The sequence below is a fragment of the Pleurodeles waltl genome, chromosome 11 (genome assembly GCF_031143425.1).
Source record: "Pleurodeles waltl isolate 20211129_DDA chromosome 11, aPleWal1.hap1.20221129, whole genome shotgun sequence".
Taxonomy (NCBI): Eukaryota; Metazoa; Chordata; class Amphibia; order Caudata; family Salamandridae; genus Pleurodeles; species Pleurodeles waltl.
Window position 1 is genome coordinate 810,531,652 of NC_090450.1, and position 144,179 is coordinate 810,675,830.

The window sequence follows — 144,179 nt, forward strand, 5'->3', positions numbered from 1 at the left end:
GGCATGTCTGCATCGGAATGTTGCGTGTGTGAATGTCTGCGTGATCTGTGGTGCTTATGTTTGGATGAGCTTCTCTTGGGTGTTGAGGTGTGTGCAGGCTGGTCTGATGGTGTGGGTGGGACAGGCAGAGGAACAGGAGACTGGGAGGAGGGAGTTAGTAGAGGCAGGCAGGAGACAGGGACAATGGCTGCCGTCAGTGCTGAGGCCAGAGCCTGGAACGATCGCTGATGGGCAGCCTGACCCGAATGAATGCCCTCCAGGTACGCATTGCTGCGATGAACCTCCCTCTCCACCCCCTGGATGGCATTCAAAAGGGTAGTCTGCCCAACAATGAGCGTTCGGAGGAGGTCAATGACCTCCTCACTGAGGGCAGCGGGGGTAACAGGGGCAGGGCCTGAGGTGCCTGGGGCGAAGGAGATGCCCGGCTTCCTGGCAGAGCGGGCACGGGGCGAACGCTGAGGGGCTGCTGGGAGGGCGGAGATGGTGCGCTGGGTGGCGGCTGTACCTGTAATGGCGGGGGGCACGGATGGTGCCACCCCCGCAAGGGAGCCCCCTTCCGAGGACGTGTCCGTGTCGCTGCAGGGTCCAGTCGTCCCCGTCGTGGAGCTCCCCTCGCCCTCCGTCTCACTGGTCCAGTCTGACTCTGTGGCATGGCCCTCCTGGGCCATGTGAGATGCAGCTCCCTCCTGCCCCGATGCCACTTCTCCTCCGCCTGATGATGCTGATGCACACAAGCACAGAAAGACAAACAAAAAGGGGGGGGGAGAGAGAAATAAAGGGATATTGAGTACATGGATCTCCGGTACAGTTAGCGGACATGACAGACACAGATGCCCCCTGCACTAAGTTGCGCACTTGGGGTACGCTACGCATTCCGTGGAACATGCCCTACACGCCTAGAGTTGACAACTGCACCCATGGATGACACGGCCCAGGGATGGCTGTACTGACAAACTACTGAGGGTGGTGGCTGGGGACACAGGGGCTTACGGGGGTGCCCAGCCTACAGATATCGCCCTGGCCTAGGGGGACCCCCAGCCCTCCTCCCCCACCCAGACACCTCCACTGCGCGACAACAGAGTAGATAATGCTTGTACTCACCCCCTTGTGTCTGCTGTGCTGCCCTCACGCGCCCATCCAATTCAGGGTAGGCCACCGCCAGGATCAGGAACATCAGGGGGCTCAGTTGACGGCAGGCACCCCGCCTACGTTGGGAGGCCATCCCCAGCAGAGACTCGGCGGTCTTCTTGGTCCCGCGGCGGATGTCCTCCCACCTCTTGCGGCAGTGGGTGCCCCGTCGATGGTGGACCCCCAGGGCCCGGACTTCCTTGGCGATGGCACGCCAAATCCCGATCTTCTCATGGGCGCGGACCTATGTGACACGTACAGGAAGGGAGAAATACCACGTTCAAGTTTCTCAGCATTTTCCTTTCCAGTGGCCCAACGCCCCCCATCCCCGCCAGGCCCCCCGCCATGCCCCCCGCCATGCCCAACATGCCCCCCATCCCCGCCAGGCCCCCCGCCAGGCCCAACATGCCCCCCATCCCCGCCAGGCCCCCCGCCATGCCCCCCGCCAGGCCCAACATGCCCCCCATCCCCGCCAGGCCCCCCGCCATGCCCCCCGCCAGGCCCAACATGCCCCCCATCCCCGCCAGGCCCCCCGCCAGGCCCAACATGCCCCCCATCCCCGCCAGGCCCCCCGCCATGCCCCCCGCCAGGCCCAACATGCCCCCCATCCCCGCCAGGCCCCCGCCATGCCCCCCGCCAGGCCCAACATGCCCCCCATCCCCGCCAGGCCCCCCGCCAGGCCCAACATGCCCCCCATCCCCGCCAGGCCCCCCGCCATGCCCCCCGCCAGGCCCAACATGCCCCCCATCCCCGCCAGGCCCCCCGCCATGCCCCCCGCCAGGCCCAACATGCCCCCCATCCCCGCCAGGCCCCCCGCCATGCCCCCCGCCAGGCCCAACATGCCCCCCATCCCCGCCAGGCCCCCCGCCAGGCCCAACATGCCCCCCATCCCCGCCAGGCCCCCCGCCATGCCCCCCGCCAGGCCCAACATGCCCCCCATCCCCGCCAGGCCCCCGCCATGCCCCCCGCCAGGCCCAACATGCCCCCCATCCCCGCCAGGCCCCCCGCCAGGCCCAACATGCCCCCCATCCCCGCCAGGCCCCCCGCCATGCCCCCCGCCAGGCCCAACATGCCCCCCATCCCCGCCAGGCCCCCCGCCATGCCCCCCGCCAGGCCCAACATGCCCCCCATCCCCGCCAGGCCCCCCGCCATGCCCCCCGCCAGGCCCAACATGCCCCCCATCCCCGCCAGGCCCCCCGCCAGGCCCAACATGCCCCCCATCCCCGCCAGGCCCCCCGCCATGCCCCCCGCCAGGCCCAACATGCCCCCCATCCCCGCCAGGCCCCCGCCATGCCCCCCGCCAGGCCCAACATGCCCCCCATCCCCGCCAGGCCCCCCGCCAGGCCCAACATGCCCCCCATCCCCGCCAGGCCCCCCGCCATGCCCCCCGCCAGGCCCAACATGCCCCCCATCCCCGCCAGGCCCCCCGCCATGCCCCCCGCCAGGCCCAACATGCCCCCCATCCCCGCCAGGCCCCCCGCCAGGCCCCCCGCCAGGCCCCCCGCCAGGCCCCCCGCCAGGCCCAATATGCCCCCCATCCCCGCCAGGCCCCCCGCCAGGCCCCCAAGCCAGCCAGTGGCCCCAAATCCATATTGAATTAAACTCACTTGTTGGTCTGGAGGACCGTAGAGTAGCGCATACTGGGGGAGGACCCCATCCACAAGTTTCTCCAACTCCTCTCCAGTGAAGGCAGGGGCCCTTTCCCCAGGCGCAGCAGCCATTGTCCCTTCCAGACCGAGGTCACAGCAACACTTGCAGTATAGGTCCTCTCCTGTGAAAGTTCAAGTCGCAAGTGGATAAGTAGATAGAAATTGGCGGTCACGTCCGCGGCGGTGCGTACCGCGGCGGTGCGTCCCGCTACCGCCGGCGCCCTTCGCCATTGGCTCCTGAAACCCATAGGCTTCAATGTTAACCAATGCGGCTTCGCGCCGCGGTCTTCGCCCGCCGCCCGCCGCGGTGTGCCACGCCAGCGCATTGACCTCACATCCCATTGTCACACTTCACAGGTCAGGCAGCCGCCATTTCCAGGGCCCACATGGCTCAATTTCAACTGCGTCACACAGGCCTAGGCCTTGCATAGCCACTCAGACACGCCATTCACTGCATAGAGAATCGTATACTGTGCTAGCTGTGAGTACGTACCTGTGGGTTGCTTGACTGTGTGCTCCATGTTGTCCTTCCTAGGCACCGTCCGCTGGGTTGGGCGAGGAGACGGATGAATCCTCCCGTGTACCGACCGCTGGTGGACCTGTCGACAATGGAAGAACGCCACATTATCCTGACCTACCGTCTTAACCGTGCCACTATCCATGAACTGTGTGCCCAGCTGGAGCCCGACCTGATGTCCCCCATCCGCCAACCCACAGGGATTCCCCCTCTGGTGCAGGTCATGTCAGTACTACATTTCTTGGCAAGTGGGTCATTTCAGACAACCGTGGGAATTGCTTCTGGGATGTCTCAGCCCATGTTTTCGAAGGTGTTATCCAGAGTGTTGTCTGCCCTGATGAAATCCGTGAGGAGCTACATCATTTTCCCTGAGGTGGGCGAATTGGCTACAGTGAAGGGTGATTTCTACACCCTTGGACATATTCCCAACGTAATTGGTGCCATTGATGGGACCCATGTGGCTTTGGTTCCCCCAAGAGACAGGGAGCAGGTGTACAGGAACAGAAAAAATTACCATTCAATGAACATCCAGGTGGTGTGTTTGGCTGACCAGTACATCTCGCATGTAAATGCCAAATTCCCAGGGTCAGTGCATGACGCCTACATCCTAAGGAATAGCAGCATCCCTTACGTGATGGAACAGCTACAGAGACACCGTGTATGGCTAGTGGGGGACTCTGGGTACCCCAACCTGTCGTGGCTACTGACCCCAGTAAGGAATCCCCGGACCAGGGCAGAGGAACGGTACAATGAGGCCCATGGGCGTACTAGGAGGGTGATCGAACGCACCTTTGGCCTCCTAAAGGCCAGGTTTAGGTGCCTGCATATGACAGGTGGATCCCTAATGTACTCACCTAAGAAGGTGTGTCACATCATCGTGGCCTGCTGCATGCTTCACAACCTGGCTTTGCGCCGCCAGGTGCCTTTCCTGCAGGAGGATGGTCGAGACGGTGGTGTTGTGGCAGCGGTGGAACCTGAGGAGAGTGACGAGGAGGAAGACGACGGGGCTGAAACAGACAACAGGGACAGAATCATTGAACAGTACTTCCAATAGGACACAGGTAACATTTCAAAGATAATTTAGTAAATGTTAACTACTCTCCAGCATCTCTGCTGCCTGTCTATTTGCCCCAGTGTATGATGACTGAGTTTTGGCTTTTCCCTCCCTATTTCAGATCTGGGGTCCCCACTACGAGTCCTGTGCTTCGTTTCCCCATGGACTACAGCTTTGTGGCAGCTGTTTGTTGACTTCACCATGTACAAGGACATATTTGCACTGTCATGTCAATTACAATCTATTGAAATCACAGCCAGACTCCAGATATTTTGGTGCAAAATAGGTGTTTATTGAAGTGCTCAAAATGGGATGGGTGGTTTCAAGTGGGTGGGGGCTATGGTGAAGGAATGTCCATGGCAGAGTCCAGAGTAACAGTCACACAGGTGCATTGTCCAGAGGCCTGTGGAGAGATGGAGCATGGGCAGTTCAAGGATGGACAGGGTGACAATGTGGGACAGTGGGATGACATCAGGTGGTATCCATTGCTGGCGGGGGTCTTGACATCCTACTCTGTCTTCTTGCGAGATCTCAGGGCCCTCTTGCGGGGTGGTTCTTCTCCTGCAGGAGGTGGGGGTCTGGTGGGCTGCTGCTGTGCGGGGGCCTCCTGTCCACTAGCGCCGGCGGAGGTGGTTGGCTGTTCTTGGTCCAGGCTAGTGGCAGGGGCCCTTGGGTGTTGTTCAGTGTCCGCCCTGGTGTTTACGAGGTCCTGCAGCAGCCCTACCATGGTAACCAGGGTGGTGTTGATGGCTCTGATGTCCTCCCTGTACCCCCGATAGTGTTCCTCCTGCAGTGCCTGGATCTCCTGGAACCGGGCCAGTACCGTCGCCATCGTCTCCTGGGAGCGGTTGTATGCTCCCATGATGGTGGTGAGGACCTCGTGGAGAGTGGGTTCCCTGGGCCTCTCCTCCCCCCCCTGTCGCACAGCTGCCCTCCGAGTTCCCCTGTTTCCCTGGGCCACTGCCCCCTGGCCGGTGTGCCCACTACCACTGCCCCCAGGTCCCTGTTGTTGTTGGGGTGGTGGGTTATCCTGGGTGCCCTGTAGTGGTAGACACACCGCAGATTGACGCGCCCTGGAGACAGAGGCATGGGCCCGCTGGGTGGGAGCTGTGCTGGTGTTCCCAGAGGGGTTAGGGTCTGTAGTGGCCTGGGCCTGTGTGAGGGGAACCGACTGTCCAGAGGTCCCCGATGGTCCGGGCTGGTCATCGGTGTCCAGGTCGACAGAGCTGCTGTCATCGCTGACGGCCTCTTGGGTGGGGGGTGTGGAGAATTCTGGCCCCTCCGCCGCGGTGTGTTGACGGTCGGGTCCTGCAGGGGTATAGAGGTATGGTTATAGTTTCAATGTGTGGCATATGGGTGTATCTGTGGGTTCTCGTGTCCCCAAGTGCTGGCATTCGTGTGTGGGGGCTTTGGTGAGGGTGGCTTGTGGGGGGGATGTGTATATGCATTGGGCATGCTTTGGTGATGGGTGTCCATGCTTAGTGGACGCATGCAGGCCTAGGTTTTGGGATGTGTGGGTTGTGATGGTGAGACATTGGTGGGGAATAGGTGTGCTGGGGGTGGGGGTGAGGATGGTGGTGGGGGTGAGGATGGTGGTGGGGGTGAGGGTGGGGGTGAGGATGGGGGTGGGGGTGAGGGTGGGGTTCGAGGATGGGGGTGAGGGTTGGGGTCTGATTTGGCATGCAGGTGGGGGGGAAGCAGTATTGAAGCTTCAACTTACCAGTATCCATTCCTCCGCCGACTCCTGCGAGGCCGTCAGGATGCAGGATGTTCAAGACTTCCTCCTCCCATGATGTGAATTGTGGGGGTTGAGGTGGGGGTCCTCCGCCAGTCTTCTGCACGGCGATGTTGTGCCTGGATACCATGGAACGCACCTTCCCCCGTAGGTCGTTCCATCGCTTCCTGATGTCTTCCCGATTTCTGGGGTGCTGTCCCACTGCGTTCACCCTGTCGACAATCCTCTGCCATAGCTCCGTCCTCCGGGCAATGCTGGTGTATTGTATCTGTGTGCCGAACAGCTGGGGCTCTACCCGAACGATTTCCTCCACCATGACCCTGAGTTCTTCATCTGTGAAGCGGGGTTGTCTTTGGGGTGCCATGGGGTGGTGTGTATGATGTGTGGGGTGGAGTATGTGTATTTAAGTGAGTTGAGTGTGGTGGTGTGTGTTGTTTTGTGTGTGGATAGTGTGTGGGTGATGGTGTTGAGTGGCTGTGGCTGTTATTTTTTGGATGCTGGTGTCTCGCTCTTGCCTTCTTGACGAATTTTTTAGCGTAGGGGTTTGTGGGTGATGTGGGTGTGTGTTTTATATTGTATTGTGTGTGTGGGAGTGGTGTGTGTATGTGTATCAGGTGTGTGGGATTCAAATCGTCCAATGTGGCTGAGTTTTGTTCGTTTGTGGGTATTCTGACCGCGGCGGTGTGTCCCGCCAATGGAATACCGCGTTTGAATGACCGCCGCGTGGATTCGTGGGTCGTAATGGGATGGGCGTATTTCTGTTGGCGTGGCGGTGGAGGTTTGGTCACCTCCACCTTTCCGCCGACCGCTGGTCTGGCGGTCTGTTGTGGCGGTCGGATTTTCGGAGGTTTGCCTTCTGCGGGTCAGAATGACCGTGGCGGGTTTCCGCGACCGCGGCGGGATTATGGAGGATTTCTGACCGGCGGTAGGCGCCTTTTACCACCGAGGTCAGAATGACCCCCATAGTCCTGTCCTTTCGTGTGAGCACTGCACTTTACCACTGCAACTTCAGCTGGCACTTGAATGGCATGTAACAATTCCCTTATCCTTTCCCCGTTCTTCACTGGGGATCCTGAAGAAGTCAGGAAACCTCTCTGTGACCATAGTTGTCCAAAGTCATGCACAATCCCAAACCCGTATTGACTATCAGTGTAAATGGTGACTTTCATCAATGCAGACAATTGACATGCTCTAGTAAGGGCTACAAGTTCTGCTACTTGTGCAGAATAGACTCCTTGAAGCCATCCCGCTTCCAAAACCCCTGTTACAGTACATACAGCATATCCTGCTTTCAAAATCCCCATCCCATCTCTTAGACATGAACCATCAACAAAAAGAATTTGGTCATTTTCATCAAGTTTAGTATCCTTGATGTCCGGTCGGGGTTTTGTGCAAAATTCAGTCACCTGAAGGCAGTCATGCTCGACGTCTTCAGCGTTCTCAATTTCGGCATTTTCTCCAGGAAGCAAGGTTGCTGGATTCAACGTAGTGCACCTTTTCAGCTGCACATTCGGTGAGCCCAGAATAATCGTTTCATACCTTGTGAGTCTAGCTCCAGTCATGTGTTGCGTTCGGGAGCGGGTCAAAAGTATCTCAACTGAGTGAGGGACCATGACTGTTACTGGGTGTCCCATCACTATTCCTTCACTCTGAGTGAGGCTGATACCAACTGCTGCTACGGCGCGCAAACACCCTGGGAGTGCTGCTGCAACCGGATCCAGAGTAGCTGAAAAATACGCTACTGGTCTGTTTACGCCACCATGGGCTTGAGTCAAGACAGACAAAGAACATGCATCACGTTCATGGCAAAACAATGTGAAAGGCTTTGTGTAATCAGGCATACCTAAAGCTGGAGCCCTGCACATGCATTCTTTCAGTTCAACAAAAGCATCCATCTCATCCCCTTTCAGTTCGATCTGATCCAAGGCATCCTTCTGGGTCAATTTCAGCAAAGGCTTCGCTAGAGTCGAGAAGTTGGGAATCCACTGGCGACAATAACCCACCATTCCCAAAAACTTCCTCACCTCCTTCCTTGTCTTGGGCGGACTCATTTGAAGTACACTTGTAACCCTTTCCTTCATTATTCTCCGTGATCCTTTCTCTATCTGGTGACCCAAGTATTTCACTTTCTTCTGACAGAACTGCAATTTGGAAGGAGACACCTTGTGTCCGTTTCTTCCCAAATGGTTCAACAGGGCAATAGTATCGGCTGTGCAGCCACTTTCTGTCTTTGATGCAACCAGTAAGTCATCAATGTACTGTACTAGGGTTGACTCGAATGGCAACTCTAACTCTTCCAAGTCTTTCTTTAGAACCTGATTGAATATCGACGGTGACTCAGAAAACCCCTGAGGAATTCGACACCAACTGTATACTCTGTCTAGAAATTTGAAACAAAAGAGAAATTGGCTGTCCTCATGAAGAGGCACAGAAAAGAATGCTTGTGACAAATCGATAACTGAGAACCATTCGGCATCGCAAGGGATCTGAAACATTATCACAGCTGGATTTGGTACAACAGGGCAGCATTTGACTATGATGTCATTTATTTTCCTCAAGTCCTGCACAAGTCGGACTTTTCCACTTGGCTTTATTAGTCCCATTATTGGTGAATTACATGGACTACTTAACACTTCTTTCAGTACTCCCTGCTTTACAAATTCGTCAATGAGTTGGGCAACTTTCATGAGAGTATCTTGTGGCATGTGGTATTGTGGGGTCTGGGGAAAGATCGCATTGGGCTTTAACATCACTTTCACTGGTTCCACTCCTTTCATCAATCCCACCTCTTTCCCTGTCATGTCCCACACTTCCTTTCCGACTGTTTCTCGTAATTCTGCTGGAATATCTTCTTCCGTTATCATCGGGAAAAGACAAATCAGAGGATACTCTTCGTCGACTGTTTCCATCTCATCCCCCTCTACACTGTCCTCTTCTTCCCCATCACTGCTCGTCTGGATTGTTATCCCTTCGTTTGAACACATTATTGAACAACCCAATTTACACAATAGGTCTCTCCCTAACAGTGCTATCGGGCTTGAGTCACACACCACAAACTGATGTACCCCTTGATAGTTACCGATGCTGACTGGTACCGGATCTGTTATTGGGTTTGTCAGATGTCTGTTCGCTACTCCCACCACTTGAACTGTCCTCCCTGAGAGTGGCAAATTTGGTACTTCACTACTCTTAACAGTTGAACGTGTGGCTCCCGTGTCCACCAAGAATTAAACACGATGACCCATTACTCTTCCCTCTACGTACGGACCCTTTTGATCAACTTCTAAGGATGCCGCAAGCACACAATCTCCTTCCTCTTCTGAGCTTTCACTCTCCCATACGTTGTTTATTCCACTCTCACTGTGTAATGGGAACTGTTGTACGGTGCCATTTGTACTCATTACCTGACCCGAGACCTGTGGAGGAACCATCACTTGCTGCTGACTCATTGGTGCCAAAGGTATTTGCATTTGCTGATTAGGTACCATGGGTAACTGCTGTTGCATCGGCTGCATTTGCGTCATCTGCATACGAGGCATCTGCATCTGCTGCGGCTGCATAGGTTGTAATCCCTGCAATTGATTTATGGTCTGAAAATTTGGGTTTGGACTTCTCATTTTCGGTCCTCTCATTGTCTGAAATGCATTGACATCATTGTTTTGCTGACCAACACCTGCACCTGCACCTGCACCTTCCTGCACCACCATCGGGCACTCGCGTTTCCAATGACCTACAATTCCGCACACGTGACACGGCATCACCTTCTTCATTGCCTGCACACCCGTCACAACAGTGTTCAAATCCGGAACATTATTCACAAAACCTCCTCTGCCTCTGCCTCTCGCCTGTGGCTGAAACGCCATGTTTCCCTGCAACTGCGGCTGCGGTTGCGATACCTGCTGTTGGAACCCTTGCATCCCTTGCAAACCTTGCAGACCTGTCTGAGCTGCTTTAAGCTGCATCATCATCACCTTCTCTTTCAGCTTTTTCTGTTTCACTTCAATTTCGTCGCTACAGTATTTCGCATAAGTCAAGACCTCATCAATCGGTTTCGACTGCCAGCAAATCAAATGCGACTTTATCATCTGACTTATCTCTGGTCTCAGCCCTTCCACAAATCTGAACACAAAATGAAGCATATCTTTCGCCTCGATCGTTTCCGTGCCACTGTAATTCTTGAACGCCTTCAACAACCTCTCATAGTAACTATGAATCGATTCTTTAGCCTCTTGGGCAGTTCGATCAATCTTCTGCCAATCCACATTTTTCGCGGCAACCTTCGTCTTCAAATGCTCAATCACCTTATAGTACAAACTCATCACCATAGGTGATGGTGCACCCGTCTCCCTGTCTCTCTCTGGTTCACTTGTCGGCCAACCTACAGCTCTTTTGCAATCCTCCCACAAATCTGCCGGAACCACGATCTCAAAGAGAGTGTTCAGGTCTTCCCAGAGACATTTTGCAAGCTTCACAAACCTATCAGTCTGTTGATACCATTCAATCGGCTTCTCTCTCAGTTTGGGAAAATCATCCGTAAATGACTGAATGTCGCTTCTGTGCCATGGCACATGTATTAATTTTCCCCCTGCTGTCTCCCTCATTGGTAACATGGTTACTGTCTCGCTGCTCTGCGGTCTTTTCTCATTGTGCTCTGTAGCACTGTCCCTCCTCTTATCCTTCCTCTTTACCCACCTGCTTTCCCACTTGTCTAAGCACCTCCACACTTGGGCACTCTGCAACAATTCTCTAAGGTGTGCCTTCATGCCTGCTGACCTCATGTGTTCAAAATCTGTGGTCCCAAAATCCAACCTATAGCTCCTGCTCAAATGTTTCGTCTTGCCTATGTCAATCCCGTTTCTGTCCGCTACTTCCTGCAAACTTTTATGTACCTTGTTCACTTCTTTCGTAATCTTTGGACATAGGTATCTCAGCTCTTCTTCCGTGTAGGACTCTAACCTATTCACACCCATAGTCCCTTCCACCAATTCTTGTGCTTCCATGTTCAGCCTCATCCTATTCAGGTAATCTTCTCCTTTCCCACTGTCTGAACTTTGTGTGGAATTCAGACTGTTGAACCACTGTGTCAGCTGTTGCGCATTTACCCCCATCAGTGTAGCATTCACATCGACTGCCATCGATGGTTGCGGCAACTTTTCAGTATTCGATGTTAAAGGTATTATCAGTGGGGGGCTCGACCTCACCAGTGTAGACTGAGCACATATGGGACTAAACTCCATCAAGGATCCAGATCCATTTGGCTGAGCCGCTATCGGAGTTATCCCTGGAGTGTTCTCTATACACCTCCTCTCTGTCCCATTCTGTAGCATTGATCCCTGACTGTTCATGCCTAAGTTAGGCTGGCTATACAGAGGTACCGGTGGACCTACAGTAATGGGTAGTGATATCGCGTCTGGGTTCTGTCCATTTCCCATGTTCTGAGGCATGTTCATCCCCATATTATGGGTCATCATTGTCGGCATGCCCATCTGACTCCCCGTCATCTGACCATATGCGTTTCCTCCCTGCATCTGCTTTTGAGGCATCATAAACTGAGTTGATTCAGCCTGTGTCATTGTTGGATTGTGACCATTCTGTACTCCCCTTACTGTTTGTTCTAGAACCATTCCTCCACTATTGTCACTGCTGTAGTACCCTGGCATCTGCGGTTGATAATTTTCTGCTGGTTTCATTATGGGCACATCTGGATATATTCTCCTAACCTGCGGTATCTGCGGGGTGAACAGTAAACTCGGGTCCTTAGATCCCGATGGCGCTCCTGAACTCTGGGTTTCACTGTTCTGTACCAGTGCCGGAGGGGCAGAACTGGTACTTGGACCTTGTCCATTTTCCGCATAAGGTGGTGGACGGTCGTTCAGCAATTGCATTATTAACTCCTCATCTTCTAACTCCTCTTCTCTTCTCAACTTTTCCTCGTCCTCTCTATCCTTGGGACACTTCCTGTTTGTCTTACAGGTAGCTTTCTTACCTGTCTCTTCTTCTTCCTTAGTAATTGCGGGAAACAATTTTATTCCCTGCAATACATCTGACCTCCACACCTTCTGCGCATTATCCCACCTAGCATCCGCTAGTGTCTTTTCTACTTTCCTCATCCTTGTTTCAAACTTACTCTTCTGTTGCTGTCTAGCCATTAATTCCCAGATTGCTAGAGCCTCAAACTGTGCTGGCCTTGGAGGTACCTTCATGTCATACATCGTGAATCTCAAATTCTCTAGGATCCTTATATTGAATGTCCCATGTATCGGGAACGCTACGCTCCCATGTTTCTCTGTCAGTTTGTGCCATTGCTTTAGCCAAAGACACGGAGCTACCCCTTTTTCCTCCATTACAATGTAAGCTGGTGTGCCCTCGGGCGGCGTCTCCTCTCCTACGCTCGCTTTAATGTAAGACTCCCCCTTCATCGCGCTCCTGAATGCTTTAAAGAATTTCATTTTCTCGTCTTTTATTTCACCAAGTCTATAATCAATAGGTCACTTTTATTCCACAAAGTTTGTAATCAATAGGTGACTTTAATTCCCGGAATACTCTTCACCTGCCTTTCCCCTTCCAATCGAGTCCCACGGACTGCGTCCAATCCGTGCGCGACCCTTCTCTGCAACCAACCTATCCCAGCGCGGCTCTTAGTGACGTCACATTCACACACACTGCGGCTGACAAAGCCTCGCGGCTAGTCTTCCTTCACTCACCTCCTCTCGTAACAACTTCTTGCATATATTGCGAGCTACCAAAAAATAAAACAGATCTGTCGGTTTACTACAGGAAGGGTAACACAATCGCTTCAGGACCTTAGGGACCTTTCACTAGCCTCGGGACCTTTCACTAGCCTCTGGCCGCTATTCCGTCTTTCTCAGTCCCCACATTCGCAAGCAAATCTGACCTGCAGACCTACTCTCAACTTGTCAATGATCTGTTCTAGTGCACTTAGAATCTTGTCAGAGGTCGAAGTTTCTTTCACTCCCTAACACACGTACCGACTTGTTGACCACGCCCGATCAACCTACTAAACCGCCCAGACCACAACATGGATCAACATACTCCGGAGTCTCTTGACCTCGCAGGGCCCGTCTCAACAACAACAACCACGTGGACCTTTTTATGCACAAAGCGCCACACGCACATGAAGCTCGACGACTTCCCTACTCTCACACTCGGAGCCGCACCTCCGCTATTTCTATGAAGTTCGACGACTTCTCTACTTCTACACCCGGAGTCGCACCTCCGCTATCCTTAAAAAAAGAAAAAAATCCTCGCAACCTTTTCACACACCCTGCGGCAATAAGCTGTGCAAGCGCAAAACCCTAACTTCACTCATACCATCACTAGTACCGCCAACGCTGTTTCCACACCTCCGTTCTCTCCATTCGCAAGCTCCGAGATCCCGGGAAAGTCGCGGTGGACCTAGCCCATCATCATTCTGTCAATCTATTTTATCCAAGAAAATCTAATTCAACTTCTCGAGTGGGGTCCCAAAATGCGTAACCGTTAATTCAACACCATGTACTCTAATAGTACAGGGTCCCAAAAGACGTAACCGTCCTCTGCTACCATCTACTGATAGAGCGGTCCGTACTAATAATTTACCTGTGTTCGGACGCTCTTTAGGCCGATGAATCTTTTGACTAAGTGGGAACTCTCTGTACTTTTAATCAATCAATTTCCTGAAATCAATAATCTATAACGAACATAAGCAATACCTTGACCAACATAACACTTAACAATTAATCCAGAATACATTTCGGCGAACCCTGACCTTCCAGCCAGGAATAACCACACCAGTTTATTGCAAAGTTAGTGAATTTATTTCCCTATATTAACAAAGCTAGCACAATATATATGTGTCTCAACACCAAATGATAAACATAAATGAACATTAATAGCTGTCCATAACGTCGAAACAAGTGCAATCTATGAAGCATTTGAATCACAAGGCATTCGATAATAGCAATGCAAATCACTAATACGATAATCTGTAATGAACTAATTGCGTACATTTAGTCAGCATAACAAGATCTCAAATTGCATCATGCAACATATGGAATCCTCATCTAACCTCAAATTAGCATCGGCATGTGGGACTTCATGCAAAAACAATTTAGTAACATAAATTTAGAAAACTCCTATCTAGGGATCTCATCAAATCAGCAGTTGGTTACCTAAAAGGAACACAATGCAATTTTACAATTCCCTTTCATATTTACCAATTACGATCAGCAATCAATGAAGTCTTCGTCTCACAGGTACCGTTTCTCGATCAGCATGGCCTGGACAAAGGGCAGGGGTAAACGGGACAATTGCCTCACGGCGGCAAGGTAAAACTACTACTTCATGCAAAGGGACAAATCAAAGTTAAAGTCTCTAGGGCAAGAATCATTAAAGTCTCTTTCTCTCGACTAGAGAAAGCATCAAAGTCTCTCAAAATGGCGTCGCAGCAAAGTGGGCCATAATAGCTACGAAGTCTGCAAAATGGCGGGTATCGAGCTGGTAATGGCTGATAATAGCTCAATCGCTACCTTCTTCTCGTGCACCTGGGTTTTATAGACAACAGTTCAAATCCAGTAGGGTCTCCATTGGAGGGTTCATAGGTTAGCTTCAAATTGTCCAATCAAAAACGACAGTTCTCAAGCTTTTACTTAAGCATACATTATCCTTGGAGATGGGTACGCAAATCGCAACATTGTCTCCCAATTAGCTCACTTTCAGAGCCTCCATTGTCCGCACCTGCAAGTCGACCTTGAATTAAAGAGAAAATATTCCATGCTGGCACGAAACTTTAAGATAAGCATGTGAACAGTTTCTGTGGAAAAGTACAGCTTCAAGCGAAAATACACGTTTATTAGCACAGTGGAAAAATACGAACATCTAAACCGTGAGACCAGGCCACTAGGCCAAAGCCTCCGCTAAAGTAATGCTAAGCTAAGGCATTTCAAACAAATAAATCGTAGCATACGTTTATGATTATGTCGGATTAGTGCAATTCTAATACACCACGTTATATAAAGCACGCATATAAATGTTGGCAAACTACTCTAAGGGCACATTTTGTCCCCGTACAATCTTTATTAGTTCGGTTAAAGTCACACATGATTATTTCAGCACTACGTTTAAGCGTTAATAAATCAAAACCTTCATTTTCTGCTTCATCACCAGTCAGCTCCCAACCATAACCAGCAGGTATCGCTGTAACAGCAGGACATTTCTCTCTCTCCACTGGTGCTGAGTAATAATGCAGCTGAACTCTCAGCCTGCGCCAGCAGGTGTTGCTGTAAGAGCAGAGCTGACCATTCCCAGGTGTCACTGAAAGAGCATGGCTGTTGTTTATCTCCACTGGTGCCCCAGCATGGATGCAGTTGAGCTCCCAGCCCAACCATTGCCAGCAGGTGTCACTGCAAGAGCAGGACATTTATGGTCCCTCCACTGGTGCCTGAACATCATTGCAAGGTGTCACTGCAAGAGCAGAGCTGCTCTCTCCCTCCACTGGTGTTGTGTCAATGCAGCTGAACTCCCAGCCAGCAAGTTTCACTGTAAGAGCAGGGACGTCTTTCCCAGGTGGCCCTGACATAGCATGGTCGTTGTCTTCCTCCACTGGTGCCCGCGTCGATGCAACTGAGCTTCCAGACCCGATAAGCAGGTGTCACTGTAACAGCAGGACAATTCACGCCCAGGTATCACTGTAAGAGCAGACAGGGCAGTTGTCTTCCTAATCTGGTGGCTGAGCGTCACTGCAGCTCTATACCTAGCCATGGACAGCAGGTGTCACTGTAAGAGCGGGGCCATTCTCTCACTCCACTTGTGCCTGAGTGTCACTGCAGCTGAGCTCACAGCCCTGGCCAGCAGGTGTCCCTTAAAGAGCAGAGCTGTTGTCTCCCATCACTGGTGCCCGAGTGTCACTGCAACTCAGCTCCCAACGAGAGCCAGCAGGCGTCACTGTAAGAGCAGGGCCACCCCCCCCCCCCCGCCCCCACACACACACACACAGGCGCCCGAGTGTCACTGTAGCTAAGCTCTCAGCCCCGACAGGCAGGTGTCCCTGCAAGGGAGTAGCCAAACTATGAAAATCACTTCCACTTTGAACCAAGCTCTTCTAAGTAAGCTCGACTCTTCCTAGAATAGTTACCTTCGCCTTTACATCCACTCATCTTTCCATCCACCCTGTCATACTTATAGTCACCCACCATCCTTGCACTTTTCCATCCTCCTATTCATCCTTTCATTATTCTCACCACCCATTCAAATTCCATCCATCTGTCCACACATTCAGCGATCCTTTCAAACATCCATACGTTAACCTTTCTATGTTTCCGTCCGTACAGTGACAACATTGATATATCCATTCTTTCACTCTTCCAGACATTCATCCTTTCAGGCTTCTGTCATCCTTCCATCTGCCTATCCATCCCTTCACCAATCATTTAACCCTTCCTTTCATCCTTTCACTAAGGCATTATTTCACCCTTCTATCAATCCTTTCAGCCATTTGTCCTTGAACTCACCTGTTTTCTCTTTTCACCAACAATTTCTTCCATTTTGCCTTCCATCTTTCTTGCACCTTTAATTACATTCATGCTTTCTTCCTTCTCCCGTTCCTCCCGTCTAGCTTCTACCACGATTCCTTATTTTCTCACATTACTTTTTCTTTCGTGCTTTACTCTCTCCCACGTCCAGTATTTGCTGCTCTGTGTTCCTTTTTTCTGCTTACATAATTTATTTTTTTCCTTTACTGAATCTGGCTCACATAGCAACACTTGACCCCCACCTGTTAACCCTGCCCTGCTCTTCCCTGGAGCCTCTTATGAGCTTTTATCTGCAGCTCTGCAGACTGAAGGGGCTAATGTGAAACTAATCAACTTTTAGTGGTCATTCCCAGCTAAGCTGTTAGAGGGACGGGGATCACGATGCCAGTGCCTGTAAAATGGGGCTGTTCTCTCCCTCCACTGATGCCCGATTGTCACTACAGCTACAGTCCCAGCCCTCACCTGCAGGTATCACTGCAAGAGGATGTCCGTTGCCTTTCTACGCTGGTGCCCGAGTATCACTGCAATTGAGCTCCCGGCCCTGGCCAGCAGGTGTCCCTGTAAGAGCATGGCCGTTCTCTCCCCACCACTGGTGCCTAAGTCTCACTGCTGCTCAGCTACCAACCATAGCCAGTAGGTGTCAGTGCAAGAGCAGGGCTATTCTCTCTCCCTAATGGTGCCTGAGTGTCACTGCCACGGAGCTCCCATCAATGGCCAGCAGGTGTCCCTGTAAGAGCAACCCCTCTCCCCCAAACTCTGGTGCCTGAGTATCACTGCTGCTCAGCTCCCAACCAAAGACAATGGGTGTCAGTGTGGGATCAGGGCTGTTCTCTTTCTTCAGGAGTGCCTGTGTGTCACTATAGCAGAGCTCCCAGCCATGGCCAGCAGGTGTCCCTGAAAGAGCAGCTCACCTTCCCCAAACACTGGTTGGTGCCTAGGTGCCACTGCTGCTCAGCTCCCAACCAAAGTCAGTAGGTGTCAGTGTAAGATCAGGGCTGTTCTCTCTCCTCACTAGTGCCTGAGTGTCACTTTCGCGGAGCTCCCAGCCCTGGCCAGCAGGTGTCACCCTAAGAGCAGATCACCGTCCCCAAACACTGGTGCCGGGGTGCCACTGCTGCTCAGCTCCCAACAAAAGCCAGTAGGTGTCAGTGAAGGAGCAGGGCTATTCTCTCTCCTCATTAGTTCCAGAGTGTCCCTGAGCTCCCATCCATGGCCAGCAGATGTCGCTGTAATATCAACCTCCTTCCCCAAATAATGGTTCCTGAGTGTCACTGCTGCTCAGCTCTCAACCAAAGCCAGTAGGTGTCAGTGTAAGAGCAGGGCTGTTCTCTCTCCTCACTAGTGCCGGAGTGTCACTGTCGCAGAGCTCCCAGCCGTGGTCAGCAGGTGTCTCTGTAACAGCAGGGCCATTGTCCTCTTGTCCTGGTGTCAGCTCATCACTGCAGCCGAGCTCATAGCCCTGGCAAGCCGCTGTCACTGCCTACACTACAAGGTGCCGCTATGAGAGCAGGGTATGACTGTTATTCACTTGGCTCTAGCTAGTGACGTCTGCTTTCCAGTGCTACGAGCTCTGGTTGGTAGTATCTGAAAGTGTCTCTAATTGCAGAGAGTAGATGTATCTCAACATAATATCTAAGTCGTGGTGCAGCGTAGCATAAAGTCTAAGAGGTCGTTGCTACTCTGATCATGGTGAGTGAGTATACCTCTGCAGCAATTCAAGCACTGACCCTGAAAAGTTATGAAGCAGTACCTCACTCTCCTGTTTGCCATGGTCGTACTCCACCGACAATTAACTCCCTTACCAGTGAACGCAAATGTAAAAACTAAATTAAAGCTAAAGACTCTACAACCACTTTATAATTCGTTTAGGGTGAAGTCAACAGAACAAGGTCAACGGAAAAGTAAAGCAATGCCCCTGAAATGGAGAAGAACAGTTACTTTGGTCACAGAGATGCAAGGAAACTAAACAGCTCTGGTGCAGAAAATGGTCGAACAATGGGTAATTTAGATATTTCTTACGAGCAGATATCTCGCCTAAAAGAAGCACCAAAAACATGTTTTGTTTTTAAAGGACCCATCAAAGGTATAGCGAATTGTGTAGGTGAACACACTAATTAAAACATCACTAAACGAGAATATTTTGCCTATTGTATCTAGGAAAGAGATACTAAAAATAAATAAGCCTGAAGGAAAGGATGTGAACCGCTGAATCGTACATACCACATTCCCTGCACATTCTCTGCAATCTTCGTGTATCCATACATTATTATTCACCAGGTCTTTTTTGCCTGCATGCTCTACACCTTTAATAAATAAATATATATATACAAATACAACTAATTTAGAATTATGTTTTCGCGTTTCGGTAACATTAATCTTTCATGGGGCCATCACTTCTCCTGCCACAATATTTCATTTCAGACAAATTCATTTTATTTCAAACCCATAAATCATGCAGTACGTCTATGGGCTGGGGGTAGAGTGCTGGAGAAGTGAAGAGGAACAGAAATGGAGGAGGGGGGTAGGGAAAAAAGTACACGTGTATGGAAATAATTAATGAGGGAAAACCTGCTCTTTGTTATGGGTGATACAAGAGAGCTTTATTAATCAGAAATAATTTATATTGCATCACACTATTGGAATCCTGCAGCACAGGAAGTGTCATACCAAACGAATTTCACACATTTCCTGCAGCACCAGGAGTTCCATACCAGAGAAAGCTCACACTGCTGGATTCCTGCAGAACTAGAAGTTCTACACCAGAGAAAGCTCATGCTGCTGGAGCCATAGCAGAAACATCTCACACTGCTAGAGTACTGCAGCCATGGAAGGGCCATACCAGAGGAAGCTCACACTGCTGGATTCCTGCAGAACTAGAAGTTCTACACCAGAGAAAGCTCATAGTTCTGGAGCCATAGCAGAAACATCTCACACTGCTAGAGTACTGCAGCCCTGGAAGGGCCATACCAGAGGAAGCTCACACTGCTGGATTCCTGCAGAACTAGAAGTTCTACACCAGAGAAAGCTCATAGTTCTGGAGCCATAGCAGAAACATCTCACACTGCTGGAGAGAAAGGGCATTACCCGAGGGACCTCACACTGCTGCACTCCTGTCGCGCTTGGGGTTCCACACCAGAGAAAGGTCACATTGCTGGAGCCACACCATAATCATTTCACACTGCTGGAGTCCTGCAGGAGGGGATGGGCCTTACCAGAGGAAGCTCACACTACTGGAGTCCTGCCACACTTGGCATTCCACACCAGCGAAAACTCGCACTGCTGGAGCCATACCAGGAAACATCTCACACTACTGGAGTCCTGCAGCACTGGAAGGGCCATAACAGAGGAAGCTCACACTGCTTGAGTCCTGCTGGACTAGACGTTCTACACCAGAAAAAGTTCACACTGCTGGAGCCACAGCATAAACATTTCACACTACTAGAGTGCTGCAGCACTGGAAGGGTCATACTAGAGTAAACTCACACTGCCTGAGTTCAGCAGGACTATACGTTCTACACCAGAGAAAGCTCACACTGCAGAGGCCAAAGCAGAAACATCTCACACTGCTGGAGCCCTGCAGCACTGTAAGGGGCCATATCAGAGAAAACTCACACTGCTTGATTCCTGGCACACCTGGGATTCCACACCAGAGAAGGATCACACTCCTGGAGCCATAGCAGAAACTTCTCACACAGCTGGAGTCCTGCATCATTAGAAGGGTCTATACCATAGGAAGCTCACACTGCTGGGGTTCTGCTGCACTTGAGGTTCCACACCAGAGGAAGCAAGGACATAGCTTCATGGAGGGTGTTTGGGGTGTTACACCCCCCTTATAAATGTATTTCCTGGTGAATAGTGGAGTACAGGTGCTTTCATTCGGGTGTGGTGAGATATGTCAGATATCACCAGGAATCTTTACACAGACACCAGCAAAAATGAAACACGATATTGCCCTTGGTGTTTTAAAAGTCCTCAAAAACTAGTCATTTGAAATAAATATTGAGTTTTATTTCTTAGTATTCCTCCAAATCCACATTCCTCTCCCTTTCCACTGCCCCTTAGGTACGGGACCGCCAGGGCTAAAACGACGGAAGCACCGCCAACAGGCTGGCGGTGCTTCCAGGCGTATTACGACCGCGGCGGAAGCGCCACGGTCGCACCGCCGGGGCCGGCGGTATTCCGCCACTTTTGCCCCGGCGGTGTTAATCCGCCTGGGCAGCGCTGCTTGCAGTGATGCCCAGGGGATTACGAGTGCCCAACCGCCAGCCTTTTTCTGGCGGTTTGCACCGCCAGGAAAAGGCTGACGGAACGGTGAGTCGTGGGGCCCCAGGGGGGATCTCCAAACGGGCGCGGCAGGGGTGCGGCCACATTGGCGGCCGCATGGCGGTCAGATCTTGGCGGGCCCGCACCCCCACAGCGCCCATTTGGAGATCTCCGCTGGGCGGGCGGAAACCTGGTTTCCGCCCGCCGTCCCAGCGGGGATCACGGCCGCAACATAGGAGCCAGCTCCAAATGGAGCCGGCAGTGTTGCGGCCGTGCGACGGGTGCAGTTGCACCCGTCGCGCTTTTCACTGTCTGCACAGCAGACAGTGAAAAGCTGCATGGGGCCCTGTCAGGGGGCCCCAGCACTGCCCATGCCAGTGGCATGGGCAGTGCAGGGGCCCCCAGGGGCCCCACGACTCCCCGTTCCGCCAGCCTTTTCCTGGCAGTGCAAACCGCCAGAAAAGGCTGGCGGTCGGGGACTCGTAATCCCCTGGGCAGCGCTGCAAGCAGTGCTGCCCAGGCGGATTAACACCGCCGGGGCAAAAGTGGAGGAATACCGCCAGCCCCGGCGGTGCGACTGCGGCGCTTCCACCGTGGTCGTAATACGCCTGGGAGCACCGCCAGCCTGTTGGCGGTGCTTCCGTCGTTTTAGCCCTGGCGGTCCCGTACCGCCAGGGTCAAAATGACACCCTATATGCCAAACCCATTGTTGGAAAATCAGAGGCTACCCCGAGGCAACCCCCTCCCTCATTTTACTGACCAAGCTACAGCTCTGAGAGGAGGCTCACACTGCTGGAGCCATGCCAGAAACATCTTACACTGCTGGAGTCCTGCTGCCAGGGCCAGGTTTAGGGAGGTGCGACCACTGCTGCTAACTTTAGTGCAGGGCACTGTGTTTCAAGATAACTATTGGTTTAAAAGTATATGAACTTTCTTGTGCATCCAGCAATTTTCAGGCAACAATATCAAGATAACTCTGGTGATTAATGTACCTACTGGAGAAAGATCCAGTTCTGATGCATCATAAAGCAGCACAGAGAGTTAATGTGCCTGCTGCAAATGGGGTGTACCATGCAGATCACAGAAATGAGTGTGAATGCACTATGAGTAGCGTTACGAAAAATGAAATGTATGTCAGAGAGAGGCTACGGAGAGATGAAGTGTACTGCTGGAGAGTGGTAGTGAGGAAATTTATGGAGAAAGAGGTCATATCATGGAGGATGCCTCAAAAGACTGTCACCCTAGTTGTCACCAGCTCTAAAGCTGGTCCTGCCTGCTGCATTTGGGGGTTCCACAAGAGAGGAAGCACACACTTTTGGAGTCCGGCAGCAGTTTGGAAGGTTCATAACAGAGGATAATAATATAGATAGTGGTCCTGCAACAGTGGAATAGAATTTGTGGCAGAAGACACACTGCTGGAGTCTAGCAGCGCTGATATACACTCAAATAACAAATAGCACACTACTGGAGTCTTGCAGCACTGAAAGTGCCATACTACAGGTACCTCACATTACTGGACACCTGCAGTACTAGAATTGTCATCCCAAAAGAAGCCCATGCTGCTTGAAACCTGCCATACTAGAAGGGTCATAACACGTTAATCTCACACCGCTGCAGCACTTAGACATGCACGAAATTCAGGTTTTGCGACTCGCAAATTGCGAGTCGCAAACCCTGATGTACAACAGTGTCAATGACACTGTTTGCGATTCCCAATGGGGTCGCAAATTACCTACCTCATGAATATTCATGAGGTAGGTGGCAATTTGCAACCCCATTGGGAATGGCTTAAAGGAAAACAAGATGCATTTCAAAAACAAAAAATGAAAAATTTTCTTTTCATTTTTTCAGAACAGGCAGTGGTCCCTGGGACCACTGCCTGTTCTGAAAAAAATATTTTCGCTACCATTCACAAAGGGGAAGGGGTCCGAATGGGTTAGTTTTGATACCGCATTTGCTGTCACAAAACAAACATACATGGGACTGCGACTCGCAATTAGGAAGGGAACACCCCTCCCTAATTTCAACTCGCAAACCCTTTTTCTGATTCGGTAAACAGATTACCTTTCGCGACTAGAAAAATGCATCGTACATCTGGCCCTTAGCATTGTGTACCAGATGGAGCTCCTTTTACAGGAGTCCTGCAGCACTTGGAGTACTTAATTTTTGTGTGAGGAAGCTCACACTATTCGAATCCTGAAGCACTGGAAGGGTGACATGTAATACCAAAAGAAGCTTGCACTACTGGAGCTCTGCAGTACTAACATTTCCACATCAGAGGAAGTTCACACTGCTGGAGTCCTGCCACACTAGAAGGGCCATATCAAATGCATGCCATGCTGCTGAAGTCCTGCAGCAGAAGGGGCTCTGTACTAGAGCACAATAGTACAATCCTACCACACTGGAGGGGCCCTGTCAGAAGAAGCTCACAATGCAATGACGACAAGCAGCATTTGGGGTTCTAAACTAGAGGAAGCTCACACTATTGAGATCCTGCGGCACTGGAAGGGCAATACCAGAGAAAGCTCACACTGCTGGTGGCCGGCAGCACTAGAAGGGTCATGCCAAAGAAGTGCAACTAGTTCCACCACAGAAAGCTCACACTGTTCGAATCCTGGAACTCTGGAAGGGGCCATGACAGAGGCAGCTCACGTTACGGGTGTCCTGATGTACCAGGCATACCACATGAGGGGAATCGCACACCTTAGGAGTCCTACAGCACTAAAAGTGTCATATCAGAGGAATCTCACGCTGCTGTGGTCTAGTGGCAGCGACACACACCCATAGGAAGAAGCACACACACAGTCATGCGCTACGGAAAATACCATTTCAGAGGAAGGTCACACTGCTGGAGTCTACTGGCACCAATGCACACTCAAAAGAAGAAGCTCACACAGCTAGAGTTCTGAAGCACTAAAAGTGCCATCCCACAGGAAGCACGCACCGCTGGAGTTCTGGAGCGTTGAAAGTGCGATACAAGAGCAAGCTCACGCTGCTGGAGTCCTGTAGCATTGGGAGCTCCAGATGAGAGGAAGCTCACACTGTTGGAGTCTAGTGGCACAGGTACACACTCATGGCAAGAAACTCACCCCGCTAGAGTTCTGCAGCACTAAAAGTACCACTCCAGAGGAAGCACACACTTCTGGAGTCCTGACGGAACTCAAACTCAATCTCAAGGGAAGAAGCTCACAGTACCAAAATTAGAATGCACAAGAATACACTGCTAGCAGAAACTTCACACTGCCAGAGTCCTAGAACCTCAACAGAGCACTTATGGGGCCATACAACGCGTCATTATTCTGACGCAGGGAAGCACGCTCTAAAAGTGGTGTATCAGCCCTCTTAAATTATCGCCTTTATTAAATACAGCGGCCCACTGATCCAATGGGTGGCCTAAGCACATTTTCTGATTAATATTCAGCTGAGTTAAAGCAAAACCTACACAACTGAGATCACAAGCCAAATGGTGTAAAAAATGAAGGGATTAGTGGTATACACCCTTAAAATATCGAAGAGCCATGCATATAACAAAACAATCACAAATGCCATGTTTGCTCTTCTGTAAAAAAAATGACACTGTAGTAAAGTTCAATACTAGTACTGTTAAGTATTTTTAAACCGACAGCCTCATCCCATACGTCATCTATTATTGTATACACAACTTCATGCTTCGAATTTCCTAAAGTTACCTCCAAGTAGGAAAGAGGTTAAAATCGTTAGAACAAAACCTACAGACTAAACATACAACTCAGTTCCAGGTTCGGTTGGGTGACTTTGCATGCATTCTGCAATCAAGTTATCTTTCTAGAAAGGTTGGAACATAACGTGGGGAAAGGAAATAATGGCTTCACATCCTGCACTAAAGAAAGGTTGTGCTCCCGCCTCACCAAATACATCTTTTTACAGTCCTGTATCCCAAGTCAAAAAGGAAGATCTTCCTGGAGTCATTCTGAAGTCATCTGATGACTTCAGCTGGGCTATTCCTGTAATTATCTGCTGAAGTCATCCCAAGCCATCCTGAAGTATGTGTATAGGGCGAAATATTTAAATGAGATGACTCCAGAGTCATCACAACAACTACTCCAGGATGATGCTGTGATTACTCCCTTGGAAAACATGTGATTATCTCTAACTACTACAGGATGACTGCATGACAACTAGGGGATGACAGCAGATTACTTCACGATGACTACTTGACATCTCAGAGATGAAAGCAGATTACTTCACAATGACTCCATGACAACTAGGGGATGAGAGCAAATTACTTAATGATGACTCCATGATAACTATGGGATGACAGCAGATTACTTCACAATGACTCCATGACAACTAGGGGATGGGAGCAGATTACTTAATGATGATCCCATGACAACTAGGGGACGGAGCAGATTACTTCATGACTACTTCAGGATGTATTTGTATTACTACAGAATAAATTAATGAGTACTTCAGGGTGTGGTTTCATTGCTTCAAGGTGACTCCGTGAGGACTTCTGGATATGTTTTTTTCTACTCCTAACAGAATCCAAGATGATTGCTTTAAGTAATTCTCAGTGTTAGGTTTCTCTCCAACTGAAGCGTACTGTTATGCATAAACATACAAGGCCTGAATTAGTTTATGTCCGAAACCAACCTGACATACTGTTACTGTAAAATTACAATTCCACCAAGTGTATGCAGATTTCAATGGGGAATAACATGCTTTTAAGTTTGGTTTGAAATGTCAGCCCCATTTCAAGTTGCATAGTTAGCAGCAGCTTTCAGTGGAGTAAAATAGAATCACTGCAATTCTAAATGAAGTCACATCACTTTAGACTAAACTGAAATAATCATGTTAAATGAATGGAATTTTACATACTGCATAAACAACATGTTTTTTTGCACTTATAAATTTTTTTTACAGGGGCCAGAGAGAAGTAAATATCTTTAGCATACTTATCTCAGTCTTAATAACTATCCCCTCTTTTTGTTCTTGTTGGCTGACTGTGACCAGTGATGGGTAAATGGTAATTACAGTGGGAGAACATTGAGAAGCCATGAGTGAAAGGGTGTGGATAAGCATTGTTAGTGGATATCAAATTACTTCTGAATTCTGCCAGTAGTTAATACTCTCAGTCGGAGTGGGGTAACAGATGATAGTTTTGTTGTGAATAGCTATGGATGAGGGGCTGGTCCACTGACTTACAGGTTTCTGGGGTTAAGTGAGTTTCTGGGGTGTAGTAAGATATGTGAAAAGCAATGTGTGTGTCTTTAAGTGGATAGTGTGAGTAGCGAAAAGAGAATGGTAGCGAAAGTGAGGGATTTGAGTGGTCAAATTAGAAGAATGTGAATCACTGAAGAGTGGTCAGTGGGTATTTCATCAGTGTGTGCTAGAGACTGGTGTGAATTAGTGGTGTTCAGAAGTTAAGAGAGATACTCAGTAACTGTGTGATGCGAACATTGATGCACTGTTATGTTCACAGACTGAGGAAAATGGAGGTGTAGCGAGTGGTTGTTTAGTGTGAATGGTGTGTTGTAGTAAATGGATGGAATGAATAAGTAGCATTGGAGGCTGTCTGTTGGTTTAGAGTGTCAGGGAGTGGTACTGTAAGTACTTCTTCGCAAGTGGTGATAAGAGTGGCCTATCAGGTAGTGCTGTCAGTGGCACTGCATTAGAAAGAGTGAGTGGCAAGTATATCACAGAAGTGGTTGTAGGTGAATATGTATTGCATGTGAGTACGGGTTAAGTACTGTGGGTGATGAGTAAGCAGTGAGAGTGCTATACAAGTACCTGACAGTGAGCTACGATGTGAAGCGTTTTAAATGGCAGCATTTAAATGGTATAATTATTTATGTGATCTTTACTTAATACTTGGTTTTAATTGCAAGTGGATGGGGTAAAGTGTGAATGATGATCTAGCCAAGGTTTAAGATAAGAAGATGTGCTCAGAGATGCTTAGTAAGTATGAATAGAAATTATGAATGTTAATAAATTGGATTATTTGGGGTGGGTGACTACCCACCTCAAAGAACGATTACAGCCCTTGTCAGGCTGAACCCTTAAAGTCACTAAATTAACCAAAGCATCATCATCTCCTTGCAGTTATGACAGAGCAGACAAGCTTAACCATGCCCAATGTCTAAATTGTTTATGCAATCCCAAAACAGTATGGAAAACAATAAAAAACACAAACTGAATTATGAAAATAGAGTAAAATTTAATAAACAAAATGCAAAAATCCAATAAGGGAACCAGAGACATACATTTTTTTAAACTTATAAGTAGGAATAGCACAAGAAGAAGCACAAAGCGCACATGATAGTCAATGTCACAGTAGATCCCGACTTAAGTGCAATTTGTGGCTGGCCACGATGAAGAATTGGTTAGAACACCAACCAGGTTCGTCCTGGACAAAGATTTTACCTTCTGACTTACTCCTTTAATCTGAATCCACCACAGAAGTATGTCTAAAGATCCCCAGGACCTCATGGGAGGCACTTGGAGACTAACAGGGTACCAGGCAAAAGGCAATAGCAGGGTCCAGACCAGGTACAGTTGCCACTGGTCAGCTTGGCAGTTGCAGGAAAAAGGCTCTTGTAGCTTGTTGTGTCCCTGTGGCTTGAACATGTCAGCCTTACAATCCTTGGAGTCAATTTCTTTGTCCTGGGTACAAGAGAGAGCAGGTCCACTCCTTCATTGCTTTTCACAGGGCACGGAAAGCAGTTTTAGTCCTCTTCTTATCTTCCTCAGGTCTGGGAGTGTTATGAAGAGGATGCCTAGAGATGCCACATTTATGCATGGCACTAATTTGTTGGTGGGAATGACTCCTGGGCATGCTGTAGCCAATGGGATAAAAGTTTCCTGGGCCAGTGCTACCCACTTTTGGCATTTTCAAGATGTTGAAAGTCATAGGTGATGTAGTTGGTAGCATGCAAGCAAATAGGGTTATCTACAGAAATTATGCAGAGAGTGATATAAAAGATGGATATCCTATGGCAAGCCTGGAGAGACAATGAAGAGGGCTAAAAGTCAACTGTTAGGAAGCAGATGTAAATGATTTACAAGGAATGCAGCGTGGATCTACTGCACAGAAAGCAGAAGTGGTATGTGTAAAATCAATAAAGCAGATTGGAACTGCAAATGTACAGGGTGAAGTGAGGACATGGAACTTGGGCAGTTGAGTCAAAGAGCTCTGCTTGGAAGGGGAGGCACAGATGTAGAGAATTGATAGAGAGGAAGGACAAATGGATGGTACAAGTGCAGGGTGGAAAGCATATATAGCTGGTGGTGTTCCAAAATGAAGGATGAAGAGCTGGTGTGGAGATAACAGCAAAGTACAAACGTTTTGTGGTGCCTTGTGTCAAAGTAGCTGGTATCAAGTAGATAGTCGGGATGGGGGGTGATTCAGTAAATATACAATATCATGGGGGAAATGGAAAGCAGATGTGAAGAGAAGAGTTGAAACATGAGAAGAGCGGATGCGGGCTGTAAAGTGAGGATGCACATGGTGGAAAGAGGATGCAGAATCTGCACACAAAGAATGCCTAGGTGTGTGAAAAAACTTACAGAAGAAAGGGTTTGGACTCTGGATTACAGAGTGGAGTGTGCATGTGCAGAGTGGAAAGATGATGTACAGGATGAAGAAGGAAGTATTAGGTGGCCACTTGGAGAGCATGTTAGGGCTGGGGTGGAAAATGCACCTAGCAAGAGGTGATTTTTTTTGGAGGATGAAAAGAATAGCTGGATAGTAGGAGCGCAAGTACAGAGTGGCAAAGACAAGTGGAGGTTTGTAGCCATGGAGAGTGATATGCAGAGTGAGGAGCTCATGAAGTACGGATGTATAGTTTGGGGGGCAGATGTGAAGAATGGTTAAGTGTAGAGAGCATATCTAAAGGATGGAGGCAGCATGTCAAGGGTTCAGTGAAGATGTATAGGCTGGAGAGAAAATGTACAGGGTGAGGAATGTGTGTACAACCCATGCAAAGTGTTTACAAAAGATGTACTTAGTGAAATGAAAAAGTGTACTTAGTGGAGAGTAGATGCGTATGGTGGAGGATAAACAGAGGATGGACAGCACATATATAGTATCAGTAGCACGTGTGGAGAGCAGATGTTCAGGTTGAAGAGCAGATTTGAGGGAGGAGACAAGTCATGGAGAGTAAATGTTCTGGGCAGAGGGCACATGTTGGAGGGTGAAGAGTGGATGCAGCAGGCAGATGAGTATGTGGAGAGCCAATGTAGACAAATATATTGAGAGTGACCAGAGGTGTACAAGACAACTGAAAATGAAAGCACTGAGAAAGGATGCATATTGCTAGAGAATAGAGCATTGCAGGAAGTGGACATGGAAAGCAAATGTAGACAGTGAAAAGTGGAGTTGAGGCTTGGAGAGTGGAGAGCAGGTGTACAGTCTGGATAAAGAGAGAAGGGAAGGTGGAGCTGATGCACAATGGTTGCAGTGCTTGGACGGAGGATGTGTTATGCAGTGACAAGAAAGAGCGGATGTAGATTAAGGAAAGTGAAGGAGAAACTTAGTGTGGGTGCAGAGGGTTTTGAATGGATTTATATAGTGGAGTAAAGATGTGGAAGGTGAATGCAAAGGGAGGACAAAGGAATTGAACAGTGGATATTGCACATAGACTGTTGCATAGCCAAAGTGCCATGGGTCCTAAAGTAGAAACAGAAAACGGGCATCCTAGCCCCTGTTAAGGTAGTGAAAAACATCCATAATCAGGGTGCATTGGACCCTTGATATTACTCCCTGGAATGCAGTGACACTGTGTCTGCTGCACTACTGATAGCTACTCCCCTGCACAAGGATAGGCACATGGAGGATGAGAGAATCTGGAGAATGCAGAGTACACGTAGGGATCACAAATGGAGGGTGGAGAGGAGATGTACAGGGTGGAGAGCTTGGGTGGACAGTGCATGTAGATGGTGGAGAGGAGACACGGAAAAGACGATGAACGGGGCAGAGAATACATGTACAGTGTGGTGAGGGGTTTGAGTGCAGCTATGGAAAATGAATGCAGAGCACAGATGTTGGATGTGGCATTAAGGTGTTTATCAGGATGGACATGACAACGCAATTCTTTACAAGGCAGGTAAGTATAACAAGGAACCTTTTTAGGCATTTTACAACTCAGGTAACTATTTTTATTTGTGACATAATGTTTATGTGACTTAAAAAGAAAGAGTATACAGGTTATAAATATACAGTGGTGAATGGCTGTGGAGGGTTGAGAGTGCATGTGGTGAGTGGATTGCCTCCATGGAGGTTGGAGACCAGCATACACGGAGGAAAAGCGTGTGCATATCAATATATCCTTGTGTAACTTAAGTGGTGCTCATGAAAAGTGCTCCAATACCTTGGGGTTGAGTTCTTGCTATACAAAAATTGAAAAAATAAAAAAAAAGTCAGTGGATGTATCGATGGGAATGTTGGAGGGATGTGTAAAGGTAGTTTAAAACACATTAGTACAGACAGCAGAGAAGTGGATCTACAGAGAGAAAATGCACGAGGAACAAAAGGTGGAGAAAACGAACAGAAACCTGATGGAGAGGGATATGGTGTGAAACCAAAGAACAGAATGTATTGATAGGAGAAAAATAAGTTATGCTGAAAGGATTAGGAGTAAGAGGCGTTCCCATCCATTCCTATTTAAAAAAACGAAACTGGTCAAGCTCTCGCTTAGGGAGAGGCTCCCTGCCTCACTCACCGTGTTCATTTCCCTGCTATCTATACACCTTTCCCTCCTGCCACAACACTGCACTCGGTTTAACACCCTGACCCTTCCTTCGGCGTTATTTCGAATGAGGTAAATAGAACTCCTGATGCGATCCCATCTGTTTTAGCTCCATGTATGCGCCGCTCTAATTGTTCGGCATTTTCCCTCCGATGCAAGTGTTCAACACGGGGACAAAGAGCTGCACGAGTTTAGCGCGAAGAACCTGATGGCTGGTTTGGACAAAACATCCCCTTGCTGATTGGCCAAATGGTCTGGGGCAGACACAGGTCAACAAAGGGTGGTTGCAGGAAAGCACTTGCCCATTTCTTTTCAACAATCTTTATTGAAAACACGAGATTAACAAAAAAAAAAACAATCGCAAGAATGTGCCTATCATTTAAAATATTGTACGCTTGGTGCCTGGAAAGAAGATGAAATCACCTTCATAAGAATGCAAACTTTTTTTGTGTTTTTATGCACAGCTGCGTCTGAAGGGCAATAAAATGTGACTCACTGCCAGAGCTACGCGCTTCGAGACAGACTTGAGTCTCGGCGTCTGCTTAGAATCCTGTGATTCTGGGCAAATCACTTAGGGGGTCATTCTGACTCCCGCCGGGCGCGGTCACCGGGAGGATTCCAACGGGCAGTGGTAAACCGGCGGGAGACCGCCGGTTTGCCCTTTCTGACCGCGGCTGAACCGCCGCGGTCAGAATGCCCTCGGGAGCACCGCCAGCCTGTTGGCGGTGCTCCCGTGGTCGGTGGTCAGAATGACCCCCTTAATCTCCCCCAAGTGCCTACAGAAAATGAATGTCAGTGGATAAAGTGACTGGTGCTCATGTAGATAGCTCCCATACGTTCGGTAGAGTTTGCACTATATAAAAATTAAAACTTCATCAAATGGTTTCACAAGAACTCCCATCACACCCGTTTTTTGGCTGTGATCTGACTGAATACCCAGGACAGGAGGGGCTACCTGTTGATTCTCAGAGAGTAGGACATTTGCATACTGCACTCAGTGCTTAATTTGTAAATAATATAGTGCCGGTGCCCTAAACTCTCCTCTGAAACAAGCGGCCGTTGCAGTTAAAGGTGCGAGCACGGAATACTGAGCCAGCAGACTCCTGAAGCCATCCAGAGCTTTAATCCATTCACTGCCTCTTCCTGCCGCTTCAGCTCACTCTTGCTGCTTTCTCCTTTCTTCCTTTGTGATGCTTTTTCGTTTTTCTCTTCCTGCATCTTTCCATATGTCTTTATGCTTGAGGTAGAAAAATAAGTGCCGACCTTCAAAAATAAATGTCGGTGCTCCGCACCGGAATCAAAAAACACAAATTAAGCACTGCCTGTGCTGTAAAGCGAGGCAGTATTTCTAAGTGACCTGAATTCCAAATACGGTTTGTCTACTTGTCTGCAAGTGGTCTTGGACAAATTGCCTTTTTTTTAACAGTGGAAATTCCATATTAGTTCGTTATAAATGGTTTCCACTAATATTGCTGACTTTTTTTTATATCTACTTAAGTGATATAAGGTAGCAATATAGAGGCAAACACCGTAGCATCAATATGTGATGTTTAAAAATCAGGAGGCTGCTTGACACATTGGCTGAGGAAAAATACAAATTCCTTGGTGACAGTACTTTATTTTATTGGACCATGTTAAGCAGCAAGTTGAGACATTCTAGACACTGTGCGCTAAAGGATTTCATGCCACCGCCATCTGTGTTAATCGCTTTTTGAACAATACACGCATACAGACACCTTCAATGGACATTGGTGCATGGTTCTATAAATGTGAGAAAACAACGGACAACCCTCTGGGTGACGGCACCACTGCCCTACCGGGCAAACTGAAGCGATTCCGATCACAGAAGAGAGTTATTCATATTCACTCGCTTACCACCCAATCATTCATTTACACACCTAATTACCATCTCATCACCCCAGCCATCCACTTACTTTATCAGACTGTCCACCCATCAGTGCATCTACCCTCCATCCATCCAACTACATTTCCGTTCTTCCCTACTTCTGCACACACATTCATCCCTCTCTGCAGTGCTTCATCTGCAGCTTGCCATCGCTTTGGCTCTTAGCTTGAAAACTATTCTGTCCTCATTGTCGAATATTATAATACAGTTTCCTAGTGGAGCTGTCGGTATAGTTGCAAAAAATCAGAGCTCATCCTGAATGCTAATGCCAGAGCTACCCTCTTTATAACTAGGGAAGCAGGTTCGAGACTCGGTGTCAGCTACACATCCTGTGATTCTTTGCAAATCACTTTAACTCCTTGACCATAAAAAAACATGAATGTGCCCTTGTATAATATAACTGGCGTCAGAAATACCTTCAGGTCAAGTTCGTGCTGCCTGTATAAAACAGCAAAAAATACATTAAGAGAGATGTAATTATATGTTAAAAGACTATATGGGGGTCATTCCGACCCTGGCGGTCGGTGTTAAAGCGGCGGCCAACCCGCCAACAGGCAGGCGGTAAAAAAATGGAATTCTGACCCTAGCGGGAACTGCCAACACAGCCCGCCACTTTAACACTCCGACCGCCACGGCGGGGCAAACAAACAGCGCGGCGGTCACCGCCAACAGACAGGCGGCAGACAATGTACCCCCCACCCTATCACGACCCACCAATCCGCCACCTTTTCCGGGACGGGAGCCCCGCCGATAAAAACACGGCGGAAACAGACCACGAACGGGAAAACGCTCACCTCTATACACTCCACGAGGAATCTGGACAGCATGGAACCCGAATTAAACATCCTACCAGCGATTGTCTACCTGCTCCTCTACCAGGAGCACGAACGCCGCCGCAGGAGACAACGGTGAGTACTGCACCTACGACACAGGGGAGGGGGGAGGAGAAAAGATTACGGGCACACACATACGCGACACCCCCCCCCCAAATCCCCACACACCAATGCAGAGCAACAAGTCAGATTTACACCCCCAAACCCCCCGGAATAATTCAAAGACAAAATAAAATGATCATTAAAATAGAAGTATATTAAAGCATATTTGAACTTAAGTGAAATATGAGATTTTTAAAACATATAAATCACAACATGAACAATGTATACATAGTCCAAAAGCCCGGCACATATTGGCTACATGCCATTGTTCGTGGGCCAGTGTGCATAAACACATGGGCAAAGCCCACACACGAGACCCGATTCCATTGGAGAGAACACTGCTGGGGCATCAGATAATAAAACCACAGGCACCTCAGGGGGAAGGGAAGGGGGGGCACCTCAGCCACATGAGTCCACGACGCCAGATCCACGAGGGGCCTCCATGCCCACTGTACCATCCTGGGGAGTGCAAAGCCACAGTCTCTCAAGTCTCTACAGTGGGTGGATTGCCCACTGTACCATCCTGGGGAGTGCAAAGCCACAGTCCCACAAGTCTTTTCAGTGGGTGGATTGCCCACTGTACCATCCTGGGGAGTGCAAAGCCACAGTCCCACAAGTCTTTTCAGTGGGTGGATTGCCCACTGTACCATCCTGGGGAGTGCAAAGCCACAGTCTCACAAGTCTCTACAGTGGGTGGATTGCCCATTGTACCATCCTGGGGAGTGCAAAGCCACAGTCCATCTGGTGGATTACAGACTCCACTGGTTATGGAGGAGGCATGGTGCCCAGAGTGCTTCGTGAAGCCCTGCCCGACACAGATCCGGCCCTGCCAATGGGCCAGCGGTGCTTGAGAAGAAGGGCCCAGCGGAGCGGTGCTTGAGATGAAGGGCCCAGCGGAGCGGTGCTTGACAGGAAGGGCCCAGCGGAGCGGTGCTTGACAGGAAGGGCCCAGCGGAGCGGTGCCTGACAGGAAGGGCCCAGCGGAGCGGTGCAGAGACGGCGGGGCCCAGCGGAGCGGTGCTTGACAGGAAGGGCCCAGCGGAGCGGTGCAGAGACGGCGGGGCCCAGCAGAGCGGTGCTTACCAGGAAGGGCCCAGCGGAGCGCTGCAGAGACGGCGGGGCCCAGCGGAGCGGTGCTTGACAGGAAGGGCCCAGCGGAGCAGTGCAGAGACGGCGGGGCCCAGCGGAGCGGTGCTTGACAGGAAGGGCCCAGCGGAGCGGTGCAGAGACGTCGGGGCCCTGTTCAGCAGTGCTTCTCACGGCGGGGCCCTGTTCAGCGGTGCTTCTCACGGCGGGGCCCTGTTCAGCGGTGCTTCTCACGGGGAGGCCCTGTTCAGCGGTGCTTCTCTTGGCGGGGCCCTGTTCAGCGGTGCTTCTCTTGGCGGGGCCCTGTTCAGCGGTGCTTCTCTTGTGTTCCTAGGGAACCAGATCTGGGCAATCATTCCCGCTCAGTCGCCATCCGACCTATCGCTTGCGGGTCCCTCCTGTGCTGGACTCCTGGGCCCCTGGGTGTCCTCTGTCACACCCCAAATGGGGCTGGTGGGGCCCTCCTGGGCAGCTCGCCTGCTGCCGGACTTCTTCGCCTTGCTGCCCTCCTTGGAAGAATCTCTGGGGCCCTTGCCTCCCTTGGAAGAATCTCTGGGGCCCTTGCCCTCCTTGGAAGAATCTCTGGGCCCCTTGCCTCCCTTGGAAGAATCTCTGGGGCCCTTGCCCTCCTTGGAAGAATCTCTGGGGCCCTTGCCTCCCTTGGTGGATGGGCCAGGTGACGGTGCAAGGCTGGTGTCCTTGGGGGCAGCCGTCTCAGGCCTGTGGCGCCGGCCCTTCCCTCTTTTGCTTCTTTTCCCAGGGGCTGGGCTGGCTGTCCCCTTGCTGCTGGCCGATGTTCCTGCCCTAGGAGCTGATGGACTCCAATAGCCCTGAACGATGGTCCTAGTAGGTGCAGGGCTTGTGGTGGCTGAGGTGCTGGTTGGAGTCTTACGAGATGGAGGGGGTGGGTCAGTTGTTGGAAAGAGGTCAAGGTTGGAAAGGAAAATCAATTTAGAAAGACAGGGACGGGTAGTTGTAGTGGGTATGGGAGTGGAGGAAGAGGATGTGGTTGTAGGAGAGTCAAGTGTGCTGTCTTTGGGTGCAGGTGCTTGTGACGGAGGCTGTCGTGAGGTGGATGGCTGTTGGGTGGGTGGCTGCCTGCGTTTGTGTGGTTTGGAAGAGGGGGTGACAGACACACTGGGAGAGGACACAGGGGACGTGTAAATGGTAGTGGGGGTGGTGACTGCACGTGTGCGGACTGTTCTGGTGGGTGTGGTGGTGATGGACGTACTGGCTGATGGTGGTGTGCATGCAGGTGTGAGTGGAGACGTCACAGGGAGGGAGGAGGGAGACGAGGAGGAGGGGGACACAGTGGAGGCAGTGGGTGTTGCTGTGTCTGCATGTGGATATTGCTTGGGTGAATGCTTGTGTGATCTGTGGTGCTTATGTCTGGATGAGCTGCCCTTGGGTGTTGATGTGTGTGCAGGCTGGTCTGTAGGTGTGTCTGGGATAGGCAGAGGAACAGGGGAGTGGGACTGGGTTGAGGAAGTTGGAGGGGGGAGGCTAGACACAGGGACAATTGCTGCCGTCAGTGCTGAGGCCAGAGCGTTGAACAATCGCTGATGGGCAGCCTGACCCGAATGAATGCCCTCCAGGTATGCATTGCTCCGATGCACCTCCCTTTCTACCCCCTGGATGGCATTCAAAAGGGTAGACTGCCCAACAATGAGCGTCTGGAGGAGGTCAATGATCTCCGCACTGAGGGCAGCAGGGGTAACTGGGGCAGGACCTGAGGTGCCAGGGGCGAAGGAGATGGCCGGCTTCCTGGCCGAGCGGGCACGGGGCGAAAGCTGAGGGGTTGCTGGGAGGGCGGAGCTGGTGCGCTGGGTGGCGGCTGTACCTGTTGTTGCGGTGGGCACGGATGTTGCCGCCACCACAAGGGAGCTCCCTTCCGAGCACGTGTCGGTGTCGCTGACGTCTCCACGGGTCCCCGTTGTGGAGCCCCCCTCGCCCTCCGTCTCACTGGTTAACTTGGAGTCGGTTGCAGGGCCCTCCGGGGCCATGTGAGATGCAGCTCCCTCATGCGCTGATGCCAGTTCTCCTCCGCCTGATGATGCTAATGCACACATGAACAGGAAAACCAAAAAAAAGGGGGGGGGGAGAAAGGAAGATATGTTGAGTGCATGCATTGGCGGCACCGTTGGCGGAGAGGACAGACACAGAAGCCCCCTGCACTACGCCGTGCACTCGGGGTACACTACTCAATGCTAGTGACTTGGCCTACAAGTCTATGGACGACAAATGCACACATAGGTGAGCCCGGGCCATGGATAGCTGTACTTAGCACCCTACAGAGGTGGGGGGCTGGGCCACAGGGCCATGTCTAACGGAGGGGCCTAGCCTACAGAAACCGCCCTGGCCTAGAGATAGCCACAGCCCTCCTCCCCCACCCAGACGCCTCCACTGTGCGCTAATATAGCGGAATGTGCTGATACTCACCCCCTTGTGTCTGCTGTGATGTCCTCACGCGCCCATCCAAATCGGGGTAGGCCACCGCCAGGATCCGGGACATCAGGGGGGTCAATTGACGACTGGCACCCCTCCTACGTTGGGAGGCCATCCCCATCAGAGCCTCGGCGGTCTTTCTGCTCCCGCGGCAGATGTCCTCCCACCTCTTGCGGCAGTGGGTGCCCCGTCTGTTGTGGACCCCCAGGGCCCGGACGTCCTTGGCGATGGCACGCCAAATGTCGATCTTCTGATGGGCGCTGACCTATGTGACATGTACAGGGTTGAAAAATAAATATCATCACTTTTCTGCATGGTCGATGTGCGCGGCCCCCCCTCCCCAATCTTGCCATGTGGCACATGCTCTCATCTGTTGTGCGTTGCACTCCTCATTCGCTCCCCTCCCCACCATCTTACATCCACCCCACTCAACACAGGCATAGTCCATACTACGTGCTCCCAGAGTACTTACCTGTTGGTCTGGAGGACCGTAGAGTAGCGCATACTGGGGGAGGACCCCATCAACAAGTTAATCCAATTCCTCAGATGTGAAGGCAGGGGCCCTTTCCCCAGTCGCAGCAGCCATTGTCTCTTCCAGACCGAGTTCACAGCAGCACTTGCAGTATAGGTCCTCTCCTGTGGATGATCAGGTCTCGAGTGATTAAGCAAGTAGAAAATGCCGGTCACGCCCGCGGCGGTGCGTACCGCGGCGGTGCGTACCACGACCGCCGGCGCACATCGTCATTGGCTCCTGAGACCCATAGGGTTTCAATGTTAACCAATGCTGCTTTGCGCCGCGGTCTTCGACCGCCTACCGCCACGGTGTGCCACGCCAGCGCATTGACCTCACATCCCATTGTCACATTTCACAGGTCAGGCAGCCGCCATTTCAAGGGCCCACATGGCTGAATTTCTACGGCGTCACACAGGCCTAGGCCTTGCATTGCCACTCATACAAGCCATTCAATGCATAGCGAATTGTGTGATGTGCAAGCTGTGGTTATGTACCTGTGGGTTGATTGACTCTGTGCTCCATGTTGTCCTTCCTAGGCACTGTCCGCTGGGACTTGCGAGGAGATGGAGGAATCCTCCCGTGTACAGACCGCTGGTGGACCTGTCGACAATGGAAGAAAGACATGTCATACTTACATACAGACTTGACCGAGCCACTATACAGGAACTGTGTGCCCAGCTGGAGCCAGACCTGATGTCCCCCATTCGCCAACCCACAGGGATTCCCCCTCTGGTGCAGGTTCTGTCAGTACTCCATTTTTTGGCAAGTGGATCATTCCAAACAACAGTGGCCATATCATCAGGGATGTCTCAGCCTATGTTTTCTAAGGTTTTGTCCAGAGTGTTGTCTGCCCTGATGAAATACATGCGGAGCTACATTGTTTTCCCTGAGGTGGGAGATTTGCCTACAGTGAAGGGTGATTTCTATGCCCTTGGACATATCCCCAACATCATTGGTGCCATTGATGGGACCCATGTGGCCTTGGTTCCCCCCAGTGGAAGTGAGCAGGTGTACAGGAACAGAAAAAGTTATCATTCTATGAATGTCCAGGTGGTCTGTTTGGCTGACCAGTACATCTCCCATGTAAATGCCAAGTTCCCTGGGTCAGTGCATGACGCGTACATCATGCGAAATAGCAGCATCCCTTATGTGATGGAACAGCTACAGAGACACCGTGTGTGGCTAATAGGTGACTCTGGTTACCCCAACCTGTCGTGGCTACTGACCCCAGTGAGGAATCCCAGGACAAGGGCAGAGAAACGTTACAATGAGGCCCATGGGCGAACTAGGAGGATTATAGAAAGAACCTTCGGCCTCCTGAAGGCCAGGTTTAGGTCGTTATCAATCTAAGAGTACACTGTTCCTATCTAATTAGACTATTAAAGTGAGCAAGATATCTATAGGAGCAAGGACCCTCATGCATCACAATGGATGACTGGCTTCATCATTGGGACAGCTCCTCGTTAGGCTGGTACTGCAATGCCTAACGGGCTCCCCACACGGGGGAGCTCTTAACCGGGGTGCTCAGTTATTTGCACATCCAAAACATTTGTTTTGAAAGGGTGCCCAATTTGAAGAGCCCAAATGTAAGTGGAGTGAATAGAAAAAATTAAAATTGGTTCATCATCAACAAATATCACTCATAATTTAATCAGTTGTATGTGATGAAGACCAAGATTAAAAACAAATCAGAGAGTAAGGGTGATGGATGATGGTCACCCACTCTAAAAAGATAGATACTATGTGGTATCGCTCTATAACAGGTCTACATGTTTCGCGTCCGAGTGATCCAGCCGGATCCTATGACGCTTCTTCAGGACCAAAAAGATAATCTACTCCAACATTCCAGAATAAATATTCAACAATGTCTAAGGATAGGTAGTCACTTACTTAGTTATGCTCGTACAAAAAAGTCAACCTAAGTAAATCAAACATAACCCATGATCAATTTTTGTCATTAAAATTGCAAGGTTAGTGCATATGTGTGGTCAGTATAGTTTACCGTGGCTCACGCTAGTGAAAAAAATATAAAGAAAAGGAGCTTACCATCCCCAATATCAGGATAGCGCTTAGAAGGATCAAGGTCAGGCAAAGGAACTACTATTCTGTTAATTCATAATCAAGAGAAGTTAGAATAATAAGGAGTTCACAAAAATAATTGGCTCGCAGTTCGCCTGTTCAAGTCATTGTTAAACATGGAAACCGTTGCCATTGTTAATATGACATTAATATCAGCAAAGAAACCATAATTATTATAAGAATGTCATGGGAGTATAAAGATGGCGGAATTGGTAATCATCATAAAACTTCCATCATAATAATATGGCTGAAAGGATTTTTTCGTAAGTGATTGTTGTAGAAACCTCTTGTCATCGATATAGCATTGGTCGGTGATATCAAGTGTGGGACTATAAAATTCTATAGTCTTTATAATCAACATTCAGATGGAGTGAGTAAATGTTATAGCACACATACGAGTCAGCTGAGCGTATTGACACAAAAAGAATAAATATTCACGAGAGAATGCTCGTAGCATATCGCTGTATATCTAAGTCAATACGTCTTGTTAGCAAGAGCATGCATCGGAAAAAGAGAAATGAAAACAGATGAACGAGAGGAAGACACGGAGATAACTTACTTCTAATTCCTTGGTAGCAGGCATATTAACCTACCCTCGAGACCTATGTCCTTACCGAACAGAGGTATAACGTTTTACCGAGGTTATTTGAAGAGGAAACACCGTTATGTGAACCCGGAACTAGTTGCCGGTTCGCATCTAATAAAAAGGGAAAACAGACTAAAACCCATAGTTTCTAGGAGGTATTAGCCTGAATACGGGACTACAGATGCGGGGACGTATTATTGAGACCGGGGTAAAAAAGTGTATGATACAAAAATGGATCAATATTGTCCTAATTAGGTAAAGAGGTGGGTGTACACAAAACTGGAGAAGCCCACAACTAAATTATGCATGTGTATGCATTAATGGGGTAATATCAGGAAAGGCATGTCACGGTGAAAGTGAAAAAACACCAAAAAGACATACGAGTGTTTGCCTGGTACAGGGAAAACCCAAAAAATAAATTAAAAATGGAAAATGAAAACAGAGTTGTTGTCAGCTAATGATTGCTATCGATACTAGATCAGAATCATAAAGGTTATGTCAGAATAAACAATGTATTGTTCTGAAAAAGGGGGGGGGGGAATTATGATGAGAGGGTAGTCCAAGGTATATCATCATTTAATCCCCGTGATGCTGTCCCTAATTTAAAGATCCATCGCTGTTCTATTCTAAAAAGTGAGTTAGAACCGTTAGGGAGGTTTTTGGGTGCTTCAAGGACCACCCATCGAAGTTCATCTGGCGTATGGGCAACCTCCAGAAAATGGGCACATAGTTTTGTAGTTACTCTCTGCCATCTAATATTACTTCTGTGCTCATTTATCCGTATTTTCACTGGTCGGGTTGTCATTCCTACATAACGTAAGCCGCAAGGGCATGTGACCATATAGATACAGTTCTTGGAGTTGCAGTTGGTGTGTCTTCTTAGAAACCATTTGCCAATAGGGTCCAGGTCAAGTGATGTCGTTCTACTTGTTAGCGAGCACACATTACAATTGCCACAGGGAAAGTGACCCTCAACAGGTGGGAGGTCCCATAGTGTTTTTTGTAACGGGACGTCACGTTTTTGTGGACGTGTGTGGATCACTATGTCTTTAATATTCGAAGTGCGTTTAAAGGCAAAGATGGGTTTTGGTATAACAGAACCTCCACTCTCTAAAATGGACCACCGTTTGTTGAGCACTTTTTTAATGGCATTAGACAGAGGAGTAAATGTGGTGACACAGGTTATGCGTGTCTGCGGAGTCCTTGTATTTTTTTCAAGTAGACTTTCCCTGTGATTATTTCTCGCTCTCTTGCGGGCGGCATTTACAGTCTTTGCTGGATAGTGGCGGGCATAAAGTTTAGTTTGAAGAATGTCAGCCTGTCTGTCATATTCATGAATAAAGCTGCAAGTACGCCTTAGTCGTAAGAATTGACCCACTGGTAAATTTTCTCTTAGAGCTTTAGGGTGATGGCTTTCATATAGAAGAAGACTGTTTCGATCTGTTGGTTTATGGTAGGTACTAGTACTCAAAAACCCTTTGTCAATAGTAATCATTAAATCCAAAAAAGGTAGTTGGGTAGTGGATACTGAAGCAGTGAACTTTAGGAATGGATCAAGAGAATTGATCCAAGTTATAAATTCCTCAGTCAATGTTAGCGGGCCTTGCCAGATGATTAAAATGTCATCTATATAGCGTTTCCACAGGTTTATGTGATTATCAAAGGGATTTGTTGATGTTAAAATGTATTTTCTTTCGAAATCATACATATACAAACACGCAAAACTGGGGGCAAAAGTGCTTCCCATCGATGTCCCTCTAATTTGGTGAAAAAATTGTTGCTCAAACTCAAAAAAGTTCTCCGTCAGGGCTAAGGAGGCAAGTTGCATAATAAAAGGTATAGGTGTTGAAAGAACAGTAGAGTCATCCAAAAGTGCTGTCTCAACTACCCTCAGACAAGGACAAGGGCAGAGGAATGTTACAATGAGGCCCATGGGCGAACTAGGAGGATTATAGAAAGAACCTTCGGCCTCCTGAAGGCCAGGTTTAGATGCCTGCATATGACAGGGGGATCCCTAATGTACTCACCAAAGAAGGTGTGTCATATCATCGTGGCCTGCTGTATGCTTCACAACCTGGCTTTGCGACGCCAGGTGCCTTTCCTGCAGGAGGATGGTCCAGATGGTGGTGTTGTAGCAGCTGTGGAGCCTGTGGAGAGTGAAGAGGAGGAGGACAACGGGGACGACACAGACAACAGGGACACAATGATACAACAGTATTTTCAGTAGCACACAGGTACGAATCAACCACGCCATTTTACATTTACTTAAAGTCTCCTGCCCCTCTACTGTCTGAGTTCCTGTTAACTGAGTTGTGACTTTCCCTTCCGTTTTCAGAGCTGTGGGCCCCACTGCGTGACCTCTGCTTTGTTTGCCCATGGACTACAGCTGTGTGACAGTGGTATGTTGTCATCACAATGTAACTGAACATTTTGGCACCGTTATGTCTAATACATTTGTTCAAAATACAAGCAGACTCCAGATTTCTTTAGTGCAAGAAGTGATTTAATTCAAGTGCTAAATTTAAGGAACATGATTGTAAAACGGGGATGGGTGATGGTGGAGTAATGTCCATGGCAGAGTCCAGTTCTCAGTCGCACAGGTGCATTGTCCATATGCATGTGGAAGGATGGAGCAGGGGCAGTTCAAGGTTGGACAGGGTGACAATGTGGGACAGTGGGATGACATCAGGGGGTATCGTTTGCTGGCGGGGGTCTTGCAATCCTACTCTGTCTTCTTGTGAGATCTCAGGTTCCGCTTGCGGGGTGGTTCTTCTTTTGCAGGAGGTGGGATTCTGGTGGCCTGTCGTTGTGTGGGGGCCTCCTGTCCACTAGCGCCAGCGGAGGTGGTAGGCTGTTCCTGGTCCAGGCTAGTGACAGGGGCCCTTTGTGGTGCCACATGGTCCCGCAATGTGGTGACTATCTGGGTTAGGGCCACAACGATGGTCCCCATTGCGGAACTAATGTTCCTCAGTTCCTCTCTGAACCCCATGTACTGTTGCTCCTGCATGACCTGGATCTCCTGGAACCTGGCCAGTACCGTAGCCATCGTCTCCTGGGAGTGGTGGTATGCTCCCATGATGGAGGAGAGGGCCTCTTGGAGAGTCGGTTCCCTGGGCCTGTCCCCCCCCTGTCGCACAGCAGCCCTCCCAGTTCCCCTGTTTCCCTGGGCCTCTGTCCCCTGGACGGTGTGCCCACTACCACTGCCCCCAGGTCCCTGTTGTTGTTGGGGTGGTGGGTCAACCTGGGTGCCCTTTAGTGGTGGACACAACGCTGATTGACGTTTCCTGGAGACAGAGGCATGGGCCCGCTGGGTGGGAGCTGTGCTGGTGTTCCCAGAGGGGGTTAGGTCTGGTGTAGCCTGTGGCTGTCTGTGGGGAACCGACTGTCCCGAGGTCCCCGATGGGCCGGGCTGGTCATCAAGGTCCAGGGAGACAGAGCTGCTGTCATCACTGGGGGCCTCTTCTGGGGGTGGGATGGACATCTCTGGACCCTCCGTGGCGGTGTGGTGGCATTCGGGTCCTGCAGGGGTATAAGAGTATGGTTATTGCTTCTATGTGTGGCATTTCGTGTAATGGGTGGGTGGCAGTGTCCCCCAGTGCTGGCATTCCCTTGTGGGGGCTTTTGTGACGGTGGCTTGTGGGGGTGATGGGTGTGTGCAGTGGGCATGCTTTGGGGATGGGTGTCCATGCTTTGGGGACGCACGCAGGGCTAGGTTTTGGGATGGGTGGGATGTGATGGTGAGCCATTTGCAAGGAGTTGGTGTGATGGGGGTGGGGGTGAGGGTGGGGGTATGATTTGGCATGCAGGTGGGGTGGGGGAATGGAGTAGTGAAGATTTGACTTACCATAGTCCATTCCTCCGCCTACTCCTGCGAGGCCCTCAGGATGAAGGATGTGCAAGACTTCCTCCTCCCATGCTGTGAATTCTGGGGGAGTAGGTGGGGGTCCGCCGCCAGTCCGCTGTACCGCGATGTTGTGCCTTGATACCATGGAACGCACCTTCCCCCGTAGGTCGTTCCACCGCTTCCTGATGTCATCCCGATTGCGTGGATGCTGTCCCACAGCGTTGACCCTGTCCACTATTCTGCTCCATAGCTCCATCTTCCTGGCAATGGTGGTGTGCTGCACCTGTGCCCCGAAGAGCTGGGGCTCTACACAAACTATTTCCTCCACCATGACCCTGAGTTCTGCGTCAGAGAACCTGGGGTGTCTTTGGGGTGCCATGGGGTGGTGTGGATGAGGTGAGGGGTGGTGTATGTGTTGTAGAGTGTGGTGAGTGTGGTGGTGTATGGTGTTTTGTGCGTGGAAATTGTGTGGGTGATGTTGTGATTTGCCTCTGTGTGATGGTGTACTCTATGCTGTGCTCTCTCTCTCTCTGTCCTTCACTCGCAATTGTGGTCGTAGGGGTTTGTGGGTGATGTGGGTGTGTGTTTTATAGTTAATTGGGTGTGTGGGAGTGGTGTCTCAGGTGTGTGTATTTTGAATTATCCAATTTGGTAGTGTTTTGTAAAGGTGTGTGTATTTTGAGCGCGGCGGTGTGTACCGCCAATGGAATACCGCGGTTGAAAGACCGCTGCGGGGATTTGTGGGTCGGAATGGCATGGGCGTATTTCTGTTGGCGTGACGGTGGAGGTTTGGTCATCGCCAGTTTCCCGCTGACCTTTGGTGTGGCGGACTTTTGTGGATGTCGGGTTTTTGGCGGTTTGCCAGTTGCGGGTCAGAATGATCGTGGCGGTGTTATGGCGGCCTTCTGGCCGGCGGTAAGCGACTTTTACCGCCGAGGTCGGAATGACCCCCTATGTGATATAACTGCATATGTATTTATTACATTTATTTTTATATGTGCCGTCACTAAATTTTAGAGCGGGGATTTGCTGTCCAAGTCAACCCGTTTAGTTCCAGGAAGTTTGTGCTGCAGTCATGGCTTGCCCAATTGTCCTAACAGCGTGCTTCTGGGCAAAGCACGATATATCTTTCTATCGTAACAGTGAGTGGAGCCCCAAACAAAACCAAGAAGGAAAGAGAGGGACCTTTCCAAACATTTAGGGAGACTTGTTTGGAGGTGGAGTCGGCATGTAGGAGAGTTGGAGAAGAACGAGAAATGGTGTTTACTAATTGCTGCCTGTCTAAAGAAAAGTCACAAGTCCAAGCAACAAGGCTGATGCTTAAGGTATAGCTGGCCATTTAGAAAATGCACCTCCACCGCCTTCGGGCACCATGCTTTCACACCTTCCATTGAACGCTTATTAGCTGCAGAGCAGTGACAACACCTTAAAACAAAGCACATTGACCACCTGGTCCCCACCAACTGTTTCTGTCTCTTTAAAGTCACGATGTTTTAAATAAAAAAACAGCTGCCTTCCCAACTTCAATGCACAGTCTACGTGTGCTGAAATGGGCATTTCCAAGAGAAAAGAGTGTTGAGTCCTTTTTTGTGATTAGAAGGCACCTAATGTGAAACAGCGCAGCAGTGGCCTGGCCTAGAATAAAAGCAGAGACAGGCGAGCTAACAAATTGATATGACAGCAAAGAGGGTGGTGTGGCTTGGCTCTCAGAGTCCATTAACGAGCAGAGCCAGGCAGGTGCCATTTCAGAAATGATCCAAAAGTCATGCCACTCTTTTATTCCCTGGCAAAACAGATCGAAATATACTCTGCTTCGCTAGAAGTCAAGCGTTAGCGATACAGATGCCTCTGTGTCAGACAGCAGACAACCTGAGAAGGTTGGAAATCACTGCATCTTACCCTCAGTCACTGGCCTTTTTAATGGGACTGAGTGAGACTAGCATCTCATTACCTCTCTTCAGGTTGAGCATTGATGAACTGAACTATTTTATTAAGGCTACAACACTAGCTGGAGTTTACACAGCAATTTCTGTACTAGTGTACATGTATCATTTTAGTAAAAGAAAGACACCTGCAGATTATCAACTGTTTTCTGCAGCAGGTCCAACTTTGCTGCTCCTACATAAATATGAAGTCCACAGATTAAAAACAGATATCTGTATCTCATAATGAACTCATGGACATATTGTAACTAGACGGAGATGCACCTGTAATGTACAAATCGATCTCTGCAGCAGGTAATGTTTCTGTGGTTGGAAACAAAGAATGAAGGATACATAGAAGTGGAAGCAGCAGACAATAAGCACACTGAGCTGCCTAGCTTGGAGGAATTTGTAGTTTATATGTTACAGAAGGACCCCTGAAGAAACTTAATTCCCTTCTCCCCGGTAAGCTATTTCATAGGATTGGACATGTGACCTGCAAGTTTACAGAGATTTTAACAGTACTTTTTTCTTTTTGCATACAATACAAAACAACTTCCATAGTAAATTACTTTGTGAGCATTTCTGAAAACATTCAGCACACGTTCTACTTTAAGATAAGCTTAACCTAAATGGTTGATATGCCTGTAAAGTCATCAACATTTTTTTCTTTACCTGTTTGAAAAAGGTTTGAATGAATACAAAATGTTAGCTCTCTTGAAGTAATCAACAAATCATTTTCAAATCATCCTCAGGTCATCAAGAACATTCTTCTCTTCTGATGTAATCAGATACTCATCCTCAAATCATCAGGAACAATCCCATTTTGTGAAGTCATCAAACACTCATTTTCAAGTCATCTTCAGATCATCAGTCTCTGGTTTCTAAGCTTTGCTGATGACTTCAAGAGCTTGATGATGTCTGATGATGAGGAAATGACTTCTAAGGTAGTTCAATGATCATCGGATGATGAAGTTTGCTGTAAGGCTTTCTCAGAATGGGAAAAGTTGTCATTATGGAGGGTGCAGCGGGGTCAGGTGGTGCTAGCAGGTGAAACCCCTACGTTCGGCCAGCATCGCCATCTTCTGGTGCCTGGAGTCTGCTCTTCCGGTGCCTGGAACCTGCGCTCTGGTAGGTGAGACATCGTGGCATCTAGAGGTGACGGTGTGCGTGGCCACTGAATGACCCCCAGGGTCAAAAGCTGCGACTAGGCTGGACATGGACTCTGTTCCTGTCCTCCTCGCAAAGAAGACCATCGCCACCAGCCACGCACGGCCGACAGCGCCCATAAGCCACTGCAGCGTGAATTCTCATTTTTCATCTGACCATCATTCAGGGTTGGGACCTTCAGAGTGAGGGATGTGAGAGCATCAACAGACTGCAATATTGTCCCACCTTGCCTCGTTCTCTGGGTTTATTGTACCCTGTGTAAGAGGACAGAGGTGTTTGAATTTGGAAATCTGGATATGGAATTCTTTTCAGACGGGTGTAGTAGGAAACTCCTTGGCTACAGTTAAGGCATCACTGAAGGCTCGTCTCTTTTCTTAGTCCTTCCTTGACTTAAATTGGCCATGGTACAGTGCCAAGATGAGGTATGCATATGAGCAGTGCTTGAAATGAAAATATATTAAAGTGCATGTTCTCACTATCTCAGACCTTTCATTGGCTACTGAGAAGTGTTGGTACTCTGCCATCAAAAGAATGCTGAAAACTACTAGTACTGCCCCTTCAAATTAAAGAAGTGTAGGTACTCAGCACCTGACCGTTTAAAGCACTGTGTATAAGTGTGCTGTATAGGTCATCAAACTACTGGTGCACAAATGCTAAGAGGAATTTCTACTTGTAACACTGATTGCGGAAGCAGGGAGCTTGCACTACAGGAAGAAACTTGCACTGACAAAGGGAGCTCACACTGCTGTAGTCTTATAACATTAATAGGACGCTGATGAAGGAACCTCAGGGTCCTCCTTTTGGAAGATGGAACAGCTGGAGTCCTATAACACTGTAGAGACATTGCTTGAAAAAGCTCACACTGTTCAATCCTATGTAGGTTTGGGCATAATTTTAAACATACCATCATAATTGGCGCAATTTTGGTAAGTTTGAATAACAAAATTTATATACAATTACCAAGATTAAACCATTACACAAAGTTGCATAATTTCGGGGAGAAATTGTAAAGGGAAATGTTCTGTTCAGGTGTTGAATGATAGGGGCATTTCAGGAAGTTTTTTTACCCAAGCTCACCATTTGAGTATTTTTTGTGCATAAAACTACAAATCTTAATGTTGATGACAGTGTTCTGAATGCGCTGAAGCGGTGTTTCCCAACCTTTTGGCTTCTGTGGACCTCCACTTTATCATTACTCAAACCCTGGGACCCCACTGAATCATTACTGGAATCCAGGTAACCCCCCACTGAGTCATTACTGGAAGCTGGGGACCCCACAAGAAACATTGTTGATGGAACAGTCCAGCTCAAACTGCCAGTCCAGGTCCTCTCTGGACACAAAGACTAGTAACCTGAGACCAGTTTCGCTTTGTAGGGCTCATCAGTCAGGCATACTTGGTTCCAGAAGCACACTGTGCACAGGACATGCATCTGAGCACACCAGACCCTTAAGTATACAATAAAGTAATGAATGGATTGCCTGAATTAATCTCAACCACAGGCAATTACTTGGGGTTGCATCGCACCCCATCATTATTCTGTACACCATACCACCTCCGATTAGATCCAGCCATATAAAATTCAGTTTTGTCTTTGCTCCAGTAGGAACAGGCTAGCCCTTACTGCCAGGCCAAGTCCTCTCTGAAATGGAACGCAAGCAACCCAAGGCCGGTTTCACCCTTTTTTAGGGCTCATCAGTCAGGTATAGCTTGCTTCCAGTGGCAAACCATGCAATGGACCCAGGTCTAGTCATACCTATCCCACTTAGGGTGTTGCACTGACATATACAACTAAGTAATGGATGGAATACTTGAATTAATCTCAGCCATGACGAATTACTCAAGGCTGCAACCCGGTCCATTGTTATTTTGTACACCATTGCCCTTCATTTTGGACCCAGCCATATGAAAGTCAGTCTTGATCCTGATCCAACACGAACAGCCTACCCGAATTGCCATGCCAGATCCTCCATGATTCGGAATACAAGCAACTCAAGACTGGTTGCTTGTGATCTGCTTTGAACATGAGCAGCAGGTATTTTAACATGGGTGTTCAGCAAGCATTTCAGATAGTTTTACTCAAACAGACCATTTGGTAAATATTTAGGGCAAAACTACAGATCTGAACATAAGCGACAGTGTTTTGAGCAAAAGGAAACCTACTTGAAATTACATTTTCGAGTTGAATTTTAATGTGAGTAGACAGTTCAGGTAATTTTTTTAGTGCAGGATGCATTTCACTTAATTACATCTTATTTTGCTTACTTTAGCAGGCATTTTATGTAATGTAGAAAAAAATACACTGATTTCACAGATCCCTAGTCCTATGTCAGTAACAGCTGGAGAAAGCTTACACTGTCAGAGTTTCCTACCACTAACAGTGTGCTACTCAAATTCATGTGGCATTGACAGGACACTGTTGGAAGAAACACAACACTTCTGGTGTTCTGCCATTAACAAGGCACTGCTGCTGTAGTAAATGTGCACTTCAGGTGAAAGCCTGCACTGTTGGAATCTATAGCACTATCAGGGCACTGATGAAGGAGGCTCACACTACTGGGGCCTCCAGGAGACTGCTGCTGGAGGATGCTCACACTACAGACATGTGACATTAGCAGACTTCTATTTTCTTAGCCTAAGTGATATTTTTCACACAATTGCATCTTGCTCAACAGAGATATGTGTAACTGACACTAGTGAATGAGTCCCAGGGATCCTGGGATGGAGGATATTGCACCTAAAACATCACAATTGATAATTAAGGTAGTGAAATAAGACCACCCTGGCTTCTTCCATTGATCATATGGAGAGTACCTGAGCTGCACATGCCCTTCTGAAATTCCCTGTGCTGTACATGCCTATCTGAGGTCACCTAAGCTGCACATAATTAGCTGGCACTCCCTGACCTCCATATGCTTTACTACATTATCTGCACTTTCATACTTGACAACTTCACTGATTTAGGCAGTAAACAACTGTTTTTAAAGCACTGCTGCCTACCTTTGTAAAGTAACTTTATTGTTTTAACAAACTTAGAGCATACTACTGCATAGTGAGCTTGTTTTGCATATTGTTAGCCAGGTTCACCATAAGCCACAAAATAAGAAAATTGCTTCAAACAGTATAAATTTTAATCAGCAATAGTTTAGCCGCATTTTGCATTATGTATTGCATTGTACTGTACTGCAGCATTTTTATAGCGCTTACTACCCCTTGCCCACATAAGCAGCATGCTACAATGTGTAGGGTGTGTGGTTTGAAGGAAGTTTTCTTTGTTTTGAGGTTATTGTGTGATGGTTTCACAGCACAGACCAGCGTGTTGGATGATGAAGTGTGAGAGACAGACGCACAGTTTATGGTTTTCAGGATGCTTATAGCTTGAACAGCTCTGCAGCTAGCTGTATGATATTTTATAAGATACAGCCTACTCAGATAGTTACTGCAGTGGGTTGTACATTCTGACTTTTTTTAGGGGTGAGTGCAAAGCGCTCCGTCCCGTGTTGTAATCTCTCTTTGGGCTTCAAACCACGCCCATATCATGTCAGTCTCTTTCGTTGGTTCGTGGGCTTGCCTTTTAAAATCTGCTTGCTTTCATTAGTGGAAGGCATGCATACGTCATGCCTCTTCCGGTGTTTGGCCCTCCTCGAGCGCAGCTAACCAAGTACTGGAAACATACAAGGCTCCACGTTTTCCATCCGGTTTCTGGGCTACATTTTCTCTTTTTTTACAGTGCAATCTCGCTGAGCAGCAGTCGGGCGCTTTGCATGACATCGACCCTGTTACATAGCTAATTGCACTTTTGCCGGTTACATGGATAATTGCACTTTTGCCGATAGGTTTCACTACGAGTGAACTTTTATTTCCCTTGGTGTGTCTGCTTTGCACTGATGATGGCCATCAGCTCGCTTATGTGAAACTTTTACTTTTCAGTTTATATGGCAAGAAAAGTCCAGTTAGTTATGGGAAACTGTTTTGTTTTCATTTTCAATTTATGTGGCAAGAAAGGTCCGGTTAGGAGTTTACAATGCTAATTGCTTGAGCTCAAGCAAACGTGAGACCTATTGCATTGCAAATGCTTGTTTATATAGCTGTGGTCCTGATAACGCGTCCAGCCCTTATAAATTACCTGTACCTGGACACGTTGGAGGTCGGTGAATCTTTTAACCGAGTCGGGCTCTCCTCATCCTCAATAGTCGAGTCACTCAGATCAATAATCAATAACTGTTGTAATCGGTAATCAGTACTCAATTAATAGATCAATATAACACATCAGAAATCAATAACAGTTGGTATTTCGGCGCACCATGACCTTTCAGTCATGAATAACCACACCAGTTTATTAAAAGTTAGTGAATTTATTTCTCTATATTAACAAAGCTAGCACGATGTATATATGTCTCAAAACCAATTGATATATGTATATGAACATTACTAGCTGTCCATAACGGCGGAAGAAACGCAATCTACGTAAAATCTGGATAATAATACACTCTGTTATAGCAATGCAAATCACTAATGTGACTAACTGTATTTGACTAATTGCATACATTCGGTCAGCATAACAAGATTTCAATTCTTCATGATACATTGAATGAATACCTCGACTAACCTCTAATTAGCATTGGCATGTGGGACTTCATGCAAAACGAATTTAGTCAACACAAATTTGGAAAACTTCTAGCTAGGACCCTATCAAAATAGCAGTTGGTACCTAAAAGGAAAAACACAATGCATAATACATTTATCCTTTCATATTTACCAAATACAATCAGCATTCAAGAAAAGTCTTCGTCCTTCAGGTACCGGTTGATCAGCATGGGGCAAGTTTCAAAGGGGCAAAGTTTAAGGGCAAGCTTCCTTGCAACGGCAAGGAGAATGGGGCAAAGTTACTGCATGGGCAAGATGGGGACAAATCAAAGTTAAAGTCTCTAGGGTGAGAATTCTTAAAGTCTCTTTCTCTCAGATAGAGAAAAGGGCATCAGGGTGTCGTCCAAAATGGAGTCTGGCATCAGGCTTCAAACTGGCATAGAGGAAAATGGCTGACTTCTCTTTGTCCGGTGGGTTTAAGTAAGAAACATTCCAAATTCTGTAGGGTCTTCCATTGGAGGGTTCATAGGTTGGCTTCAAATTGTCCAATCAAAAATTGTCTTTTACTAGCGCCCATTTATGCATACACTGTCCTTGGAGCCTTGGAACACAAATTGTATCATGGTTTGCCAATTATTTTACTATCTGTACCTTCATTGTCCGCACCTGCAGAGACTGACCTTGTATCAAAGGGGATGTAACCGGCCTAGCACGAAACCTTGGAGATAAGTGTACCAGCCAGTTTCTACTGGAAAAATACAACTTCAAGCAAGAATATATGTTTCATTAGTTCAAGGAAAAAAATCACGCAGTTAGAATTTGAAACCAAGCAACTAGGCCAAAGCCTGTACTAAATTTAAGCTAAGCAAAACAGTTTTCAAACAAGAAATCATGGCATACATTTGCGATTATGACGGATTACTACATTTTTAATACTTTGTGATTAATAAAGCTCGTTTATAATGATGGCGAACTACCCTGAGGGCACAATTTCCCTCGTACATTATTTCTTTATTAAAATCACACTTCATTATATGTATTGATTACACGGTATACATGAATATATATCGGACCTTCTTTTTCTGCGTCATCTATCCCTCCTCTGATGACTAATTATGTCATCACATCAAATCTACCCACAAATTTTATTCCATTAAAATTATGTATAGTAATTTGGCACTTCAGTCAATTCCCTTTTTCTTTTAGTCCCTTTTGACTTCTCCCTATATATTTCCACCATTTTGTTCTCTATTTTCTCTTCTCTTTTTCTTTTGTTCCTTGCTTTTAACATTTTGAAAGCTTTCCATGTTCCCCAAGAGCCTAATAAACAAATTAATATTATCAATATTCCCTTTACTATTTTTAGTAACAATCCGTTCCAAACGTTGCTGAGCCAATTTCCCACGGAAGCAAATCCCTTTCCAACTTTCTCCCAAACTCCGGGTTCTTTCAATTCCTTTAAATCTACACTTTCTTTAGTTAAATTTGTAAGCATCGTTCTAATTTTTCCACTGTTGTCTGGTATATATGTACAACAGTGACGCGTGCCAAGCATTTTGCAAACGCCGCCATCCTTTGCTAAAAGAATGTCTAAGGCAAGCCGATTTTGAAGAGTCATAGCTCTTTCTGCAGCGAGTTCAGCATCCATCAGGATTATAGCTCCTGAAAACTTTGTCAGCATGTTATCCACAATAGTAGACAACTTTCATATTTTGATTGAATTCAATATGACTCCTACTGAAGGAATCAATGCTCCAAATATATCTCCTACCACACCAGAAGCTGTCTCCCTTTTCTGAACACGATGTGATTCAGACAGCCTTGGAAATTTCTTTAAGTCGTCTAGTTGGTAAACCTTTGGGAACACTATTCCCAAACAACACCTTCCATACCATCCTTTAGGAAGACGATAATAGGCGTTGAGTCCACAAATATAATATACTCCAGGAATAACTGGGTCTTGTCCATTCAGCATGAACGTCCACTTAGATTGAAATGCATACGTATGTTTACATTCACTCGTTCCCACAAAAACTGTGTCATAATATGATGGAAATCTATGTATACAAAATCTTCCTACATGCAATGTATCTAAAGCTATTTTCCCTTGTGTCTTTATTGCAGCAAAAGCATAATTATCTACAGACGTCCTTTCGTGTAATTCCCTCTCTAATTTCTCCTTCATTTCATTCTTCCTATCATCAGTGCGGTCTAAAAATTCTATTTCTACTGGTGAAAGCAAGCATGTAAGGTTCTCTCTATGTGCGTGAGCTGTGTGAAAAGGTGACATCGGTTCGAAGAATTCCCTCATTAATTTGGCATAATAATCTCGAGCTATCTTACTTAAATGCCCTATTATGGGGACATATGCAAAAGTAACATCGTAATTAGTATAGAAATAGTGAATGTCTTTTTGAGCATAAAATCTGGAAGCTACTATACTACATGTAATTCCATACGTAAGAGGCATGCTGTGATACGTTACCCCTTCCACTACTGAGGTAGGTATTTGTGTACACACATAACAATCTTTCGCATCCATGGTCTCAACATACTCACTCAGTAAGCGATAGAAAACGTTAGATGAAAGTTCCTTCTTATCATGCAAGTGTCTCTCGTCTTGCTCGAGTCTCTTCAGAGCTGTTAGTTCAGTAACGATAATAGGTTTAGAAGTAGAAGCATCATTCGTCTCACTCTCACTTTTACCATGCATTCCAAGAACTATTGCTACGATTATTAGTACGCATGCGGTTATTAAGCCTATACACATGTATTTACAATACTTCATTTTACGCCCCTGTGTAGTGAAGCTAGTCATGATCTGTATAGAATCAGAAAGTTGAAGACACTTTATCAAAGCGTGTTTGCAGGTATTTACAAAGCTGAACGAGTTCAATGTTCACACAGTTTCTTTAGCAGCTTAGTCTCTTATCGGTTAGCAGCGTTGTCTCAAAATCGGCAAGTTAGCAATGTCTTAGCCGGTTGAAAAGTCAATCAAGTGATCAGTGGTTTCAATCAACAGAGTCCATAAAGTTTTTACTTCCAAAATGAAGTTCTGCCTCTTCGTTCTCAAGACTGAGGGATACGAATTCGTCTGACCAATCGTTATTGGCTACGTACGCCCACTCCAGACCGGAATACCTCCTGCTTGGTATCCTTTTTCTTTTCAATTTTGCATCTCTCTTTGATTCTTTCTCACTGGTACTTTCCTCTTTGGCCAAGTCCTTTTCTTCACTTGGTGTTGGTACTACAACAGACACTTCCTTTCTTTTCTCTTTCACTCTTGGCTCTTCACTGTCGTTCAACGTTTCTCTAGTTCTTAATTTTACTGGCGATATACTTGGTCTTCTTTTTGCACTGTGTCCATTTGATGGACCTGCAATCTCTTCTGAAGGAATTTGAGCAGCTTCGTTCTGTTCTGCCTTGTCCCCTCCTTCTGGGGAGTCAATCAGGTTTTCCTTTTCTTTTTCTGTATCGTCTGCTTCTGGGAAAGCCCTCCTCTGATCAGGCTCTCCTGCTTCTTCACCTGTTTCGAGCCCTTTGTCACCGTTACTTTCTTCAGGCTCACTCCTTTCACCAATCCCACCTCTTTTCCTGTCATATCCCACACTTCTTTTCCGACTGTTTCCTGTAACTCAGCTGGAATATCTGCTTCAGTGATCATTGGAAAAAGGGTAATCCGAGGATACTCTTCATCGACAGTCTCCATCTCATCCCCTTCTACACTGTCCTCTTCTTCCCCATCACTGCTCGTCTGAATTCTAATTCCATCGTTCGGACACATAATCGAACATCCCAATTTGCACAATAGGTCTCTCCCTAACAGTGATATCGGGCTTGAGTCACATACCACAAAATTATGTGACCCTTGATAGTTACCAATTCTGACTTGTACTGGATCTGTGATTGGGTTCGTCAGGTACCTGTTTGCTACTCCCACTATTTGAACTGTTCTCCCTGAAAGTGGCAAATTTGGCACTTCAATGCTCCTAACAGTGGAACGTGTAGCTCCTGTGTCAACCAAGAATGAAACGCGATGACCCATAACTCTTCCCTCCACATATGGACCCTTTTGATCAACTTCCAAAGATGCTGCAAGCACACAATTGCCCTCCTCATCTGAACTTTCATTCTCCCATGCATCGTTTATTTCATTCTCGCTGTGTAGTGGGAATTGGTGTACTGTGTCACTTTGACTCATTCCCTGACCCGTGACCTGTTGAGGAACCATTGCTTGCTGCTGATTCATTGGTGCTAAGGGTATTTGCATTTGCTGATAAGGTAGCATAGGAAACTGCTGTTGCATTGGCTGCAATTGTGTCATTTGCACACGAGGCATTTGCACCTGCTGCGGTTGCATGGGTTGTAGACCCTGAATCTGGTTTATATTGTTTTGAAAATTTGGGTTCGGACCTCTCAGTTTCGGTCCTCTCATAGTCTGAAATGCATTGACATCATTGTTTTGCTGACCTACACCTTCCTGCACCATCATTGGGCACTCCTGTTTCCAATGCCCGACAATTCCGCACGTGTGACATGGCATCACCTTCTTCATTGCCTGTATACCATTTGGAATCATAACGGTATTCAAATCAGGACCATTATTCACAAAACCTCCTCGGCCTCTGCCTCTCATCTGTGGCTGAAACATAGCATTTCCCTGTTGCTGCTGCTGCGGCATCTGTTGTTGAAAACCTTGCAAACCTTGTAAACCTGTCTGAGCTGCTCTGAGCTGCATCACCATCACCTTTTCCTTCAATCTTTTCTGCTTTGTCTCAATCTCATCACTGCAGTACTTTGCATAATTCAACACTTCATCGATCGACTTTGACTGCCAACAAATCAAATGCGATTTAATCATCTGGCTAATTTCGGGTCTCAGCCCTTCCACAAACCTGAACACAAAATGGAGCATGTCCTTTGGCTCAATCGTTTCCGTGCCACTGTAATTTTTAAACGCCTTCAACAATCTCTCGTAGTACGCATGTATAGACTCTTTAACCTCTTGGGCTGTTCTGTCAATCCTCTGCCAATCCACATTTTTAGACGCAACCTTGGTTTTCAAGTGCTCGATCACCTTGTGGTACAAACTCATTACCGTAGGTGATGGCGCACCTGTGTCCCTATCTCTCTCTGGTTCACTCGTTGGCCAACCTACAGCCCTTTTACAATCTTCCCACAAATCAGCCGGAACCACAATTTCAAATAAGGTATTCAGGTCTTCCCAGAGACACTTCGCGAGTTTCACAAATCTATCCGTTTGTTGATACCACTCAATCGGCTTCTCTCTTAATTTGGGAAAGTCATCCGTAAAGGATTGAATATCGCACCTGTGCCATGGTACATGTACAAGTTTTCCCCCTGCTGTGTCTCTCTCATTGGTAACATGGTTATCAGATCGTCATTCTGTTGTTTTTTCTCACTTCGTTCTGAAGTATTTTCTTTCTTTTTGTCCTTTTTCTTAACCCACCTGCTTTCCCACTTGTCTAAACATCTCCAAACCTGTGCACTCTGCAGTATCTCTTTAAGGTGTGTTTTCATCCCTGCGGATCTCATGTGTTCAAAATCTTTTGTCTCAAAGTCTAACCTGTAACTTCTGCTCAGGTGTTTGGTCTTACCTATATCGATCTTGTTTCTGTCTGCAATTTCTTGTAACTTCTTATTGTATGTTGCTCACTTCTCTTGTAATCCTAGGGCACATGTATCTTAGTTCTTCCTCTGTGTATGATTCTAATCTGTTCAAACCCATTGTTCCCTCTACCAGTTCATCTGCCTCCATACCCAACCTTATTTTATTCAGGTATTCTTCTCCCTTCCCGCTTGATGTACTCTGTGGGGAGTTCAGGCTGTTGAACCATTGTGTTAACTGTTGCACGTTCAGTCCCATCAATGTAGCAGTTACATCAACTGCCATTGACGGTTTCTGTAATGTTTCAGTCTGTGAGGTTAACGGTACTAATAGTGGTGGATGTGACCTTACCACAGTTGACGGAGCACAAATTGGAATTGGACTAAATTCCGACAAGGACCCAGATCCATTTGGCAGTGCCGCTATCGGAGTTGTCTCTGGAGTGGTTTCTATGCATCTCCTCCCTGTCCCATTCTGTATCATTAACCCTTGGTCGCTGGTGCTTGAATTTGCCTGTATGTACAGTGGTACTGGTGGACCTACAGTGATAGGTAGAGATATCACGTCTGGATTCTGTCTGTTCCCCGAATTCTGTGGCATGTTAATCCCCACATTGTGGTTCATCATTGCTGGCATACCTAACTGGCTTTCTACTACTCGCACTTCTTGTGTCTGCTTTTGGGGCATCGAGAACTGTGTTGATTCAGCTTGAATCAATGTCGATCTCTGAAAGTTTTGTCCTCCTTGCGCCATTGAATCGGAAGTCATTCCCACATTATGCTCATTGCAACAGTGCCTTTGAACCTGTGGCTGATAGTTATCAGCAGGTTTCAATGTTGGCACGTCTGGGTACATTCTCTGAATCCGTGGTATTCGTGGTGAGAAAGGCATGTCAGAGCTGCTCGGCCTCTGAGATATTCTCAAATTTGGTGTTACATTACCCTGTATTGGTTCTGGAGGGGCAGTACTAATGCTTGAGCCTTTTTCGCTTTCCACATATGGCGGTGGGCGATCATTCAGCAATTGTATAATGAACTCCTCATCATCTGACTCGTCTCCCCTTTTCGAGTTTCTATTGCTCTCTCCCTCTCTGGACTGACTCCTGTTTGTCTTACAGGTGGCTTTCCTTCCATCTGTCTCCGCTTCCTCGGCAATCGCTGGAAACAATTTAATTCCCTGCAATACGTCTGATCTCCAAACCTTTTGTGTGCTGTCCCATCTAGCATCCGCTAGTGTCTTTTCTACTTTTCTTATTCTTGTCTCAAATTTATTTTGTTGTTGGTTTCTAGCTATTAGCTCCCAAATTGCTAATGCCTCAAACTGTGCTGGCCTTGGGGGTACTTTCATGTCGTATAGCGCAAATCTCAGATTTTCTAAAACCCTTAAATTAAACGACCCGTGGATAAGGAACGCTACACTTCCATGTTTCTCTGTTAATTTGCACCATTGTTTTAACCATAGACATGGCGCTACACCCTTTTCTTCAATGACGATGTAAGCTGGTGTACCGTCAGGCGGTGTTTCTTCTCCTACATTTGCTTTAATATAAACATCTCCCCTCATGGCACTCTTAAATGCTTTGAAAAATGTCATCTTTCCGTCTTTTGTTTTTCTAAAATATGTAATCAATAAGTGACTTTAATTCCCGGAATACTCTTCGCTTGCCTTTCCCCTTCCGATTGCGCTTCACGGACTGCGTCCAATCCGTGCGCGACCCTTCTCACCAACCGACCTATCCCAGCGCGGCTCCTAGTGACGTCACACTCACACACTGCGGCTGACAAAGTCCAGCGGCTTGTCCTCTTTCCATTCGGCTTCACTCATAAACTAATTTCTGCAATATAACGCGAGCACTTAACCAAAAGAATAAAACAGATCTGTCGGTTTACTACAGGAAAGGTAATACAATCGCTTCAGAAACCTTAGGGATTTTTCACTAGCCTCGGCAGTTATTCCATCTTTCTCGGTTTCCCACTTTCGCAAGCAAAATTTGACCCGCAAACTTTACTCTCAACTGATCAATGAACTATTCTAGTGCACTTTAGAATTCGTCAAATCTCAAAGTCGAAGTTTTCTTTCACTCTGCAACATTCATACCGACTTGTTGACCACGCCCGATCAACCTATTAAACCGACCAGATCACAACATCAAACAAGTGTCACATACACTTTTCAACATACTCCGGAGTCTCTTGACCTCGCAGGGCCCGTCTCAACATCAACAACCACGTGGACAATTTTTCTGCTCAAAGCGCTACACACACGTGAAGTTCAACGACTTCCCTACTCTCACACCTTTGGAGGAACAGTCCTCTAATATCTTTTAACCCCTTAAATCCTCACAAACTTCTCAATTAATCTGCGGCGATAAGCTGTGCAAGCGCGAAACCCTAACTTCACTCATACCGTCACTAGAAATGCTGAGACCATTCTCATACCTCCATGTTCCTCATTCGCAAGCTCCGAGATCCCGGGAAAGTCATTGGGGACTTAGGGCATCATCATCTCTCCAACTTGTTTTATCAAAGAAAATTCTAACCTGACTCTGTCTATTGTTCGGATGGGGTCCCAAAGGGCTAAACCATCCTCTGCTACCATCTACTGATAACGCGTCCACCCCTTATAAATTACCTGTACCTGGACACGTTGGAGGTCGGTGAATCTTTTAACCGAGTCGGGCTCTCCTCATCCTCAATAGTCGAGTCACTCAGATCAATAATCAATAACTGTTGTAATCGGTAATCAATACTCAATTAATAGATCAATATAACACATCAGAAATCAATAACAGTTGGTATTTCGGAGCACCATGACCTTTCAGTCATGAATAACCACACCAGTTTATTAAAAGTTAGTGAATTTATTTCCCTATATTAACAAAGCTAGCACGATGTATATATGTCTCAAAACCAATTGATATATGTATATGAACATTACTAGCTGTCCATAACGGCGGAAGAAACGCAATCTACGTAAAATCTGGATAATAATACACTCTCTTATAGCAATACAAATCACTAATGTGACTAACTGTATTTGACTAATTGCATACATTCGGTCAGCATAACAAGATTTCAATTCTTCATGATACATTGAATGAATACCTCGACTAACCTCTAATTAGCATTGGCATGTGGGACTTCATGCAAAATGAATTTAGTCAACACAAATTTGGAAAACTTCTAGCTAGGACCCTATCAAAATAGCAGTTGGTACCTAAAAGGAAAAACACAATGCATAATACATTTATCCTTTCATATTTACCAAATACAATCAGCATTCAAGAAAAGTCTTCGTCCTTCAGGTACCGGTTGATCAGCATGGGGCAAGTTTCAAATGGGCAAAGTTTAGGGGAAGCTTCCTTGCAACGGCAAGGAGAATGGGGCAAAGTTACTGCATGGGCAAGATGGGGGGCAAATCAAAGTTAAAGTCTCTAGGGTGAGAATTCTTAAAGACTCTTTCTCTCAGATAGAGAAAAGGGCATCAGGGTGTCGTCCAAAATGGAGTCTGGCATCAGGCTTCAAACTGGCATCGAGGAAAATGGCTGACTTCTCTTTGTCCGGTGGGTTTAAGTAAGAAACATTCCAAATTCTGTAGGGTCTTCCATTGGAGGGTTCATAGGTTGGCTTCAAATTGTCCAATCAAAAATTGTCTTTTACTAGCGCCCATTTATGCATACACTGTCCTTGGAGCCTTGGAACACAAATTGTATCATGGTTTGCCAATTATTTTACTATCTGTACCTTCATTGTCCGCACCTGCAGAGACTGACCTTGTATCAAAGGGGATGTAACCGGCCTAGCACGAAACCTTGGAGATAAGTGTACCAGCCAGTTTCTACTGGAAAAATACAACTTCAAGCAAGAATATATGTTTCATTAGGTCAAGGAAAAAAATCACGCAGTTAGAATTTGAAACCAAGCAACTAGCCCAAAGCCTTTACTAAATTTAAGCTAAGCAAAACAGTTTTCAAACAAGAAATCATGGCATACATTTGCGATTATGACGGATTACTACATTTTTAATACTTCGTGATTAATAAAGCTCGTTTATAATGATGGCGAACTACCCTGAGGGCACAATTTCCCTCGTACATTATTTCTTTATTAAAATCACACTTCATTATATGTATTGATTACACGGTATACATGAATATATATCGGACCTTCTTTTTCTGCGTCATCAGTCCTGAACTGACATGGTTAGAGCGAGACAGAATTGTGAGACAGATGCGCTGTTTTATGTCGGATTGTTGAGCAAAGTTTTGTGTTCCTTTTATCAGCCAGCTTGTGCCAACTACTACCTACTTATTTGTACCTACCATCATACAGCTTTTTATGAAGCCAGCTCAAGTGAGTCCAGGTGACCAGACGTCCCGAATTTGACCACACAGTCCCGTTTCTTTAAAGGACTGTCTCTGTGTCCTGACATGTTTTAACTAAATAAATACGTTCCGATTTTTTGTGTGTTTAGTGAGTGTTCACATTAATTACAATGTTCGTCAGGCTCAGTATTCCACGGCCTTCTCATCATACCACGGGCGGCACCAGGGACAAATAGTCACTTAACGTGTTGCCACATCTCGTTCACACAGTACAGCAGGGTCTAATGATGTGAATCAGTATCACAGAAGCCTGTCAGCCAAGGCTAAACCGATCCCCGGCGTCATTACAGCAAGGCGTAGAACGTTTTTTTAAATATATAGTTTCACCTAACAGAAGTTTGTTCAATTCTACATAAGAACTCTGAAAAGGGTCCTTTCTTTTCTTTTTGAATCCACTGCAAATTGAAAAGAACTCCATCACAGGATCCTGTGCATCTCTTCACCCTGCCTAACTCCCTGCCTCTCCTAGAAACACAGACTGAAGCTTTTCGAGTCCTCTTTTTCATTTGCTTTCTGGTACTAGTGATCTTGTTTTACCACTAGACCACATGCCCCAAAATACAAAAGAAACCACACTATACTAGTTGCTTATGTGTGACACACGAGGCAGCTCTAGATCTGTTTTTGCTTTGCTAGTCAAAGCGTTTTGGGATGGAGCAAACTGCCCCACCCCTGGAATGTTAAACTGTTTGTCTTTATTTGGAGTTCTTTTATGGGTATATACGGTGTGACAGCCAGGTCGTTTGTTGGTGGGTGTTGTACTGTAGCCCTCCACAGTCTGTAGTCCGTGCTAACATTTAATTCGATTTCTATGTCTGTGGCCGTCCTAGTTTTTAGTTCTGAAAATATGGTCACTGTACAGCGGAGGCCAGGATTTAGTAGTACCTGCACTCCCACAGCAAATAAATTTAATTAAAAACAAGTGACATTAATGTCTTTTCAGCCAATGAGCGTCATGGAAATGTGAGCAGGAGTAATCATGAACTTGCTGGAAGCTTTCTATACTGTACACATCCGAATATGCCACCCGCCTTCATATTCCTGTCTTGCACTACCAACTTTGCCACTGTGTAGCCTGCACCACAGTTACGTGGGCCCATATTTATACTTTTTTTAGCGCCGCATTTGCGTCGTTTTTTTTACGCAAAATCGGCGCAAACTTACAAAATACAATTGCATTTTGTAAATCTGCGCTGCTTTTGAGTCCCAAAATGACGCAAATGCGGCGCTCAAAAAGTATAAATAAGGGCCGTAGTTCCCACGCGTGCGCGGCAGGTGCCTGGCTACCACCCCCAGGCTTGCGTACAGCGACGCAACCTTGCCTAAAGTGACAGGTGGGCGAGAGCTGCCGCCATGACAGGGAACTCTGCCCTCATCCTCCGACCCTCCTGGGTTGTGAGGGCAAGTGTTTTATACACCACATGCGCGGCACGCGCCTCCTTTTCCCGCTCGGTCCTGTACTGGAGTTTATAACCTTGTCACTCAGTACGAAACATCCATTTCTCTTCTCCCATCAGGAATACATTTAAGAGGCATTTCACTAAAGAGGACATTGACAGAACCATTCCGGGCTAGATTTATTTCTCTGGCAGTGCAGAGTGAACCACAGTAGGCTTCTGAGCAGCTGGGATAATTCCCTTTGAGTCCAACGCTGGGCCCGCGTCCAGATGAGTTCCGGGGAGACCCTGAAGCAGCTTGTTGGCTCACGTACTGATGCTAGATCCAGTGTCAGTGGTTCACACTAGGTCGGTGCGTAATTTACGTGCGACCCCTCTCCCTCAGCCAGACCCATACAACTTGAACTTTTATGAAGTTTTGTCAAGCCTTACAAAATTACAAAAAGTGTATTAAAAGTTTATGGCCCATGTCTTGAACAGCCGGTTTTCAAGGGAATATCCCGCGCAGAAAAATACTCGAGATACTGATAGGAATTTCATCGGATAATAAAAATGTCTTTCAGAGGGACTTTTACTCAAACTTTCCACTCGAATCAGTGAAAATCAAGCAAACTGTTCTAGGCGAAATAGTGATTTTTTGCACATTTATTGTAACATGAAATTCAGAAGTTACACAGATACAACCACACCGGCCTAATCGAGACCATTCCTGGGAGTTATACTTCAGTGATCACCCATTGCTAATGGGAGTCTATTGCACAGCAGACTACCAATGGAAGATCAAACGTCTCACCGTACACTCCCTACTGTGTCCCACCAAGCCTGGTGTTTGTAGACCTCTCATAGAAAAAATATGCATCCCTGTCAGGGTTTGCCACCCCGGAGCACCATCTTGTACAACCACTCTGGGCATGGGGAGAGACAACATAATAACCTGTACCTCACCTTCTACTTGACGTAGTTGTATGATGCAGACCCCTCCTGGGAGGCACCGTTACTACACCCCTTCAGCCATTGCTAGGAGGGGCCTGGCATGCAAATCTCTTTTGGGATATCTTGTGATAACTCACTATATAATCACTACTCAAGCTCAATCTGGTGTGTGTAACCCTGCTTGGTGAGCCTAGGACATAATGCACCCAAATCAGCACCCTCATCTGGATGAGAGACCGTAGGACAATTTCAGACTCATCCACTACTTTTGTACCTAGGTCAGGGCTGCAATCTCTTCCTGCAGCCACCAAATGAATGTGCACTTGCTTCTCGGAAGGGTCTTGTATGCAGGCCCGTTTTGTGAGACCCTAAAACACTCCACTGTACACCCACCACTGAGTCCGAACATGGCGTGTAGACCCTGTATGCATCCCCATTGGGCATGTGTATGCTATCCTGATCCACTGCTTGGCCCATGGCTGGGTCACTGATGGGCCCATACCTGGCACTGCCGGACCAGTGTTTGATGTATAGATGCCTCCTATGACATATCAGACATATCACTTTGAACCAACTACTCAGCCAAGTTTAGCGTGCAGACCACTTCCTGATAACACTAGGACATCTCACTGTGCACACTTCACTCTGCCCTGGGTACAGAGCTCAAGTTAAAGTCCATGTATGACTCCCTCCTTGGTGTCTATCTCTGATACTGACCCATGCTTTGAGACTCCCAGACAAACCTCTTTGTATACCCGCTGCTGGAATCAGGCTGGGGAACCAGAGGGATTATTCTTAGTGGATCCACTGGTGGGGCTAGGTCTAAAGCATGGGCTTTTGTTTCCTCACACCTTGTGCATTGCTCAGACACAACACTCACTTTGTAACAGACTCACTCACTCTTATCTACGCCCAAAACCCTAGGAGCCACAGTTTATCTGAACAATGGAGCGAGAGTGAGAAAATGAACAAATCTCTCAGTATGCTTTTGTACCACTTGTGTAGTCTTGGGGGTCACACTGAGGTTGACTTTTTACAGAAGGTGGCAATTGCACACCACGGATAGAAGTGAAAAGGTCAGGCTTATATAAATGAGTCCAAGAAGAACTCAACTGTAGCATTAAAGAATCCTAGTCCACATAACTGACCGCAGTTGGGGGATATGACTGGATTATTTGCGCCATGACCACAGTACAGGTCTGTGCCTTTACACTCGGGGAACAATCTAAATGACGTCACCCTCACCTAGACGTGTCCCTAATTCTCAGAGTTCATGTAGAATCTGCCCCTCTCTGACCTTCTAGGGTCGTCAGTAAGCATTCAGGATCTACCAATATACAGCATCACCTTCCAGGACATACTTAGTACTGCTGACTGTGACTGTCAGAATACAGCTGTGTTTTGGAATAATTCACCCAAGATTGAGTAAATAGCATGCTATCAAACCAGCTAATGTACACGACTGAGAGGAATTTAGCACAATATTCAATTGCTTGAAAGTAGCAAGAGTTGAATTTGACTTAACTGTGAACTTACCCTTTACCCGAGAAACAACTGGTTTATGGACCCCACAAAGATAACGTTTGCAAACTCAGTGCGTATGAGCCAAAGTGGGATGGGCAAACAGATGAATCACACTTCTGAGACAGTGAGCTGAATGAAGATGACAATTAGCTCATACAGCCATTTCGTAATGTGGGTATGTATTGTGGGTATGTATTGTGTGCTGAGAATTGGGCCAAAGATTCTAAGTGTTATAAGAAATGTAGAATGTGAATGTGAAAGTATAATGCAACACAAGACATTGGCAGAAAACGCTTTTCAGCTGTACACAGTAAAAGAACATTGCAGGTGAAAAACTAATACTGACTGGAATAAGGTAGAGTTCACTTGAGGACATAAGGAAATAAATAACTTCTAAGGGCTGCAGTTAAACACCAACTCTTGTTTAGCAAGAATGTAGGTATCTATGACTCTTAGCATACAGTCACACTGGAATGTACTTCTGTTTCCAAATAGATTGGAACCTGATTACAGAATGAGTGCAGGAAATCTAATCAGTTCAGACCACACAGAGGTCTTAGTGTTGCAATGATAAAGCACACATGGTATTAAAGTTGCATTTACCACACCACAAATATATACTATTCAAGAACAAAGATAGGTTAGTTTGCCAAGCAATGTTAAATCCACAAATGAAGATTGTGTAGAAGATTAGTTTAGGGTTACAGGATCACAGGTGTTCAAATGTTTTTCTGTTTCAATCTATAACTGGCCAGTCAATTATTATTTACTGTTTTGTAATAAAGTATTGTGTGATTCTGTATTAAAAAGCAGTCTATGTTATAGCAAATTGAGACTGCCTGCCTGCCTGTGTATGGACTTGCCATTCTTCCTCTGCGGATAGTGAAGGGCTGCCTTTATATTGCCAAAGAGGAGTTTGTCTTTCTTTCCATTTTGAAAGCTTTGAATTATCCTGCAACAAAAGATTTAACAAAAATTGCAGCAACATAAGTTATTCAATCTTTGACTTGTACCTACTTATAGGAATGCACTGACACCTTAAGAAGATGCTTAAATAGGAAAGGAAACACGGTGCTAGGTACTTTAAATGTCAACAAGTGTTTTTTCATTTCCTGGATCTATTTACTACCTGCTGAAATCTGCAATATAAAACATTTGTAGACAAAGCAGACCATGGTTAACCTACTGGAGTAGGTGGAACAAACCTGTCCACTGGTTCTCACAATGCCTCCGTGTAAGATCAAAAAGTTAATGAACCATGTTCAGCTGCAGGAGCCCTCCAAAGGCCATATGGGCTATCAGTTACCTGGATTTTGGTTGGATGGAAACAACACGCCCTATAGATTTATCTTGTCAGACCATGCTCTGGGAGAGACACCTAGGACATCATCGATACACTTTCTTCCTGGGCCACATTTTAAAATCTGACCTCTCATTTGATAGTATTGCATTGCCAAGCTCACGTCAAGTGCACTAGGTACAGGCAGGAGACCCCTTGTGCATCCCTGAAGAGTTGGAGTTAGGGGTATGACTTGTGTTATAAAGTCTAATGAGCTTGCGCCATCTGAGCTACTATACACCACTAAAATGTACTCACACAGGTGTCTGGCACTGCTCATTTGTGTTTCATTTTTCCAGCATTAGATTACACAATGGGTTTACAATTATTGTGCCCTCCATTAGATTGAAAATTACACATACTTAACTATAGAAGAAGCTTCATCCTCTAGTATTTCATTCATTGAATGATAGCATATTGCCTTGACTGCATCACTGTGTCTTAGAAAATAGCTCAAGACCCTCTGTTTCTAACATCACCTTGGTTCAGTGTGAATGATAACCTAGTGAACGGTTGGCCCAAAAGCAAGGTAATCCCATGGGGTATTAGTTCCTAGGAATGTCATCTTTCAACCTGCTTCTTAGTGCTTGTGCCACTGCACTCCACAGACGTGACTCTGGAACTATGAGGGAAGAGAGAGAAAAGTGAATATAACGAAACCAGCAACTAGGACGGAAAATACGGGATCAGAAGACTAAGAGAACTAGTGAGGTACTCTGAGAAGTTAAATAATAAAACAGAAGCTATCTCCAAATACAAATATAATGAAGAACAAGACACCCAGAAGGGAGTAGATGACAAGAGAAAGGCAGGGGGTGAGGGTGTTGTGGGTCCATTTTAGTCTAGTTCGGGCACTGTTAGAAATGGGGTGTTCGGTTGGCAGTCAGGTTACCCCCTGTCCAAGAAAGGACCCTCACTCTAGTCAGGGTAAAGGAGAATCACCCTCAGTTAATCCCCGCTTGCCGCCTTGGCAGCTTGGCACGAGCAGGCAGGCTTAAATTCAGAAGCAATGTGTAAAGTATTTGTACCAGCAACAGTTGAACACAGTGAAAACACTACAAAATGACACAACACAGGTTTAGAAAAATAGGTAATATTTATCTAAACAAAACAAGACCAAAACAACAAAAAAACCAACATACACAAGTCAAGATATGAATTTTAAAAATAATAAGAGTCTTAATCCTTAAAAAAAACAGTGAGAATGCGGTTATTGCACAAAAGTACCTGGGTAGCGTAAAAATAAAGCTACACGGGCGAGCGTGCGTCCAAAAAGGCCGGCAATGCGTTGATTTCTCACTCGCAAGCGAAACCGTGCATCGTACCTCCTCCGGTCGGGTCGGCGTGCATAGTTTCCTCTCTCCCGCAAGAGAGCGATGCGTCAATCCTGGATGGGCACCTCGGGTCCAGGCAGGCTTTGCATTGTTTTCCACACCCAGCGATGTTGAGTTGAAATCTGGTTGCATGGTGTCAAGAAACCGCACTGCGTGGGGGCTTACATCGTTAACAGCAGCCACTGCAGGTGTTGTGCGTCATTTCTCCAGCCGCATTGCGTCGATCTCCCAGCCTCAATGCAGGTGGAGCATCTATTTAACCGGGAGGCCGGTGACGTTTATCAGCCACGTTGCAGGTGGTCTGTCAAAAGTTTCCCCGCACGGTGGTCTTTGCGTGGTTTCTGTCCTTTTCTACCAGCTTCACTTTTCAAGGGCCCAGAGGCAGGTTAGGGCACCACTTGGCAGGGCAGGACTCTCAGTAGAAAGTCCAGGTGCTGGCAAAGAGAAGTCTTTTATGTCCCTGAGACTTCAACAACAGGAGGCAAGCTCAGTTCAAGCCCTTGGAAATTCTTCACCAGTGGGAAGTCACACAAAAGTCAGTCTTTGTCCTCTCTCAGGCAGAAGCAGCTACTGCAGGCCAACCCAGAAAAGCACAGTCACAGGCAAAAGGGCAGTATTCCTCCTCCAGCTTCTACAGCTGTTCTCATGGGCAGAGGTTCCTCTGGGTTCCAGAAGTAATTTTCAGGGGTTATGGGTCCACTTCTTATACCCCTTTCTGCCTTTGAAGAAGGCCTACTTCAAAGAGAAGCCTCTGTTGTTCACAAGTTCCTGCCTTGCCCAGGCCAGGCCCCAGACACACACCAGGGGGTTGGAGACTGCATTGTGCCTGAGTGAGGACAGCCACAGCCCTTTCAGGTGTAAGTGACCACTCCTCCCCTCCCCTCTAGCCCAGATGGCCCGTCAGGTTATGCAGGCTACACCCCAGCTCCCTTTGTGTCACTGTCTAGTGGAGAGGTGCAAACAGCCCAACTGTCAAACTGACCCAGACAGGGAATCCACAAACAGAGGGAGTCACAGAATGGTTTAAAAGTGCCATTTTCAAAACACAATCTAAAAACAATCTCTACCAAACGATGTATTTTTAAATTGTGAGTTCAGAGACCCTAAACTCCATATTTCTATCTGCTCCCAAAGGGAATCTGTGCTTTAACCCCTTCGGTGCCAGGCCTTTTCTCCTCCTGTGTCGAGCCTTTTTTTGGCTATTTGGGGCAGTTCGCACGTAGGCCCTCATAACTTTTTCACCTCATAAGATACCCACCCCAAATTTGCGTCCTTTTTTTCCAACGTCCTAGGGATTCTAGAGGTACCCAGACTTTGTGGGTTCCCCTGAAGGAGACCATGAAATTAGCCAAAATACACCAAAAATTTTGTTTTAAAAAAAAAATGGGAAAAAGGGCTGCAGAAGAAGGCTTGTGGTTTTCCCCCTGAAAATAGCATCAACAAAGGGTTTGCGGTGCTAAAATCACCAGCTTCCCAGCTTTCAGGACCAGGCAGACTTAAATCACAAAACCCAATTTTTCAACACAATTTTGGCATTTTACTGGGACATACCCCACAATGGGTGTGAAACCAATGCTGGATCTCAGAAAGCTAAACATTTCTGAAAAGTAGACAACATTCTGAGTTCAGCAAGGGGTAATTTGTGTAGATCCTACAAGGGTTTTCTACAGAAAATAACAGCTGAAACAAAAACATATTGAAATTGAGGTAAAAAAACAGCCATTTTTCTCCACGTTTTACTCTGTTACTTTTTCCTGCGATGTCAGATTTTTGAAAGCAATATACCGTTACGTCAGCTGGACTCTTCTGGTTGCAATAAATGAGATGCACCTTGCAATGGGTTTTCATTCTATACCGGGTATACAGCAATTAATTTGCTGAAATATAAAAAGTGAAAAATAGGTATCAAGAAAACCTTTGTATTTCCAAAATGGCCACAAGATAAGGTGTTGAGAGGCAGTGGTTATTTGCACATCTCTGAATTCTGGGGTCCCCATACTAGCATGTGAATCACAGGGCATTTCTCAAATAGACGTCTTTTTTACACACTGTCTTACATTTGGAAGGAAAAAATGTAGAGAAAGACAAGGGGAAATAACACTTGTTTTGCTATTCTGTGTTCCCCCAAGTCTCCCGATAAAAATGGTACCTCACTTGCGTGGGTAGGCCTAGCGCCCGCGACAGGAAAAACACAAAATGGACACATCACATTTTCAGAAAGAAAACAGAGCTGTTTTTTACAAAGTGCCTAGCTGTGGAATTTGGCCTCTAGCTCAGCCGGCACTTGGGGAAACCTAGCAAGCCTGTGCATTTTTGAAAACTACACAACTAGGGAAATCCAAGATGGGGTGACTTGTGGGGCTCCGACCAGGTTCTGTTACCCAGAATCCTTTGCAAACCTCAAAATTTGGCCAAAAAAACACTTTTTCATGTCATTTCAGTGAAAGAAAGAGGAGCCACACATTTCCTTCCACCCAGTGTTCCCCCAAGTCTCCAGATAAAAATGGTACCTCACTTGTGTAGGTGGGCAAAGTGCTTGTGACAGGGAAGAGCCAAAAACATGTCGAAATTGACGGGGAACCAAAATGGGTCCAAAAGGGCAGTTTGAGAAAAAAACATTATTAGGCTGACAAGTGCAGCAGAATTTTTATCAGTATAGATGAGACATTGCTGAGTGGTAGGAATTTTGTGGATTCATGCAGATTCCGGAAGGTTCCATCACAAAAATGTGGGAAAAATGTGTGATTTCCAGCAAAGTTGGAGGTTTGCAGGGCATTGTGGGTAAGAAATGGTGCGGGTGCCAGTGAAGCACACCACCCTGGAATCACCTAGATGTTTAGTTTTCAGATGTGTCTAGGTCTGGTGGATTTTTCTACATGGCAGCGTCCCAAAGTCCATAAAGTGCAGCCCTCACCATCCCAAGTGGGACGATTGTGAGAGTTAGCCAAGCTCTCATGGCCCAAATGTAAAACGAAAACCCGAAATAATCAAATTTCCTCTTGCTTGCCATGGAATAAGATGTTTTAGTGTGCGGGGGAGAGCTGAAAGACTGTTACCCCCTTCAGTTGGGGTAGGGGCATAACCAGGCCCATACCGTTGGTAGCCACCACCCCACTATTTTTTTTTTTTTTTAATTCCCTGGCATCTAGTAGACTTTCTGCCCCCCCAGGGTGTGGATCGGGGGTAATTACCCCACCTGTCCACTGGTGGGCAGAACAACTTTGTCCCCATTTATTTGGGATGGGGGTATGGCCATACCCCCACCCTCTTATTTTGAAAAAAAAATCTTCCCTGGTCTCTGGTGGGCTTTCTGCCCCCCTTGGGGGCAGATGGGCCTTCCAAAAATAAGCCAATCTGCCCCCAAAGGGGGCAGATATGGCAAACAGTAATGTGCCCCCATGGGGAGCGACCCTTCCCCAAGGGGCTGCCCCCCCCAAACAAAACACACACATACACATACACCAATCCCTGGTGCCTAAGTGGTTTCTGCCCCCCCCCACCCCCAGGGGCAGATCGGGCTAATAAAAATAGGCCGATCTGCCCCCAAGGGAAAGAGAAATGGCCAAAAATAAATGTACACACCCCCAGGGGAGCGACCCTTGCCTAAAGGGTCGCTTCCCTTGCGTGAAATTGGCGCAAAAAAAAAAAACGGTGCCTAGTGGTTTTTGTCCCCCTTGGGGGCAGATCGGCCTAATAAAAATAGGCTGATCTATCCCCAAGGAGGGCAGAAATGGCCTAAAATAAATTCCCCTCCCCCTGGGGAACGACCCTTGCCTAACGGGTTGCTCCCCTTGTGTGAAATTGACATAAAAAATAAAGATCCCTGGTGTCTAGTAGTTTCGGACCCCCTTGGGGGTAGATTGGCGTAGCAAAAATCGGCCTTTGGGGGCAGAAATGGCCTAAATACAATTTGCCCCTCCAGGGGAGCGACCCTTGCCTAATGGGTCGCTCCCCATCTGTCTAGTGGTTTCTGTCCCCCTTGGGGGCAGATTGGCCTCATAAAAATAGGCCAATCTGCCCCCAAGGGGGGCAGAAATGGCCTAAATATAATTTGCCCCCTAGGGGAGCGACCCTTGCCTAAGGGGTCGCTCTCCACCTCGAAAACAAGAAAATGATCCCTGAAGCCTAGAGGTTTCTGCCCCCCATAGGGGGCCCAATAATAGGCCGATCTGCCCCCTGAGGGGGCAGAAAAGGCCTTAAAAAAAATGCCCCCCTGGGGAGCAACCCTTGCCCAAGGGGTCACTCCCCTTATGCCAATTTCTTCTAAAAAATAAATCCCTGGTGTGTAGTGGGCATTTTAGCAGCCGGATTGCTTTGCAATCCGGCTGCTAAAATGTTCAGAGAGACTTCAAAGGGAAGGAAATTCCTTCCCTTCCCTTTGAAGCCTCTCAGGCCTCCTCCACGTGATTGGAAGAGAAATGCTGAGCATTTCTCTTCGCGCTGAAAGGTCATGGGAGGAGGCCTCTGGGGGGGTGGGGCGGTCAGCGGGCTGTCGGGGTGGAAGGGGAAGGGCTTTTCCTTCCATCCCTGCCTTTGTGGGGTGGGAGGGAAGAACACAGAGGGAGCGCTAATGCTCCCTCTGGGCTCTGTGCCCAGGACGTAATGTTTACGTCCTGGGCACACGAGCACTGTGCCGCAGGACGTAACCATTACGTCCGCGGCACAGAAGCGGTTAATAATATTTAAAGGAAGCCCCTGTGTTAACCTATGAGAGGGTTAGGCCTTGCAACAGTGAAAAGCAAATTTGGCAGTATTTCACTGCTAGAACATGTAAAACACATCAGGGCATGCCCCACCTTTAACATAGAATGCACCCTGCCCATGGGGCTACCTAGGGCCTACCTCAGGGGTGCCTTACATGTATAAAAAGGGAAGGTTTAGGCCTGGCAAGTGGGTACTCTTGCCAAGTCGAATTGGCACTTTAAAACTTCACACAGACACTGCAGTGGCAGGTCCGAGCCATGTTTACAGGACTACTAGTGTAGGTGGCACAACCAGTGCTGCAGGCCCACTAGCAGCATTTGATTTACAGGCCCTGGGCACCTCTAGTGTACTTTACTAGGGACATACTAGTAAATCAAATATGCCAATCAGGAATAAGCCAATTTACACATAGAATCTATACAGGGAACATTTACACTTTAGGACTGGTCAGCAGTAGTAAAGTGTCCAGAGCAAACAAAACAGCAAAAACAGAGTCCAGCACACAGAAACAACCTGGGAAGCAGAGGCAAAAAGTTAGGGGAGACCACGCCAAGGATGCCAAGTCTAACAGGCACACATATTTCAGCTTAGCTTAGCTGAGGCCTGTGCCCTTTTACCTAGATAACATGGTCTGCTTTCATTTATTCATTTTAGAATAACTTGCTTTCAGCGGTGATGTTTAGTGGTCATAATCAGTTATCATTTAGCAAACTTGTTATTATAATTGTTATGCGTGACATTTTTCATCGTGTTCCTTGCCCCATGGTTGAGAAGTACAGAATGAGTACAGCACAAGATAATGTTTGGTATTGCATCCACAAGACTGCATAAACAATCTAACACTTAAGCACATGTTCACGTCAGGCCTACTTCGCAGAACAAAACATGTTTACCTATATAAACACCATGTGGGCCAAGCGTTGTTAGAGGGGCCCTTCCAGCCAGGAATTTCTATTCATGCTGCACGCCATTTAGCATTCAACTGCAGTCTTGTCTCTACAGCCAGATCAGGAGGTGGAGGGCATATCCTTGTGCCAAGATATAAGGGGTGGGTGAGTCTTTCATGGACTCAGAACGGAACGATTGGGCTAACACTGCCATGCACTCGCTATAGGCTAGAGATGAGGCGTTAGGTAGGAATCATTTATCCATGTTTATTGCAATATGTTGGGGGTTGTTCATTGTTACATCACCAATTTTCACCATCCTAATTCTGTTAAGTCTCATTATCCTTATCATTGTAGCTCATGCATTTTATTGTAGGTTGCAGTCTTTTAAATAAATCCATAAAAAACTATCCTTCATCTCCTTCATTGCTGATGAGAGAAAAGGGTACGACTCGTTCACCACAACTCCCCTTAGAAGTCACTAGAGTGTCATGCACTAGACTGCCACAAATCACCTTCACCCTTTGTGACATGTAGCAAAGTCCGATATTGCAACTCGGAAATTGCGAGTCGGAGCGACTCACAATTTCCGAGTCGCAATATCGGATGCAGAACGGTGTCTCAGACACCGTCTGCGACTCGCTATGGGGTCACAAAGACCCACCTCATCAATATTAATGAGGTGGGTCGCATTTTGCGACCCCATAGCGAGTCCCTGCACTCACAGAGATGGTGGCCTGCTGCAGTCAGCAGACCTCCATGTCTGTGACTGCTTTTTAAATAAAGCAGGTTTTTTTTTTCATTTTGCAGCCCGTTTTCCTTAAAGGAAAACGAGTTGCAAAATGAAAAAACTTCCGAAACCATTTGGTTTTGGTTTTTTCAGAGTAGGCAGTGTTCCACAGGACCACTGCCTGCTCTGAAAAATATTTTTGGTGACATTCACAAAGGGGAAGGGGTGTGACACTGGTGGTAACTGCGAGTTGCTTTGCGACCGCATTCGTGGTCACAAAGCAATTCTGAATTGCAATGCGAGTCGCAAATAGGGAGGGAACCGACTCACAATTTGTGAATGAGCATTGCGTTAGGCTGTTTGCATGGCGCACCATTCAAACAGCTTCCTACATCTGGCCCTTCATGAGGTAATGCTAGAAAGCTGGTAGGGTTGGGATGGCAGTTGCCAAACTGGTGTGGGAGAGACTCAGTCACCCACAAGCAGTGGTGCTGCTGCCTCAAGTACAGCAGTCTCTTGGAATCACGAGAGTCACACGACATGGTGCTGCCAACGATGGTTAGGCACTGATTATTTGGGTATCCTAAGTATCTCAGTCTCACACACGCTAAAGGTACCCTGAGTACCATTATACGGAGACGTTCGTGGTTTTAGGTAAAATACTCCTCAGCTGAATAGGAAGTACCTATCTAGACTGTAGGTCATACAAGTTTAAACCCTAAAAGGATTTCCTCCATTGGTGTTCCCGTCTCTGATACCTACTGTTTAACATAGCATAACCAGTAAGTATCCGAGAAAACTGTAGACAACCAGTCACAGTTTCTTTTAGCTAATGGCTTAATGAATGAGGGCGGGGATGTAACATTCATCATAGAAGCTCATGACAACAGAAATATTTTATTCTTGGGTCACCTTTCATGAAGTAAATGCAATGCATTTAGAACATACAGAATTGCAAACATACCACAATATTACAGAGCAAACCAGTACTTAGAAATAATTCTAACTTATCAAGAACACCATAATTGGTTAAATGGTGCCCTCCCACATGTAGTACAACCTGTTAGATTAGGTCCCTTAAGTAATGATGGGCCAACGTGGCCAACATTTGCACATATACACCACATCCCAATGTGCATGCTGTGCAAATAGCTGGCATGTGCACAGTATATAATGAGCTGGTAGCAATATATAGCCGATTAATACAATTCATGATGCAGACCTTCAACACAGCCCCAGCGAGGGCTGCTTCAGCTATTAACCAATTGGCCATTACAGGAATAAATAATAATGTAATGTACACTCCATTATGGGTAAAGCACCCACTGAAGGGGAGAAGATTCCGTTCTGGGTTGCTCAAAAAACTAACCAGCTGGAAGCTGTGTTTCCCTGTATTGGACCCTAAGACAGCCATAGAATTCTCACAATCTGCTTGCATTTGGAATTATTCCCTCCATAGAGGATTGTGCCACTTGGGGCTCAGTGTTTGCTGCAATCTATACCAGTACACATGGTACGACACTTGCAAATTTACCTGAAGTTTTAAAACAAATTCAAAATGAATACGGGAAGACCTAGCTCTGGACTTAGGGATGAAAATGATTCACAACTTTGACACAGTGTCCTCAATTGTTTTAAGTAAATTAAAGAGGAAGCTGCAGCATTGGCGATTTGCCAATGGCTCCGAGACATTCCTCTACAGGAGCGTGAGCTGTCAAAGGTTATCTCCAAGACCTATATTAGTATAGGTCAGGATAGTCTGGGGGCTAGACCAACAAAACCACAAATTCAATCTACCACCTCCGCCAAGGAAGGTAGTAAACAAGCACAACAGGGTTCTAAAAAACACTGGGAAAAACAAAAACAGAATGAAGACAGAAGTCAAAGAGGAGAATTTCCGCAACTGGAGACATGAGAAAGAAGATGTAATCTAAAAAATAGAGAAACTATAAAAACTCCTGATCGATACCAATATACTGATACACGCCCACCTTGTTCCTTTGAGAACACACCTGATAAAGGGAGTGACAGAGTGGGACGGTCAGAGCACCGAAGTGACTACATGAAGATGAAAAAGGACTCACAACGTTCCTCAGAAACATATGTTAAAAAGGAGGACAAGACTCCTCAAAGACGCCACTTATATTGAGAACGTTGTTGAAGAACAGGACGTGGGCAATAACTCTGCTAGGCAGTGCTGCAGAGGTCACAATATGTCGCCAGAATCTTAGAGATCTTCTGGAAGTGACATCAACTAACTACTTTCTTGAAGTCGAGCCAGCAGACAGGCATGTCTCCCCACCTGATAGCGTTTACAAACTAAATATCCAGATTGATGGAGAAAAAGAATGCACCATTAAAGTTATTTTCTGGAGAAAACTAACTTTAAATTATGATATACCATTGACAGAAAAAGTTTGGCCACTTGAATTTGTGTGCAAGCTCCCACAAGGGGAAGATGTCATTTTGCCTTCTTCCTCAGTAGTAGTTCCAGACTTTGTAAAGGAAACCTTTGCTGCTGATTGAGCTTTGGCGCAGGCTCCCGTGCTGTACAATAACCATGTAGGGTGGGATAAAGATTCCTCTTACTATGGAATACCTATAAGGTCAACACAGCCTCAAGCTCAATATCCCATTAAACATGAAGCAAAAGCTTTTGTGAGAAAATTTCTCACACAACTTGAGTACCAGTGTTTAATAGAGCCCTATGTCTCTTCAATGAATAACCTATTATTCCCCGCTGCTAAACCAGATCATTCATACAGAATAGTCATAGATTACAGACATTTGAGCAGTCACACATGCACACACACAATACAAAATGCACACAGTACAGCACTAATAAACAATATAGTGCACATATATTTCTAATGCTTTTTTCTGCCAAAATCTAGCACCTGAAAGTTGGGATCTAAGCGCTTTTAGTGCACTTGGCTCACAGTGGCGCTTCTGCCGTTTGCCTCAAAGCTATATGAACAGTCTAGGTTTTTTTTCAGCCCGAGTAATATCAATATTGCATGATATTGATCCTGAGGCTTTGTACTATGTAGATGACAGCTATCTCACAGATAAAGACCTCAATATACATTTAGCCAGGGTGGATTGGATCATGCTAGGATTCGCCGCACAAGGCTATAAATTCAGTTTCAGGAAAGTAAAATTGCCTTTCTTTGTGTCCTGTTTTTGGGATACTAGTTATCAAATGAAGGAAAGAGCTTGGCCCTGCACTTTCTAGAGAAATGCACTGAATTGCAAACTCCAAACATTAAGAAACTACAGTCATTGCTGGGTTTCTTTAACTTTGGCAGAGCATACATACCCGATTATGCACAACACATAATGATCTAATTCGTTCAGACTTTTTGAGCAAACACTAGACAGCAGAACACATACACATTTTAAGAGAATTGCAACAGGACATGTTAGAAGCAAAACATTTATACAAATGAAACAAGAAAACAAACTTGGTCATCTGAATAAATTCTGGTGCCACTGGGTTTACCTATGTTACATTTAATGCGGGTGACATGGTATCCATAGCATACACATCTAATTTGTATTCTAATGCATAAAAACGTTTTGCACCAACAGAGAAAACTTTGCCTACTGTACGGATGGCTGCCATCAAGGAGAAGCCACTTGCCCAAGGAAAATGCATTATTGTCATTACCCTGGTCCCAGCCCTTGAGGCAGTCACCAAAGCCAGTGTCCCATAAAACTAAGGTATTACATCCACAATGGATTGAATGGGCAACCTCCCTGACTGCCACTGATGTTGATTACATCTTTGACCCAAAACTTCAGACTCAAGAATTCCTCCAATATGAACAGGAATATCCCACACCTACTAACATACTACCGAGTGATGAATATCAAACTATAATTTATACTTATGGTTCAGCACAACCAGCTACAGGTATTGAGCATCAATACTCACCCGCTCGTGCTGTCGTAAGTGGGGTAATGAGGGATGGTATTTTCCCCCCTCAGAATACCTACACGCAGACTGAGGGGAACTGTACTGCACAGCTGGCAGAGCTTAAAGCTCTTGTTTTGGCACTGAAACACACAGATCCCAAACATTGAACACTGATTGTGTGTGATTCGTACTACTGTGTCCAGTCCTATAATGATTACCTACAACACAGGCACCTGAATGGGTTCAGAGATTCCAAAGGGAACACCATTAAGCATAAACACTTGTGAGGGAGGGCAGCTGATCATAAGGACAGACTACCAAAAGCTCCTGTAGTACTACGGCTTCTGTTGCTGCAATGACTCATTCTCATACAAGATTGGATAATGAGACACTGGCTGCTGTAAAAGCCCTGGCTGTTGGCTGTCGGCAAGCCTTTAATATAAAATATTCCTACCATCTTAGTGCCCAAAATATTGCATTTGCAACCATTCCAAGGGTGGGAGATCATGTGATCCCCAACAAAGCCCAGAGATTTTAAAGCAGCACATGAGGGTGTTGCATCTGACAATGCTTGTGCGGTGGCCACAATTTCTCTATTGCAAAAATGTTTTTGATGGCCAGGTCTATATAAACAGACAAAGCAGTATGTCCTTTGTTGTGACATTTGCCAACAAATAAAAGGATCTACCATCAAACGCCAACCGCAGACATACCTCTTAATTTCGAACAGACCATTACAATGTGTGAACCTGGACGACGATGGTCTTTACAACCTGGCAGGTGCATACAAATATATCTTAGTCGCTGTTGACACATGTTCTAGATTCCTGTAGGTATGGCCACAATGATTGGCTGATGTTTGGACTGTTATGGAAGATTTGCAAGTCTTTATCGGGGCGTATGCAGTTGCATTATTCCATTTTGACCAGGGCCATGCTTTTGCCTTTAGGGCATTCAGGGACACCATGGGGATGATGGGTGTTCAGCCCCATTACTCCTTTCCCTATCATCCCAAGGATAATAGTGTTGTAGAGTGGAGGAACCAAGACTTAAACCAATCCTTAACAGCCAGAGTATTAGGTTCAGGCCGGAGTTGGCTTCATCGCCTATGTGGGGTCCAGAGAGCACTAAATAATCTGCCCAGAAGGTCTCTGGGTGGACGCACCCCTTATGAGGTCCTATTTGGGATTCCTATGTATGTTGCAGATCTTAATGGACCTGGTACGGTGGCGGTAGACACACTGTTTGACATAAATGAACGTGTTGCTGTTTTACAGGAGCTACAGCAATTTTGTGATGAGAATTCATCCATCTATGATGCCACTTTGGGAATGAGGGATTTGCCAACAACATCAACAGGCTGGATTCCTAAAGTGGGGGATCTAGTTCAAAAAAAGGATTGCGGTGAAAAAGGAGTTTGGCCCATCCTAGAGAGCACTAGTTCCAGTCCTGGGATTCATGGTACCAGAACTGTCATTCTACCAATACTGCCTGGTTCCAAAGAGAACAGTTTTTTTTCAATTGATAATGTCAAATAGCACAGTGTGGCCGATCCTGCACAGTAGACTGCATAGACCATTGGGTAGTTCCGGTTCCCCTCTGTCTACCCAGCAGGAGGTGCCTCTACAAGCAGTAAAAAATGCTTCTGCAAGCACCAATGCTGCAATTGACTTGAGCATGAGGAGAGTGGAAAATGAAACTTTTGTTAATCCCTGTTACTACTTCCTTGTCAAGAAATGTCCAAGATGTGGAACTTTACTACTACAACTCAACACAGATGGATGACATCTATTATGAACCATCACCACCAATGGGCCCCTCCACCAGCTCTGCACCGACTCCTGTGTTTGCACAGACTGTTTCTGGTTATTTCATCAACATCAACAGTTTTTCTTCAAATTCATCTGCTTCTGCAACTAAAATTGTATCAAAGACATGAAAGCTGTTCATGTGGCTTAAAAATAATTATTTGATTTATCCATGGTACTATCTGTGGATACTGTTGACACTGCTTGCCTTTCTGCTCTGGAGTTGCTTCATCATTGCTTTCTTTAAAATAAAGGTCACTATCCTCCTGAATGCTCTGCTGCTGAGCATGTGGATGAGGTTTTAACACCTTACTTCTCTTCCAATAAGGACCGAAGAGACTTATCCTTTGTGAGTATTTCAGCAGTTCCAATTCCAGATGGGATTGTTTGGGATAAAGTACCATGTGACATATATGGTCCTACTGACGTTATCCAAATTCCTTATGTGTTATAAAATTTCTATGAGTGATGTTATTATACCTTGTTTTGTTTCTGATACTTGGGATGTTAAAACAGTTGATTCTATGCTTTCTGTGTCACGATCTGAATGCTTCTTACCGCGGTTATCTGTCAATCTCGAGGCACCACCTCGTCTCTTGCTGTTTCTGGACTGACCAAGGTAAGGGCAACCCTCTCCAGTAGCCACGGTGCTGCTGATAGAGTAACACCAGGCAGACCATGACCTCCAGAAGGAGTCCAGGAGGAAAAAACCCAATCCTTGGAAAAACCTCAGAAGCAAGGAACTCCTGAAAAAGAGGTAAGAAAAAAGAGAAGCGTAATATGAATTGGAAACAGCAAAAACTGCAGACAAGAAAAAACAAGAGAAGTACAGAAAACACCAGATACAGGAACGAGAAGCACCACCAGAACGGAAGTGTTCGCAACGCAAGGAACAGAAGGCCAACTGTGCTTATTTACTGGCAAACAGGAAGTGACACGCAGGAAGGTCCGAAGACATCATCTTGAATTGGGAAAAGCCACATTAGGGTGAATGGAAAAATAGCTGTGGTGTAAAAGAGGAAGCAAAGCATGTAGGGAAGGAAACACAGACTCATGGGAAAAAGAAAAGATGGCTAAGAGGGAAACCACAAAGAAAGAGAAAACAAGAAAAAAGACAGAAAAAATAGGTAAGAGAGATTATAAGGGCAAAAGCCGGCGCAGCGTGAAGCAGCGTTCAAAGAAAGGTGTACCGGTCGCGCTGTGGACTGAAAAATAGGCAGCGGCCCGAAATGCAGCTCAAAATGCGGTCCATGGCAGAAACGGCCATCCAGGACACGGACGCCGATCTGACCGTAGTCCGCAAGTGGGTGTGCCGCTGGTCCTCGCGGCGTCACATTCTGAGCTTCAATATTACATTATTTTTGAAAGTGAAGATGTGTACATGAACACAGTGAATTATGGGGAAATGTTTTGCTATCACCATTATGGACATTACTTTCTGCACCTAGCTAGTACCCCAAAATCAGTCTTTAATTACACACAATGGGAGCATCGTCTGATTCCACCAGTGGGGCGTTCTAAAACATATATAGAAAATTTTGCATACTTTACTGGGCATGATGTTAGAAATACTGAGTCATATTATTTTAAACTGCAACCTTCTAAAGTGAGAAAAGTATTAATAACCAACACAAAATTAATATATTCACATTCCTTTGTTTCCCAGCCTGCTGTTGAAGGCTATGAGTATTTGGAAAAATGCAGTTGATTTGAAGAATGTATGGGGAACAAAAAAATGGCAAATACACCGTAGGGAAGCTTTGTTTAGAGCATGCCTTATTCCCTTACAGATGATGTTTTTAAATGACACGGTCAGGCAGACAATGTGTTTCAAGTTAGCCAAAATTAAATAACTAAGGCCCTCATTATGACATTGGCAGTAAATCCCACTTACCGACACACTGATGGCTGCCAACTTACTGTGGCGGGGGCAGATATCCGTTCACCATATTATGACACACACACACACACCAATCCGACAGAATACTGCCACATACACAAATCCGCCAGACCAAAGGTCAGTGATAAAGTGGCGGTATCAAAACACACACCGTTACTCCAACAGAACAACGCCCATCACATTATGACCCACGAATCACCACGGCAGACATTCAATGGCAGTAAACCATTGGCGGTACATACCGCCACGCTCTCAATGGACACCCACAGACAGAACAACACTGCATTGGCCAATTCAAACAACACACACCTGACACCCATACACACACCACACCCACACACCCACAAAACACACACCCACATTACCCACAACCGCTTACGAATACAAAGCATTGCCACCAGAGAGACACCAAGACCACTGACACAACTAGAGCCACACAACACTCACACCCATACACCACTCACACACTCCACATCACACACCCCAACACATTACCCAACATACCCTCACCAACACACCTCACATAACACCCATGGCACCACAAAGACACCCCCGTTTCACAGAGGAGAAGCTAAGGGTCAATGTGGAGGAAATTGTCAGGGTAGAGCCACAGCTATTTGGAGCACAGGTGCAGCAGATATCTATAGCTAGGAAGATGGATCTATGGCAGAGAATCGTGGACAGGATGAACGCCGTGGAACAGCACCCCAGAACTAGGGATGACATCAGGAAGAGGTGGAACGACCTATGGGGGAAAGTACTTTCCTTAGCAGCAAGACACCAGCCGGCTATACAGAGGACTGGCGGTGAACACCCACTTCCTCCCCCACAACTCACAGCATGGGAGGAGTAAGTCTTGGCAGTACTGCATCCTGAGGTCCTGGCCAGAGTCGGAGGAGGACTGGACTCTGGTAAGTCAACTCTCTACTATTATCACCCCCCTACCTGCATGCTATCACATACCCTCACCCTCACTCCACTACTTCCTACACACCCCACCATCACATCCCACTCCTAATGCCAAGCCCTGCATGCTGCACCAATGCATGGATATCCCTTACAGCCCTGCATGGACATTCATCACTAAAACATGCATATCAGAGAAAACTAACAATCCCACCATACACTAACATACACAAGTGAAAGCTGACAGGGCAAATCCAACCATAGAGGGGAAGCTGCGGATGTACAATATGTCAGACACATAAACCATAACATATCATTTACATTCCCACAGATACCCCAGCCAATGGCCCTGGAGAGGAGGTGCCAGCACTATCCAGTCCCCCAAATGAAGAGGCCCACAGTGATGACAGCAACTCTGGACTTCACAATCTGGATGACCTAATTGGTCCATCAGGGACCACTGGGCAGCTGGTCACCCAGGCACAGTCACACACCACCACTGTGCCTCCCCCATCTGGAAACACCAATACAGCACCCACCCAGCGTAACCACACCTCTACCCCAGGACACATCAATCAGCAGTGTGTCCACCTCTACAGGCACCCCAGGCCACACCTTACCCACAAGACAATCAGGGACCTGGGGTCAGTGGCAGTAGGTACACGGTTCAGGGGACAGAGGCACAGACCAACAGGGAAACTGGGAGGACTGCTGTGCGCCAGGGGGAGGACAGGCCCAGGGAACCGACTCTCCAGGAGGCACTCTCCAAGATCCTGGGAGTCTATCAACATTCCCAGGACACAATGGGCCAGATCCTGGACAATGTGCAGGAGAAGGGGCGGCTGCAGGAGGGACTGTACCAGGGGATCAGGGAGGACTTGCAGGCCATCAACAACACCCTGATCTCCATAGCAGGTGTGCTGGCAGACATGGCCAACATTATGAGGGAGGCAGTCTCACACCAGCGGGCCCCTGCCACTAGCCAGACATCTGAACAGCCGTCCACTTCCACTGCTGCTAGTGGCCAGGAGGACCTGCAACAGGACTCAGAGGCCACCAGCACCCCTCCCCCTGCAGAAGCTGAACCACCCCGCAAATGTTCCCTGCGATCCAGACAGAAGTCAGAAACACTTGCCAAGACCCCGCCAGGAAATTAGACTCTCCTGATTGTCACCCTTGTGTCCCACTCAGTCACCCTGTCCACCTTGAACTACTATTGCTCTCCTTCCTATGTCCCCTTGGACAATGCACCTGTGCTACAAACATACTGGAACAATACCCTGGACTTTCCTCCATCATCACCCCATCCCACTGTACTTTCCCACTATATGTTAGCACTTCAATAAACACCGTTTGAAAATAAATCCATTTGAAGTATGTCATGTATATCAAATATGTATTTCCTGAAACAGGTACACACTTTGCAAATGAACTGTACATAGAATGAGCATAGATTAATGATCTGTAGCTGGCTGTAGTGATCACACCAGGAGTATTTGTCAAATCACCAACATCTGCAAAAAGAATTGCCAGAGGGGACAGTAAGTGGGCATAGAAGTGGGAAATATCAGCATGCCATTGCCACACAGATTACAACCAAAGTAATTGAAATGTAAAGTTACACTGCCCTACCTGTGTGTCTTTGGAAGTATTGTCGTATAACTGATGTTCTGTTGTCCTCATCCTCATCCTCTGCCTCCTCATCCTCACTGTCCACAGGGTCTACTGCATCTCCATTCTCCTCCTCCTGCAGAAAAGGGACGTGGCGTATGAGGGCCAGGTTATGCAACATGCAGCATTCCACCACTATCTGGCAGACTTTCTTGGGTGAGTAGCACAGGGATCCACCTGTTAGGTGGAGGCATCAGAACCTGGCCTTCAGGAGGCCAAAGGTCCTTTCAATTATCCTTCTGGTCCGCCCATGTGCCTCATTATAACGTTCTTCTGCCCTTGTCCTGGCATTCCTCACAGGGGTCAGCAGCCATGATAGGTTTGGATAACCAGAGTCACCTGCAGATATTGAGGGAAAACATTTAGTCACACGCTATCCTATATGGCCAACACCATACCCATACACCAACATCTACTGGGTGGGAACCAGGGCTCACCTATTAACCACACCCTGTGCCTCAGTAGTTGGGCCATCATATTTGGGATGCTGCTATTTCTCAGGACAAAGGCATCATGCACCGACCCAGGATACTTTGAATTGACGTGGGAGATGTACTGGTCCGCTAGGCACATCATCTGAACATTCATGGAGAGGAAACTCTTACGATTCCTGAACACCTGTTCATTCTGCCGGGATGAGGCAAATGCAATATGTGTTCCATCAATCGCCCCAATTATATTGGGGATATGTCCCATTGCATAAAACTCGCCCTTCACTGTGGCCAAATCCTCAACCTGGGGGAAAACAATGTAGCTATACATGTGTATATCAGGGCAGACAATGCTCTTGTCAGCACTTTTGAGAACATTGGATGTGACATTCCTGCTGCCAAGCCCACTGGAACCAGTTGCCAGGAAATGGAGTACAGATAGCACTTGCACAAGAGGGGGGATCCCAGTGGGGTGACGGATAGCAGATATAATGTCAGGCTCCAATTAGGCACACAGCTCTGTGATTGTGGCCCTGTCAAGTCTATAGGTGAGGATAATGTGCCTGTCCTTCAGTGTACCCAAGTCCACCAGGGGTCTGTACACAGGGTATGTCTCCATCTCCTATTCATCCGCAGCGGTAGGTATCTAAGGGACACAAGAGTGAGGAGGCTGTCACAAACTGAACATTGGAGCCACAACAGTACTTTGCAATCTGTTAACTTGTAATGTGTCAGTGTGATTTGTCCAGTATGTGCCTAATTCTCCTGTGGTGCAGCATGAATCGATAGGCTGCCCCCCAAAACGATGTCCGCCTCTCCCGTGTGGAGGGACAGGTGGAAGTAAGGTAATTCCGCTGACGTTGTGCCACGTGGGGAAAGGCAGTCGGGAACCGCCATGCAACTCCTCATTGGTTAATATTGGCCCCTATGGGGTACAGTGGCCAATGGTGATCAGTGCCAGGGGTGACGGTATGCACCGGCGCGGACGTGACCGCCATTTTCTGTCTGATTCCTCACTTGCTACCTGCCCTTCCACAGGAGAGGACTTACACTGCATGTGCTGCTGTGACCTGTGTCTGGATCCTACCATGGCCCGTGTGACTGGAGAAAGGGACCCAGCCTTCACTTCGGAGGAGTTTGAGAGACTGGTGGATGGGGTCCTACCCCAGTACGGACTGTTGTATGGGCCTCCAGACCAACAGGTGAGTACACTGTGGGAACGATGCATGTGGCATGGATGCATGAAGTGGTGTGTGTGAAGGCCTTGTGTAAGGGGGTGGGTGGATGTCCTCTTTGCATCATACAGCTTGTGTGCTGGGCTATGGGTGTGCCAATGGTTTTGGAAAAGGGTATGGTGGGCCATATGTGTAACTGGCTTGACTGTTTGTCAAATGGTGTTTTCCTGTGTGTATTGCCTCTACAGGTTAGCCCCATCAAAAGAAGGATATATGGCGTGCCATCGCCAAGGAGGTGCGGACCCTGGGGGTCTATGGCAGGCATAGAACCCACTGTTGGAAACGGTGGGAGCACCTGAGACAGTGGGCATGGAAGACGGTGGAGGCCCAGCTGGGGATGGCCTCCCAACGTGGAAGGCGGGCCCGTCAAACCCTGACCCACCTGATGGCCGCATACTGGCGGTGACCTATCCTGAGCTGGATGGGTGCTTGAGGGCATCACAGCAGCCACAAGGGGGTGAGTACAGTGGCCATCATTACAATTTACGCCTGGTGGGGTGGTGGATGTGTGTCTGTGGGTGCCCTAGGCCAGGCCTCACATAGCACCATAGGTCCGCTTGTGGCTAGGGTTCTGAAGGGATGATACTGCCTACCTAGCATGTAAGCATCCACTACTGGTCAGGGCTGCATGGGTCCCAGGTGTGCTGCAGTTGGTGGTGTGTGCCCCTCCTCATGCCTTGGTAGCTAGCAATATCAGTGGTGGTGCAATGCATAGTGTTCCCTCTGTGTGAGGGTGCTGTGTACGCCAACGGTGGTGTTGGTGCAGTCACTGACAGAGTGTATCCTTTGTCTCTCTCCCACCCTTTTTTGTTTTGTCATCCTGTCCTTATATGCATTAGCATCATCTGGTGTAGGAGCAGAGGCACTGACGACTGAGGGAGCTGCATTCCACAGGACCCAGGAGGCAGAGCCCACTGATGCTGAGGGCACCAGTGGGATTGAGGGCAAGGGGAGCACCACAGCGGAGACTGGAGGGGACACTTCAGACACAGATACCTCCTCCGATTGAAGCTCCCTGGTGGTGGCGGACACTTCTGTGACCACCCCAGCTACAGCCGTCACCCCCTGTACCAGCACTGCCCTCCCAGCAGCCCCTCATCGAGTTGCCTGTGCCCGCTCACCCAGGAGGGTGGGCATCTCCTTCACCCCAGGCACCTCAGGCCCTGCCCCAGTGAGCCCTGCTGCCCTGAGTGAGGAGGCTAGTGACCTCCTGAGATCCATCTCTGTAGGGCAGTCAACCATTGTGAATGCCATCCAGGGGCTGGCAGCCCAGATGCAACAATCTAATGCATTCCTGGAGGGCATTCACACTGGATTGGCGGCCCAACAGAGATTGATTCAGGCTCTGGCCTCCTCTCAGATGGCAGCCATTGTCCCCATTTCTACCGCCCCCCCCCTCCAACTTCTGCCTCCCAGTCCCAATCTCCTCAACCCCAACCTATCCCAGCCACACATACAGACAGGCATGCACACAAGACAACACCCAAGAGTGTCACAGGCAAACACAAGCACCACACTTCATCCCACAGGCACTCACACAAACACCATTCATTTGCAGACACTACAACATCCACTATTTCCACTGCCTCCCCCTCCACAACCTCCCCCCAGCCACGCCCACACTCACACCTGCATGCACTACATCAACATCAACTACCTGCATCATTACCACACCAAGCAGAACACACACCTCACTGGCAGACACCTCCACAACATCCATGCACACGTCCCCTGTGTCCTCTCCCACTGTGTCTGTCCCCCCTCCTAAAGTACAGAAACGCAAGCACTCAGACACCCAACAACCATCCACCTCACAACAGCATACAGCCCATGGACCTGTACCCCAATCCAGCAGACAGACACCTCCAACAACCACTCCCTCATCCTCCACTCCCATTCCTTCTCCCTCTTCCCGCCCCAATGTCCGTAAAAAACGTTTCCTATCCATCATTGACCTCTTCCCTACACAGTCCACGGGCCCACTTCCATCTGCAGCTATTCGTGGTGGAAATTGATCCAGGCCATATTTACTGAAGGGGAAGGAGCCTGCACCAGCCTTCCTAAAGGGGAAGGAGCCTGCACTGGCAGGCAAGAAGGGCAGGGAGCCTGCACCTGCCACACAAAAGGGCAAGGAGGCTGCACCAGCAGGCAAGAATGGCAAGGAGCCTGCAGCAGCAGGCAAAATGGGCAAGGAGCCTGCACCTGCCACACAAAAGGGGAAGGAGCCTGCACCAGCAGGCAAGAAGGGCAAGGAGCCTGCACCTGCCACCCAAAAGAGCAAGGAGCCTGCATCAGCAGGCAAGAAGTGCCAGGAGCCTGCACCAGCAGCTGTCACGGAGGCCCCACCACCAACCATGGTTGTGCATCCATCCGAGTGTGCAGGGGATGTGCAGGAGCCTCCAACCACCACCAGCACCACCACAGTGCATCCATCCAAGGGTGCAGGGGGTGTGCAGGAGCCTCCCACCAGCAACACCACAGTGCATCCATCCAAGGGTGCAGGGGATGTGCAGGAGCCTCCCACTGCCACCAGCACCACCACAGTGCAGCTGTCACCGCCAGCAGACGCAATGTAATCCTGCCTCTATGGGCTACTGTGTGGCCTGTCCCCTCCAGAACCAGTGAGCAAGTCACCCACTTGAGAGACTGTGGTCTATCACTCCCCAGGACCAAGCACAGGGCATGTTGCCCCCTCCAGAACCAGTGGGCAAGTCACCCACTCGAGAGACTGTGGCCTTGCACTCCCCAGGACCAAGCACAGGGCATGTTGCCCCCTCCAGAACCAGTGGTCTTGATTCCGCTCCCGGCTGAGGTTCCCCCCTCTCCTCCTGAGGTACCTGCCTAATTGCCAACTGATGCCCCTGCAGTGTTCTCTCCATGTTGATGCAGGTGACAAGTGGGGCCTTGGACTTTGGCCTGTGGCCATGTGGCCCACCCAAACTGAGGACTGAGCAGTGTCCCTTGTTCTGTACATTTGTAAATATATGTTACATTGGCTTACTTATTATTTTTTAACTGTGTTGATATTATTATACTCACTTTGGTAAATTTGTTTTGTCTTTGCATCATTCTACCGATTTAGGGGGATAAATTGTTTTCTTGTACATCTGGTTGTGTAAATGGTGTGTGTGTCTGTGGTGTGTGTGGTGCTTGTTTGTGTCACTCTCGTTTTCCTCATTCCTTCCCTTGTGTGGTATGTGGCTGTATTCACCATCGTCATCTTCGCCGTCGTTTGTGTTCGTGGTGGAGCAGAACGTAGAATACCATCAGAAATACAAGCAGTTCTGGTTCCATGGTGGCGTGGTTCTTCTCTGTGTCTCCAATGGTGAGTCCTTTCATTTCTGTGCAGTGTTTCCGCCAGACTTTTGATGTCATTAGTACCGCCCCGGAAAAGGTGGCGGATTGTGTTGTTGTAATATGGTGGGCGGAACTCTGACTTCTGCCTGGCTGTAGAACGCTACCGCCATGGTGCCTGTTGTTTTCGCCCTGGCGGCTGGTGTGGTACATTGGCTGTCTTCCGGAGATCTTTCTGCCATGGTCATAATTTGGCGGTAATTACCACCGGCCTGTTGGCGGTTTTACTGCCACTTTATCACCGACCGCTAGGGTCGTAATGAGTGCCTAACTGTGCCTACTATGCCCACATGAAGAAAATTTCACGATTGGCAGACACTTCTGGATGGCACAAAAGTACAGGTAACTCCTTGGGTTCAGAATGGCACCTTTAATTCCTCACTTTCACGTCCTGGCGGGTGGGTATTGTGGCCAATGGACACAAATGGTTGCCAGGTATGTTTTGTTAATTCCACATGGGTTTCAGGGCGAACTGATTGGACCCTTGCTGTGTTATTGCTCAACATTCTGGTACCATTACAACATATAGGCCCTCATTCTGACCTTGGCGGGCGGCGGAGGCCGCCCGCCAAAGTCCCGCCGTCAGGTTACCGTTCCGCGGTCGAAAGACCGCGGCGGTAATTCTGACTTTCCCGCTGGGCTGGCGGGCGGTCTCGTTCAGACCGCCAGCCAGCCCAGCGGGAAAGAGGCTTCCACGATGAAGCCGGCTCGGAATCGAGCCGGCGGAGTGGAAGCTGTGCGACGGGTGCAGTTGCACCCGTCGCGTATTTCACTGTCTGCGCAGCAGACAGTGAAATACATGTAGGGGCCCTCTTACGGGGGCCCCTGCAATGCCCATGCCAGTGGCATGGGCACTGCAGGGGCCCCCAGGGGCCCCGCGACCCCCCCTACCGCCATCCGGATCTCGGCGGTCCGACCGCCGGGATCTGGATGGCGGTAGGGGGGGTCAGAATCCCCGCGGCGGTGCAGCAAGCTGCGCCGCCGCGGAGGATTCAATGGGGCCGCGGGACACTGGCGGGACCCCGCCAGTGGTGCCGGTCCGACCGCGGCTTTACCGCCGCGGTCGGAATCCCCATTGAAGCACCGCCGGCTTGTCGGCGGTGCTCCCGCGGTCCTCCGCCCTGGCGGTCAAAGACCGCCAGGGTCAGAATGAGGGCCTTAATGTGGGTAAACTGTGCCAACAACGGTGAAGTTCCTCCAATTTAGCAGCTGTGAAAGAACACATTAGTATCCTTTCAGAGGAAGTCGAGTTGCAAGATTTCTTGTTAGCACCTAGAAAGCCAAGCTCCAAACGTTCTTTCCCAGGTGGAAGCTGCTGCACGTTTAATGCAGATTAATAATGAAAACATGGAAAAGACTTTAGCCGTTGTTGATAATGGTATGAACACATCGTCCAACAGAATTTACACCCTAAATAACAGTGTGTCTTCTGCGATAGACATTATTCAGAATGACGTGTCATCTTTACATCATGGGCAAAGCCACATGCAATCTATCATGAAGTTAGGTTGGACAGTACAAGTTCTTAAAAGTGGCTGCGTGCCCTGGCAACACATTAACTCTACTGAGTTATTTGCCGTGTTTAGTTTGACCAGACAACAACAGATAATGGCTAAAAAAGGAAGCTAGTTACATCATGCTTAACATCGAGAAGCTGGAGAAAATACCTTAAGCGGTTAGGAGACAGTTATATCCACGAGGTGTGTGAGTTGCCTTTTGATTACAAGTGTGTGAATGGCGAAACAGACATCTTTCTTAGGGGAAGCAGATGCGGCCAGAGATCAGGGTAGACAGCAAGCTATGGCTACACGCTGGAGGAGGTCAGGGAGGCTGCCCTGAATCGCCAGCAAAAACGCACCAGAGGTAGAGGACGAAATAGGGAAGCGTCTCCATTTTGAAACCCACATGCCTAGATGGAGCTATATTGAAGTCTTCCTGGAGGACCCTATTCACAAGATGGTGATTTGGTCGAACTATTAGCCAATCCTGTGTATACCGTGATGCAGTTTGACAGTCACAGACTGCCACCCTACTCTTAGTCTGTGAGTGCTCCCCTTACCCCCATTCCCATTCTGAGACTGCATCCTGGGCCGGTGGGAGACTGGCCAATGGGCAAAATTATGTCCTAACATGCTGTGGCTAGCAATCTGCCTATGTGAGGCTGAAGACTCTTCCCTCCACTGGATCTAGTGGCGCACTTTAAACAACTTAAAGAGAAGGCCCCTCCCTGGAGCAATCCAACCTGCACCAGTCCTTCAGGCTTGTGTAAGCCATGCAGGTTATAGTCGGGGGTGATACCTCATCAAACGGACCATGGCCCACCAAAAGGAAAGAAAGCCTCCTCGACAGGGAAGGATGGATTGCTATAAAAATGGTGACATCCGTGGCAGAGGCAACCCGTCTGGCAGAACCTGATAACGCTTCCCTCCTCCTGACTATTCAATTGCCCAGGGAGGCTCTGGAGGGGAGAGTGGGTGAGGTGTGCTCAGAGGCTTCTCTTCTGCGCCAAGATCTCCCCAAAATGGCCGAGAGAGTCACCACAGCAGTGACTAGGATTTATGAACTGGAAGACACAGTCCAAAGTCTCAGAAGCGATATGGCAGAGACTCGAGCCACAACTAAGGAGGTAGTTTGGTGGTTTAAGAATCCTGAAAACCAGGACCGAAGAAACAGCCTTAGGTTTACAGGATTTCCCGAGGTGGTTGAGGACTCCAACATGCAACAGTTTCTGGATGTATGACTGCGAAGTATCCTGCCCAAGACAAGCTATCTCCCTGCTTCATCACTGAACGGGCCTACTGGGAGCTGGGGGGTAGGCTGCCACCAGGTGCTCCTCCGAGGCCAGTGATAGCCCACTTCTTACATCTCCAGGACAGAGATATGATCCTCATCAAGGTATGAAAGCTGAAGGATGTGCACTATGACAGTTCCAAAATTATGATAAAGGTCCAGCGACACCGGTGCATATTCGATTCGGTGAAAGTTAAATTGCGAACCCTCCAACTGCACTACATGCTACTAATCCCCACCAAGCTAAAGGTCCTATATCAGGGGAAATCGTTCTTCTTTCAATGCCCTGAAGAGGCCTGGGAATGGTTGGAGGAGTGACTTAGGTTATGAATGACTGAGAAGTGGAACCCTGACCACAGGCCCATTAGAGGAGACAAGGCTTGATCGAGAGATAAACCTCAGATCCAGAGGAGAGCGCACCCCTTGATGAGGAGGTCTGAGACCACACCATGGAGACAGAAGGACCCCGAGTGTAACCTGGTAGTTTCCTCGGGCTCCAAAAGTAGAGGTACGTTAACTATTAAAAAGAGCAAGACAACAGATCTGGAGGAGGGCTCTACACATGGATCAGCCGGTGATGACAAAGGGACTGGTTCTGAGACCCCTCACCCTTTGTGGTGGCCACTGAACATTCAGAACTGGAACCCAAAATTGCCCCTTTGGATGTCACTGGCTCTGGTCTGACTGCAGTAAACTTGTCATGGGTATGGCATAAAAAGTTGGGCCCTGGGTCTATTGTTTGACTGTGAAACGATGCCACCACTTCCTGAGGTAGTCTGCCTTGACTGAATGAGAGTCTGTTAGGGGATTGAATTTGTGGGTGGGGGAGGGAACTACAGACCTCTCAAATTCCCTGTCGAGTAGTTGTTGTTTTATGGGGTTCTACACTTGCAGGGGTCCTTGGGGGTGGGAAAGAGGGAGGGGAGACTACATGTTAAGAGGGTTCTGGAAGATTTCGTTTGGGACACAACGCCACAGACAAAGTATTTTAGGATTGGCCCCAATGATGACGGCATGTATTTTAGTGCCCAATAGGTAAGGAATAGAGGGTGTCTTCCTCTATCGTTGTCTGAATCATGATGGGTACATCACAGTTAGACACTAAGACCATATTGGTCCTATCATGGAATGTGAATGGCCTTGGTGACAAGATTAAGAGAGGGTTGGTAGCCCAATATATTAAACGTCTCCACCCAGATGTGATACTCCTACAAGAGACCCATGTAATAATTCTTAGGGAGAGGAGTATACACCTCAATTGCTCTCGTGGATACCCTCAGGATCTAGAGGACTAGCTATCCTGATTAGGGAAGAGCCACCCTTCTGAATAACAAAACAGTGGATAAACCTGTTGGGGAGGTATGAAGAAGTATGAGGGTTTGGGGAAGAGCAGATGTGACAATGAACAATGTTTAGCTCCCCATGTGCCCCCCCACCTACAAGCCCCCCCACTTTGGAGAAGCTAGCTGAGTTGCTGCTGTAAGCGGACTCACCACTTCATATTAAGGGAGGAGACTTTAACAGCGTAATGACAACACATCCCACCCGCTTTCCCTCATTGTGGCATCCCTGGGCCTCTCTGACCTATGGAGGCACACGCATCCCTCCAAGCAAAAATACTCCAATTTCTCAGGGGATACAAAATGTTTTCCCGTTTAGACAATTTTTGCCCCAGCGGGAGAGGTAGGCACCAAATAACAGGAAGAAAGGCCTGTCAGATCTCTCCCCTCTGCTGGTAAGGATGGGTCAGAAGTGGAGTGATAGGCTAGGCTGGAAATTAAATGCGTGGGAGTTGAGGGGCTGGCAGTGGCAGTCGGTCTGAGGGTTAACTCTGAACTGTACTTTCAGGAAAATGAGACTTCAGTCACCTTGAAAAAAACACTGTGGGAGGCATATAAAACACTCCTCCGAGACAGCTCCCAAAACCTTATTGCCCAAAGGAAAAGGAGAGTAGTGGGATCCTTGGAGGAAATTGAGGGCAAACTTTTGGAGACAGAGGGGAACCTTGGCCCAGATCCTGATCCCCTTCCCCTTAGACAATTCAACCTACTGTGAGAGGAATTCAAGACCTTGGCACAGGCCGGCTTCATGAAACACATCTTCCCATCCTTGCACCGCTTGTGCGATGCTGAGGCCAAAGAAGGAAACCTTCTCACCTGGTTGAGTAAGAGGGAAGCAGAAGTTAGATGTGTGCACCAGATAGTAGATCATTGGGGAGAGCGGGCGGAGTTGGACAAAGCCATAGCAGAAGCTTTCACACGTTAATATGAGGATTTTTACAGAGCCCGGCTGCTACAGACACAGCCCCACATTGACCAATACCTGAACACTATAACCTGATCAGTACTAGATGCTGAGCAAAAGTAGCACTTAATGCCAAGATCACACTGGCGGAAGTCCAAGCTGCTATAGCCAAGCTCAAAACTAACAAGTCCCCAGGACCCAACAGGATTCCTGCTGAATGCTATAAGCAACTTTCAGGTCTACTGGGACCTTATCTCTTATCTAAGCAGACAAACAGGATATTCTTCCTCCAGACTCGAGGCGGGCAGCCATAGTGGTTCATATTGCCTGATATTACTTCTTAATGCCTGGGTTAAAATCCTGGCCACAATATTGGTTTCTAGACTGTTGCAAGCCATTACTCCCCTGATTCACAAGGATCTATTCAGGGTTTATGCCTGGTAGATCCACCTGCTATAATCTCCATAGAATGAACAACAGGCTGAACGAAATAAGCGAGCGCCTGACGCCCCACATCTTCCTCGCGCTTGATGCCGAGAAGGCGTTTGACGTGGTACACTGGTCCTTCTTAGAGAGCACCCTGGTTAAGTTTGGATTCAGTACCCGCTATAGAGAATGGGTTGAGTTATTATACAAGGCCCCATTGGCGGCGTTCTGTGTAAATGGAGTAGTGTCCGCTGAGTTTCGCATTGGCAGAGGTATGAGACAAGACTGCCCTTGTCACCTCTCCTCTTTGCCCTGACTACAGAGTCCCTAGCCTGTTCAGTCTGTGACCATCCCAGAATCTACTGTTTCCAGTTCACCGGTTAGTCTGCAACAGAAGAGAAAATTGTGCTCTATTGGGTTGACATCCTTCTTTACTTGACAGACCTCTCCTCATCACTCCCAGCAACTTTTCAGTTATTTGAGGAGTACAGGAGTTATTATGGCTATTGTATAAATTGGGACAAATCTGTGCTTTTCCTCCCCCGGGACAAGCTGGGTTGCCCCCACTTCCTTGCTGCTTGACACACTCCATCCTTTGGTTCAAATACCTGGGTAGATTTATGCCACTAAGAAGGGAAACCTGCTATGCACGTAACCTCAGGAGGGTGATCCAATTCTCTTGGGAGGAAATGGAGACGGCTGACCCTCACACTGATGGGGAGGGAAGCTATGTTCAAGATGATCTCTTTACCCAAATTGCTCTACGTCCTATAAAACACATATTATAGGATCTCTCCCGAGACCTTCCAAACGATTGAAAGTGACATACAATGATACTGTGGGAAGGCGGACATACCAAAATAGTCCTAAAATCCTTACAGCACAATCGATACAATGCCGGGCTTGCTCTGCCAGACATACAGGCCTATTATTAGGCTGCTCACCTTATTAACATAAACAACTGGTTAATTGTCCCCTTAGACCACTCAACCTTCAGGTTGGAGTGAGCACAATGGAGAGATTGGTCCTGTCTCCACTACCTATGTTGAGGAGGGGGAGTGGGCATCTCCTCCCAGCCAAGCAGGTTGCGCTGGTGACATGGGAGAAGGCAATGAAAACTATAGAGTGGTAGGGAAAGCCCACTAGAGAAATACCTTTGTGGGAGGGAAAATGGCTCCTCGAAATGCGGAAACTGCGGAGATTCGAGTCCTGGGGCTTGATCAACATATCCAAGGTGGGGGACCTGCTTGAAGAGGGGGACATCATGCCGTTCTCCTTTCTCCAATGAAGTACAAGATGAACGCCAACCAGTTCCTCAAGTATGCTGAGGTGCCACAAGCGTGGCGTGCCGAGGGACTTCCTGGGGAGGGTATTCCAGAATACGTTCCACTTGAGGACCGACTCCCAATCGAGGAGCTGAGGAAGGGGGCAGTTTCCCTGACTTATAAGGCCCTCAACAATAATATGCCAGATACCTTACGCAAGTTACGGGGGAAATGGGAAGAGGAGGTGGGAGAAATGGGAGATATACGGCCTGATTCACAAAGGTAAACTTAGACTTTTGGTTTAGGTTTGACAACCTTTTGGTATTCACAAATGTATGTTACCAGTAGTATCTTTAAGTCCGCACCCAGGGCGGAATCTCTGCACTCGGGGCACAATCTCCACCAGAGTCACCGGAGTCACTGGAGATTCCACCCCGAGGTGCAGATGTAAAGATACTACTCGTAACTTACCCCTGCGAGTACCGAAAAGTCGTAAACTTAGACTTTTGGTCTAAACTTAGACCAAAAGTCTAAGTTTACCTTTGTGAATCGGGCCCTAAGCCTGGGAGGCAGCACTAATGCACCCAAGAGAGATGGCAATTAAAGCTGAGCTGTGCTTAGTCCAATTTAAAATATTACACAGAGTGTACTATGACAGACACAGTTTGCAAGTAATGAGAAGGGCACAGAACCTGCACTGTTTAAGATGCGAGGGAGAGGAGGGTTCCTTTTCCCACAGGTGCGATATGCAGGCTATGGACAAGATACACACCCCCTGTGAGGTGCAGTATGAGGGCTGCAGGCAGGATACACACTCCCTGTGAGGTGCAATATGTGGACTGCAGCAGGATACAGTCTCTCTGTCAGGCGCAGTATGTGGGCTGCAGGTCGGATACACTCTTCATGTGAGGCACAGTATGTGGACTGCAGGCAGGATACATCCTCCCTGAGAGAAGCGGTATGTGGCCTGCAGGCAGGATACAGTCTCTGTGAGGTGAGAATGTGGGCTGCAAGCTAGATATACTCTCCCTGTGACCAGCCGTATGAGGACTGCAGGCAGGAAACGCACTCAATCTGAGGTGCGGTTTGTGGTCTGCAGGCAGTATACACTCTCCCTGAGAGGTGCTGTATGAGGACTGCAGGCAGGATACACTCACTCTGTGAGGGGTGGTCTGTGAGGTGCAGTGGGTTACACACTCCCTGTGACGTGCAGTTTGGGGGCTATTGGTAGGATACACTGTCCCTGTGAGGTGCAGTCCTCAGGTAGGGCACAGCAGGTTATACTCGCCCTCTGAGAGTTAAGCCATGGTCAGGGCACAAGTTGGGGGTACACGCGGGTACACGGCGTCCTCCCACTATTTTTACAAGATGGACGTCTATCCTGCCAAGTAGCTGTGCCGCACTGTAATATTCTGAACTCGTCCTGGTGTAATGTTTAAACACCCGGATACATTCAGCAGTACCTGTACGTTGTTTGCTTTCCTTCAGAGCAGCCATGTGCAGGCGGCAATGAGGGAGTTTTTTTATTTTAAATTTGAGCTGGTGCCAAAACAAAAGCATGCTGTTAAGTGGCCATCAGACCTCATTTTGTTCTCGCTGGAGCTATCTGGAGCCTCACACCTACCCACAAATTCAATGGAGGGGAAACAAAGGCACACACCTTGTTGTCACTTCACTGGTACTTAAGAGAGGCATGATTTTGACTTTGGCCAGTCCCTGGATATAAGAGATACAGTAATTTAAATATCACTATTTTGTTGTATTTTTTTCAAAGCGCTACTTATCCCCATACAGGGTTTCATAGCACTTTACATCACATACACGTTTTACATTGACAATAAATTATATAAGTGTAAATCCATGAACAGGATGAGTTTCATGGGACAGTGAGGGTTGCAAGGTGTAGGAGTCGCATGTCCTTCATAGCTTACTGTGCTATATTAGAAGAATTACAATTTATGAACTGGAGGTAACAAAAGGATTTCCATATTAACAGCAGTAGCCCACTTACCTATCTGCATAAAATAACAAATCTGCCATGATGTGTTTTGCAGGAGACACGTGAACCCTCAAAACTGGGACTAGACACAACACACATCTCTCCAGTAAATGTGTTAACCACCAGAGTTATCTTACCATTATTATTATTCCCTGAGATATATGGGGCATACAAAGCTCTCTGCAGCCAGTGCCTTAACCCACATAAGATTTTTTTAATGGAGTCTGTGCAACCAACTAAGCAGAATAGATTTATTGCCAAGTTTCTCCTTGTGTCTATTTCTTTGTGACAGAGATTTAAAAAATAAATGTTGCAATTGAGGGCCAGGTTTTGCATCATGCTTGTGTTACTTTATTGGCACAACCCTGATGCAAAATATCAATTTTTAAATCTAGTAATCCCCACTTCCTGTGATGTCACGTCCTGTGATGCCACTTAGGATGCAATGCATCATGATGTCACATGCTGTGATATAACACGCCGTGATGTGACCTGCATGCTGTATAGATTGGTTAGTCCCTCCACTTCTTTGTAAGATTGAGCATAGAGGGAACGGAAACCGCATCGGAGCTCCTGTCATGCTCCATGGCTGATTCGCCGGACGCCGCTAAGGGCGATCAGACTAAGCGGGCACACTGGGTCACGCTAGATTTGGACCGAGGAAAGAATGTGGGAGACCGGAATTGTGGCTGCAAAGCACCCTGGCAACACGCGCAACACCGCAGAAGTGTGCGATTTGGTTAGAAAGGAGCCGAGCTGAGAAGGACGCAGCATGTCGGAATTTGTATTCTGAGTTCATAACCGGTTGATTTAAGGATGGCCTACATCCAACTAAGAAAAGTCTATTCCTCCTTTGTGGCATAGTTTCTACTGAGAAACATCTGCATACCCCTGGCGGCTTCTTTCCCCTCCCCCCTTGCAACCAATAACCTGAACATTATTGGAACATGAAAAAACTGTACAATTGCAGGACGTACTAAGACCTCCGGTATCTCCCCCCTAGAGGGACGACACTATGTCACTCTTGAAAGGCTTTTAGGAGCTCTTGATGGTCACGGAAATGGCCTGTGTAGGCGCAAGTGCAGCTTGTGGCCCCCGGGTACCGTAACTTTATAGAAGGGGGTGTAGGGTACAGTGTGCAACACCTATTTAATTATTCGAAGATCCCCCAGGGACTCACAGAGCAAGGGCGGCCCTACATGCAAAACTGCTAAAACAGCACAGATCGTCAGGGGGAAACGCCCTGCACTCTCTGACAAAATGGTGAATGTTGTGTCATCAGCCCTGCCTCAGGTTCCTCCCCAGTCCTCAGTCTAAGCCCTCCAACACTGACATTACAAAATACTAGCAATTGCACTGCACTAGATTGAGAAGCGTCTCGGTCAGCATCAAGGAAGCAAGGACTGAGCGACCTCGGAGGCTTGCAGAGTGGACATTGTCCGAGCAGATCTTTGTCATCGAGAGCAGAGCACTGAGTGCGCTTCTGATAATAATGATAGCCAGGAGGCTGCTTCATGTCACAGGCAGCTGTATCCATTATTTAGTAGTGGGAGCAGAGGGCTTAAGGAAGTTCCTACAGGGTTCCAGATAAATGGCCACAAATCGATATCTTCTGAAGACAACCTCCTCCCGATAGCTCAACTATGCTCAGGTACCCACACTCTTGAGGAAGGAACAGCAAACAGCTCCCACACTAACCGTCCAAGGAATGGAGTCTCACAGCCAGAGCATGCGAAAGTACAATTAGATCATAAAACTCAGGATGCAAGAGTCAAAGGGTGGGCTGGCACCCCTGCAGAGAGTTTGCTCCTTGAAATATTAAGCGAATAAAAATCTTTAAAAATTTCACGGGAAGAGGCTAATCAGAGGACTGAGGCACAACTAAATTTGATAAGCAATAACATGCAGCAACTTAACACTTGTATTAATGAGGTGGAGCAGCAAGTTTCAGATCTGGAAGAGCGACGGATCCACCTGGAACCATCAATATCCAAATGTCAAGCAGATCTGGTAGATTTACAGTGTCAGATAGATGATATGGAAAATCGCTCATGTAGTTGTAATTTAAGATTTACGGGGATTCCGGAAGGACGTGAAGATAGGCAAAGGTTACAAACCTAATTACAGACCACCTTATGCAATATGTTCTCCCAGAAACAACTGACAGAAACCTAGACCTTTCTATAATGCGTGCTCACCGAGTGCCTGCCGTGCAGCTTCCCAACGCAAAATATCCTTGAACAATATTGGTAAACTTTGGTGATTTTTGTATTAAAGAACGCATTCTCCAGCAGGCAATCCAAAACAAAGTATATCTAGCTTCAGGGGACTTCCCCTTTAAGATCTTTTCAGATATGTCCGCGGCCGCCGCACTGAGGGAGCTGAAAGAAATTATACCCGAATTTCAGAAGGACAGAGCCCTAGCAGGGTTGGTTCAGCAATCCAAACTTAAAGTATTTTTCAAGGGTCGCTCTAACATACTTCATACAGTTGATGCAGCGAAGACTTTGCTGTGTTCCACACGAAATCGAGATGGCGAGGGGGGGAAAAGGGGGAATTTATAATAAGGGCGACGAACTTCACTCTTTCACACTCCTTTTGTTCAATATTTAACGCATTTTTTTCCAATTTCCCTCTTTGGCTACTGGAGATTTGGGTGCCATGCCAAGGCACCTGTCTGGGGGTAGGGAGATTTTGGGAGGGGTGGGAGGTGGTCCTGGTTCGTCCAGACTGGAGGGCTTCAGGTGTGGGCCCATATGTGAGAGGGAGGGGTCCTCAGTGACATGGGGTGGCAAGGTGGTCAACGGGGGGGCTGTTGGGGTAAGGAGGAAAATTAGATCCTAAAGCAAAATGGAAGAACTCAGCTTTGGAGAAGCAGGCAAGGCATGATAGGCAACCGATATATGAGAAACAGCAGTGGGATCAGGCTGAATTATTGCAGTGGGCCTAAGGTGATTAGGAGAACCATAGATCAGGGTGTTTTTGGGAGGGAAGCTATTGGGCACAGACTGTCCCTGTTCTCCAAAGGGATCAAATGGCGGGGTTAAACTCCATACTAAGAGTGGACTCTTGGAATGTCAATGGGTTTACTAACAGGAAAAAGAAGGGTGCAATTGAAGAGTGGGTTAAAACAGCAAATCCCTCTGTAATACTATTACAAGAAACTCATATCCCAGTTAAGAAACTGAGGGAATTTGTTATGTTTAGAAATTGTGTAGAGTATAATGGAGCTGCCGCAGCGCATGCAGCCCATAGGGGCACCACAGTCTTCTTAACCAAAAAACTCGGGGTCTGAATGTTCGATTTTAATAGTGATAAAAATGGACATTGGTGGTGGTAGTGTTTTGATGGAGAGCTTTAATTTTGTGAGCTTTTACGCACCGCTGGAGGATGATCCTGGGCCGTACAAGGAGATTTTTCAATCTCTCTTACAAATCCCCGGCAAAGTTATTCTTGGTGGAGATTTTAATTTTCTTCAGGACCCATATACTGATTCCTCAGTTAGAGTTAAAAAACAATGTAAACCAAAGGTCGCAAAGGTCTTTGGGAATTATTTAAGACTATTGGCGCTATGCGATCCCTGGAGGTCTAACACGCCCAATAAAAGAGATTATACATGTTTTTCCAGTCGATTTAGAAGCGCTTCCGTATTGATTTTTTCCTGATAACTAAATCGCTTCACTTTAAGAATCAGTGCATAGTGCACTCTTGCCTTTCAGATCATGCCTTGCTGATCTTGGATATATTATAAGAGCCAGAACAAAATACACCGCAAGTCAAAAGGTGGATATTTCACCAGTCGCTTCTCCAAGAGGAAGGTTGGGTTCAGGTCTTTAGAGAGGAAGTAAGGGATTTCTTTAATCGGAACCAGGACTTTGCCGCTCCGAGTATAGTCTGGGATACATTCAAAGCCTACGTAAGTGGCATAGTGATTGCGCAGATAGGCGCTGTGATAAACAACAGAGCTCGGCTTTGGAAGACGGAGTGAAAAGGAAATTAAATGAATATCTTAGATTCCGTACGGAAAACAACAAAAAATCTCTCAATCAGGCCAAGCAGGCACTTTCCGATTGGTATCTCGGTAGAGATCATTCCAGGCCTGCTGGCAGAAAGTCCACGATGAGAGTAACTTTACGGGTAGGTTTCTAGCCTGGCAAGCTTGGGGCCAACTGGCAAGTAATACGATTCACGCTTTAAGATGTCCCACCACGGGGAAGAGATACACTGCATCTAGGGCAGTTGGAGAAGCGATGTTAGAGCATTATTATAGGCTAAAATATAGCCAAAACTATTCTATTGACTTACAGGCTGTTAGCGATTTTTTTAGGGAAATTAAAGATGCCCACCATATCCAGGGAAGACAGGGATGCCCTCTCCCATCCGTTTACTAAACCAGAACTTCTGGAGGTGGTTAAAAACCTCGCGAATGGGAAGGCCTGTGTCCCTGATGGCCTCCCGGCATAATTCTTTAAGATTTGTATTGATGTCCTGGCTGATGATTTCTTGCTCCTAATTAATGATATGTTAAAGGGCAGGACGATCCCAAATTCTTTTCATCCTGGGAATGTAGTCAGTTTGCCTAAAAGAGATAAAGATAAAGAAGATCCAAACTCTTATCGTCCAATTACATTATTAAATACCAACAATTAAATCATTATGAGGCTTATAGTTATTCGTTACAATGAATCTTCTCTTCTTTAGTCCATCTAGACCAAAATGGGTTTATTGCCGGCAGGCAACTTGCAATTAACACCCATTTTTTTCTGAGGCAATAGATTACTTTGCTGTTAATAGAATCCCCGCTATTATCCTCTTACTGGACGCTGAAAAAGCCTTTGATTTAGTGGTATGGGACACACTGTTTGAGATTATTTCTAGATTTGAGGTGCCTGCCCAGATCTCTGGGCTGATACCAAGGATGTATCAAGATACTGAAGCGAACATTGTAATGAATTCTGCAAATGTAGGAAAACGATTGGTTTGGTGGGGCACTCACCAGTGATGCCCCCTCTCACCCATTCTGTTTACTTTATTTATCGAACCTTTAGCCATTGCAATTAGACAAAATGATCTGATCCATCCCCCACTCAAGCAAATGGGGAAGATGAAATTGTATGCAGACAATATCATTTTAGTTCATTAAGATAATCAGAGTTCGCAGGAGATGGCTTTTGAAGTCTTTGCTCAATTTGATCGAATAGGGGGGTGTAAGGAAATGCCTTCCTTGGCATGGTTACCCCCTAACGTGTTGCCTTTTGTTGATGCCAGTTATTACTGAAAGTGTGCTGGGACCCTGCTGACCGGGCCCCAGAACCATTGTTCTTTCCCTAAACTGTACCTTTGTTCCCACTATTGGCACAGCCCTGGCACACAGATAAGTCCCTTATAAATGGTACCCCTGGTACCAAGGGCCCTGTGGTCAGGGAAGGCCTCTAAGGGCTGCAGCATGTATTGTGCCACCCTGGGGACCCCTCACTCAGCACATGCACACTGCCTCACAGCTTGTATGTGCTGGTGTGGAGAAAATGACTAACTCAACATGGCACCCCCCTCAGAGTGCCATGCCCTTAACCCACTGCCTGTGGAATAGGTAAGTCACCCCTGTAGCAGGCCTTACAGCCGTAAGGCAGGGTGCACTATACCACAGATGAGGGCATAGTTGCATGAGCACCATGCCCCTACAGTGTCCAAGCAAAGCCTTAGACATTGTAAGTGCAGGGTAGCCATAAAGAGTATATGGTCTGGGAGTCTGTCAATTACGAACTCCACAGTTCCATAATGGCTACACTGAAATCTGGGAAGTTTGGTATCAAACTTCTCAGCACAATAAATGCACACTGATGCCAGTGTGGAATTTATTGTAAAATACACCCAGAGGGCATCTTAGAGATGCCCCCTGAATACCAGTCCAACTCTTAGTGCTAGGCTGACCAGTTTCTGCCAGCCTGCCACAACCAGACGAGTTTCTGGCCACATGGGGTGAGTGCCTTTGTCACTCTGTGGCCAGGAACAAAGCCTGCACTAGGTGGAGGTGCTTCTCACCTCCCCCTGCAGGAACTGTAACACCTGGCTGTGAGCCTCAAAGGCTCCTGCTTGTAGTTACAGCTCCCCAGGATATCCCAGCTAGTGGAGTTGCCCGCCCCTCTGGACACAGACCCCACTTTTGGTGGCAAGTCCGGAGGAGATAATGAGAAAAACAAGGAGGAGTCACCTACCAGTCAGGACAGCCCCTAAGGTGCCCTGAGCTGAGGTGACCCCTGCCTTTAGAAATCCTCCATCTTGAGTTTGGAGGATTCCCCCAATAGGAATAGGGATGTGGCCCCCTCCCCTCAGGGAGGAGGCACAAAGAGCGTGTAGCCAGGACAGTAGCCATTGGCTACTGCCCCAAGACCTAAACACACCCCAAAATTTAGTATTTAGGGGCGACCCTGAACCCAGGAAATCATATTCCTGCAACCTGAAGAAAGAAGAAGGACTGCTGACCTGAAAGCCCTGCAGAGACTACGGAGACACCAATTGTCTTGGCCCCAGCCCTACCGTCCTGTCTTCAGACTCAAAGAACCTGCACAGCGATGCATCCAGTGGGACCAGTGACCTCTGAGGACTCAGAGGACTGCCCTGCACCTAAAGGACCAAGAACCTCCCGAAAACAGAGGCACTGTTCAGAAACTGCAACAACTTTGCAACTTTAAAGCAACCTTTAAAGAGACTCCACATCCAGAAGCGTGAGTCTTCACACTCTGCACCCGACGCCCCCGGCTCGAGTTTGGAGAAACCAACATCGCAGAGAGGACTCCCAGGCGACTCCAACGATGTGGGCACCCTGAGTCGACCTCCCTGCACCCCCACAGCGACGCCTGCAGAGAGGATCCCGAGGCTCCCCGTGACCGCGACTGCCTGGTAACAAAGGAACCTGATGCCTGGACCAAGCACTGCACCCGCAGCCGCCAGGACCGAAAGGAACCACCTACCAGTGCAGGTTTGACCAGCAGGCGGCCCTCATCCTAGCCCAGTCAGTGGCTGGCCCGAGAAGCCCCCCTGTGCCCTGCCTGCATCGCCTACGTGAGCCCTGGGTCCCTCCACTGCTTTCTATAGCAACCCGACGCCTACTTTGCCTACTGCACTCGGCCGCCCCTGTGCCACTGAGGGTGTGTTTTGTGGGCTTCTGTGTGTCCCCCCCCAGTGCTCTACAAAACCTCCCTGGCCTGCTCCCTGAGGACGCAGGTACTTACCTGTAAGCAGATTAGGACCGTAGCACCCCTGTTCTTCATAGGCGCCTATGTGTTTTGGGCCCTCCGTTGACCTCTGCACCTGAACGGCCCTGTGTTGCTGGTGCTGTGGCTTTGGGGTTGCCTTGAACCCCCAACGGTGGGCTGCCTATGCCCAGGAGACTGACTGTGTAAATGCTTTACTTACCTGAGAAACCTAACCAAACTTACATCCCCCAGGAACTGTTGAGTTTTGCACTGTGTCCACTTTTAAAATAGCTCTGTGTGTGTACAACAAATGCTTAACACTACCCTATGATGAGCCTAATGCTCGACCACACTACAACAAAATAGAGCATTAGTATTATCAGATTTTGCCATTATCAACCTCTAAGGGGAACCCCTGGACTCTGGGCACACTATCTCTTACTTTGAGATAGTATATACGGAGCCAACTTCCTACAGGGGGTATAAGGTGAATAGCAAAAAAACTGAAATTATACTCTGTGGTTGCACTTCTAGAAGACTACTTCCTGAATTGGTGCCATGCATAAACTCGCGCCATATAAGGTATCTTGGGATTAGATTCTTGTCCTATCTAGAAGATCTTTACGATCTTAACTTTGCTCCCCTACTCCTTAAAACTCAAGCACTACTAACATAGTGGGGGTCACTCCCCCTAACTGTTGTAGGGAGAATAGCCCTAATCAAGATGGCAATCCTGTCGCTGCTTAATTTTTTGTTCTCAGCCTTACACATTTATTCGGAAACTGGACTCAATATTGTCATTACTCATTTGGCATAATGGAAACGCACGTATTGCACTAAGCACCTTATCTGTAGATTGGGATAAAGGGGGCCTGTCACTTCGTAATATGAAGGACTATTACCTGGCATTTTTTTAACCAATATATGGCAACTTTCAAACCTGTATCTTCTTCGGGCAGCCCATTTCCTTCAGATTTTTGTGTTTTAATTTGCAGAGAATATGGTCTGCGGGATTTAATATTGCTGGTGAAATTCCTGAAGAAAGTTCGGTATAAGATCCTCAGGTGCTTTTTCAAAAAAGAGGTCAGATTTTTTTCAAAGGTATACAATCCCATATGTAAACGTTTCTACGCATCTATCTGAATTCACGATGAGGTCCGATTCTAGTCTTAATTTGAAAATAGTCTGGAAATGGGAAGCTGCCAGATTTAGGAAAATTGGAGATTTTTTAAAGGGAGACAGATGGTAAACGCTTTTGAATATTGGGGTTGCCGTGCAAAATAATTTTTTGCTAATGGGGTCTTATAGTAACTTGCTCAGCAACCTCACTGACTTGAATTGTGGTCAGATAGGTGACACTCAGAAAATAGTGAAAGAACTGATTGATCCATCTGGGAACAGGCGAGTGGGGGAACGGAGAAGGCTACTGCTGGAATGGAAGAGCCCCAACCTTTTTGATAAAGCCGCTAGGAAATGGGCGCAGGATGAAGGGTTAAAATTGACTAAGGGTTTCTGGGAGAAAGTCAATGAATTAAATTTTGGAGCATTGAGAGGTGCAAACTGGCACAGAATGCTGTTCTTTAGTAAATGGCTGCTCTATCGTACTCCGCAATCTCTGGCCCAGATCATTCCCAGCTGTCCCAATTATTCCTTCCATTGTCAAGTGGATGGAATAGCAAATTGGACTCATATTATAGGCACTTGTGGGTTTATCCAGGGTTTTTGTGGTGAGGTGTTCAATTCTTTGGAACAAGCAGTGCAGACGGAAATGAAACTCTCGGCATGGCTACTGGTTTTTGGCTACAACCCTAAGGTAAAGCTTGCATCTAGATGGGTGAAATTTGTCTTTATTGCTACAGCAGTGGCCAGATCCCTCCTATTAAAAAAATGGTGAACCACGCAGATTCCAGCTATCGGTGAATGGTTAAATAAAATGCCACTAGTAAGAACTCAAGAAGGGAAATACACTGCAAGATTAGGGGGGCTTAAGAGATTCTTCCAAGCCTGGGGTAGGATGTTTGAGGTAACTCACAGCCGATGACCGTCTAGCCTAGCTAGTCTAGCTACTCCTAATTTGTGAATAATGAGGTTGTTAATGTCACTGTTTACCTAATGAGATGGAACAGATGTATTGTACTTATTTTTAAAACTGAAAATGGTGATGTAATGATGATCACTTTATAAAAATAAATAAATGTTTAAAAAAAGGTTAAGCATAGCAGCGTGCAAGCACTGCTTTTCCGACGTGTTGGTATCTATTTGGGCTTTTAACCACGCCCACTGCACGCCCATCACTATCGCTTGTTCGTGGGCTCGCTTTCAAAAATCCTTCCTTATCTTTGGTAAATGGTTTACGTTTTTCCCTCCTTGGGGCGGTTTTGTTACCGCCTTGGCCATCGACCCTGTTACATGGATAATTGCACTTTCGTCAATAAGTCTGACTGCAAGCAAACTTCTTTTTCCTTTTGTGTCTCTCCTTCGTGCTCACAATCATGGTGGCAATGGTGCTTTGACTCGGCTTGCTTATGTCAATTGTTTTGCTTTTTATTTTCAGTTTATGTGGCAAGAAAATTCCAGTGAGAATTTACAATGGTACTAGCTCTAACGCGAGCAAACGCAAGACCCATTGCATTGCAAATGCTTGTTTTAAGACTTGTGCCCTGCCCGTGGTATAGTGAGGACACCCAGGCCATCCCTCTTTAGATCGTGCCTTCAGTGGCAAAAGTCCCCGGGGCAACAGGAAATGAAGTTGCACGCACAGCGAGCGTGGGTGCGCTTACGGTTTGGACAGATATGCTGCTATTGAGACTCCCACAGAAATGTTCCATCTCCGGCTACAGAAGTATTCAGCCATGCGCTAAGAGCAACGACGAAAAGGCAAAAAGGCGACTACGTCAGTGCGAGTAGCGCAGTCTCTAAACGAACGCTCCTGTTCCTCGACACCCTCCTTATCGTTATGTAGGGAGTTTGTATAACACTTACTGACAAGTGATTCGCCTCTAGGCGCTCCAAGGTTTAGTCGTATTAAACTGCAGGAGTGTCCTTTGCATTCGGTTACCTGTTCACATCCGACTATGATGATTAACTCAGATTACAGTGGCTCGTTCATGTTACATTGACCAAGGCAGGGTATATAGAGTCGATTAAGTTATATTGTTGTTATATAGTTGCCCTAATTAATGTAACCGACTCCACTGATGACGTCGGTTACATTAATTAGGGCAACTATGGTGATTACGTAGTTTGCATCGGCACACGTTGATTATATCTCATTGTAATGATTAAATAACATCGTATTATATTATTTGCTATCAGATTGCATTGAATCCAGCATCTTAGAAGGTTGACATCAACTTAGGTTATACTCGGGTTGAGCTGCAGTACCTTAACTATATCGCTCCATGTTATTTAGATGAGTTTACAATGTATGGTTTCAGGCATCATTTATTACAGTAGTTTAAATTGCATTTGCCTCCTTTGGTCATTTCGACGGATTTACACTGGATTGATGACCCCAGCTAGCATATATTACAGTGGTTCCATTGATGACGCTGTGTTACCTCCTCCACAGATACACTTTCACTAATTATGTCTGATTATATCGATGCATGAAAGAGTTAAAGCCGATGCGAACTCGCTTTACTGGATGGAGGACAGATCAAGGTAGTGCTCTCTTCTCGTTCTTCAGAAGGATGGGGCCTATCCCAGGGCTGCGATTCTTTAGGAGACAGCTGGACTCAATGGCTTACGAGTGAGGACGCCGAATTGCACTGTGGGTAGGCGGTATTCCATCCCTTCAAGAACTGACACATCTAAGTGCAGGGCATCCAAGCCTCAACCGAGACCTAAGGATTCAGAAGAAACTATAATCAGACCCAGGGACATATCCCGTACTGTCCACATGTCCAAAAAACAAACACAACAGCCACAAATGTTACTGATCTCAAATTCTGGATGTCCATTGATTAGAACTGGTGGAGTAGGTGATAGAGTGCAATGAAACGGATCTGAATGAAATTGTTTTAACTGCGAGGCGAGGAATCTTCCAAAAAGTAAGCAATTTCGAGCAAAAAGCCACGGGGTTTTTGTGTTTGGCAGTGATGAAGGGTTCACAATATCTCGGTCGGAACTTAACTGGTACACGGTCTGTAAGTAAGGATCTAGATGATAACCAAACTCTATGTCCAGAATGGAATCTTGAAGGTGGTCTGCAATGAAGGTTGATCTTACCTTTCAAGGCAGGTTTAGGTTTTGTAGATATGTGGCTATTACTTTTCTGTGCACATTTCAATGACAAAAAAATATTTCACAGCGGGTACTACATCTTTTATTTGTGGATTAGGCGGAAGACTTTGTGGATGAATGCCTTGCAGGCAGAAAAATGGTAAAGTTGGGATTGCAGAATGAATGGCAATGTTTTAGGTGACTTTGGCAAATTGTTTGGTCAATTGTACTGTGTGGCATTTCTATAACATTGTAAACAATGTTCTAAACTTTGGTTCGTTTTTTCACTTAAACTACTGGATAGTGTACGATAGCCAGAGAACAAAGAGATGTGAATGCTCAAGTTTGAACACACTGAGTTCCAAAATCAAGAGATGAATTGTGTATCTGGGTTGAAAACTACGGGCCTGATTATAACTTTGGCGGAGGGGATTAATCCGTCCCAAATGTGAGGGATATCCCGCCCGCCATGTTACGAGTCCATTATATTCTATGGAACTCGTAATATGGCGGCCGGGATATCCGTCACATTTGGGATGGATTAACCCCCTCTGCCAAAGTTGTAATCAGGCCCTATATTTGCTGGTAAGCCATGTAAGCAAAATATTTTGGAAATGAAGAGCAAGGCTTTTTCCAAAGTGGAGGGAGTCTTTTTAAGTAGCGTTGAGAATAAAGTCAATTGAAATTGTTTGCCAAGGATATGGTGGTATTGGTAATGGTTGTAGATATCAGAAGAGTTTTTCTAGTAAGCCTTTCATTGATCACAAATAGGATAACATCGAACATAAACTTGAACATCTTGATTTACAGAGGGCGAATAAAAAGATTGTTTAACAAGTTCCAAGGTAGAGAGCAAACTTATTGAACCTGACAGAGATGAATTTTGGTACTTCTTAAGAACTCGCTCCTGCAAGTCTCTAGGTGGAATATATAGTGTGCTGCTGAAAGCAGAGATCATGACTGTTGAACTTCATCTAAAATCTCTTGATTGATATGAACTTGGCCAACTCTTACTCTTTGTAAACATAAAAGTTTGTACCACACTTATGACCCACTTAAGTAAAAGTAAGACTGACCCTTGTGATTCAGTTTTGTGTAGAATAACACAAGGAAAGAGCATATGCAACCACATTTCAAGTTCCTGGAATGTAAGTTACCAACTCATTATGGAAAAAATATGCCCAACGAGCTTTACAACTATTTCAGCTTTAAATTTTCTGTAGAAATTGAAGGTTAATGTGATCTGTTCTTACTTGAAAGAGTTGCGGAGATATCATGAAAAACATCCCCATTCTTCACTGGCATATTTTATGGACAATAATTTATTTTCTAAAATCGAATACTTTTGCTCACATGGAGTCAGGATATGGGAAAAACAGAATACAGGACACTGAAGGCCATCATCTAGTTGTTCATGCAATAGAACTCCCCCACTGACTTTTCTCCACTGTCAGTCTTAACAATGAAGTTCTTAGTTCGATACAGGTGTATGAATACAGGGCATCAATGAAGGCTTTTTTGGCCCATACCAGTGCTTTAAACGAGGCTGACAACTTTCCATACTAGATTCTGTGTGCTGTACTTGCACTGCTGTCACTCATCAAAATAAGGCTACTGACCCAATTTTAAGCTACAAGTGTAAAATTCCTTCACATTTCTGAAGCTTCAAGTGGATGGTAACTGCGAGTTGATTTGCAACCGCTTTTGCGGTCACAAATCAACTCTACATCGTGATGCGGTCGCAAATAGGAAGGGAACACCCCTTCCTATTTGTGAGTCGGAATCACATTTTGCGAGTCGGTATCGACTCGCAAAATGTGATTCTGCATCGCGGAAGGCCTTTTGCGCATCGCAAACGGTGTTTTTCGCCGTTTGCGAGTCGCAAAAGGCTTACTACATCTGGCCCATTATTGCCAGGTCTCCTTGGCAACAAAAAATAGGGAAGCTCCTGCAGGTGACATTGAGCAAGTCATTAAGCCATTCTGAACATTATCTTGCACAGATTGTTTCAGAACTTCTTTCTCCTCCTCTGATAGAAAATAGATGTTTCCATACAGAACTATGCACCAAAAGTAGTTAAAATTTCTGATTTGGGGGAAGAAAAAACGTGCAGGCTTAGCAAAAATGTCTCCACAGGATGGGCTATAAATTTGCTAAATTGATTGAGCCTATATGACTGGGATTAGGAGAATTTGTAGGCAGAGTTTACACAGGTGACCAATAACTTTCTGCGACTCAGTGCTTCCTGGCTACCATAAGGCACAAAAGAGATGCCATGGAGCAGAGAGTCCAACAAGTCTCCCCGCTCACACCGTCCACAAGCAGCAGGTCAGATTCTGACCTGACAAGCGGTTCATCCCTGTTGACCCGGAAATGACTGCATCTGCAGTGGCACAGTCATGGCAAAAAAAGACAGCAGGATCGTGAAGGAGCGAGAATCTCCGAAAGAGAGTAGCGCTCCTGTCAGCACCCTGGACGGCTGCCCGGCAGTTCTTCGAGAGGACAGAAAGGGAGCAGTGAACCAATCTGCAGCAGCAGCCGTCGGAGACACGGGAGCCCACAGTGAAATTATTTCAGCACCAAGGTCAGCTCTTTGTAGGCTGATTGGCTATTCTAACAGCAGCAATGTACATAGGTTCACCGGACTGCTGTTCTCCAGCCACAAGCTTCTCCTCTAGTCCGTACTTCAGAAGCGAGTACGGGGAGGAGCGGGGGCACAGATTTTTGAGCCCACCCACCTAGCCTAGAAAGACGCTCAACACAGTTCAACTTTCATAAACATCTTGGACAGACAGATACTGGCACGCAAGAATTAATACCCGGAACACAGACCCGTTGACACGAAATTAACCTTCCATCAGCATCTACGACAGAACCAGATGACTCGGGAGTAAACTGCCTTCAGTACTAGGGCCAGAAACACAGAGTTAAACTCCCATCAGCATCTAAGACCGACCCAGGGGACAGGGACGTAAAGTGCCTTCAGCACCAGGGCTGGGGCCATAGGCACAGAGTTAAACTCCCATCAGCATCCAGGACAGGTCGGGGGACAGAGATGTTAACAGTCTACCGCCAGGGACAGCGCCGTGGACACAAAGTTCAGTCAAACTCCCATCCACAACTAGGAGAGATCTGGGGACAGAGGGTTAAAATGTCTTCAGCACCAGGAGCGTATACGGGAGAGACTATCTTCAAAACCAGGAACAAGCGATGAACTGGCGTCAGGCCATAGACAGATCCAATGACACACCCGAGCTAAATAGCCTTCGTCACAAAAGACAGATACAAAGGACAGAGACTTAACTAACCTCGGCACAAGGGCAGAGAGGTAAACTGTCTTTTGCACCAGGAAATATTCTGAGGACATAGATGCAAAGTGCCTTCAGCACCTGGCGCTGAACCAGGGATAGAGAGATAAACGAACTACCGGACCAAGGTCATAACGAAGGACAGAGAGGTAAACTGTCCTTCGCGCCAGAGCTAGCCAATCTAGGAATAATGAGGTAAAGTGTACTCTGCACGTGGGTCGGATCCCGGTCATAGTTTGATGAACCGTTGTCGGCGACTTTCTTCAAGGCCAGGGACAGATAGAGCGGCACAAAGGTTATCTTTCATTAACACCAGAGACGGGTCAGTGGGATGGACGCTAGCATCAGGGACAGATTCCAGGGCAGAAAGGTAAACTACCTTCCACACTAGGGAAGAACCAGGGACAAAGAGGTAAACTGCTTTCAGACCCGGGGACATTTGTCGGTTCAAAGAGGTAACCTGTTTTCAGCACAAGGGCTAGATCAGGGGACAGTGAGGTAACCTGTTTTCAGCACCTGGGACAGACCAATAACACAAAGGTAGTTGCTTATTAGCAGAAGGGACCGACCCAGGGACGCAGAGTTAAACTACTTTCAGGACCACAGACAGATCCAAGGAAGAAAACTGTCATCAGCAACAAGGACAGAGATAGAGGTACATTTTATAGTTGGAGGACCGGGTATTCATGCTAGAGCCAGAACCAATTCAGATGAGGGGTACGTTAATTATTCCATGTTAGACCCTTAGGTTACACTCATAGCAGGTAGGCCCTCCTAGGGCGCAGTTCTCCCTCCGATTGTGAAAACTCCTGGGCTTCACGAGATTGGTGAGGAGGTAATGTTGTGTCAAAATTATGCTGATAATTGGCAGCTAGTCCACACTGGTGCTTCCACTATATATGATCTAGTCTATGCTGAACAGTGTTTGGTTTGCAGAAATCTCCTTGACCTACTACCCCGCCACCTCACTGTACAGCAACGTATCACAACCACCAATATATGAGATGGGCATCCAGCGGCCAGCTCAATGGCTAAGATGTCTTCACCCTTCAGGTCTAAGGGCCAGATGTAGGAAGCGTTTTGCATGGCGCAAACTGCGAAAATCGCAGTTTGCGCCATGCAAAACATGCATTGCGATGCACATTCCCATTTTGCGAGTCGGTACCGACTCGCAAAATGGGAATGCGACTCGCAAATAGGAAGGGGTGTTCCCTTCCTATTTGCAACTCGCACCGCGATGCAGAATTGCTTTGTGACCGCAGTCGCAAAGCAATTTGCAGTTACCACCAGTGTCACACTGATGGTAACACATTCGCAAAAGGGAAGGGGTCCCTATGGGACCCTTTCCCCTTTGTGAATGTCGCCATTAATTTTTTTTCAGAGCAGGCAGTGGTCCAATGGACCACTGCCTATTCTGAAAAACCGAAACCAAATGGTTTCGTTATTTTTTTGTATTGCAACTCGTTTTTCTTTAAGGAAAATGGGCTGCAATACAAAAAAAAAACAGCTTCATTTAAAAAGCAGTCACAGACATGGAGGTCTGCTGTCTCCAGCAGGCCACCATCCCTGTGAGTGCAGGGAATCTCAATGGGGTCACAAAATGTGACCCACCTCATTAATGTTAATGAGGTGGGTCTTTGCGACCCCATTGAGATTCGCAGACGGTGTCTGAGACACCGTTCTGCATCCGATTTTGCGAATCGGAATTGCGAGTCGCACCGACTCGCAATTTCTGATTCGCAAAATCGGATTTTACTACATCTGGCCCATAGTCTCGGTAAATTGTGTGTCTAAGACATGTGATCTAGGTTAAATCGCCTGATAAGACCTCAGTCTGCCATGCTCTTGTCAAGCTCTGATTTCATTTTCCTCTCCTTTTGCCAGTTAGAAGGTTTATGCATCAGTAGATCACCCAGTCCAGACCCTTGCTTGCACTTTGGCACCTGCAATGCAGTCGATCCCATACTACGAGTACCAGAACGCTGAGAAAAACTTGGGCTGAACGAGCCACTCACGCTGAGAAGCTTAATAGGTCTATTTTGAGGATTCACTGCGTTTTGGGGGATTAACTCATATTTACGTTTCTAAAGAAGGATCACTTTTAAAAACTGCTAAATCATCTCCGTTTTTTAGTAGCTTCTAAAATTGGTTGCACAGTGACTACAGAATTTTCCCAACGTGTGACTACTTAGAAGGAAATCACATTGAGTCGTTGGGAGTCTTTCTAACATTACATTATTGCGCTCAGTGGTGACAGGGGAGGTCAGGAAAATACAAAAATAAAAGAAATTGGCGTTAAGCGACCTACACCAATAAATTAGACAGGTCTCCAGACCTTTGCAAGAGTAGACTGTCTATCGAACCGAGTACAGATCCGAAGACAGAAAAGTAAAATGTCTTCAGTACTAGGTCCAGCGGATAAAGAGACACAGTGGCAACTTCTCATGAGCAATAGCGACTGAACAAGAGGACCTGAAGGGAAATTGTATTGAGCATCAGAGACACACAGCCACGGCTAGATATTTAACGGAGAGTTGAGCTTCCTCCATCATCAAAGACGGCCCCGAGAACACAGAGATAAACTGCCTTTAGCAACAGAGACAGCACAGAAGACACAGAAGCAAACTGTCTTTAGCATCAGAGACAGCTCCGAGGACGTAGAGATAACTTCCATTTATCATTTGATACAGCTCAGAGGGCACAGAAGTAAATTGTCTTTAGCATCAGCAATAGCTCCAAATTCACTGAGGTAAACTGCCTTCAGCATCAATGACAGCTCTGAGGACACAGACAGCTCTAAGGACACCGCAGTAAACTTCCTTCAGCATCAGAGACAGCTCTGAGGACATATAGATAAACTGCCTTTAGCATCTGAGACAACGCAGAGTACACAGAGGTAAACTGCCTTCAGCACTAGAGACAGCTCCAAAGTGACAGATGTAAACTGTCTTCAGCATCAGAGACAGCTCCGAGGACACAAATAGCTCTAAGGACACATAGATAAATTGCCATCAGAGACAGCCCCGAGGGCACAGAAGTAAACTGTCATAAGGCATCAGAGACACCTCCGAGAACACAGAGCCTTTAGCATCATAGAAGGCTCCAAAGTCACAGAGGTAAACTGTCTTTAGCATTAAAGACTATTCCGAGGACACAGAAGTAAACCTCCCTCGGGCATCAGAGACAGCTCAGAGAACACAGAGCCTTTCGCATCAGAGGCAGCTCCACCGACACAGAGGTATCTGTCGCCAGCATCAGAGACAGCTCCAAGGACACTGGCAGCTCCGACGGTAAGGAGGTATTCTGCCTTCGGCATCAGAGACTGCTTCGTGGACACAGAGGTAAACTACCTTTAGCATCAGATACAGCTCCGAGGACACAGTGATAAAGTGCCTTCCCCGCTAGAGTCTTCACCTTCAGCAATCCATGCATAAATTAACCCCGCATCAGCACCAGGGTGGTCCTGGAATAAAATCAGTGACGCGGACAGTGACAGGTAATGAATGGGTCATGGAGGGCAGTCGCATTCGAACCAGGATCAGACCCAGGGTCGCCGAGTTCAAGCCTTATAAACTTCGGGAGCAGATATCTATGAATTCCCTGAAAGCTGCACGAGCTGAACAAACGCACGAGTCCCTAAAACACCTGTCCGCCATTTATTTCTTCTACATTGGCAGGCTCAGACTGTAATTCCATTTAGCCCGAAGCACGGAGTCTCTGCGACAGTCTCCATTTTTCACCTTAAATAAACGCTCTGCTCTCCCGCAGGAGGTATATGTGCTGTCGTAGAGGCCCATCTGCGGCCGGCGCCTGGCACACATTATGGACCCTGAGCGGGAGTACATTTAATCCTGCGGCCAGCGGCCGTGGAGACACAGGTCCAGGCTGGAATGAACATTTGTGCAGCCGAGCCGGTGAAAGGCGCAGAGAGCCCGAGTCTTCCTTGCAGGACACCGGGTACTTGTCCGCCAGGGCCGTTATATGGCTGCAGCGCCTGATTCTGGAATGGGGAGTGAGATCTATCCTTTGCTTTCAGCAACAGCAGCTCTACATACACCCTATTAAGGCCTCGCCAACCCACCCCCCAAGAACTGCAGTGCAACCAGAGAATGAGGCCCGCCTCGGGAAGACCAGCTTCCTTCCTCAACTTGTAATCACCACAGTCCCATGCCTGGAAAAATAGATAGCACCCTGCGCGCCCGCTGCCGTCCTCACCCTCCACCTGGCCACCTTTGCTTTTCTCCGGTAGGCCGCAGAGAGAAAACGCTTTCTTCTCTGAGATCAGCTCCTCTCTCACAACCGGCGTTAGCCGCTCCTCTCAGCAACATCGCCTTCTGGGCCCCTGGGACCTCAGCCGACCACCTCTGACCTGATGGATCTCAGAGGACCAAATGTCACCAACTCTCCTCAGCACCTGTCACTAAGCCTGCTGTTAATGGACCGACCCCTCCCCACCGTCGCGGGTGAGTCCTAAGAGAAGGAAGCAGGGAGGAAGGAAGGGAGCAAGGGCAGGGAGGGAGCGAGGAAGGGAGGAATGACGGAAGAGTAGAAAAGAGGGAAGGGAGGGAGTCAGGAAGAAACGTAAGGAAGAATGTTAGGGAGAAAGGAAGGGAGCACGGGCAGAAGGGATGGAGGAATGGAGGCAGGGCAGAGAAGAGGGAGGGAGGTAGGAAGGGTAGGGAAGAAGGAACGCAAGGAAGGACGTTAGAGAGGAAGGAAGGGAGCAAGGGCAGGAAGGAAGGAAGCAAGGGAGGGATGAATGAGGGAAGGGTAGAGAAGAGAGAGGGAAGGGATGAAGGAAGTGTAGAGAAGAGGGAAGGGAGGGGAAGAGGACGGAAGGTAAGGAAGGAATGAAGTTAGAGAGGAAGGAAGGGAGCAAGGGTAGGAAGGAAGCAAGCAAGGGAGGGAGGAATAACGGAAGGGTAGAGAAGAGAGAATGGAGGGAGTGAGGAAGAAACGTAAGGAAGAAAGTGAGGGATGAAGGAAGGGAGCAAGGGCAGGAAGGGGGCAGGGAGGGAGGGAGGAAGGGATGAAGGGAGCAAGGGAGCTAGGAAAGAGGGAGGGCAGGGAGGGAGGAAGGAAAGGAGGGAGAGCGGAAGGAACGTAAGGAAAGAAGTTCGGAAGGAAAGTACGGCAGGACCATGTCGCAGCGGGCTGTGCTTTATCCTGCTTTGGTCTGGGAGATTTTTTTACACCAGGTAACTGACCGTTCACCTCCTGCGTGATCCCTTTTGACCGGCGATGTTGTGCATGCGCGCATGTGATTCGAGGCTTTCCTGAAGATCGTTCTAGGGCACACCTTTGAGGCCTGTGATGCCACCGTGGACTCCTCAAGCTGGTCTGACAACGCTGGTGTGTTCCTGTGAATGAGAACAAGAAAGGGGGAACTACCGAGCGCTCTTCACCAAGGGCCAGATGTATCAAATGTTTTTACCCATTCTATGTCTATGGGAAAATGTGATAACCACATATGGCCCCGGGTCTCCTGAAGACCATCCCTTTTCTGAAAAACCTTTGCATCTGAAGTTGTCAGTGGCTGCGGTGGGAGGGACGGGGTCTCACAACCTATGTTTTTTTTTCATTTTCACAGAGTGAAAAATCGTACTTTCACAAAACTTTGTGGCGAGAGATCCTTTCAGCATGCATTGTAGGCATACAGTGATAACTGCCGCCTGTTGTCCGAACAGAGAAAGGGAATCGCTTTATTGTCAGGCAGGGTCAATGGAAGAAGATATTTTGGCACAAATGGTCTTTCCCAATGGCAAACTTCAGATCCACGTATATGTGCCTATGTGTTTCTCAGCTAATACATTAGGTGAAAAGCAACTGACAGGATTTGTAAGAAACGATGCCACTGCTACATTGCTCGGATGTTAAAACCAGGTAATTTCTTTACTCACTCGATGGGGTTGCAATTAGTGTTTTGAAAATTATTAAACAGGGTACTGGACTAGTTATGAAAGTGCCCCAAAGTAGTTATGTGTGGTAAAAAAGCACATAGGCTGTGAGGTCCCCAACGCAGCCACTGCCAACCTCGGATCCAAGGACAATACTGTCCATTACCCAGAACACACGGATACCCATTCTAAACTCCAGCCCTACCCTTTTTATGAACACAAGACAAAACAAACAATAAAAGATCACATTTAAGAAGACACACGAAGAACAGAAGCCAAGCTGCACAACACTAACAATAGTTGCTACTCTGCAACATATTCAGCTAAATGAGCAGGTTGCTTGTGGACTCTGCAGAATCGATCCAAGCTTTCTTGGTTACATCTGAATTTCTTTCAGCTTGTGTCTTCTCAACATCCAGAATCCTCGCCTCATCTTCAACACTACTGCCAAGATTAACTCCAAACGTTCCACATGTGTCCCCGCTTGTGTTCTTTGGAACGACTGAAACTTCAGTCTTGGCCCATACTTTTCAATTTTCCAACTCCACAACATCTCTCTTTGCACTTTTGCCACACGTTTCAGTTTGGAATACTTTCTCTCTTTTCCTTGCCCCCATCCTAACTATTTTATTCTAACTCACTTGTCCTCCTTCCACCTTCATCCTTTAACTTGCACACCTCTATACTTATTTTAAACCATTCACTGCTCGCACCTCCTAAAGTCTGCGCATAAGCAAACTTTATTCCAACTCTTTTATTATTCAATATAGACCCTGCTACTCCACCTTTTGAATGTACTAACCCAGCAACGCGCATACTGCCAGTACTAGTCTGAATATTTTCTTCTATGTCAACCTGTTCACCATCGCTATTTGTATTTGTTTAAAGTTCAGGTTTATTTTTTTGTTTGACCTTAAGTCGACAACTAAAAACACACATTTTAAAAATATGACACATTACGAACAAATATGTTGAAACTCATTTGTAAGGGTCACCTTTTAAAATTAATTATAATTCAAAGTCTTAGGATGTGTTAAAATAGATCGCACTAAAACATCAACTCCTCGTATCATTAGCTAGGAACGTGTTACTAAAAACTAAAAAGTAATTCACCTTCTACAGTTATTATCCTTTTAATGTAACGGTTTATGATAAAGTGCTGCCTATTGTAATGATAATACCCTTAGGTGGTCATTACAACCCTGGCGGACGGTGGAAAAGGTGCGGTAATACCGCAAACAGCCCGGTGGACAAAAAAAGGGAATTATGACCCTGGCGGAAACCGCCAACAAAGACAGCCACTTTAACACACCGCCCGCCACGGCGGTCACCGCCAACAGACAGGCGGAAGACAATGTACCGCCCACACCATTACAACCCGCCAATCCGCCATGTTTTCCGGGGCGGATTCACTGTGGATAAAAACACGGCGGAAACAGCTTTTGCAATGGGAAAACGCTCACCTGAACACATCCCACGAGGAACGACTCCATGGACCCGGAACTCCAAATTCTACCTGCCCTTGTCTTTCTGCTCATTTACGACCAACAGCGACGTAGGCGCAGAAGATACCGGTGAGTACTGCATCTACGACATGGGGGAGGGGAGAGGCAAAAGTCAGGGGGACACCCACCGAACACCCCCACCCCCACCCTCGCATTAGACAACATACACACCAATGTAGTCAAAAATATCACATTAACAACCCACAATCCCCCCGGAAGAATGCAAAGACAAAGCGAATTTCGGGCAAACATTGAAATGTGCCAATATACATGTCATACAAAAATATACTGATATATATCTCTAAATCACTCATAATTATATATACAATACAAGAAGTAGTGCAGATATGTACACAACAATGTCCGTGCACCAAGTCCAAAAATGCATGGGCGAGGCCCACAATAGATACCTGACCAAAATCGGAGAGAACACTGCCGGGGCATCAGATAGAAACACTACAGGCACCTCATGGGGAAGGGAAGGGGGGGCACCTCAGCCGGATGAATGCAAAGCCAGATCCACGACGGGGCTCCATGCCCATTGATGTATCCTGGGGAGTGCAAAGTCACAGTCTTACAAGTCTCTACAGTGGGTGGTTTGCCCACTGTGCCATCCTGGGGAGTGCAAAGCCACAGTCTCTCAAGTCTCTACAGTGGGTGGTTTGCCCACTGTGCCATCCTGGGGAGTGCAAAGCCACAGTCTCTCAAGTCTCTACAGTGGGTGGTTTGCCCACTGTGCCATCCTGGGGAGTGCAAAGCCACAGTCTCTCAAGTAGATACAGGTCTCCACTGGTTCTGGAGGGGGACTGGTGCCCAGGCTGGATGAGTCTCCCCGTGAAAGTTCCTGTCCTGTCACTGTCCCAGCTGCATATGGGATAAGGATGCCTGATGTGGCGGTACATTCATTCCTACACAGTGCATGCCCTGTTCAGCGGTGCTCTGCCATGGCGGTTCAGGACTGTTCAGCGGTGCTTTGCCATGGTGGTCTTTGCCCTGTTCAGCGGTGCTTTGCCATGGCGGTTCAGGACTGTTCAGCGGTGCTTTGCCATGGCGGTCTTTGCCCTGTTCAGCGGTGCTTTGCCATGGCGGTTCAGGACTGTTCAGCGGTGCTTTGCCATGGCGGTCTTTGCCCTGTTCAGCGGTGCTTTGCCATGGCGGTTCAGGACTGTTCAGCGGTGCTTTGCCATGGCGGTTTTTGCCCTGTTCAGCGGTGCTTTGCCATGGCGGGCTCTGGACTGTTCAGCTGTGTTTTGCCATGGCGGTCTTTGCCCTGTTCAGCGGATGCTTTGCCATGGCGGTTCAGGACTGTTCAGCGGTGCTTTGCCATGGCGGTCTTTGCCCTGTTCAGCGGTGCTTTGCCATGGCGGTTCAGGACTGTTCAGCGGTGCTTTGCCATGGCGGTTCTGATACTGACATTGGTGTGTGGCATGACGATCTCCACACTGGACATTGGTGTGTGGCATGACGATATCCATACTGGACATTGTTGTGTGGCATGACGTTCCATCATTGGCCAGCGGGGCTGTGGCATCCTGGCCCCTCCTGGGCTGTGACTCTGGCGGTGGTCTCCTGACCAGTGACGATACTTGGGCCCTCCTGTGCACTGACTCCGGCGGTGGTCTCCTGACCAGTGACGATACTTGGGCCCTCCTGGGCACTGACTCCGGCGGTGGTCTCCTGACCAGTGACGATACTTGGGCCCTCCTGGGCACTGACTCCGGCTGTGGTCTCCTGACCAGTGACGATACTTGGGCCCTCCTGGGCACTGACTCCGGCGGTGGTCTCCTGACCAGTGACGATACTTGGGCCCTCCTGGGCACTGACTCCGGCGGTGGTCTCCTGACCAGTAACGATACTTGGGCCCTCCTGGGCTGTGACTCCGGCGGTGGTCTCTGGACCAGTGATGACGGTGCTGGAGGTTGTGTCTGGACCGCCGGAAATGATGGCGCACTTCTCCGCCGTGACACTCACAACAGGCTGGGGAGACTTCCTCTGGACCTTCCCCACCTTCTTTGGAGTTACAGCTGACTCACCAATCGCATTGGATCCCATTTCACTTGTTGTCCCACCAGGAGTCTTGACACGGTCCCGTCGTCCACTCCCCAATTTCAGAGCCTTTACAGGGGGTGGGCTTCCAGTGCCTTGGCTCCGGGTCTTACTGCCTGCCCTGGTGGACGGTGCACTCCAATAACCTGGAACACGCACCACTGGTACTGGAGGCTTTTTGGTTGAGGCGCTACGACGAGACTGATGAATTGGAGGGGGGGGTGGTGGTGGCGAAAAGGTCAATTTGACATAGGGACAGTTTCTGACGGACACTGGGATGGGTAGCTGGAGGGGGTCTGGGAGTGGAGGAAGAGGAGGTGGTTGTAGGAGGTGTCACTTTAGGTGTTTTATGTGCAGGTGCAGGTACTGGAGGCTGCCGTGAGGTGGATGGATGTTGGGTGAGTGATTGCCGGCGTTTGTGTACTTTGGGAGGGGGCGTCACAGACACACTGGGAGAGGACACAGGGGACGTGTAAATGGCAGTGGAGGTGGTGAGTGCAGGTGAGCGGCTTGTGGTGCTGGGTGTCCTGGTGCGAGTCCTAGTGCCTGTAGATGTGGTGCATGCAGGTGTGTGTGTAGACAAGACTGGGAGGGAGGAGGGAGAAGAGGAGGAGGGGGACACAGTGGAGGCAGTGGATGTTGCTGTGTCTGTATGGGTGTGATGCTTGTGTGAGTGCCTGTGGTGTGTGTGGTGCCTATGTTTGCTTGAGCTACTTTTGGGTGTTGTCTTGTGAGCATGCTGGTCTGTAGGTGTGCTTGGGATGGGCTGGGGTACAGGGGATTGGGTCTGGGTGGAGGAAGTTGGAGGGGGGAGGCTGGACACAGGGACAATGGCTGCCGTCAGTGCTGAGGCCAGAGATTGCAGGGTTCGCTGAAGGGCAGCCTGGCCAGAATGAATGCCCTCCAGGAATGCATTACCGTGTTGCAACTCTCGTTCTACACCCTGGATGGCATTCACAATGGTAGACTGCCAAACAGTGAGTGACCTGAGGAGGTCAATGGCCTCCTCACTGAGGGCAGCAGGGGTGACTGGGGCAGGGCCTGAGGTGCCTGGGGCGAAGGTGATGCCCACCCTCCTGGGTGAGCGGGCACGGGGCGAACGCTGAGGGGCTGCTGGGAGGGTGGACCCCATCCACAAGTTTCTCCAACTCCTGTGCAGTGATGGCAGGGGCCCTTTCCCAGACGCAGCAGCCATCGTCGCTTCCAGACCGAGGTCACAGCAGCACTAGCAGTGTAGGTCCTCTCCTGTCGAAGGTCAGGTATCTAGTGATTGAACAGATATAAAATGGCAGTGACGTCCGCGGCGGTGCGCTTCATCACCGCCGGCGCACCTGTTCATAGGCTCCTGGGACCCATAGGGTCCAATGTTAACCAATGCAGCATTGCGCCGCGGTCTACGACCGCCTACCGCGACGGTGTGCAACGCCAACGCTGTTACCCCACAATCCCATTGTCCCAGTTTAGAGGTCAGGCAGCCGCCATTTCAGGGGCCCACATGGCTTCATTTACTACTGCGTCACACATACCGAGGCCTACACTCACAACATATCCAGGAAGGGTTAATTGTCTGGTGTAGTCTTGTGTGTGACTGTGGGTACATACCTGGAGGAATAGTGACTGTTTCTTCGCTGTTGTCCTTCTTAGGCACCGTCAGCTGGGACATATGGGAAGATGGCGGAATCCGCCGGTGTACCGACCGCTGGTGGACCTGTTGACAATGGAAGAGAGACATTTAATCGTCACCTACCGGTTTGACCGTGCCACAATCCAGCAACTATGTACCCAGTTGGAGCCAGACCTGATGTCACCAATCCGCCATCCGACTGGAATCCCCCCTGACGTGCAGGTGCTGTCAGTGCACCATTTCCTTGCAAGTGGGTCATTTCAGACAACAGTGGCCATAGCATCAGGGATGTCCCAGCCTATGTTTTCCAACGTGTTGTCCAGAGTGTTGTCTGCCCTTCTGAAACACGTAAGGAGATACATCATTTTCCCTGAGGTGGAGGATTTGCCTACAGTGAAAGGTGACTTCTATGCCCTTGGACATATCCCCAACATCATAGGTGCCATTGATGGGACCCATGTAGCTCTGGTCCCCCCGCAGGAGTGAACAGGTGTACAGGAACAGGAAGAGTTATCATTCGATGAATGTCCAGATGGTCTGTTTGGCAGACCAGTACATCTCGCAGGTAAATGCAATGTTCCCTGGCTCTGTGCATGACGCCTACATCCTGCGGAATAGCAGCATCCCTGATATGATGGGTGAACTCCAGAGGCACCGTGTATGGCTATTGGGGGACTCTGGTTACCCCAACCTTTCCTGGCTACTGACCCCAGTGAGGAATCCCAGGACCAGGGCAGAGGAACGCTACAATGAGGCACATGGGCGGACTAGGAGGGTTATCGAACGCACCTTCGGCCTCCTGAAGGCCAAGTTCAGGTGCCTCCATATGACAGGTGGGTCCCTATTCTACTCACCGAAGAAGGTGTGCAACATCATCATCGCCTGCTCCATGCTCCATAATTTGGCATTGCGACGCCAGGTGCCTTTTCTGCAGGAGGATGATCCAGATGATGGTGTTGTAGCAGCTGTGGAGCCTGTGGAGCCTGTGGACAGTGATGAGGATGAAGCTGAGGAAGAAGAAAACGACAACAGGGAGTCAGTCATACAGCAATATTTCCAGTGAAACAGAAGTGAGTACATTTTCAGGTTTCACATTATATTAACTTTCACACGTCTACCTCTATCCTGTACCGACATTTCACTCACTATTTGTTAACTGAGTTGTCCCCTTCCATTTCAGTTTCACAAATGTGGTAACCTACGTGTCAACTGCTTGCATCCTTGAAGGGCTTGTGATGTGTGACATTGGTATGTTAGCCTTCCAATGGGTAACCCATTTTGACACTGTAATTGATAATACAAAGTTCAAAATCATAGACTGACTCCAGTTTTTTTAGTGTTTCAAGGGTGTTTATTAAAGTGCTAAAAAATGAAGGGGGTTTGTGAAATGCGGATGGGTGATGGTGGAGGAATGTCCATGGCAGAGTCCAGTCTATTAGTCTCACAGGTACACTGCACATCTGGCCATTGGAAGTGGAGCTGGGGCAGTTCTGATTTGGACAGGGTAACAAAGTGGGACAGTGGGGGGACAATCAGGGTGGTCTTATTTCCTGGCGGGGGTCTTGCCATCTTGCTCTGTCCTGTTCCTGGATCTCAGGGACCGCTTGCGGGGTGGTTCACCGTCTGCAGGGGGTGGGGTGCTGGTGTGGTGCTCCTGTGGCGGGGCGTCCTGTCCACTAGCGCCGGCGGAGGTGGTGGGCAGTTTGTCGTCCTGGCTAGTGTCAGGGGCCCCTTGGAGTGCCACGGTGTCCCTCAAGGTCTTTTGAATGTCCGTCAGCACCCCTACGATGGTGCCCAGGGCGGAGCCGATGGTCCTGAGCTCCCCCCTGAACCCCAAATACTGCTCCTCCTGCAGACGCAGGGTCTCCTGCAACTTGTCCAGGACCGTTGCCATCATCTCCTGGGAGTGGTGGTAGGCTCCCATGATGGAGGAGAGGGCCTCGTGGAGAGTAGGCTCCCTTGGCCTGTCCTCCCTCTGTCGCACAGCAGCCCTCCCAGTTCCCCTATGTTCCTGTGCCTCCGTCCCCTGGACCGTGTGCCCACTACCACTGCCCCCAGGTCCCTGTTGTTGTTGGGGTGGTGGGTTAGCCTGGGTGCCCTGTAGTGGTGGACACACTGCTGATTGACCTGTCCTGGGTAGGGAGGTTTGGGCCCGCTGGGTGGGTGCTGTGCTGGTGTTACCAGAGGGTGGAAGTTCGGTGTTGGGCTGTGGCTGGGCAAGGGGAACCGACTGTCCTGAGGCCCACGATGGTCTGGGCTGGTCATCAAGATCCAGTAGGGCAGAGCTGCTCTCGTCACTGTGGGCCTCTTCTGGGAGTGGAGTGGTGTTGTCTGGACCCTCTGGTGTGGTGACGTTCCTTCGGGTTCCTGCGGGGGTATAAGTACATGATTATTGCATGTGTGTGTTTCATGGCGTGCAATGGTTGGGTGTGCGTGAACCCCAGTGCAGGCATTCCTGTGTGGGGGCTTGTGTGATGATGGTTCGGGGGTGTTCTGGGTATGTGCAGTGGGCATGCTTTAGTGATGGGTGTCCATGCTTAGTTGTGTCATGCAGGTCATGGGGTTGGGATGTGTAGTTGGTGTTATGGGTACATTAGTGAGGAGTTAGGTTGATAGGGGAGGGTGTGAGGGTGGGGGTGTGTGATAGCATGCAGGTAGGGTGGGGGATATGATAGTGAAGATTTGACTTACCAGTGTCCGTTCCTCCAACGACTCCTCCGAGGCCCTCAGGATGCAAGATGGACAAGACTTGCTCCTCCTATGTTGTTAGTTGAGGGGGAGGAGGTGGGGGTCCGCCGCCAGTCCACTGTACCGCGATGTTGTGCCTGGATACCGTGGAACGCACCTTCCCCCGTAGGTCGTTCCACCTCTTCCTGATGTCCTCCCTATTTCTTGGGTGCTGTCCCACAGTGTTGACCCTGTCCACTATTCTTTGCCATAGCTCCATCTTCCTGGCTATGGATGTGTGCTGTACCTGTGAGCCAAATAGCTGTGGCTCTACCCGGAGGATTTACTCCACCATGACCCTGAGCTCCTCCTCGGAGAAGCGAGGGTGTCTTTGGCGTGACATGGGGTGGTGTGTGTGATGTGTGGGGTGGGGTGGTGTATGTGGTGATGAGTGTGGTGAGTTTAGTGGTATGTGGTGTTTTGTACGTGGATGTGGGTTGGGTGATGGTGTAGTGTGCCTCTGTGTGATGGGGTTCTCTATTCTGTGCTCTCGCCTTCTCTCCGAATTTTTGGTTGTAGGGGTTTGTGGGTGTGTGTTTTATATTGTGTTGGGTGTGTGGGAGTGGTGTGTGTATGTGTATCAGGTGTGTGTATTTTGAATTGTCCAATGTGGCGGTGTTTTGGAGCTGTGTGTGTATTTTGAGCGCAGCGGTGTGTACCGCCAATGGAATACTGCGGTTGTAAGACCGCCGCGTGGATTTGTGGGTCGTAATGGCATGGGCGTGTTTCTGTTGGCGTGAAGGTTGAGGATTTGTTTCTGCATGTTTATCGCTGACCTTTGGTGTGGCGGTATTGTGTGGGTGTCTGTATTTCGACGGATTCCGTGATGTGTGTCATAATAGCTGTGGCGGTCTACCGCCGCCGCTGCGGTGTATTGGCGGTCTTCTGCACGGCGGTAAGCGCCTTATACCATCAATGTTGTAATGACCCCCTTAGAGCCTGACTTAGAGTTTGGGAGATGGGTTTATTCACTCACAAATGTGATGGATATCCCATCCGCCGTACTACGATTCCATCATATCCTAGGAACATCATAATTCAGCAGACGGGACATCCTTCACATTTGTGACGGGGTAACCTGTCCACCAAGCTCTAAATCAGGCCCTTTGTTTTGAATATATATCTATGCAAAAACTCCAAGAAGATACTCTATATGAGAAATAGAACTCGTAGAAGGTAACTGCAAAAAAAAAAACAGATATACCAAGAAAAAAGAGATATAAATATATCTATTTCACAAAAAGAACAAGGAGTTAAATAGATGAGCAAAATCCACTAGCAAAGTGCATACCAACCAAGAGGAGAACTATAGTATATACAGTGATAGAATACTGAAGTATTATAACATCAACGAATTAGGAAAGTTACTGATGCTCTATTTTATATAGCAGCTACTCCATACCTTTCATCACATATTCTAATAGATTTTTCAACAAAGACTGTTTAATATTTGATGACCTTAGAAATGTCAACTCTCATAAAGTGCTACAATACTTAATCAGCAACAATGTCAATTGAACACTAGTAGTGTTTTCCTAAATCAGTTATTCCATGATTTTCATCACAATTCCAAAAGCAATTCCCAGTCAGTAACATAATCTTATATTTTCACATTTCATTACAACTATTAATTCCTGTATTCAACAAATCAACAATTTTCTATAAACAGGAAATAACTGTATTTTTTCTTCATAATCCAATACTGTGCAAAATACAATCATATAAGAAAGGGTCAATATGCTAGTTAGGCAGAAGGGGCAAAAAACCAAGTCGAGGCCCTCCGTTCCTTGATTCTAATTGTTCTACCTCCCTGTAATAAAAGTAGGTACTTGGCCCTGTCTTACTTTCGACACCCACCTCCTTATACAGCACGATTTTATATCTCTTTTAAGTGGAGTTGTGGTAAAGATCCACGATCTGTGGGCATCAGATCGAACATTTGAGTCTGTTTCTACACGCTTCCAAGTCGTTTTTAATAGATCCTTTTTAACCAGATGTTTTATTGTTTTCTCCTTTGATATACAGGACTTTCCCCTAAATCAGATGTTATCACAATGTCCATAACTCTCATCATTTTATGTAGGTTCTCCGCCCATGGTGCAGACCTATTTAACTGTAAATGATTATTTTAAAAAATAAAACCTAAATACCCATACTCTTTCGCAATCTACAGTTGGTCTCCATTGAGCCACCACATCTGATATGTTTTCCGAGTAGAATTGTTTGATAATACCATTATTTTGGTTTTAGAGACATTTAAATGATTAGTAGAGCAATACTCTGCAAAACATTTAATTATTTCTGTAGGCCTACTGGGGTTAAGTCCATTAAAACTTTGTCATCAGTATAAATGATTGAAGAAATAGTCTCAATACCCAGCTTCCACAGGAACGAACAGGCCACCCTTAAAACTGTTGTTGCATCTGCTATATATATGGAGAAGAGAAGAGGCACTAAAATGCACTCTTCCCTTAGCCTAAAGGGTGCATTCTTTTTTCTGGTGAGAGTTTAATTTCTTCTTAATTTAATTCTTGTCGCTGCCCCTTCATGAAGTTGTAATATTAATTTCAATAAAGTAGGCCTGATACTCAATTTATGCATTTTATCCCAAAGGTAGGCTCGGTTTGTAGTGTCATACACAATTGCTAAATCAATGTATGCAATATAAAGTGGTTGCTTTCTTTTAATGGCATATTCCTCACCCAATACTTTTAAAGCAAAATGGAGTAGCTTTCCTAAAACCCAATTTCATCTTAGGTAAGACCTCCTACTTTTCAACCCAATCTTCTAGGGCTTCCTACAGATGTTTAGCATATATTGTGGTTGGGATATTCAATAACATTATCGTATGATACTTGTTTAGGAGTGTATGTAAGCCCTTTTTGTAAATTGGGGCCCTTGCACATCCTTTCCAAGTCTCCGGTATTTTGATTTCCACTAATGACTGACGCAAAAATTGGGGTTAGGATTTGAGCCCATAATTTGAATCCACTTTTAATATGTCAGGGCTTAAGCCATCTGGGCTATGAGCACAACAACTTTTTAGATTTGTAATTGATACCACAGTTTCCTTAACTGTTGGTATTAAGGCATCCAGGTCTGCTTTACAAAGATCAGGCTCCAGACTTTGAAAGGTGAACCATATGTTCAGTTGATTGCTATTATTTTTCTTGCCCTAAAGCTCTGATATATAGTGGAACAATTCCTCTTCTTCAACTGGAGACACTTCTGTTTTCCTCCAGCTCCCCCAATAATCTTCTTTCCATAATATCCGAGAAAGCCTCAGATTGGCTTAGTCAGAAAGACAAGATAGCATCAGTCCATATCTCTTTTTCTCCTTCCAAGGGACCCTTCTAAATTCTTTCCTGAAGTCCTTTCTATGTTGTTCTATTAAATTCAATCTATTGTCAGGGTTACATTTGAAAGCATTCCTTATTTTCTTATTCAACTTAGCTCTAGTTTTCTCTTTCTGCTACCGCAGTTTTCCCTTTGACCTATTTCCTTTAATAACGAATGTAGATGCAAGGTGTATAACAGTGCTTATACATTTTCCATATTCCTCTAGTATGGTTGTTGGATTAATCATCACATACAATATCAGAAGGTTGTGAATCAATTTAAACGTGTCCGTTTTTAAAATCTGATGTCTATATAAACCTTTGATTGTTCTTACATAAAGTTTGAGTGATTGAAGTAATTTTGTAATTTGGAGTTAATCTTTGACAGCAAAATCAGAGAAAATAACATGATTATGCACGTTTGCATAATTATGAGTAATTTGGCAGAAAAATCCTACCACACAAGCACAGGTACAACAAACTGAAGAGCACAGGCAGCTGCTGTCTGCTGCTGTTCATGTTCTGTGACATTTGGTGCCAGATGTACGATGCTTTTTGCATGGCGCAAACAGCGAAATTCGCTGTTTGCGCCATGCAAAAAGCACATCGCGATGCTCATTCCCATTTTGCGAGTCGGTAACCTGGTTGCAAAATGGGAATGCGACTCGCAAATAGGAAGGGGTGCTCCCCTTCCTATTTGCGATTCGCATCGCTATGTAGAATTGCTTTGTGACCGCGGTCGCAAAGCAATTCGCAGTTGGCACCCATTTCAAATGGGTGCTAACCCATTCGCAAAAGGGAATGGGTCCCCATGGGACCCCTTTCCCTTTGTGAATGGCCCTGAAAACATTTTTTCAGAGCAGGCAGTGGTCTTATAGACCACTGCCTGCTCTGAAAAAATGAAACACAAACGGTTAATTTTTTCATTTGTGTTGCAACTCGTTTTCCTTTAAGGAAAACTGGCTGCAATACAACAACAAAAAAAATGCTTTATTAAAAAGCAGTCACAGACATAGTGGTCTGCTGTCTCCAGCAGGCCACCATCCTGTGAGTGCTGCGAATCGGAAGGGGGTCGCAAATTGCGACCCACCTCATTAATATTATTGAGGTGGGTCTTTGCGACCCCCTTCCGATTCGCAGATGGTGTCAGGGACACCATCCAGCATCCGGGTCGCTCAGACTCGCAATTTGAGAGTCGCAAATTCGGATTTTGCTACATCTGGCCCTTAGTTCCATTTTCGTAGTGCAAAATGCATCATCATGACAATTGTACCAGCTGCTAGGTTACACTAGTATGGTAATTATGCATAATCTTGCATATTTCTGTTGTAATTTCGTGTAATTATGCTACAGCAAACTGCAGTTATGACAACCTCTATATATCTCTCGTTTTCACTGAGTTGATTAATGATAAATGCAGGTACTTATGGTCACTGCCCATAGAATCTCAGATTTCAAATTCACTTAGCAAGGAAAATCTAAAGAGGAGATTATAGAATAATCTATAAGGAACAGTAAACTTCCATTATCGTAGGTTTGTGCTGTGGGTTTATCACCTTGAGTCCTGCCATTTATTATTGAAAGATTTAGGGTTTCTAATGCTTCAAGTAATTTTTTCCCCTTACGATCTCCAACCAGGATCTGTCCTGGAATGGACAAACCTATCTCTTTCACCTGTTGAAGCTCTTCTGGAGGCACAAGCTTGAGCTTTTTGTGTTAAAATGTTCCAACAGGAGAATGGGGACTAGTGGATGTGAGCCAATACTCTCTATTAAACGTCCCAGAGGTTTTAGTTGTTTCTCCTGGATTTTTTCAGAGAAAAATATGTGTTCGGTATTATTAAATCCGTAGAGTAAAACTTCTGAATTCAACCTCGTTTTTAAAGCTTTATTTAAGGTTTGAGTACTACAATGAAAAGAAGCATGGAGTCCCCTACAGCAGTCATAGTATACATCCAAAAGTCCAGAAACTAACAAGATGTACAGTTTGATATTAAAAATAACGTGACTACAGCATCATACAAGCACATTGCTTATGATCCCCCAGTGATCAGCTCTCATTGCCGAGCCCCCCTCGCTTCACAGGTAGACAATGATGATTTATTAGTTTATTTGAGAATAATGTACATTATTGATCGCCTGTCTTCTTCCAGCAAGATAGGCTCTCAGAAGACCCCATGTATACTTGGGTTGTGATCCGTTGGTCAGCAATGTGCAATATGTTTCTGACTTTTCATTACACGAAGCTAGATCTGTGAGCCAATTGTCTATGGTAGGTGGCGGTCCCCTTCTCCATGTCATCAGGGGCGTCTTTTTCATAATGGCAGAGGAGCGTTGCCCCCTTGGTCAGTCAGGTAGACACAAATAAAATGGTAATACATTTTTTTATTATCATCTTATTTGTCACTGTATGACAGCACATCTAGGGCAGGCCGGACATAAGGTAGGAGGAGTGATGGGCACTGTAAAGTGCGCATGACGGTTTGTACGGCCGTCTTAGGATGGCCAAACTGACATGCGCACTTACATTTCTCCAACCCAGCTGTGTTACACAGCCAGTTTGGAAAAATGGCGCATGCTCCCTGTGCCTGAGCAAGTATCAAACCAGCCTGTTCAGGCCAGTCCCGGTGTTGCTCTCATGCTTCCTTTAGCCTGGGAAGAGAGGAGCAATGAAGGCAGCTGGGAGTGGCAGGCAGGTACACTTTTTTAATTATTATTTTTAAACTCCATCCACCAGAGTAAACTCCTCCCACCCATCCCCCCTACCCTACCACCCTTGATTGGTGGCAGCCACCACTGCGTGACATGGCCTCACCTCTTTTTCCCAGCAACACGGCCAGGCCAGCAAACTTTCTACTTTGTTTGTGTATCCCTTTAACATAGTCCAGGAGTACCATCAGAGCCTCTGGTTGAAATGCCAGGCCCACAATTTAATTTAGTATTTGGAACAACTGGGACCAGTAATTAACAATCACAGCAAGTCTGTGCTGAGCCATTACAGCTCTCATATGTATCACTGTCACTCACCCCATATGTATGTAGTTTAGCTTAAGTATAAAAGACTTGGTGGAGGAAATTATAATGCAGGAGTGTATGTCTACCGTTCATTGAGACCTCCCTAGTGTGGCAACAGCAGTATTCCCATTGTGCATCTGTTGGTTGTGTACATAAGTCCATATCCCAGTGGTCCCTAGCCTGATGATCTACCCTGGACATATCTCTTAATGTAGTGGTGAAGATCACAGTAATGGTTTTGGTGTTCAATGAGCCTCTGCAACAAGACTCAGCAATATCCAATCTGCCAACTCCTGAGAGTAAGTAAGGAACGCCTTCCTCATTTCCTCACACAGTTTGATATATATACGAATATCGCCAGCGGTGTAGAGCAGCCCTTTTAATGATATTCATTCAAGCTGAGAAGTCTCCCTTCCTCATATAAGTTCCCCAGCATGATGAGTTGTTTGTCCTGTAGGTGGTGAATCTCAGATGGTTCAATAGTAATAGACAATTTGGGGGTGCATATCAGGTTTATATGTGGAGAGTACATGACATCCATGCTGGAAACCTGAGCAGGATGTACCCATGCCCATATTGTGCAGTCCACTACCTGTATATTACATCTTGGTCTTGTTGTGGGTCTTCACAATGACACTGGTTAGCTTGTCGGGGACAGCCAAGCCCAGTTCCAGGTCTCGGTGCAGTAACTGTTGATGGTTATGGAGCCAGTGTATGGCAAATTGTGCTTGTGCAACGTAGTAATGCATCTTTAAGTGTGGCGCAGCAAAGCCACTCTGCTTGTAAGGTCTCTGGAATAACAATCAAGCAACACATGGTTGCTTACTCGCGCATGTGAGTTTAATTAGAGAGGACTGTAGTTGATTAAAGAATCGCAAGTCAGCGAGATAGGGATATTTTGGAACAAGCATAGAAGCTGTGGAAATATCACTATCTTTATGAGGCTGGCATGGTCCACCATTGTTATGGGTAATTTGATCCATCTGTCAATATGAGTTTTGATTCTGCCCATTAAAGGGACAAACTTCTCTCGTATTATGATGTTGAATCTCCATGGAACAGTATCCCGAGGTAGTGAACAGGGCCCACTTGCCACAAAAGGGGATATATAAGTTGTGGTGTGGTCATGTCATTCATAAGTCACATCATAACTGACTTGGACCAATTCATGGTAAGGACTAGCCAACGACCAAAGTTGGTGATCTCAGCTAGGATGGGATCCAAGGTATCACTTGGGTCTCTAACAAGAAGCAATATGTCACTGGCGTAGAGTGATACCAACACAGTGTGTTCCAAATTAAATGCCCCTATGGCTGTACACTTTGCAGAGTACACTAACGAGAGGCTCCAATGCCAGGGCAAAGATTATCGGGGACAGGGGACATCCTCGCCCTGACCCACATTGTATCACTATTAGAGCAGAAATAAAGTCATTCACACGTATTTGTGCCATCGATTTGGTATAAATAAAATTAATCTATTTTGTCATCGCCCATTTTTCTCAGCAATGCTATGAAATATGGCCATTATATACAATCAAATGCTGTACATGTGTCTACAAATCCTGCTAACGCTCGTAGCTCGGGTTGATCTGATAAAAAACCGCAAAGAGTGAGAAGATTGTCATTTGTAGAGTGTTGGTGTATGAATCCTGATTGCTCTGGCAGGACTAGGCAATGCAGCAACAGTGCTAACCAGGCCGCAAGATTTTCACCAGAATCTTTGTTTCCCAGGTTTAAGTAGAGTGATGGCCATCACTTACTGCACAGTGTGAGGGAGCTTGCCCTTTTCAAGGGTTTAATTATACATATCATGCAGATAGGGGCAATGAATTTGCTGTATTCTTTATAGAATTCTAAGTACTCCATCACTGCCCAATGCTTTACAATTTGTGAAGTCTCTAATAGCGTAGGCCACTTCCTCTGTGGTGACTGGGGAACATAATAGTTCTCGCTCTGCCTTCTCCACACAGGCCAGCGTGACCTGCTTTAAATAGTATGTGAGCCCCTTCTCGTCGGTTTGGTACATAGAGGTATAGAGGGTTTGATAATAAGCCATGAACTCTGCCAGGATATCTGCCGAGCAAGATTTCTCCTCTCTTTTGGAGGTGAGAACCTTAATTCAACCCTTACTATTCGTTGCCCCTGATATTATTATGGTGATGAAATCTAAAAATTCTCATGCACTTAAGATACTTATTTACAACCAACAATAAGAGTGTTAATCTGCCTGGTGGTCTACCAGGTTTACCCTTCAAAGTATTCAAATTATAAGCAGATAATCATTCAATCATTCATCACCACATCCTTAGTCTCCCATGTTTCCTGCAAAGCTCAGATCGTGATGGTTCTCTCTCAATAATGAGGTAAGATATTCCCAATTTCTCTTCAATCTGGCTATGTTCCAAGAAATAAGGTGGAGGTTTCGAGACTAGATATCCTGAATTTATTGCTGCTATGATCCAATTCCAAACCTGTCTAAGGTTGAGGCAGGCTTGTTAATGTTTGTGTTGATTTGGCTACCTTGATCCAACTTAGTTATTAGAATTCATTCACCCACTTTAACATCACTATTGAGTTTAGCGACTAGTCCTGAGCTTGAAATCACTGCGCCCCTTTGATTAGGGTTATTTTTTGTATTTATTTCAGTTGTTGTGTGACCACTAGAAGACTTTGGTCAGTACTTTTCATGGACATTAGAACCAAATCCCCTAACATCATTAATTGAATTATGTACTTTGTCAGTTACAATCCTTGAGTGAAAGCAGACTAGAGCATTTGGCCAATTTGATGACCGTTCACTTTCCAGACGAAGAGCAACCAGGACTTTATCATTTGGTGTAAAGTTTGAAAGCTTTGGCGGGGAGCTGGAGATAGTTAAAATCTTTGATTGGTTTAATTGTGGATCAGAGTCCCAGTCTGCAAAGATATCTACTAGCTGTAGTACACATTCATTAACTTGATAAGCATCCAACTGTTTTCCACTTTCTGATCTTAAAGCGCATTCCTGATCACCAGACGTGGCATCCATAAGTGCAGTGACCTTATCTTGAGACTAATTTTCAATGGCATAATAATGCCAAATCTGTTGAAGGAGTAGTATTTGATATGCTTAATGACATTTACCTCCTATCTTATACTCAAATAGTCTCCTAGCTCTATTTTCTCTGTAAGTCCTATTACTCTAGTAGCATCAGATTGCTCATTCATCCGCTTAGCCAATTTTTCCAATGTCAATCATGTAATATCTTGAGACTCACTGATGAATTTCATACCAGCCACTGGGACTGAAACAGTCGAAGGGCTATTATTATCCATTTACTTCCTTTCTAATACTCGAATGACCTGTTAGCTCATTTTCCACTGGAAGGCCTTCTACTATATTTGCATCAGATTGCGTCTTTATCCACACAGCATTTTTTCCATAGTCATTGGTGTTGTATGAAGATTGAAATTAGTTTGTTTCTCATTGTTGTTTTAAGTGAGAGGTCAAGCCTCACTATTCTCTAGCTTTATTGTGATTTCCTGTTTCCTCCTCTTCTTAAATCTGGAGAAAAACCTGGTTTGTTTCTTGTTTTGAAAAATTGGAAAAAAACGTCCTTAGCTACTTCAGACTCGTTTACTGCTTAGTCGATTACAGCATCAGTATTGTACCTTTCATCAGTGACTGTTGTTAGCAATCCAAGTTTATTATTTTTCTCTTTGTTAATAATACTAGAGTTGGCTTCCACCTCTCCTGACTTTGGAATATCAATATGGACTTTCTTAAAGTTGTCGATTTCCGTAGTTTCAGCCTGAGTAATTTGTTTCATTTAATAAATACAGAACATTTCACTTAAGGTCTAAAGGCGACACTTCAACCTCTTAATTGTTTTCAACTTAGTCTTAATATTATCCTTAATATATTTGCTCCTCAGCTAAGGTACCACGGTTTGGGAAGATCTATAATTTGTTCAGAATTGTTCACTAACTTAGTCAGCAGTTCAGCGATTGATTGGTGCTAGCAAGCTGACATTACAGGCTACTTCTCCCAAGGGAGATAATCTTTTTTTAACCATAGGGGCCTCTCCTGGACCTCCCTCCATACTTACCAGCAGACCTCTCTCACCAGAGAGGTTACTAATATTTTGCATTATGAACTGGTCGATCAAATATGAAGGAAACAATCTACACTGTGTAGGTGGCAAGTCTGCTCCCTCTGTCAGATGTTTAGTTTTTGACCCCAAAATAGGGCTTTAAGTCATATTTGTGTCTCACAATGTGAATTTCCCAGAAAACATTAAGCACAATGGCATATCTGGTCGATATTCTGAATCTAGATCACCTGCTACATTTTCCAGTATTGATTTGTCACTTGATATGCTATAAAGACATGCTGATTCTCTAAGCCATCAGTTTGTGCAGCCGCTTCATAATTATTATCTGGGTTACCAACAGGTTTCCGCTGATAAAATATATGTCCTATTTTAACATACCTTTTTTGCCTTTGATGTCTCTTGTTTCAAGGGGTGCAATAGAGATAGCCTCTTGGCTTTTTAATGGAGATGAATTACAAACAGCTTGAAGCTAAACTCACTTCACTTAAACAGAACCACGGTGTTGCTTGATAGACCTTCACACACCCTATTGGTGCCATGCTTCTTCATCGGGTCTCATCCTGGTCCCGAAAAATCAGGATGGGCTTGACCATCTTCCTGAAAGCACTTAGGATATTCCCCTGCTGGGGTTTTAAAATACAATATCTCAAAACACCAAAGTGTCCCTTTATTCGCGGCGATCCTGGTATGGATAAAGTAATATTAAAGGATGTGGGGAAAGGGGGTGCGGAGAGAATGGTCCTACACCTATGCATTAAGTTAACATGTTTCAGTCACACATCTAAGTGGCCATAGAGTCCAGGGCTTTCGTCAGGACTAGGTAGTTATGCCCCAGTATACTGCTGATGTTATCTAGCATGCTTAACTAAATTTATTAAGTACAAAAAACAAAACATATATGGTATGTAAAAGGACAGTAGTGCCCTTGTTCAGATCCGATTCCCTTTTTGGGTCCTGTAAGATACCTAGGGGGTTATTACAACTTTGGAGGAGGTGTTAATCTGTCCCAAAAGTGACGGTAAAGTGACGGATATACCACCAGCCGTATTACGAGTCCATTATATCCTATGGAACTTGTAATACAGCTGGTGGTATATCCGTCCCTTTACCGTCACTTTTGGGATGGATTAACACCTCCTCCAAAGTTGTAATAACCCCCTTAGTTTGCTTTTGTTTGAATGGTTTCACCTTCACATACATTATTGCGGTGCAACACAGCACCTGGAAGACAAAGTGTGTGTGTTTCTAATGCACCATAGCTGTGTAGGGGTATTGAACATGTTATACATGTTTGCATTCAAGAGTAACTGTGTGCAAGTGACAGTTGACTTGTACTTATTATGTTCCACACAACTTTTTAGTTCTGCAGAGAAGTTTCCAACAGGAGAAAGATTTTACGTAGTCAACACTAACTTTTGTTTGTTTTTTTAAACATATTTTTATTTTGTGTTCAAAACAGTATAGCAAAAATGAATAATAGTACCATACAGACATTCCGGAGTCCAACCCCATGGAGGCATAGCAATAATAACAACCATTAACAACCAACATCCCACCCACTCCCCACCTCCACCCCAGATACCCGTCGGCCTACACAGACTCACTAGCAAAAGAAAACACCAGGTCCCACATCAGGTAAGATCACACCTGCACCCATCAAGTGTGTGTGTGTGTGTACAAATACTTTATACATTGCCTCTGAGATAAGCCTGACTGCTTGAGCCAAGCTGGCAAGGGGGTGAGCATGGGGTATCTTAGCCGTGTGGCTCTCCTGCCCTGACTAGAGTGAGGGTCCCTAATTGGACATGGTGCAAACTACTGCCAACTAACGATCCCATTTCTAACAGTTACTTTAGCCTTTGGTTTTGTCAGTGAATTTCTAAGTTTTTTGTAAAGCAAAAACAGTTATTTTATAACACCTAATTATAGCATTACTTTAACCTTTCTTTTTTAGTGATTGTCTAGGGTTTTTGTAAAGTAATTAATATAATCCTAATCTATAATAGAGTAGTGATTAAAACATGATTGTGAGTTTTTTTTAAGTGATGGTTCTCGTGAGACGCTTGGGAGAGCTGGGTGCGCAATCTCCTGAGTGGACTGTGAGGGGGCTGTACTTCCTGGGTGGCTCTCATGAACTACTTGCAAGATTGTACATTTAGAATTAAGTTAAAAACAGTGTTTTACTATAATGGTGAACAAAACAGAACATTCCACATGTTGTTTAACCCAGTGTTCCCCAACCCCCGGGCCGCGGACCGGTGCCGGTCCGTGGATCAGTCGGCACAGGGCCACCCTACTGTGGCGGGCGGTAAATGTTTGATAATTTTTCCGTGGCCCGCTTGTCACACAATGGGACAAGCGGGCCACGGAAAAATTATCAAACATTTACCGGTCCGCGGCGATAAAAAGGTTGGACAACACTGGTTTAACCTACAAAAATGAATTGTGTTCTGTTCTATAGAAGATACGAAGGAAGTATTTTTTACAGCCTCGTGAGACACTTTTGAAAGACCTTAAGGAAGGATTCCGATTGGTTCATATGGACGTCTTTATTTAGAAGAAGTAGACTGCATCCTTTTTGGTTTGTTTCACTATTGGACTTTGGTGAGGTGAGAGGTATTTGGCTTGCTCTCCTTTCCTGTTTGGCTTTGAACAGAAAGATGTCTATATCTGATTTAGATGTACAGACAGGGGCTTCTGCACCAGCCCAGCCACTTCAGCCACCCAATGAATCCTTGGTGTGGCAATTTTCTGAAATTAGGCCAGCTGCCAAGAATAGTGCAAAGTAAGTCACCTATAAATTTTGCAGCAAATAATTTAGCTGGTGAAGCAGAAATAAACAATCCAGCATAAGTACCACAGGCATGTGGAGACAGCTGAGTTCTATGCATGCACAAAGACTAGCACAAGCACAGTTGGCTCATGCTGCAAAGCTAGACAACTCCACAGGGGTGGAACATAATTTGCTCCAGGAGATACTGTGCCTGTGCAGAGTCTAACTGCACAGGCGGACAATATCCCTGCTTTTTTAATTAAAAGCTATTTTGCTTCTTTTGCAGCCATGAGCAGGTCTGCCCAGGGCAAGCTTGTCCAAGAGCAAAAGTGTCCCCCACAGCAGTATTTTATTTACCAGTTTTTTTGTGAAATTTTCTTCTTTTTGTTTTTAAGGAAATGCTGTTGGTGTTTGTTTTACACCTCAAAATAAAAAAATGTTTGAAAACACAAAAAAATATTTATAGTTGAAGAAAATTATTAACAAAATTAACTCTTTTCAGAGCGAACCTATAGTTTCATGATCTATGATGTTTTTACTGTTTGCCTTTTTTTCTTCCTACAAACTCTTACGAGAGCGGGAGCACCTAAAACATGTCTTTCATCCATATCTTTCACCAGCTCTTGCAAGAGTCTCGCAATATCGTAACTTTTCTTATTGAAATAACACCATCACCATTAATATCACTTCTTACAGTAGTAAGTGTGCATACTACAGTCAATTCAAAGATCATCTACTCCTTTCTACTGTTCCCAAACCTGCAAGGGTCTCCCAAGATTATAACGTTTTGAAAAATAGGAATTAACCATCTACTCATCACAGTACTTATCTCTTACACACTTCCTCTCAAAAACACACAATAAGCATCCCTACTAAAGGAGTGTATTCAGAACTCATCTACCCCTTTCTGCTATTCATCATCTTGTGTTAGCCCCGGGAGATCGTACAAATTAGTTAAAAACAATAGATATTTATTTTCTTCACAGTAGTTATCTTTTAGACACCTCCTCTCTCAACATAGGGGGGCAGCATGCCTTTCTGCTGCCTCCTTATAAATAGCTTAAATAGCTTTTTATTTCATTCCCACAACACCTTAAGCTTGTAACAGTAAAGACTAATGGCTATCATTTCATTTCCAACATTCCAACAGTCGGCCAATCAGAGCACTTGCGAGAGCATGAAGGCTCACAGGAAAAAAGGGCCTCTCAACCAAACACAGGACTCAATTTTTAAATTTGCACTGCTGCGGGACTCCCAGGGGACTCTTGCGAGCCATAGCATCCAAATATACAATTATTTTTCACTCTTAGGTTCTTCAGAACAATTGATTTACAAAAAAACCAAAAAGCACAATCTGTGGACCAAGAGCTAGCTTCCTACTGAATTTGGTGTAATTCCATTCAGCAGGTTTGCTGTAGCCATGTCTAAAGAAGTCTAAGGAAAATGCATGGGGATTTTACATTTTGAGATCCCCATTTTTCTCGGCCCCTGCTTGCCGAATCACCCTGAAATTTTTCCAGGAAGGAGCTGAGGTGGATGACCTTTTTTAACAGTTTCATGAAGATTTGTCATATGGGACAAGTTATTAGCAAACCAAAAAACGCTCTGTCTATGGAAAAGCAGACCTAACAATCACTAACTACTGGCAACCGCAAAGGAACACCCAGGTGTTTAGAGGTATTTTTATCTTAAGACCCCAGCAGGAGACTATTCTAACTGCTCCCTGGAACATGGTTGAGGCCATCCTAGGTTTTAGGAGCCAAGATGAGACCCAATGATGAAGTATGTAACCAATAGGGCATGTGAGAGCCTATTAAACAATACTATGGTTATGTTCAAGTGACATGGGTTTAGCTTCAATCTATTTTTGCTGTCTATCCGATAGTTATTAAAGGACGTATGACTCAGTACATAGGATGCTCTTTTTGTGGAAGTAACTGTGAAAGGGAGGACTTACCCTATACCCTCACTCTCATCCCCTTCATAGCTCCGGATTGTTATCTGTGGGTTTTCAGTTTGTGTGTACAGGAAATAAAACCACCTAAGGGTAGATTAGTTTTTATTTGGGAATGAATGTCTACAAGGACCACTTGTTTATTGCTTTTTTACTTTGTATGAAGGGATGGAGATAAATACATCTGTTTATCATCTGTAGCCCAACTTTTTGTGGCAATGACACATAGTAGTTCTTGCAATTCTCTGTCACCTCATTTCACCAGGCTTATACATTTTGTACATGGCTCCCATAGTACGGATTTCTTATCTTCTTCATGTATCATGGTCTTCTACATGTTGCTACTCACATTCGAACATTACTTTGTTAGCTTCAGTAGGGTCACATCCTGATTTAGTTATTGGGCACACATAGCCTCTGATGGAGCATTTCATTCAGAATAGCATGCTTCCAATTGTTTGGGAGATCTCACTGATGGATTTGTTTCTGCAGCATCTATGTCTGATTGCTCTTCACCCCAGTCTTGACACAAGGTGGGAGGACTATTTAAGACCCGGTAATAGATGCCTTTCGCAGAGATATCTACATAAGTTTTTGTATGCCTCTAACTAATAAGCTATATGACAAGTCTTGATAATTCTCCAATAGTTTCTTGCCTTTATATTTCCCAGGCCATCACTGCAGCCCTTGTGATTCAAAACAGTTTGTAATTGACAACTTCAGCTTTGTTATACATCTCCTTTTTCATTAGCTCTTTACTCCTCACTACCCTTGATCTTAAATTTCAATTTGTACTTTTACTGTTTGAGCATGATCACACTGTTCAGTAGTAGAAGCATGGACTGCCTTTGGAATCTTCTCTACACTCTCCAGCTCTACATTCAACACCACACAGCAGCTGCCCTTTCTGCACACCCTCCTCCAGGCTCACCAGTAGGCTTAACTACTTGCTATATTCTTCAGGTGGGTAATAGGGCCACTAGAAGACACTACAACACTGTAAAGCCAAACATTAGCAAGCTGTTAAAAGCCTAACAAGTTCCTTCACTACAAGCTCTGTAGTGAAACCTATAAATCCATAAATCTTGTAACTTGAACATTTTCCCCGTAGGAGAATCGCATACGAGCAAGTGACTTAAGGAGCTACGGATAGGGAGATCAGAGGTAGAGCAGTGGTCGGACGGTTATATGATGGTTAGGATTACAATATGTCCTTATGCGAAAGTGGCTAAACTACAGATAGATCAATAATGGTACAGCACTACTTCACAATGCTGCAATTTCTCACTGCCCATCTACCTCCTGCCGCCTATCTGCTGCCGCTAGTAGCTAATTGCCAACCCCAGTCTTGTATGAATCTTTTTATCGTTAAGTGTGTCTGCATTAACAGGACATTACATTACATTTATGTTGTTCATAATATCATATCAGCACATTAGTCACACATTTCAGGTGTCTCATTAGATTCACTTCTAACAGTATAGTAAACAGTGTCTGGAGTAAAGAACAATAATGTTGGCTACCAAAGTGTGCAAACTCCTTATTGTAACCAGTGGTGCCTGTGGAGGCCTCAGTATTGGTGACGGATACATTGGTTGATTGTCTACTTGGGTTCAATAACGTATATTGGAGTATCCAGTCACTTTGTTTCTCTTCTAAGTGGTAGGTAGCGTGGCTATGGATTTGTTTATAAATGTGGATTCTAAGGCAATGAGAAGAAAAACAATGAAACACAAGAACAAGGTAATACAATTGAACATGGAGCCCAAAATAATCACCCCGTACCCTCAAAAGCAAGGAACTCCCCGGAATCATTACATAAATGATTATACGTGCAAAAATTAGCTTGTGCCTATATATAGATTGCCACCGATAAATTGTCCCGGATCTTTGTATAGAAGTGTAGTAGATAACTAAGGGCCAGATGTAGGAAACGATTTGCGACTCGCAAACTGCAAAAAATGCCGTTTGAGAGTCGCAAATCGCAGTTTCCTA